Source organism: Panthera tigris, chromosome E1 (genome assembly GCF_018350195.1).
Source record: "Panthera tigris isolate Pti1 chromosome E1, P.tigris_Pti1_mat1.1, whole genome shotgun sequence".
Taxonomy (NCBI): Eukaryota; Metazoa; Chordata; class Mammalia; order Carnivora; family Felidae; genus Panthera; species Panthera tigris.
Genome location: NC_056673.1, coordinates 56,613,130 through 56,735,025, shown reverse-complemented (window position 1 = coordinate 56,735,025; position 121,896 = coordinate 56,613,130). Strand labels below are relative to the sequence as shown.

The 121,896-nt window shown below is 53.3% G+C and overlaps 1 protein-coding gene, 2 long non-coding RNA genes and 1 other non-coding gene across 8 annotated transcripts; 1 reads left to right on the top strand and 3 right to left on the bottom strand.

Annotated features, from left to right (window-relative positions):
* Positions 1–3,563: 3,563 nt before the first annotated feature.
* SEC14L1 (SEC14 like lipid binding 1) lies at positions 3,564–55,402 on the bottom strand. Of its 4 annotated transcripts, XM_042967885.1 has the most exons (18): positions 55,278–55,402; positions 54,073–54,177; positions 53,685–53,962; positions 53,153–53,245; positions 21,476–21,625; positions 21,220–21,351; positions 19,156–19,284; positions 18,135–18,369; positions 17,439–17,548; positions 14,884–15,073; positions 13,045–13,133; positions 11,867–11,937; positions 10,784–10,955; positions 10,307–10,441; positions 8,325–8,459; positions 5,981–6,232; positions 4,520–4,698; positions 3,564–4,320 (listed from the first exon to the last, which is right to left on the bottom strand). In XM_042967885.1, exons 4-18 carry the CDS (start codon positions 53,213–53,215, stop codon positions 4,215–4,217), a joined length of 2,148 nt encoding a protein of 715 aa, XP_042823819.1. In that variant the 5' UTR covers positions 53,216–53,245; positions 53,685–53,962; positions 54,073–54,177; positions 55,278–55,402; the 3' UTR covers positions 3,564–4,214. The 4 variants fall into 4 exon arrangements, with proteins under 4 accessions (XP_042823819.1, XP_042823817.1, XP_042823818.1 ...); XM_042967883.1 differs by lacking the exon at positions 53,685–53,962; XM_042967884.1 differs by lacking the exons at positions 53,685–53,962; positions 55,278–55,402 and adding an exon at positions 54,539–54,950.
* A 7,820-nt stretch (positions 55,403–63,222) lies between these two features.
* Positions 63,223–64,429, top strand: LOC122233705. The gene is made up of 3 exons (XR_006211373.1): positions 63,223–63,379; positions 63,460–63,637; positions 64,272–64,429. It is a non-coding gene; the product is annotated as an uncharacterized LOC122233705 (long non-coding RNA).
* A 24,463-nt stretch (positions 64,430–88,892) lies between these two features.
* Positions 88,893–91,529, bottom strand: LOC102956500. Of its 2 annotated transcripts, none has more exons than XR_001511246.2 (3): positions 91,497–91,529; positions 91,034–91,153; positions 88,893–89,112 (listed from the first exon to the last, which is right to left on the bottom strand). It is a non-coding gene; the product is annotated as an uncharacterized LOC102956500 (long non-coding RNA). The 2 variants fall into 2 exon arrangements; XR_006211404.1 differs by having other exon boundaries at positions 91,276–91,509.
* Positions 90,809–90,997, bottom strand: LOC122233859. Its single transcript, XR_006211583.1, has one exon.
* Positions 91,530–121,896: the final 30,367 nt, after the last annotated feature.

The following is a 121,896-nucleotide window of genomic DNA, read 5'->3' as shown; positions in this document are numbered from 1 at the left end:
GGACTCGAACTCACGAACCATGAGATCGTGACCCGGGCCAAAGTCGGATGCGTGACCGACTGAGCCACCCGGGAGCCCTGATACCTTTCTGATACTTATTTTTATGTCAGATGATGTCATGAACTTCCAGAACAAAGCGGACTTTAAGAGAGCACTTCTAATTCTACAGAGTCCCCCCTTCTGCTGTTCTTGGGAAACTTAAAAAATGTCTATTTGCTTCCAGGGGTTTCCTGGCTCCTGCCCTGCGGCGGCCCAGCCCTTCTCTTTCCTTCCTGTCCCTCTCCTGATTACTTTTCATTCCGCTCCTGGCAGGCTTCCCTCGGTGTGGGGCCCTTCCTGGCAGGGAGCCCCGTCAGGTTGGCGCTGGGCGTGGCAAGGGCGTGGCTGCCCCACCCCTCGGACTCCTCACCAGCGGCCCGGGCACCCACCGTCGGAAGGGGCGCGGCCCGGGTCCAGCCCAGCGTCCCTCCTGGGCACCTGCCGGGTGGCCTGGGCCCTGCTCCCGTGCATCAGACACTCCACCACTGAACACGGGGGCTCAGGGCTGTAGCTGGGTCGTGCAGATCCCCGACCCCCTAGTTTGGCTGTGAACCACGTCCACAGGGGCGTTTACGGTGGCAGAAGATAAACAACAGACTTTGCCACTTTAACCGTTTTTAAGCACACAACTCAGATGTCCTCGGGTTTGGGGCTTTGCAGTCTCGGTGCCGTTTTCGTACGGGGACGCCCTACCCCCTTCCCAGAAGCCCTGCTTCCCAAAGCCCCGACTTGCAGATTCATCGGCTAGTTAGGACGTTTTACTGAGAACACCTCTGCCCTGCCCGGAGCGCCGAGGGGCGCCCCACGGCTGTGCTCGGCAATCAAGGGGAGCGACGTGCGTGAGGTTTGGTGGCCCCGACGTGACACAGTGACCGTTGTCCGGGACGTCCCGCTCCGTCGCCACGCTCTCTGCGACAGCCGAGGGATGGCAGCAGGGGACAGATGCTCGCTGGATTCTCACCTCCGCCGTCAGAGTCCGATGCTAAACCAAAGGCTTGGTAAAAGCAGGCCTGACCCGAAGACAGGGAGAGACCTCAGAGCACGAAATAACGGTGTAAACCCTGCGCTTCCTGCAGCCACAGGCTAAGGCGTCGAGGCCCTCGCGTTGCCAAGAAGGGGACGGGACCGTCACCCGTCTCCTCTGCCGACAGACTCAGCACCCAGACCGAGCTCGCGACACGCAGACGCTCACACGCCTGCTGCCCACGCCACATCCCCGGCCGGTCCCCTCGGCCAGCTCCCACCCACCCTGACTAGAAAACCAAGTGACGGCTCCCGACCGAGGCGGCAGTCCGGCGCCCGCTCGGCCCTCCTGGGCCCTGCCACCCTGCACCAGCCGGCAACCAGCCGCGGGGGGGAAAGGGGGCCCAGGTTTCTGAAGGTCCACACCCGCCCATCTTCTTCCTTCTGAAGCCTCGGGATTAAAGGATCCGTTTTATTACTGAAGAAAGGACGCATCGGACACCCTGCCCCCGGGCCGGGTTTGCCTTCACGGCGTCCAAGAAACCTACAGCAGGTCCCCTGACGGGAGCGAGGCAGCCGCCAGCCCCGGGTCGCCTCTGTGCGCCAGCCGCTCACAGCCGCGATCCGGCTCCTGCACCAGCCGGGCACTGCTCGGGAACTTCTCGAATACCAGCACGCTGGCTCCAGCTCGGCCTTGGCCCCTGAAGTCTCCTAAGAATGTCAGCCTCTTCAAGGGAGACGGCCGCTCTGCATTTCACAGTAAGAAAGAGACATCCTTTTCTTTAAACGGTTCACGTTTATTATCGAGAACGGTAAAAAAATCTTTTAAAGACTATCAGTATTGTATTACCAAGAGTGAGGTAATATGTTTACAAAACATTTACAGAATTTGATATGCAAATAAGGAACTTAGGAAGAAAAAGGAGTTAAGACATTAGTAATAGAAGGGAAACCGAAAGAACCCTTAGTGCGGCGGAGAAGTGCGGGGCACTGACAGTCGGGGCTCGGTCCAGACCCGTGTGCCTGGTCCAGACCCGTGTGCCCGCGGCCCCTCCCGGGAGAAGCAGGTGCCGTGGCCGTGAGCCGGCCCTACGAACGTGCTCCGAACTCTCGGAGGCACTCCACTCCCTGGGGACAGGACAGGGACACTTCCGAGTCAACTGAAAAGGAACACATCTTCAGACTGGGGGAGGGGGTGGCTGCAACTCAAAGAGTTCTACAAACATCCCTGGGCTGAGGTGGGCTGTGGAGGGAAGTGTTTTCCTGGCAGCTGGCAGCAAAATCGCCATCTGAGACACAGAGAGAGAGAGAGAAAGAGAAGGAAGGGACCACCTTCAGGTCCTGGGAATCAGGAAGGAGGAAGCGCTGATCGGAAGCAGCGCGGGTGTAAGCAACCCTCCTGTGCTTTCTGGAAACAAGGCTCTAGGTGCCAATGACGAGCGTATCTTCTCAAAGGAAGCCGGTGGCTGCGCCCCGGGGAGGCCGGCAGTCCCGGAGGGGCCCAGGGCTCAGCGTGCAGGCCACCCCGGAGCGGCACTGACCGGGCGTCCCTCCCGTCTCGGTGCTCGCAAGGGAGCACAGCGCCCTCCACACGCTCCTCCGCTGCGTGGCCGCCCCACCTGGGCCCTCAGAGCAGGCCGCGAGCACCGCGGCCCGGGACGCACGTGCCCCTCACGCACACCCAGAGCGGCCGCGTGGGTTTTGGCACGGATCTTTAAAGACACAGCCTCTTCCGACACCACCCGACGCGTCACGTCCTTATCACAAACGCGAACCCGATGCAACCTGCGGTCAGATCTGCGAATGACCCGCGTTTCCCGTAAAAAGCTGAAAAAACCACGGGCCACCACGAGATGGACCGTGCTCTGTCGCCGGGGTCAGAAAGAAAACGTAAAAGGCAAAGCAAGCCCACGTTCTGATTTGCTTCTAGAAGAATCCCTTGTAACTTGGACTCACTTTCTACTTGCCTGTTTCTCCCCAGCATCGCACTGCTGCCCCCGCCCCCCGCACCCCTCCCCGCCCTGCTCAATGCCACCCACTCGTGCTCGGTCTCACACGCACGCGCCCCCCCCCCCCGGACACTGACTCACAGACACCCCTGCACGCGTTGACACGCGTCATGCACGTGCGCCCCACTGCTGCCACAGGCACCCCCACGGTCACACCCACTCGCACCACTGCCACCCCCCACCCGCCTGCCCGCACCCGCAAACACACCCCCAAAGTCCGCACTTTTCTTCTACAAAGCAGCGGGGCTCCCGCAGGCCGCGCGCTCTCCCGGAGCGGCCACACGGCGAGAACACGGTTGGCTGAAGTGGACACCGGACGATCTCAACGTGGCAAAAGCGACTGGGCCTTCAAAATACCCCTCCAGTGACGAGAAGGACCACAGGGGCCCCGATGCTATTAGGCTCTGAGGAGGCACCGGGATTAACGCTGGAGGGAGTTCTGAACCAGCGTCCGCAGGGAGAGAGGACGACACGCCACGGGAAGAGGGCAAGAATCCCTTCCCTGCGGGTTCGCTTCCAGAAAAATCCTGCTCTGAAAGTATCAAAAAGGTGTGAAAAGGAGGCAAGAGGAAGTGTTTAATGACGGCGGTGGTTTCCAGGCGTCGCGGGGAGTCCCCGAGGGTCCCCTGACCGTGGACGCACCTGCCCGAGGGAGCAGAGCTCGGCGCTCCCACCGGCCACCCCCAAGGCCTCCCGGGGTAGCAGGTCTGCCCCCGGGAACGAGGGGGGGCGGGGGGAAGGCGGCCACTCAACCTGCGGGCCGGGTCGGCTGTGCACGCGGGGTGGGGACCAGCTGGCAGCTTCCGCTCCGGGTAGGGGGGTGGCTCGTCTCTGAAGGACGGTGTGGGGACCCATCCGCTAAGGGACAGCGTGTGGAGGTTGTCGGAAACGTTTTTTGCATCAGCTTCGGAGGCAAAGTCAACGTCTTAACTGCACACGAGCTACTTGCCTTTCGAGGGAGCCCTTGTGCTCTGGTTTGCTTTTGTGCCCACTGTGTACAAAATCTATGGCTATCGAGTTAGAGTTAAAACTACCTGCCGAGGGGGCCTGGGGCGGAGGACTACGTCTGCCGCCTGCAGAGCTATCCGCGGCCTACAAGGTGACGAGTCGGCACAACGCGGCCGCCGGCAGGGGGCGGAGCGCGGCGGGCCGTCCGAGGAGGCGCGCTGTCCCCTCCGCGCACCGGGCACGGGCGTCGCGGCACTACCTGGAAACCATGGAGCCGCAGTGAGACTGGCTGGAGGACGTGGTGGCGGCGCTCAGCTGCGAGAACCCGCTGTGGCTAGACTCCAGGCTGGTCATGGAGCCCCTGAGAGCGGCACAGGGAGGGACGAGGCATCAGGACTCCGCGGCGGGCCGCCCCGCCCCCGCTCTCGGCCGCCCCGCCCCCACCGCCCCCGCACACGGAGGACGTCGCGCGCCGGCCGCCACGAACGGCCCCCCGAGGCCACGGCCACCCGTACGCGAGACCCGGCGGCCGGCGGCCCAGGTGGGAGGGGAGCCCGTACCGGAAGTCCTCGGACCCGATCACCTCGGTGTAGTACATCACTTTGCACTTGTGGGACGACACCTGCAGCGAGGCCAGCACGTCGTCCACCCGGGGCAGGTTGGTGGCGGCACACGCCGGCATGCTGTGGAACTTCCACTGCAGGATGTAGAAGCCCGGCCACCGCGTCACGTGCGAGCCCTGGAACAAGTCGGGCGGTGCCGGCTGAGAGCTCACTTCGGAGCCCCTCCCCCAAGCCCACCCCCCAGCAGACGCCACCCGGAGGCTGGCCCCGGTCATCGCGCCAGCAGTGACCGCCGGCCATCTCGGTGGGTGGCCTGCCTGCCGGCCCCGCGGCGAGGGCCCCGCTGGGCGCCGAGGAGGACCTGTGGCCTCATGGGGAGGACGGCCGCAACAGGGGCAGGCGCCTGGGGGGCTGGGTGAGCTCAGGCCACCCTTCGCTCAGCCCTAAGGGGCTCAGAAAAGGTCATCTGACCAGGCGATGCTCTCCCGGACCTGCTTGCAATCATCTACCTAGAGCATTCTGGTTAAAAGGATGTCAACCTAGGGACGCCTGGAGGGCTCAGTTAAGCGTCTGACTCAGCTCAGGTCATGATCAGCTTAAGATCAGCTCAGGTCATGATCTCACGGCTTGTGAGTTCGAGCCCCGCGTCGGGCTCTGTGCTGACGGCTTGGAGCCTGGAGCCCGCTTCCGAGTCTGTGTCTCCCTCTCTCTCTGCCCCTCCCCCGCTCGTGCTCGGTCTTTCTCTCTCTCTCAAGAATAAACACGAAGAAAAACCTTATAAACCATCTAAAGTAGGACTCAACGTCAACGTGGGAAAATGACCGGAGCCTCACCTTCAACTGTCCGTTACTTTTAAAACGGAGTAAAAGCCTCTCTTTTACTCTACTTCTCAGACCAAACACTGACAGGCTTATCCCTGAAAACTGTAAAGGCAGCAAAATTACACATCTATTATGCAGGCTAGAAGCGCCCAAGGACCACTGTTCTTAGTACAAGCACTGAAAATAGCCGGCCACGACTTAACAAATGAACCGACAGCATTTTTAAACGAATTAGAATGCTCAGTAACGACAGAGGACAGCTCCCGAAGCACGTGCCTCTCCCCCTGCTGATTTAGGGCACTTTTCCTCTCGGCGGAAGCCTGCCTCCAGCTGTACAAGTGCACAGAATGCCTCTCCCTTCCCTCCACGTCACTTTCATGAAAAGAACTTCTAAAAAAACCTCATGCACTTTAGATCCAAGTCATGGATTCAGTCCAGAACCGTCACTCAGGTCTGAGTTTTCTTCGGGGTCTCACTTGGCTTCCTGAGAGTCGTCCTGACCGGAACGGAAGCCGGACACAGCTACGGGCTCGCCCGCGGACACACCGCGCCAGCCACGCGGGGCATCGGTGAAGCCCGAGAGCCCTCCTTTGCGAGACGAAATACGCAAGCCGCAGGGAATGCCGGACGGGCCTACCTGCACGCTCTCCCCTTCTTTGCAGATCAGAGGGGACTCGACCATGCTGTAGTCACGGCCCGGCTGCCAGACTCGGTCTATCAGCTGCACGTTGTTCCCTCCCGGGGAAGTGATGCTGTGCGCCCCCAGGGAGTCCTTTTTGGGAGGCTGGGGCGACCTCTTGGAGTGGTAGATGTTGAAGACGATGTCCCCTTTGCACACGTCAAAATCCCAAGTGATCACCGAAGAGGCATCCACAATCTGAATGAGGATCTGGAAGAAGAGGTTGCATGAGGCGACCAAGGGAAGCACGAGGCCGCCCCCCTCCGCCCCCGCCCTGTGCTGCCACTGCCACTGTGGTGGCTTCGTCTCCGGAGGGGCTTTCTGGCCCAGCGGTGTGTGTGGGGGTCGTGGGAGGAAGGGAGACGTGTCACGTCGGCCGTCTCTTCACCCACATCCGCCTTCCGGCCACCCAGCCTTCCGGCTCTCCCTTCTTTCGACCAGTGGCCCCCGCTCCGGGTCAAGCTCTGTGCTCTTCCTTGGCTGCCCCCACGGCCCAAGACTTCCCACTGCACGAGCCTCAGCGCTCGAAACACCGGGCCCTGGCTGCCAAAATGCCTTAGCCACACAGAACAGAAGGAACTCAACACGGTACAGAAGCGGTTCCGCGGGTCGCTCTAGGCTGGCCAGCACAAGGAAGGTGCCGGAGAAGGCACAAGCGGAACAGAGGGCACGTGGAGGAACAGAAAAGGAAACGTTCCGGGCAAGCGGAGGGAACAGAGGCTCGCAAGGCACGGTGGCAGCCAGCGCAGGCAGGGGAGCAAAGAGCCACGTGGCATGGGGCAGGGGGGGCGCCCCGGGGACCGAGCGCCAACCTAAAACCCGAACTTCCTAACGGCGCGCCCGTATCAAATTTCCCAGTAGGGGATGATCAAAGTTACATAGTTCAGAACATGACTACGGGGGGGACGTGAGAATTGAAGCCAGCTGTCCGAGGCTCTGCGTTCGCTCGGAAACCTCAGCCGGGGCCGGGGCCCCCTCTTCCCGGGAAGAGCCTTCTGCTCGTCGTCAGGCAGACTCTTTCCTCCTCACCACAGAAATACCACTCCGGAATTTCCCGAAAGAGCAGATTCCGGGAGCACCAGAGCCCTTTGTGGGAACCGCGCTTCCCTTCCTGCAGCGAGGGGCTCCCCAGGGGCATGAGTTCCTTCCTGCGCTCATGAGGGGGACACTGAATTCAGCCTTCGTTTCAGGGGCGTCACCATCCTCGATTTGTGTTTTACTCCAGCCCCAAAGCAAGTTCTGGTGCTGTGACACAGAAGACGTTCCCACTTCCACAGATACCCCGTGACTCTCAAGACACGTCATGTGCCACCGAATTCTGTGCCACAGACAAGACGGGGTCACCGGAGAAACGAGAACTCCGCCTCCTCGAGCCTGGTCTCCGTGCAGGAGATCAATATAAACAATCCTGAAGGCAAAGCCCTGAGAATTCGAGATCTCCCTACAGAATCTAGGAATGAGGCACACCTAATGTGCCTCCGCTTGTGTGAGCACAGTGACGGTCCCTGCCCGCCCCGCAAGTGACAGGCCGGCCATTCCGGGACACACACCAGCAAGGACAGATGGTGGGTGGCGGTAAGGGGTCAGCTCCCGGCCACCGGCTGCGCCCTGAGCCCGCAGCCCCTCCTCGCTGACCCCTCGCTGGGAGCCCAGGGCCGCCGTCCTCGGCATCAACCCTCGAGGCGGAAAGCTGCCCAGAGCTCAGGAGGGGGGCTCGGCTGGGAGCCCTCACAGCTCAGGCCGCCCACAATGTCATCAGAGGACACACGGCGTATACAAAACACAGGCGCACTCTTGCTTCCGCACCAGAGGGGACAGCAAGAAGGGAAGAGAAATGTGCTTTTCTCCTCACTCTGCTTGACTTACAAAAACGGGCAAATTCCTTAAAATCTAAACCACCAAGGCCCGGTCAGGAAAAAAGAGAAATGAAACCGGCCCTATGTAATCGCTAAACTAACCAAACCGAGGAGTCAAACATCTTCCACAGGAAAGACTTTCCACGTGCCCCCCCCCCCCCATTCCCTGCGCTAAGAGGTTATCCAGTAAAACAGAGGTGAGGAGGCCTGATCTCCTTCCGAGCACAGATGCCTTGAGAGACGCCTGCCCTTCAGTGTAGACATGTGCCTCAACTACAGATTTAAAAAAACAAACAAGCAACAAAAATTGACAACAATCTAAAGACAACAACCAGAGAAAGCATCTGATTTTCCTGAACTAAATCCTATTCGGAAGGCCGCCTGAAGAATTTCTCCCTGGGGAGAAGGGGCCCCACCGCCCTGGGCCGTCACTGCGGAGGGTGCACCTCGTGCGGGGCTCCCTTGAAGACGCTGGCAGACTGGTAGATGGTCTCGGTGCACAGCTTGAGATCTTCGTTCTCCAGCTCCTCCGCGGTCCTGTACAGAGATTTGGGGACCAGTCCGCCCTCGGGCACTTCACACTGGAAACAGAAACGCGGCAATAAAAGTTGTGCCCGCACACGGGGACCCCCTGAACACCAAACACTCCGGCGAGGGCCACGTCCCAGCATGCTCGACTCCTCCGGGCCGCTCGGGGAAACGGAAAACGCTGGCGAGGTCGAAAAACGTTCTGTACGACTTGGCAAAAGGATTTTTAAGAACCTCTTAAATACACGTGTCATACTTTAAATGAGAACAAGTTGAAGCTGATTTAGCACAGAATTCACACGAGTATTTACGAGGTACTGGACTCAAATTACGAAAGCTGGTTTATGTAAGAATCGCAAGCATTCACACGGCACCGTGAAGAGGAAACGTCACGTTCAGAAAAGCTGGATTCTCGGCAACTACAGGCATTTCTTTATTACACGCAATTGCCGTCAATACATACGTAACCAGCGATGAGAGCTTTGTGTCTGACCCGGGTCAGAGGATCCGTCCACAATGCCAGACAAAAAAATAACAAAGGAGAGCTTCTTCTGAAGCCGCTGCAAACAGGCTAAGTTGAACTAGAATCTGTGTATTTCATAAACTTCCTAGTCGACCTTGACAGAGTGACCCAGCACTCAAGTTCACAGCATCTTAGCAGCTCTCGCACCATCGGCCCCGGGAGGCGAGGACACAGGGAACCCACACGACGGTGTCCGGCCGGCAGTGCGGCCAGCCTGGAGACCTATCCCGGCATGACGTCCTGTTAGGGGACATCGGAGCGCCGAGTGCGAGAAGCACAGTGTGCAGGGACACATGACAGCCGGGAGAGCCTCAGGCGCCGGATCCCGGACGCGTGGACAGAAGAGGACTCTCAGCCCGGTAATCGCATCACGGTGGTCGGTGCCTGACAAACGTGGTCCGATCCGCCGTGAGCCAGGCCTCCCTCCAGCTCACAACGGAAGGACCGGCCACTCGGGACCGTTCTCATGTAACGCGAGCCGTCTGTAGGATGCTACATGCCTGACCTCCCGATTCAACGTCACGGCGCCTGGAGAGGAGGGCCCTGTAGTTCATTTGCCCCTCGCACCGCGACGCCGCCTGCAATTCCTGAGCGCAGGACCCACGACCTGAAAGCTGGATCCGAATGCTGTTCAACCTCCTCCACCCATCCCGAAAGATTCTCCCGAAAGCCCAGTTCGTTAGCTCATAAACACATACGTCAGATACAGTGTGTACGTATCCGAAGCGGGTAACTTTATTTACCGTGAGGATGACAGAGATCCTTTCTCTAACGAGAGCCTGACCCCCCTCTGGCTTCGGCTGTCACTTCGGGAAGCCACCTGCGCCTCTGCAGGTCTCTTTCACCCTTGTGTCATGCCCTCGGGCTGTAAGGTCCTCAAGGACCCCTCATCACAGTTCAGGGCACACAAGTGGAGGTGTCTGCCCGAGAAGCTAGCAACTCAATGTATTAAAACCCCGATTACAGAAAAGAAGTGGTTGTCTTAACGTATCCCCTTTGAAATGTTATCCTGATTTATGGTCGGGGGGAAATCTTGGGAGAATCATCTGGAGTTAAGTGTTTTTAAAAAACGCACAGCTTCCCCCCGACAGGTAAAAGAAATCTGATCCACACGAAGCTGAGTGAATAAAGCAAGCCGTAATTATATTAGAGTCTAAAACAAATTCTCATTAGTATTTAACGACGAAGAAATGGGCATGTTATCGACCATCACTTACATGGTTCTATTTAGTTTAACTCTGGGTCAGAGAAATGTCAGCCAAAAGAAAGACAATACTCCCAACTAAAGGTTCTGAAAAATCATCTGTACCAACCAACGCCCACCCTCCCTATCCCTGTAAGGCGGCCAAACGTGTAACTACTTGCCTAAATACATACCATGCACTCCCCGCTCAGGAAATCTGGAATAATCTCTTTATCGATGTAATCCAGCAGGCCGCCAGGACCCTGGTAGTCATTTCCTGCGTAAATCAGGAATTTCCTTCTGGTGTTGTCATCGATGAATGGACTAACCTGTAGGTAATGAGAGAAGATCATGCGGTCATCTTTGCTTGGCCGTCCGATTTCCAAAGATTAAAATGACAACGAGACAGTATGAGTGTGTGTGGGGGGGGGGGGGGTGGAGAGGGGGCCGGGGAAGGGAGTCTGATACACGGAAAGTCTGTCCGCGTGACAGAAGGACGTTCGGGAATTCTTTCTTCCCTTCACTGGTTTGAGAAACTGCGTATCTTTCCACGTTTATTTTGTTATTTCCTAGCCAGCTAAGGCTAAGGGTCAGGGACACACGCACGCGGATGCACGCACGTCCGCCTTCCAAGTGGCTCGTCGTTCGTGCAAAGCGGCGTCCAGACCTACCAGCGTCCAGAGGACGGGAAACACCCTGGGGGCGCGAAGAATGAGGAGGCGGCCGAGCGTCTCGGGGTAGTTGGCCTCGACCACCTCTATGATGCGCAGCAAGGCCTTGACGCCGGGTCTCCACAGGTGGCGCATGTTCAGACCCTCCAGGTCCACCAGGCAGGTCCACGAACTGTAAGGGCGTGCAGACGTGTGTCACTCGCCAGACGGCACACTCGCCAACCGCGTCCCAAGCGACTGCTACTGTTTTCTCGTTTCGATACTGGGCAACGGCCCTTTACACACATCAACACAAGTCCACCAGCCTTGAAAAACCAAAGTGTCGCGCACCGTGTTTCTATCTACTCGAGGCAAGCACGCGGGATCGGTGGGGTGGGACCGATCCCCGAGACGGCAAAGCATCAGCGGCTCATCGACCATCGCAACCTCACCCGGGCACGCACGTGACCCAGCACAACGAGGTGACGTGCCGTGCTTGACCCGCTGCGCGGCCTCTGCCGACCCAACGGGGCACGGGCCTGGCTTTCTAATGCGCGCTGTGGCGAACCACGAGCAGCTCTTCTTCCGCAAGGATCGGAGTCCAGCGCGGCCTCAGGAGCCGAGACTACGGCAGGGAACGGAAAACCCTCGCGACTCCTTCCTGTCATGGCGGAACTTCCGTTCCAGTTAACCTGCCGTCCCCTTCTGGTGTGAGCCTCTGAACCGCTGCACATTCTCAGAATGGTTTACCAGAACTACAAGTATGGTTTAGAAATGCAGAATAAGTTTCTGCACCCCCGGGGGCTCCCCCCACAAGGACCATGCAGACTAACCAGACAGGCCGACCCACTCAGAGCGAGGTGACAGCAATGCCTCGGGGTTAAAAATGCCAAAACCCAGCACCTGTCCCTCCCAACTAACCGTATTACACGGTTATCCTTCTTCCGCCTTTGAGTACGCTGTAGAAAACAGGCTACTATTTGGATTGGGTTCTAAAACCCTAAAAGCGTGACAATCAAACCAGCCTTGGGTCCTAAAAGTCAACTAGAAATGTTTAACTCGTATTCTCAATAAGCTGGAAGGGAAAACAACATCAACGTCTACCTGATAGGTCGACCAAAGACTTTTGTATTTTCCTCACACCGTCTCAGCCCTTCTTCGTTTATGGAGAGAACCTAAGTGAAAAAGGGCCATAAAAAACCCACAATTAGTCTAAGCAACACCACCGTGTCAAGCTAGGAACCAAAGGGACAATAACAAAGCCCGTTTTAGGCAAGTAAGTCAACCGAAAGAGTCATCGGTTTAGATTTTACGACACGTTCATACACACACACAACCTGTGGCTGACAAAGAATCTCTCTCTCTCTCTCCACAGGGGGTGAGCACTGTCCTCTGGGCGAAGGTGACAGCTACGTCCCCGTGAGATCGTCCCCGTGAGATCGGAGCTAGGTGTCACCGGAGGGGCGGGGAGGGCGTGCCCCGCTGACCTGTCTCTGGAATCAGCGCCTCTGGGGTATTGGGGGGGGGGGGGGGAGGGTAGCTGCGAGCAGGGGAACGTTCAGCCACACGCAAATCCACGAGGAAGGGCAGTGCTAGAGCGGACTGGAAGCACGGCTGAGGGGACTCTCTGATCTGGATTCACTTCCCCTGGAGACACAGTCTATCCGCATCTTTATGTGCACGAGTGCGTATATGTGGCCACGCGCGTGTGCACGTGTAAACGCTCACACGGTGGCGGGGCCGACAGAATACACGACGAGATGCCAACGACAGATATTCGAAGACAATGGGATCACGGAGGTGTCTTTTAAAGTTTTCGTTTGTTTTTTGGTTTAAGGACAACACTCTTCTCCTAACTGCCCGCACTGTGGAGGCTGAAGGGGCAGCGGGGAGCCCGGGGTCCAGGGGCGGGAAGGAAGCATTTCTAGTCGCTCAGATGGGAGACGCTAACCGCCCTCCCACCCCCTGGTGCTGGGGAAAGAATACCATGAGGAGGTCTGACCTGAGTGAGACACATCTCAAGAGGAGGAGGGGGGAGGGAGCAACTCGATGGAAGAAGAGGGCTCCAAATCGGCCCCAAGAAGCCATCCTGAGTGGCCATGGTGATTTTTCGTTCACGCTTTCCTGTGAAAAGTATCTCTAGAGCCCCTGGGCCCTCTTCTGAAATTCTAAAAACGTACTGAGAGAGTTCCTCTCCTGATTGCAAACGCACTCCACGCTCGCTCTAAGGGGACAGTGGTGACGGTCGGAAGGGGGCGGTGGCCTCCCCGGGAAGCACTTACGTATCGCAGCAAAGCCTCCTCGCCGAGCGCTCGCACCAAACCCTTGGTGTCCATCTGCCCCAGCCTGAGCACGTAGAGCGGCCGGCCGTCTGCGGAGGGGAAGGAAACGCATGATCGGCACCGTTCCCGGCGAGCAGCTGACCGGAGCCCTAACAAGGAGCGCGCTTCCCCGCTCGGAGGCCGCGGCCGGCTGCGCGGGCACAGCGGAGCGCCCCCCAGCAGCCGCCCCTCTGCCCGGGACCCGGGGCACCCAGCGGAGCTCAGCCTCCGTCCGGCCCTCCTCTAACCGCCGGTGCCGACCGGGGCTCGGACTCCTCGAGAACAACCAGGGGGTTGAACAGAGCCCACTTTCAACGGCGGGGGTGGGGACCTCAGAGTACCCACGCTTCTTCCGTGAGCAGGGAGTATTTTAAATCTTTGATTTTTTTCAGGGAAGAAAACGTGTTCGTTTCACGGGTTACCAAAAAGTTAACGTCTAGATTTCCTAGAAGTGCGCTTACCCTTGATTCCCACCTAGAGGATCGAGATAATTGAGGACTTTCAGGAACTCTTTACTTTCATACCAACCAGCACAGGGCGGCTCTACGTGTTTACAGCCTGGAGGCCTAACATGGAGCCTGAGAGGAACCTCATTCGCTTTACAGATGCGCTGTCATCACACGACAGCTACGCGGACGGCGTAAAGACCTCAGTGGCCACAGTGGGTCCCGGAAGCAACAGATTCTCTAGATTCTAGACCCCTGACGCTTGTTGTCTCAGGGGAGCAGGGGAAAGGATAAGAAAGGAATCTGCTCCTGACAAGCACCTGAGACCCGTCTTGTGTCGTCCACGGGGGGCCAGCCCGCTCCTCTGACAGACGGGGCCCAACTTTTCCTTGTGTTTATCACCCGGTGAACTTCATTCACCTCCCACTGGCTCTAGACCTATTCTACGTTTTTGGGGTTTTTTTAATTTTTTTTTTTAAATGTTTTATTTATTTTTGAGGCAGGGAGAGACAAAGCATGAACAGGGGAGGGTCAGAGAGAGGGAGACACAGAATCCAAAACAGGCTCCAGGCTCTGAGCTGTCAGCACAGAGCCCGATGCGGGGTTCGAACTCACGGACCGAGAGATCATGACCTGAGCCGAAGCTGGACCCTTAACCGACTGAGCCACCCAGGCACCCCATAGACCTGTTCTACTTAAAACAAACTCTCTAGACTCTGGCTCTAGGTCTGTTCTACTTAAAACAAAAAGGTCTTTGCGCTCCCAAATCCTGTTGAAGGGAAGGTTTATAAAAAGTGTCTCCCAACGTTTATAAAACACATTCATGTTTTACTACGACGCTTCAGTCTTCGAAGGGTCGGGAAACAGAATAAAGAGATGTTTCCAGTAAAAACTAATAAAGCTACAATTAATATGGAAAAGCACAAAAGATGACGTCTGGAAAACAGACACATCAGACCTATTCCGCTTGGGAAGGGCCTGCTTTGAGGGGGAGGGCGCGCCAGGGCCGCCCCGTGCCCTGTCCACGTCTGCGATCCCGTCCTGTCCGCTGCCCAGCTCCGAACCAGGATGCAGCGGGCACGCCTCTGGCAATGCCGGCCTTCCCGCAACGCGAAGAAACTTGGCGGCCAAGGCGGGGGGGGGCGAGAGCGGAGGGAAGGAAGGGACAGCCCGTGCCTGCGCTCCATAGGGACGCAGGGCGGGGGGAGCTCCCAAGCAGGTGGGGGGGGTGTGGGGCTGGCCGCGATGAACGGGCGCCCCTTTGCCCAGGCGGAGAGAGGCGGGGCGACCACCCACAGGCCCTCTGGACTCCGCGCGAGGCGGCCTCTAAGCGCGCCCGGGATGCCCAGCACACCTTTGTCGTGATGGTGCCAGCCTCCGGCGTAGTAGTCCTGGAGGACCTGGGGGGGGCTCCAGGTATCGAGGATGTAGTCCACCTGGTGCTGCTTCCGCCAAGTCAAAGACTGACACATGATCTCCCTGGCTTTGTCGATGTTGAAGTCCCGGGCACGTAAGAACCGAAGAATGTGCTCGTCCTTTGGAATCTGTGAAGAGAATAAGAGGTTCCTAAGCAACGGTAAAAGCTGCTAAGGGAAGAAAACCAAGTGACTAAAGGGGAATGAAACTCTAAAACTCACTTCTCGTCCAGAGCGAGCTGCATTATTGCACTATTTAAAATCAGCCGCTACTTGTCGCTCAAAAAGAAACATTCAAAAAACAATTTTTTTTTTAAATCGGCTGTTACTAAAAAACCCCCCTCAAGGCTTTAGAAAATCACTACCGCTAATCTGAGTAATCTTTCCAGAATTCTATTTTGGTGTCAGCAAAGCAGAGCGAAGGCAGAAATAATCTGTTAAACGTCAAATGCTCCGGCCTGCCGGACCAATCCGTGATTGTGATCTGCGTGCACTTCTGCACATGCGTATCGCACCCGAGCCAAAGTCAGAACGCAAAAGTGTTGTTGGTTTTGGTGGCGGTGTCGCTAACACACAGGGACCTTTTCTGGAGAGTCTGCTATCGGACGAGTCGGCTCCTCTGAGGGAAGGACCAGGCCAAGACCGTGTCCGAGTCTTATCTGGCCCGGCCATCTTCCTCCACGGCCACACGCTCGCCGGTGCACACCGCCGGTCCACGGCGGGTGGGAGGGCAGGGAAGGGGGAGCCTTCCAACTCCCCCACTGCTGGGAGAGTAACTCCAGGCACGGAGATGGCATCGCTGTGACTCAGGAAGGACCAGCATCCCACGGACGTGGTAAAGAACGAGGGTTCTGGGACCGGAGGGCCTGGCTTCAAACCCTCACGCCAGCACTCCCTCGGGGGAAGACCTCGGGCAAGTTACTTCACTGCCCTGTGCCTCAGTTTCCTCGTATGTACAACAGGGGTGGAAGACACGTCACCGTCTCAGAGGGACGTTGGGAAGATCTCGTAAAGGTCGTGAGAGTGTCTAGCCCGTGGCAAGCTCACGACAAACGACAGCCATCATTACAGCGGCTGTGCTCCCGGTAAGTGCTACCAACAGTCGTCAGACACGGAGGTGCTGGTGACCAAGGCCGGCAGAAACCAGCGCGTGGGTGGGCCCCATGCAATGCCCAGCTTCCCTTTACTAAGCGATGCCAGTAACTAGCGGGACATAGCAACGTGCCTGTGTTCACTTCTAGTCCCCTGTTAGCATGAGGTGGGTTAGAAAAACCCGACTCCTTATAAGGCTAAAATTTTACCAAAAACCTCAAAATCGAAACTCAAACACTTCTAGTCTTAGAACAATCCGTGAATTCCTTCCAAAGCTTCTGAAAATTAAAATGTCAGAATACTTGGAATGTGATATCACTTTATAATTTGACAGGTAATTTTTGAAAACCTTTTCTTCTTTTTATTGCCGAATTTTTTTTAATGTTATTATTTATTTTTGAGAGACAGAGAGAGAGAGAGAGACAGAGCATGAGAGGGGGAGGGGCAGAGACAGAGAGAGACACAGAATCCGAAACGGGCTCCAGGCTCTGAGCTGTCAGCACAGAGCCCGATGCGGGGCTTGAACCATGAACCACAACATCACGACCTGAGCTGAAGTAGGACGCTTAACCGACTGAGCCACCCAGGCGCCCCTAAAGATTTTATTCTTTTTTTTTTTTTAATATTTATTTTTGAGACAGAGACAGACAGAGCATGAACAGGGGAGGGTCAGAGAGAGAAGGAGGCACAGAATCTGAAACAGGCTCCAGGCTCCGAGTTGTCAGCACAGAGCCCAACAAGGCGTTCAAACTCACAGACTGTGAGATCATGACCTGAGCCAAAGTCAGCTGCTTAACCGACTGAGCCACCCAGGCACCCCTTTAAATTTTTTTTTAACGTTTATTTATTTTTGAGACAGAGAGAGACAGACCATGAACGGGGGAGGGTCAGAGACAGGGAGACACAGAATCCGAAACAGGCTCCAGGCTCTGAGCTGTCAGCACAGAGCCCGACGCGGGGCTCGAACCCATGAACCACGACATCACGACCTGAGACGAAGTCGGACGCTTAACCGACTGAGCCACCCAGGCGTCCCTAAAGATTTTATTCTTAAGTGATCTCTACGCCTAACGTGGGGCTCAAACCCACAACCCTGAGATCATGAGCCACACACCCCACTGACGGAGCCAGCCAGGTGTCCCGACGTGTAGCTGTTTTTAAGTGAGACCCTTCTCTGGTAAACCTAGAAAAATAAACTAATTCTAAATAGAAGGGCATCACAATTTGCCGTCAAGGACTCGGATGCCACACAGAGAAACACAGATCCTGGGACTCTGGGACTGGGAGGGGCTTCCCCAGCTTCGGTAATCGGGAACATTTACTCCGAGGAACCATGAACAGGACCCGGGCCCACAGTTCCACGGACAGCACCACCACACACGGCGGGGGGGCCGGTTCTCACTTTGCCCTTGTGGGTTTCCTGGAGCCACTGGCGAAGCCGGATCAGGCAACTCTCCTGCAGCGGGGTCAAGTCCCCCAGGTATCTCTTGATGTAGTCTGCGTCTAGTTTGTCTGGAACAGAAATTACACGACAGCGTTTACAACAAAGAACGCTGGAACGTGAAGGCGTCCAAAGTCGTCCCGCTCAGTAAAGTGCGGTCCTCCGGCCACAGAACTGAAGGATGCCACAGAGACAGCAGGGTCAAGCCGGCCCCCCCTTAGAGACCCTCAGTGATCGTCTGTAAGACTAAATCCCTGGCCAGGCCGCAGCTCAACCTACTGACTCAATTACCTTTAGGGCCTAGCACACGGGAAGCATAGAGTATCTGGCGACGCTACGATTGCAGTAAAAGGCTTAGTTGCTCCCTTTCGTTTGCTAAGTACACCTTCAATTAAAATAACTGAAAAACATCTCCCGGTTTCAATAAAAGAACAACTTGATAGAACTCTTCCTGCCCATTAAAAAAAAAAAAAAAAAAATGAAACTTTTCTTCGTTCTAAGAGAAAAACTACAATGGGTTACCTAAGCCAGAGGAAAAGGGACAGCGACAAAATGATACCTAAAGGTCCTAAGGAGACAGGAACGGGCCGAGGAACCGGAGGGAAAGGACCCCATACGACCCCCGGTCCTGCTCGTGGGACACCGCATCTTTCCTACCTTCAGGGGTCGCCGCCGCCGGCTCGGGCGGCCCGCCGGGGCTGCTGAGGGCCTCGCCGCCCAGCCCCTCCGCCTGGGCAGCATCCGAGACGACAGCAGCCGAGGACGCCGCCTGTTTCTTGCAGGACGAGGACGTCTCTGAAGAGGAAGCTATGGGAGGCGGAGTCCAACGGGGCACGAACGTGATGCCTTCTTCTTCCAGCTGACGAAGATAGTATTCAATGATTTCTTTCCCCTTGAAAATAAAACCGATTTGACGGTTAGTAAATGATCCACATTCAAATTATTCGCCCCTCCCCCAGATTTTTAAGACACTAACAAAAACCGAATAGCCACAGAAGAAATCTATAAAAGCCAACGCCAAATGCCTCTGTGTCTGGGTTTTTCATAATTATTTTACTTCCTCTTCTCCAAAGGTCCAGGAAGTAATTTCTAAAGAGACAGGGTTTTTTAAATGACTGATTAAAAGCACCCATGTATCACCCTTGTACTCAATCTGTGCTTTGTGTCTCGACCCAAGTTCTCTCCAACACCCTGAAAATGAAGCCAGCCTTCACATAACATTCATGATCTCACACGGACACTCTCAAAACCAAAATCCCACAGCAGCGCTGAGCAACAGCACGAGAACGAGACGGGAAGTTTTCCACGCAAGGTGAACCTAAGAACCCGAGGCCTGGGGACCCCCGGGGATCCCCGACAAGCGCTCCCCCTGCCCACAGACAGGTCCGCTCCCGCCTCGCCCACCCACCCCAATCTGCCAACGATTCTGGGCAGAGGGCACAGCGGCCAGTGGCCGCACCTTCCTTCTACGTCACTGGCAAGAGCAATATCTGAACTCCCACCCAACCCTCCCCCTCCCTAGAACCCAAGACTCGGGGGAGAGTCAAATCATTTCCGCGTCGCGAAACGGCCGGGTCCCCCGACTGGCCCGTTTCCGGCCTTCTGAAAACACTGCCAGCCTCGAGCACCTCAGAGGCTCCTGCCTCCCCTTTTCCATAAAATCCCAAGCTGGACTCACTTTTTTTATGTTGCTGGTGTATTGTTTCATTGCAATTTTTTCCACTGTACTTTCGAAACCAAAGAAAGATTTAATATCTAAACTTGCAGACTGTTCAAAACAGGTCCAATCTTCATTTTCGGGGTGAACCTGCAGACAAATGAGAAATCATTCCCGTTAACTATGCTGATGAGTGACGGTATCATCTGTCGGCTTCTCCATCAACTAGTAACCAAAAGAAAACACTTACTCTACCAGTAACGTTACGGTCATGAAAGCAGCAGATGGAAAATTTACACAGGGAGGCTCAAAATCATAAAAAGACCTAAATATTTGTAAAATATTCTAGAAAAAAAAAGAAATCGAAAAACGCCTGTTAAAAGGAGAGCTCCGCTTTCATTGGTGGTTCATTCATTCACCGTATTTCCTGAGCAGGGTTCTCCAGTGTAGACAAAACGAAGATCCCTGCCTGATGCAGCTTACGGTCCGGAGGGGGAGACAGCCAATCAGCCGTGAACATAAAGAGGTAAGAAACTGAAGACAAGCGCTAAGGGAAAAAGGAAAAGCTGGAGCAGGTGAACGAACTGGGGGGCGGGCAGCAGAATTGAACAGGGCGTTCAGGCTGGCTTCATCCGGAAGGGCAGATGTGAGCACAGACCGAAGGTGAGGGCGGGAGTCCAGCAGAGATCCGGGGGCACAGCGCCCCCCCCCCCCCCCCCCCCGGCAGAGGGCGCACTTGGAAGCAGCCTGCGCCATCAGGGAACAGCAGGTGCGTAGGCTTGTGCACAAAGACGGCAGGACAGCAGATGTGTGCGGACGAGAAAATGAGGGGCCCTGTAAGCCCCTGGGAGGCCTCTGGGCTTTTCTGTGTGAAACGCAGGAAGGCTGCAGAAAGTATGATACGATCTGACATACTTTATTTATTTATTTAAAGTTTTTAATGTTTATTTATTTTTGAGAGAGAGAGAAAGAGCAGGGGAGGGGCAGAGAGAGAGGGAGACACAGAATCCCAAGCAGGCTCCAGGCTCCGAGCTGTCAGCACAGAGCCCGACGCGGGGCTCGAACCCACGGACCGTGAGATCCGTGACCTGAGCCGAAGTCGGACGCTTCACGGACGGAGCCCCCCAGGCGCCCCTGATCTGACACACTTTAAATGGATCACTTGGGATTCAGCGCTAAGGATACGGTGTAGAAGGGTGAGGAAGAAGCGAGAGACCCTATTAGATTATTCTAATAATCTGGTGGCGAGTCAGTGACGAAGAACAGCAGATCAGCCTGATCCAGAGGTACCCACCACAGGCAAGCCCTGCTTTCCCGAAGTCTGCATTCGGCCCCATCGCCTCTACGAAAGACTGACATTCGTGCCTGTTTTGGCTAACCAAAAGAAATCTAAAGAGGATTTCCTCATTTAGGGAAACGGGTGAACGTGAAAACAGCGTTCACCGTTTGTTTCGCAAAAGCCGTTACGGAGGCAGCTCGTGCCCCAAGCGGCGAGGATAGCACCAAGCCCCCCACCCCGCCTCCGGAAGCCTCGAGGCTCCAGAGCTTAGAACAGTGTCTGTGGGCCTCTGGGCTTTGTCTCCGTTTATTCTGTGCACCTGTTAGCAAGACGGGTCCTGGGGCACCAGAAGCCCCTAAAGAAGCTCTGTTTTGCATACGGGAAGGCTAGAAAATCTTCCCATATACACTCGTAATTGCTGCTTTGCTTTGCCCGTGTTCGGCAAACGAAAGGCTTCACGGGAACGCTCTACTTTCAGAGAGCGGAGAAAACTGTTCTCTTGGGTCCTTCCCGTGTACTTCTGAAGTGTTAGAGTGGCGCCGGAAAGGAAGGGACATGGGAAGGGAATATTTACAGATCAAGGCATCACAAGGCGACCTCGACTGCTACAACCATGTGACCCATTCTGCAGTAAACCACAGCTGCCACCCGCCGACCCCACGCGTCCGAAGCGAGGGGCGGTACCTGAAGAACACAAGGCGGTGTGCCGTTTAGCGCGACAGCCACGCGGGTCCCAGAAGCACAGGCCGGCCCAAGCCTGCGTCCCCTGCCCTCCCCGCCCCACCCCCGCGAGTGTGGTTACTCACAGTGTAGCAGCAATGTTCGTGGATGATGACCCGGTTGGAGAACGTTTCGTTATGGGCCTCGATGTGCAAAGTACGTTCCCGAGAATTCAGTGAGTTTTTTTGGACAAAATAAACATAATCGACTCCTGCAATCTTTAAAAAAAAAAAAAAAAAAAAAAAAAGGAGAAAACGGACTTATTAATGACACCGAGTGCAACAGAAGCCGTGAGCGTTAAGTTCGTCTGCAGGGGGACGGCCTAAATGTCCCCGTGGGTACCTTTTTCAGCAGCCTTGGTGCGTCTATGTCCAGCTTGCAGCGCCGTTCTATAATGTGAACGGCCCCGTCTTCGCTCTTGAACTCGTTCACGGTGTCACTGTCCACAAACATCGGGATCAAAGGACACGTAGGGAACCTCCTTTCGTAGGCCTGGGGATAAATTGTTTTAAAAAAAGGAATTGAACAGAGATGCGACCCGGCAGCCCGTCACTGAGATTCTCCCAGGAATAAAAGCATCTCCCGGGGCGCCTGGGTGGCTCGGTCGGTGAAGCGGCCAACTCTTGATCTCAGCTCAGGTCTCGATCACAGGGTAGGGAGTTCAAGCCCCGCATCGGGCTCCACTCTGGGCGCGAAGCTTACTTCAAAAAAAAAACAAACACGGCATCTCCTGATACACGTCCACGCGTCACCACAGAGCTGCCTTTGTCTTTACATCATAAGCTTTTGTTAAAAAAGAAAAAGACATTCTGTGTTCATGGACTGGGAGGACTCAGGGCAGTAAAGACGTCAATCCTTCTCACGTGGCTACAGAGGTTTAACACAACTCCTATCGAAATCCCAGCAGGGCTCGTCTTTGCCTAAGCTACAGACAAGATAATTTTAAAATTTATATGGAGGGGCACCCGGGCGGCTCAGCCGGTCGAGCATCCAACTCTTGATCGCGGCTCAGGTCACGATCTCACGGTTCACGAGTTTGAGCCCTGCGTCCGGCTCTGTGCTGACAGTGCGGAGCCTGCTCGAGAGTCTCTCTCTCCCTCTCACCCTGCCCCTCCCCGGCTTGCACTCTCGCTTTCTCTCAAAATAAACAAACTTAAAAAAAAAAAAAATAAAGTTTATACGGAAAGGCAAGAGAACTAAACCGGCTAAAACAATTCTCAACAAAAAAAGACTAAACTGGGAGGCGTCACTCCAAGAGGTGTGGGATGGGTGCCTACTGCGCAGCCACGGTGACCCAGGCTTGCGCGGCTGGCGGTGGAAGGGACACAGACGTCACAGGGCAGACAGCCGTACACGGACCCACACAAATACGCCCAAGTGATTTTCGACAGAGATGCAGGAGCAATTCAACGGAAGAAGGACGGCCTTTTTGCCCAACAAATCTGACTGGAGGCCTTGCACACCAACAGGAAGGAACAACAACAAAAAAAAAGGACCTCAGCCTGAACCCCACACCGGATGTACAAATTAGCTCAAAACGGACCATGGACTCAAACGTGTTTGTAACCTGCTTGAAATGACAACTGCAGAAACGCAGAACGGATCGGCGGTTGCCAGGGGCAGGGGTGGGGGGGAAGGGGGGGAGTGGGTGCAGCCGTCAAGGCACTCGGAGAATGTTCAGTATCTTCGCTGCATCCACGGCGGTATTCTGGTTGTGACGACGGACCACAGTCTCCCTAAATGTTACGGGGGGCGGGGAGGAACAGGTAAGGAACACAGGGGGACCCCCGGTGTCATTCCTGGTGAATAACAGGGTATTAACATACCGTGAATCTTCAATTATCGCAAACTACGAAACTTAAGGCATGAAAAAAAGCTTCACTTCCTGTATAATTCATCCAAACTTTTCGACAATGCACTCAGGCGCCCGATTTAGTTTACGGCGTAGCGAGTGTGGTGATCTGTGAAGACAGCGTTGCTGACGACCTGACTATTGAATTTACGCTAAAACCGAAGCCACCCGGCGGCTCGCGGGGCTGCAGGAACAGGAAACCGAGGCGGCCGGATGACAAGCGTCTGGGCTCTAAGAAGCAGCATGGAAAAGAAGCCCGGGGCTGGGCCCAGCACCTCGGTGACGCGATGTTCCTATTAAAGTGACAAATGCCACTCCTCCACCAGCTGTCCTAAAAATGGGGGGGGGGGGCTGACTTCCCGCCTTAAGTTAATCACAACCACACACAGATTTGAGGAGAAACGTATGCTGTTGGCAAGGTGAATGACAACCTCAAAGTGGCACCGACTGCTGCGATGTGACCTCCCACAAGGGGCGAGGCGTTCCGGCGCACGGCCAGACTAACACGCTGCCTTCCGAGGAGCAGTTTCCTGAAGCTGCCCGTGGACAGACCTGACGTCTGAACAGAAGTAATACTCAGGTCGCAGGAGCTGCACTGAACCCCCCATAAAGCACCAGAGCAACCTATTTCTTATTTTTTGTATTTACAATTTTTTTGTATTTGTTTTTTAGAGAGAGAGGGAGGGAGGAGCAGAGAGAGAGGGGGACAGAGGATCCGAAGCGGACCCTGTGCTGACATCAGCGAGCCCGACGCGGGGCCTGAACTCACGGACCCTGAGATCCATGACCTGAACCGAAGTCGGGACGCCGCTACCAGAGCGACCTATTAATCCCTCCACCCGGTTTTCACTAATCTCACTCTAAGTATCCTCGATAATCTGGTACGTATCTCCTCTCCTCTCCATAACATTACAGGGCTACTACACCAGTCTGCAAATTTCCGGCTGTGCTCCTGCTGTCTATGTAAGATACCACACGAGACAATATGGGAGGCGGTGGAAAATGAAGCAGACAGTTCAGGAAAGGGAGTCAGGGTCATACACAAGTGTGTCCTAAGAATAAGCAAGTGCCATAAAGGTGTAAGGAGAAAGAGAACACCCTGAGCTTTGGAGAGAGGGGTGGTGTAGGAAGGCTTCACGGAAGAGGGGGCATTTACACTGGGCCTCAAGGCACACGACTGTTTACAGTCATCGAGGAGGGGAGAGATTTCTAGGAAAGAGAACCCAGGAGCGCGGCCTCAAGGGAATGCCGCAGGGCGAGCAGGGACCGAAAGCCAGTGGAGGAGGGAACGGTGGCCTGCAGTGACACTTGTGACAAGGCCTGTCCCTGCTGAGCACAGCCCACGTGGCCACACCCTGAGGGCACAGTGGGGACCAAACCCAATGGAAGGTCTGGCTGTCTTGGAGTTGACCTACCTCACGGGGCGATGGAGAAGGAGGGAAGTCTACTATGTGACCAGAGTCGCCCTTTCAGAAAATCAAGGACAGCCATGCACAGGGCGGTCTGGAAGGGAGGCAAAACTTACGTGGTGGCCAATTATAACTGCTTTTTAAAAGTCTTTACTTTGGGGGTTGAAAACATATCCTTCCTATTTACCTACTCCCCCCTCCTCTCAAATATATTCTGCATCCCATTACTGCTATAATCTTGACAAATCACACAGCATTCGTCTCTTAATGCATTTGAAATCAACAACACGTAAGGAGTTTATCGAACTGCTCAGACCATACCACACAGAAGTCTCTGGGAGGCCCGTTGAGCATTGCACACGGGAACAACTCTAGAAAAAAAAATTTGCTATCATTTGTTCTACAGACACTGAAAACCATCTAAACTGAGTTTTAAATTTTAATAATTACAAAAAAAAACCCAAAAAAACCCTGGCTTTGTATACTCCAGCGCTATGACATATCAAAAAATTGAAATACAAGGATTCAAACAAAAAGATTCTTTTTAAGTTACATACGGGGCAGAGTAGGCACTCGCCAAGAAATACCCGAAGCCGGGATCTCTCCTATCAAAGGACCTATTAGATCATTTTCAAAATGCCCACAACGGCCTCTAAATTCTTGCAACAGAGTGGTCGGCACAGGGCATTACCCTCACAGCCCAGTCTTCAATTGAAGACACAGTACAAACTCTCCATTCCCTGTAAAATCACCCATCCGTGTAGACGCCTGTTTTCACAGAGACTGGCTTTTACTTTGGCCAGATGGCCTTAGACGTGACAGTGCTAATGCACGACCCACCCGGGGAATCGGTACACTCCTCTGCAAAGCTGTCTGTGCGGAAGGTTCCTAGCGAGCTTCTCCCTGCTTCCCTGTGCACCCTGGTCGGCACCTGCCCCCCGTCCCCAGGCGCACCACTCAGCCACGGGGCAGGGGCCAGTCCATGTGTCTTCGCATCGCCTAAAACAAAGTCACTGCTCAATAAACATTTTTTGAATTATGGAATAAAACCTTGCTTAGGCAGGGGCGCCTGGGTGGCTCAGTCGGTCACGTGTCCGACTTCGGCACAGGTCATGATCTCAGGTTTCGTGAGTTCAAGCCCCGCGTCGGGCTCTGCGCAGAGCTGATTTCAGATCCTCTGTCTTCCTCTCTCTCTCCCTGCCCCTCCCCTGTTCGTGTGTGCTCGGGCTCTCTCTCTCTCTCTCTCTCAAAAATAAACATTAAAAAAACAACAACAACAACAAAAAAACCTTACTAGATAAAGCAACAAATCAGCTCTTTGTCTCTGTGCTCACTTACCTGGGCCAATCTTTCGGAGATATATAAGGCTCAGGAATTCTGCATACTGTTGGCGCAGAAAAGCCTAACTTTCTAGAGGATTATAGAAAAGGAAGATCGCAAAATGGTGACAAAACTTTAGTCTCTGAAACTGCTTACGGATACCAGACCCCAGTTTTTCAGCACAAACTACAATCTACAAACTTGCTGCAGCCTCCGAAAAACAGAAGCATCCCAATCTTATTGGAAACATTTATGCACATTCTAGTTTTGCCCACAGGAAGGGCCTAGAAGCAATGACACCTCAGCAGCAACAAGAAACTTGGCATCTAGAGCTCCGTTTCTAAATACCACTCAGGACTAGAGAAGAAGGCGTGCACTGTCAAGAAATGACTGATTACAAGTCTGAAGGGAAAAGGTCAAGGTGAATCTGAAGTACTTACCAGAAATAAGGATGCGCTCAGTGACTGGGGGGGGGGGGGGGCATGTCAAAAGGACACAGGAACCAGACTGAAGGGGTTCCACTCCCCCCCGTTCCGAGATCATTTGAGCACCAGAAAGAGAAAAGATAGTGATACCCAAGAGAAATGGGCGGGGGAGGAAATCTTACAGACAAATGTCACCTAATAACCACAGGGGCAAACAACACAATCAGAAAACCACAATTCTGCAACCACCAATTCATAACTGGTTCGGGCAAGGATCGACACAGGGCACTACTGAAAGGCTGGAAGAGACAGCACGGTCTCCAAGATCAGCCTGCAGGTTGTCAGTTACAAAGGGACAGATGATGGAAATCTGTCCCTTTATACTGTTAAGATCTAGCAGATACCAGCTCCGGCCAAGGATTTAACTTAGGACCAAGCACGGGACAACCTGCCGCGCTGCTGTGACACAACGGAAGCACGCGCGACCTCTGCAGACCTCACAACAGAAAGGGAGGAAATAATCAAGACAAGTCCAAGTTACGGGGCACTGCACAAAAGCACCGGCCTGGACTCTTAAAAAATGAGAAAGGCCACTGTCTTGAAAGATGAACAGAAAAAGCCGAGAACTATCTAGCATGAAGGCAATTAAAGAGACAGGACTACCAAAGGCTATGCTGCATTGGCTCTTTGGAATAAAAATAGCTCTAAAGAATATTTAAGGACATGTGCCCATGCATCACACACTAAATACTATCATTCTGTCCGTGTGAAATTTCGCGGGTGTGATAACGATGACCGTTAAGCAGCGTTTCTGTTCTGAGGCAATAATGCTCTAGTACTTAGGGCAAGGGTAATGATACACACAGCTTCTTTCAAATGGTTCTGCAAGACTCAGGCTGTGAGTGTGTGCATGCATGCATGTGTGTGTGTGTGTAAGAGATAAAGAGAATGCATTAATTTATCTAAGTGGAAATGCAGACACGTATTTGCTACGCTTCATCAACTTCTTTAATAATAGAAATTTCTCAAAGTAAAAAGCTGGGGACACTAGCAACAGGGGAAGGTCACTTCGGGGGGAAGGGCAATATGGAGACCAACAGTGCTTTTGCACGGAACTAAGTACGACCTTGTCACATCTTACCCAGCGTGAGGTTTGGCCCAGCTCCAGCCCAAGGTGGAAGGCCAGGTGAGAGGTCCCCCGGGGCCCTGCGCCTCCGCACGGGGGCCTCCGGCCTGGCCCGGCCACCGTGGCTCTGAGGGGACGCGGGCCCAGAGAGCTCCAGCTGCCGGCTCTTCACGAGAAGGCAGCAGTCTGGATTTCTGTGTGCAGCTTCCCCATTCTGAAGGCTTAGTTCGTGCCCACGGGCCCACGTCCGCAGGCCCTCGAGTCTCCTCCCCGCACCTATCTCTCCAGAACTGGGCAGGAACCCAGGCTTCAGTTCTCTCCGGGTTCAAATCACCGCCTCGGGAGAGCCACAGGAATTTCCCTCCGTCTTAGTTTTCACGAACTATCTGCAATATTATTATGTCACTTCCTAATCACACTCGGCGTGTATCAACCACAAAAATCAAGAGAGGCCTGAACAGAATTAAATTTTCCAGAAGGCATTCTTCCAGCGCGAGAGAAATGTTCTTCGATGTCCTCTCTTAAAAGGAAAAGCTACTTTCGCAAGAGACCAAGAGACGTTGACTATTATCATCATTGGCTCACTCGTTTTGTTTCACAGAGCCATTGTTTCAATAATAAAAACAAAAGCAGGGCCTTACCCATTTGCCCCAGGGAGGAAAGCTGCCTGCTGGTAACTCCCACCTTCCTACACCCACTCTTCCTCCTTCAAAAGGGATTTCTGAGCCTGTAATTCGGGAGCTTGGCAACAGCACTTTCAGTTTTTAACCGAACTTTGAATGCAATTTTGAGATATTAAAAGCTTGTACTGTGCTAAATAAAACCATATTTTAGGGAAGACATTTCAACTTGAGAAGTAACGAGCTTAACAGCGCATTCTGCCAGGAAAACCCATTTAAAAGAAATTCCATTTAAAGAATCTACCTTCAGATTGAACTAGGTTCATACACAACTTAGCCAGCGAACTAAGCCAGCCGCTTCCCGTACGACTTGGATATCTTATGGCACTGGACGTGACCCTCAAGCGCACTTAGACGCAGAGCTGGTTTTACCCCGGAAAGACTCCCGAAGTGGAAAAACCCTAAATACGGCGGGAGTCTCTCAGAAGTTGCCAGTGCTCGAAGAGGCAAATATAAAACGCATCGGGGAGACGTGGGAAACTGACCGAAGCCCCTCAGAGTCGGTTTTCCGTAAATCGCCGACTTAGCAGAAGTGACAGCCACATACATACAGAGGGCCTGCCGCATAAGCCACCGTGTTGAGATCTAGACAACGTGACTGTGGAAGACACAGGGACGGGACTTCTTCAGAAACAAGACACAGACACACGTACCGTCCACAACGAAGAAAAGACAGGGAGGAGGTCACGGACAGCAATGCACCGTACTGACAATGAAACTGCTTCAGACAGTGGCGGGGGGGGACATGGCTCCAGGATGGGTGGCGAGAGCGCGTGTGCAGAAGGGAACGTTCCCGATGGGGGCCACGGGAGCGACACCACAAGGGAGGAAACACTCCGTGGACACGCTCCGGAGCAGCCGTTCAGACCCGCGGACACCGCGTCACCTGCCTCAGAAGCGGCTCAGGCACAGGAGTCGCGCCGCGAAGAGCTTCGGGCACCTGGTCTGTTGCTGGGACTCCAAAGCATACAAACAGCTCGGCTAAGTGAAGGCGTGAAGAGTGTCAACGGCCCGAGGAACCTGGGCCCCCCCCCCCCCACACTGCATGTGGTCACAACTCAAGTCCTTGATGGGCTCTTGAATTCCGCCTCCGCTATTACAAGACAGGCGGACTTCTATTTAGTCCACTAGCAAGGCGAGGTTCCGAATCACGTGCTACTTACTTGTGAATAAATGTGTTCATTCTGTTTTTACTTTTTTTAAGTTTATTGATTTTTGAGAGAGAGAGAGAGAGAGAGAGAGAGATAGACAGTGTGGGTGGGGGAGGGGCAGACAGAGAGGGAGAGAGAGAGAGAGAGAGACAGAGAGAGAGAGAGAATCCCAGGCAGGCTCCGCACCATCAGCATGGAACCCAACGCGGGGCTCGAACCCACGAAACTGAGTGAGCCGAAACCAAGAGTCAGACACTCAACCAACTGAGCCGCTCAGGCCCACTCAGGCGTCCCTATATATATATATATATTTTTATATATATATATATAAATATATATATTTATATAAACACAAAACAAAATGTTTATAAAAACTTAAATTTTTGGAAATTTGAGTCCTTTCCAAGAAAAGTTATAATCCAATCAGTTGTGATACACTTCCATTCATCCAAAGTCTTCATGACCAACCCAGTCAGATTAGCGATTTTCAAACGAGTTCAAGACCATGAGCGGACTAACTGGGGTAACAGGGTACAGACAACTGTCCGGGCCAAGTGCTGAGTTAGCACCAAAGTCCCCATCCTCAGTCACCGGCCTTCAGTGGGACCCACAAATCAAGTCACAACAGACTGGACTAGCCCCGGGAAGGTCACACAAGAACACACAAAGATTCTACGGCACCTAAAAAAAATACGCAAACATCTGACAGGTGCCAAGCCGTCTCCCTCTGGGATCAAACACATCTGAAGTGTAAATTAGGGATTTCGTCTTAGACAAGCTCAGTTCCAGGGTTCTGAGGACACACTCTCTCAGGGTGACATTTAGTGTGGAGAGGGCGTGAGTCGGGCCCGCAGGGGCCGGGAGCTCTAAGGACAGGGCATCATGACCGACGCCAACGGGATCCAGTACAAGAGGCTGGACCCTCTTCTAGGACCTTCTCCGTGGAGCAGGGCCACGATGAGCGAAGACAGGAGCGCAGCCGAGGCGCAGATGGCGGACGTGCGGCTCCCACACCTTGCGCCACAGTGTCCCGACCGCACGCACATTCTTCTGACCGTCCCTCGGTCCCGCGGCCGCCCTCACGGCCACCACACCGCGGGAGACACCGGCCGTGTTTCCCGGCGACCGAGGAGCCGGCTCGGTGCGCTCCCCCACACCCCCGGGGGAGACAGGCGGGTACTGGGAGGCACCGGGAGGAGCGCAGGTCAGGCCCCGTGTCCCTCGTTCACACGCCTGTGCCCCTGCTCTGGACGGTTCTCAACACGAAACGGCTGTGTTAAAGGACAGAAAAACTTCGCAATTTCTTCCCCAATCCACCTATTTTCGGTGGGACCACAGCACACGGGCGCGGGACATGGTGCCACTGGGGGCGGCGGGCCTCCCTCAAGCAGAGGGGGCCGTGCACGGCGGCCACCTGTGTCCCCTGCCCCGTCACCGGCCTGCAGACTACCAGCAGTGGCAACAGCGGCACAAGCAGAAAGGTTCTGCTGCAAATTACCCACAAGATCAAAGGACTTCACGTGTGAGGAGTTTCAGTTCCATCAAGGTCGCTACCCTTCCTTACCCATACTATGGTATTTGTAAAGAGGGCCCCAAATCACACAGCAGGAGGGTGTTTGCCGACCTCTTCGACAACTCGGGTGAGTGAGACCCAAACCGTGCCTGACTCCGCTCCAAAGGGCAGGGTCCCACACCCCTGAGCGCGAGGTGGGACGGGAGCCCCCTAAACCCAGATGCCTGGCAAAGGTCTCTCCGCGAGGGTAGCGGGAACTGGCCCTCCATGAACTTGTATCTAGTTGAGGATGTCCGACCACAAACGTTTCGACCGTGAGGGTCCCAGCCCAAGTGACCGCGAGTCCTTGACAACAACAGAACACTGAGCCAAGGAGCAGGTGCAGGTGCGGCGGGCGGACCGCAGCAGAATGTGATGGCGCCCGTGACCGCGCCCCTGCCAGTGCTGCCCCCTCCCCCCCCACCCCCGCACCCAGGACAGCAGGACGTCAACCTGCACCCACGGCAGCACGCGGCCCGAGCACACTGCTCCCGGCTCCCGGCAGAGAAATGCGAAGTCGCTCTCTGACAAGGGCCAGCAGAGTCCCGGGACTCCTCAATGCTGTAAGAACCAAACGAGCAAGAAAACAAAGAACTGTCCTTAGAAGAAAAATAATCAATCATCCGAATCTATTTCAAAATTAGCATATGTTCGGGGAGGGGCGGCAGCGCCTGGGAGGCTCAGTGGGTAGACCAAGCGACTCTCGACGTCAAGGACGTGAGTTCAAGTCCCACGCCGGGCACAGAGCTTATCTGGCTGCGGCAAAGCTACCAGGCACAATAGTTTCTAGCTGTTCCTGGTTAAAGACAAACGTGAAACCATTCCTTCCCTCCTTGCGTGTGCAAGCAGCTGTACGGCTACACTCCTGATTCAGTAAGGTCTTCTAGAATACTCTACCTTACGGTACTTGTAATGTATTCCTTCTCGAGAATTTCCGGGCAAGACTACGTGGGAAACTTCTGTGAACACAATTCAATAGACCGACACAGAGTTCTCGAGCTTTCAAATGAAACTCCAAGAACGATCTAGCATGCTCGATAAACCGGATCGTCCGCTTTTTAGCCTAGAGTAGAAAGCTAAGGCCCTCACGTGTTGCACGGTATTATGTTTCTGGAAGAGCTGGAGATCGACATCTCAGACACTAGCCTGGGGGTGACTTCAGTTTGTTTACAGCCTTGAAGATAATCGATGAGGACATTTCTGACTGGCTTCTCTGGGAACGTTTGTCCTCAGGCACCACCACATGGTGCCCTACGTCAGAGGATTCTAAATGTCCCTTCGCAGCACCCTTGACATCTCAGTAACTTTTCCACGGTGCCCCAATGCCAGAAGAAGTATCGGGTGTCATTAGGTCCAGACAAGCTTGAAAAGCACTTGTGTCCTAATAACTCAGTAGCCATCTGAAACAATAATACTCTCAAGTCGAGGGAAAATGTGTTTTTGTCCCATTCCTACATGGCCAGTGTTACTTGTGAGGGTGGACGCTTGGGTGCCACCAAGGCTCGGAATCACACGGGGCGCTTGTGCTCTCGTTTCCTGTTGCCCACGGATTCTCGTGCCGCACTAGCTAATTTTTAGCACAGCAGCCAGCGAAAACGCAGCTCCACAAAGATGCGACGCCATGAAAAGAAACCGTGTGATCCAATCTTGAAACGTGAGCTACCGTGCATGCGCCAGGAGTTTGCACGACGTCCAAGAAACGTTGACTATCGAGCGTGTTTTCTCAAAATGTAAAAAACACCCGACAGCACTGTGGTGCCCTGGGGTGCCTCGGCACAGTGCGGGAACTGCGGCTGCAGGTGCTTTATTTTATTTATTTTTTTTAAATGTTTATTTTTTGAGAGACACAGACAGAGCCCAAGGAGAGGGGCAGAGAGAGAGGGAGACACAGAATCAGAAGCAGGCTCCAGGCTCCAAGCTGTCAGCACAGAGCCCGACGCGAGGCTCGAACTCACGGACCGCGAGATCGTGACCTGAGCCGAAGTCGGAAGCTCAACCGACTGAGCCACCCAGGAGCCGCAAGCAAGTGCTTTAAATGTTATTCATTTGTTCCTAAGTTCTGCCTGCATACAGAGGCGGTATTCAAAATCTGAACAAATTGAGCTTCAATCCAATGGATCATTCTCTACCATCAAACTTTCTATCAAAAAAGTGTTCTGCTAAGTTTCCAACTTCTGCACAGAGATCCTGGAGAAGCAAAGAGATGGGTGAGCAAAGCTTCTGTAGTAAGTGAAGGGCCAAAAAACAAAGACTTTCAGCTTCACGGGCCAGGTAGTCTCTGTCGCAAATACTCAACTCTGCTTTTATAGGACAAAAACAGCCACAGATAATACGCGAACAGATGAGTGCAGCCGTGTTCCCTTAAAACTGTATTTACAGACACCAAAAACTGAATTTCATATACTTCTCACATGTCATGAAATATTATTCTTTGGAATTTTTCCTAACCATTAAAAAATATAAAAACTAAATATATATATACACACACACACACACACACATATATATATATATAATTTATACATATTTTTATGTATCATCTATATGATCTATATATAAAAACTAAGAGCTGTCTGCAAAGACAGGCAACAGGGCACAGCCTGCCCACCCCTGATCTAAGAGATGACCTCTAACATCCTTAATTGGAATTCCTTATGGAATTCCATTCCTTAATGGAATTAAAGTTCCATTTAATTATTTTCTCACAAAAATTCCAGAGTTCTTGAAAATGCCAATCAGAGGGTGGGTGATGGGTATTGAGGAGGGCACCTTTTGGGATGAGCACTGGGTATTGTATGGAAACCAGTTTCACAATAAACTTCATATATTGGAAAAAAAAAAAAAGAAAATGCCAATCAGTCAAAACTGTGGACAAAAAAAACCTTGACATAAAATAGAAAGAACTGTGAAGCCATGGATGGTCACTTCATACGTTTTATGTTTATTTACCTGAACCGTTCTCCACGAGAAGGCAGGATTCCAACAAATACACATCCAACTGACATCCGCAAATCTGACTATGTACATTTCACCCAAAAAAGGAGTGGGGAGGAGGGGAAAGGAGAGAATGCATTTGAACGATGAGGAAAACACCCACCATTCCACGCCATGAACAGACGACTCTGGAACTCTGTCACCTAAACCAGCAGCCACTAACCACATGTGGCTAGTTAAAAGGTAAGTAACTTTAACATTTAGTTCCTCAGCCTCACTGGCCACATTTCAAGTTCAAGAAGTTGCTCTGATGGGGCGCCTGGGTGGCGCAGTCGGTTAAGCGTCCGACTTCAGCCAGGTCACGATCTCGCTGTCCGTGAGTTCGAGCCCCGCGTCAGGCTCTGGGCTGATGGCTCGGAGCCTGGAGCCTGTTTCCGATTCTGTGTCTCCCTCTCTCTCTGCCCCTCCCCCGTTCATGCTCTGTCTCTCTCTGTCCCAAAAATAAATTAAAAACGTTGAAAAAAAAAAAATTTAAAAAAAAAAAAAAAAAAAAAAAAGAAGTTGCTCTGATATTCTTGGCTGATTTACAAGGAACATTTTGACCTGACAACTACACACCTTTGTCCTAGCTCATGTCCCTAGAACGTCTGTGGGGACTGCGGTGAGCCCTAAATAATAAGTCTAACGATAAATGTCTTCTCTCCTCGAGACCCAGAGAGTCATTCATACTTCTTGATAAGCTAATTATACTAGTCTGAGTTTCAAGTCTGTTTTATTAACTGGGTCTTGTTATTTAAAGCCTTTTGTCCAGACGCAGAATAGAAGGCTGTATCACCTATTTAAAAATTTCTGGGGGCGCCTGGGTGGCTCAGTCGGTTGAGCATCTGACTTCAGCTCAGGTCATGATCTCGCAGTCCGTGGGTTGGAGCCCCGCGTCGGGCTCTATGCTGACAGCTCAGAGCCTGGAGCCTGCTTCGGATTCTGTGTCTCCCCCTCTCTCTCTGTCCCTCCCTCGCTGGCACTCTCTCTCTCTCCCTCTCTCTCTCAAAAATAAATAAACATTAAAAAAATTTTTTTGTTTTTAAATTTCTGGCATCGGAGGCAATTTTTTAGAAAACAGGCAGCTTCTGACCACACACACCAATCACAAAGGTGACTTCGGGTGAACAACAAACAGTACATTCCTTCCAGGACTGAGGAGGCCCCCCTCCTCTCGGCGCCCCCACCTTCCTGCTCCACCCTCCCCACCCCTCTCGTGGTCTGAGTCCCAGATCCAGTTGCCTTTTCCGCCTAGAATAGAACTTTAGCAAACTACTTTTCATCTTCCTTTTTGCTGACAGCCTGAAAAGTATCCCTTTGTTTTCCAGCTTGCAAGTATTAATCCAGATTTGAAAATAAATTACAGGAGCAATAAAACATAATAACAATAAACCATAGGTTTCCATCTTGATTCTAACAGATCCAAAATCTTAGAAAGGTGCTACGAAATCAGAAAGCGTTCTCTTTTCGGGGTGCCTGGGTGGGTCAGTCGGTGAAGCATCCAACTCTTGATTTCAGCCCAGGTCACGATCTCACGATTCGCGGACTCTGCAAGATGCCTGCTTGGGATTCTCTCCCTCCCCCTCTCTCTGCCCCTTCCCCACTTGTATACCCACACGCTCTCTTTCTCTCTAAAAAATAAATTTTAAGGAAGTTAAAAAAAAATGTTTAAGTGTTATTTTTTTTAAACGCCAATGTCTTCTGCTGCAGTATATATAAATAAACCCACCCAAGGAGACCCTCTTCAGCAATACAGTGTGATGAACGATTCATCCGTGCATACATGAATGAATCAAAATAATTATGCTGAATCAAAGAAAACAGGCAAAAAAAAAAAAAAAAGTACGTGCGATTCTGTAAAATTCTAGGAAGTACAAACTAATTTACAGTAACCGAAAGCAAATCAGTGGCTCCCTGGCATTAGGAAAAAAGAAATTATAACGGGACATAAAGAACTTTTGGAGCGATGCCTACGTTAATTATCTTAATTACAGCGATGGTTTCAAAGGTAAGAACACATGACAAAACTTACCCGACTACGTAGCTTTAAAATGTACAGTTTATTCCTAAGAGACTCTTAAATATGGAGAACAAACAGAGGGTTACTGGAGGGGGTGGTGGGAGGGGGATGGGCTAAATGGGGGAGGGGCACTAAGGAATCTACTCCCGAAATCATTGTTGCGCTGTATGCTAGCTAATTTGGACGTAAATTTTAAATAAATAAATAAATAAATAAATAAATAAATAAATAAATAAATGTATGTATGTATGTACGGTTTATTATTCCTCATTTATACCTCAGTAAAGCCAAACAACAACAACAGCAACAAATTCATCGAGTTTTAACTGGCAGCCAAGTCAGGAATTCCTAACATCTGCAGCAGTGACCAGTCTGACCGACAAGGGAACTTGATCCACCAGAGCAGGGAAGTGGCAAGGGTGAAAAGGGACGCAGGGTGAAAGGCTTTGTCCCTAACTGTCCAAGACCGGAAGCAACCATGGTGTCCTCCGAAAGAGGGATGGATTGGTAGACTGGGGCGCGTCCATACGGTGGAGCGTTACCCAGCCACAAAGAGCAATCAGCCATCAACCCCCAAAAATACGTGGGAGAAACTTCAATGACTGCTGTTTAACGAAAGAAGCCTGTGTGAAAAGGCCACCTGTCATAGGATGCCCACCACATGGCATTCTGGGAACGGAAAACGACAGAACCAGCCGAAAGATGAGCGGCTCCCAGGTACTGGAGGAGAGGGGGGTGGGACGGACAGGCGGAGCACAGAGGGTTTCCCGGGCCATGAAACTGCTCTGTGTGATACCTTAACGTGGACACGTGATGTTCTGCATCTGTCCAAGCCCACAGGATGTCCAACACCAAGAGTGAATCCTAATGGGGGATGCTAATGAATAGTCACGTATTGGGGCGCCTGGGTGGCTCAGTCGGTTAAGCATTCGACTTCAGCTCAGGTCATGATCTCACGGTTTTCGTGAGTTCGAGCCCCGCGTGGGGCTCTGTGCTGACAGCTCGGAGCCTGGAGCCTGCTTCGGATTCTGTGTCTCCCTCTCCTTCTGCCCCTCCCCTGCTCACACCCTGTCTCTCTCGCTCCCAAAAATAAATAAAACATTAAAAAATAAAAAAATAAAAAAGATCATGTATTAATACTGGCTTATCAGCTGAAACAAACACAGCACACGGGCTTTAACGACAGGGGTATCTGGAGACCCTCTGTGTGGTCTCCTCAATCTTCTGCAAACCTAAACAAACTATTCTAAAAAGTAAGACCTATGAAATATGAGAAAAGAGCAAAAATCTATCAAGTGTGCTCTAAGAAAACAAAAGACAAACTTCTTTTCAGAAGAACCTGGAGAAATCACTCAACAAACATTCACTCCCTTCCCCACGGCGGGCGCTGAGGAGGCAGGGACACAGGACAAGGACCTTGCCAGCACGGGAAATGAGGCTGACAACACTCTACCCAAGCATCGCCTACTTACTGACCGCTGCGTATGCACCGTAATTGGCTTCACAAAGTCTAATGCACTTACTAGGCAGAATCTTTCTATGAAATGAGTTTCTCTCTACTTAGAAACGAGGAAATAGAGGCCGAGAGAAGCCAACGTCCCGGGGATTTGAACCCGGGTCCGCGCCCCCTCGTACAGACCTTGGGATAAAAGACCCGCCTTCAGGGGCGCCTGGGTGGCGCAGTCGGTTAAGCGTCCGACTTCAGCTCAGGTCACAATCTCGCGGTCCGTGAGTTCGAGCCCCGCGTCGGGCTCTGGGCTAATGGCTCAGAGCCTGGAGCCTGCTTCCGATTCTGTGTCTCCTTCTCTCTCTGCCCCTCCCCCCTTCATGCTCTGTCTCTCTCTGTCTCAAAAAATAAATAAACGTCAAAAAAAAAAAAAAAAAAAAAGACCCGCCTTCAAATCTCAGCTCCGAACAGCAGTCGGCAGAGAGCCCCGGGAGATTCCCGAATTTCGCAGAGTCCCAGCTTCTGCATTTTCTTTAGCGTACAGAATCGTGGAAGATTCAAAAAGGAACTGGTTAGCGGGCCCTGACACAGACTAAGTACAACAGTCAAAAAATGTGGCTACTGTCCTGTGCTGAACTTCCCCAAGAGGAAGAAAGTGAGTGCGCATTGAGTGCGGCAGCCCAATGGTTCCAAGGAACCAAATTGTCTAGGCTCAAAAAGGGGAAGGAAGCCTTTCTAACGCAATCGGCTTTAAAAACTAAAATATTTTTTGACGTTTATCTTTTCTACCATGCTTTGAAAACTCACCCGCCAAAAACCGCTCTGTTCACCAAAGTGGCAATCATATTCCCAACGGCCCTAAAAACACACGATGCAAATCTCATGAGGCTTTGGTGAAAACCCACTATGTTAAGCTTCTAAACAGCCAAGTTAAAACAAAAACAAAAACAAATACTCGGTGTAAATAATATCACGTAGGTCTCCTTCTTCCTATAGAGAAAAGGCAAACCGAAGATACAGACAGAAATCACCTTTACTTCGATGTAGGTCTTATGGATAAAATATTCCCTCTGAAAGATGAAATAAATACAAGGAATAGATTTAGCTAAAGAACTGATTATTAGCTAAATGTACTATACTCAGTTGCGGGAATCAGAAGATAGGGCCCTGAAGATAAACACGACCAGGGCTGGGAAGAGACCTTTCACAAAATACAGGGGGTGGAAGGAGGGTGCTGAACCAGACGACGTTCTCTGAAAAGGTTTCGGTTCCAGGGAGCCCTGAATCAGGCCTCAGGCTACTGGTGTTAACATTTTCCACAGAATGAGGAAACACAATACACTGGAAGGGAAAGAACTCGCGTCAGGAAACTAATCGCTCGGCTCCCATCGCGGCCTGAATAAATGTAAACATTAGACTGCTGTTCCCCACAGTCCTGGGAGAGTCCTCTCCTGCTCCAAGGACAAAGCCTTCTCCGGATCTCGCACCGGATCCTGACCGGAGATGTGATGCCGCACCCGCACTCACGGCCTCCAACGGACTCCTTGGAGCGCAGGGTGCTGGCAACGTCCTATCCACCACCCCCAGCCACCAGCTGTGTGACTCGGCTAGTCACCAGTGTCCTTTCCCTCTGCTCCTGCAGCACTGTCACCTTGGGCCTGAGACACAAACCAGGGAGCCGCACGACAGGGCCAATGGACAGCTTGGGCTCTGGTGTCGACGGGCCTTGATTTGAATGCCACGGGTACCAGCCGTAAGCAACAGCCTTCGATGAAGAAGACGACTGTGAGCCACCAAAGACAGGGCACGACGGGGAAAAGTGTTATTGTCCGGCAGGCAACCCAGTAGGGCACAGGCAGATCAGAGGGAGAACGAGGAGGAGAAAGGGAGAGGAATTTGAAAGCAAAGCCCACAGACCTACTCCAGACTACACACTCCCAGTTGGAAGATAGGTAAGTCCAGGGGCGCCCGGCGGACTCAGTCGACAGAACGTGCGACTCCTGATCTCAGGGTCATGAGTTCAAGCTCCACGTTGCGTGTGGAGCTTACTTAAAAAAAAAAAAAAGTCCTGGTGATGTAATGCACAGCACAGCGATTATAATTAATACTGCACTGCACGTTTGAAAGCTGCTAAAAAAGGACATTTTTAACATTTGTTTATTTTTGAGAGAGAGAGAGAGAGAGAGAGAAACCGAGTATGAGCGGGTGAGGAGTAGAGAGGGAGACACAGAATCCGAAGCAGGCTCCAGGCTCTGAGCTGTCAGCACAGAGCCCAACGTGGGGCTCAAACTCGCAAACCACAAGATCATGACCTGAGCTGAAGTCAGATGCTTAGCCAACAGAGCCACCCAGGCGCCCCTAAAAGAGGGTATCTTAAAAATCATCATCACAAGGAAAAAAATGTGTAACTGTGTGAGGCGACAGATGTTAAATAAACTTACTGTGATGGTCGTTTCACAAATTTGTACGTATCTCAAAACATCGGTAGATACCTTAAACTAATACAATGTTAAATGTCGGTTATATCCAAATAAAGCTGGTGGGGCCCTACCTACAAAGTAAGTGCAAGCCATCAAAAAGATACCGGTAGGGTCCTCAACTTCTTCCGGGTCTAATTTAGATCTGTGGAAATTAACGCAGCGTGTACATCTCTTTTAAAGATTTTATCTTGAAGTAATCCCTTACACCCACTGTGGGGCTTGAACTTACAACCCTGAGATCACGAGTCACGTGCTCCACTAACCGAGCCAGCCATGCGCCCCTAACGTTTCGTCACACAAACGAATGACAAAATACTTATGTACCCCATAAATGCTCATCATTATCCTTAGACCTTTTGTATGTTAAGTATTTCTCAAACACTTAAAGGGAGAAATGTTGGTTCAAATTCAGCAGGGGGGTCCCTGTTTGCCCCCAGGGCCCGGACAACTGGGTCTTCTCATTGGACTATAAGCTCGCTGAGAGCAGAGCCCAAGAAGACGGCTCGGTCGCTCTACAGGCTCAAGGCCTAGCTGATGCCCTATCAACCTCCTCCAGGAGACTGGCCTCTGAAGGCAGGACCTGTTAGAACCCCTTCCCATCTCCCTGTGGCATCCAGCCCTACTTTAACCTCCTGGGCACATGACTACCATTCTCAAACTAAACTGCTTTGAAGGTCTTAAACTTTCTTTTCTTAATTAGTTAGCTATGTGATCTCTGTACCCAAGACGGGGCTCCAACTCAAAACCCTGAGATCAAGAGTCACACGTTCCACTGGCCCAGCCAGGTGCCCCAAGAGTTTTACACTTTTTTTTTTTTTTTTGAACGTTAATTTATTTTTGAGACAGAGAAAGACAGAGCATGAAAGGGGGAGGGGCAGAGAGAGAGGGAGACACAGAATCGGAAGCAGGCTCCAGGCCGTCAGCCCAGAGGCCGACGCGGGGCTCGAACCCACGGACCGCGAGATCGTGACCTGAGCTGAAGTCGGACGCTTAACCGACCGAGCCACTCGGGCGCCCCGAGTTTTACACTTTTAAAGTTGAAAACATGATATAGTTGTATTTGAGGACCATGTACAAAACACTCTAAAATTCCTCTCGTGAAAAAGATACATGACTGTAAGAATCACAAACGTAAAGACTTCCCGCCTCGACCTTTCCATTGTCAGGTGACAAGAGTTGAAACGTATCCTTGTGATTTTTTCTTTACCTTATTTGGTTGGAGGAATACGGGACATAAGGCACGTGCCAGATATGTGTCGATCAACTGCCTGTGCGATCGGTAAGGCTTCGGTCAACAGTGGGCTATTAGCAAAGTTGTTGGAGAATCAAAGGTTATATGTGCAGATTTTTGACTGCATGCGGGGATGGGGGGGGTGTCTGTGACACTAATCTGTGTTCAAGGGCCAACTACAGTTGGAAAAAACGGAGGTATACACATCTTTTAGGTAGATCTTTATACGTAAGATATACGTCAATACATTTTGAAGGTCAAAGGTCTCACAGGTGACAATTATTCAGGCCCCAGGCAAACACGAACGCCTGCAGCGCCGTGACAGGTCTCTCTTCTCTGGGGTTTTCCGCGTGCAGTCACGTGACGGACCCATGCATGATCCAGTGGGATCCAAGACACCCCGTGATTTACCAAAACCACTCCCAGTCCGCACATTTTTTTGTCTAATAAAGAGCAGAGTGTGGGTGACAACGAAAATAGCGGTTCTGCATATTCCTGTTCAAATCAAGTTGGATTTGGCAGAGTACGGCTTTACTTTCCAGAGTGTAAAAAAATAAATCCAAGGACTTGAGAAAAAGCATTTGGTGTTCTGGGGAATTGCAGCTGTCAGCTTTGAAAGATGCCATGTGTTTGCCCACATAAAAGAACGTAATGAGCTATGGAAATATTATCCGGTTTCATGAACCAGAATAAAAACTCCATCATTAGCAGACTGAAACTAGGAGCCGTTTTAATCCACCAGGAAAATATCTATCACGTACTATTTATTAAAGGCCTATCAGACCCGTCGTACCTCACACCCGAAGCGTCTGATTCTCTATTGTCTCTTCGACTTCTCTTCCCTTATGGCAGGAGCCCAGCATTTTACATCGGTGGCCCCTACACCTGCTTCTTTCTTAAGAAACCAGGAACAACAGCAACCACAAAATGCACATTATAAAGATATACTCTGAGGGGCGCCTAGGTGGCTCGCTGGGTTGAGTGTCCCTCCCTTGATTTCGGCCCAGGTCATGATCTCACAGTTTGTGAGATCAAGCCCCAGCTTGGGCTCTGTGCTGACAGCACGGAGCCTGCTTGGGATTCTCTCTCTCCCTCTCTCTGTCCCTCCCCCACTTGCACAAGCAGGCTCGCTCGGGCTCTCTCTCTCAAAATAAATAAACTTAAAAAAAAAAAAAAACTTGCTTAAAAAATATATATATACTTTGAATATATGGAACAAAATACAGTAGTAGAATTCTTCAAGGAACTTGCCTTTTGGATCTAGAATCTATTAATATAAAAGACAAAAAAGAAATGAACTTAGATATGCAATTTTTTGGTTGATATAAGCATCAAAAACTAGATCTTAAAAATGTTCAGCCTTGGGGCGCCTGGGTGGCTCAGTTGGTTAAGCGTCCGACTTCAGCCTAGGTCATGATCTTGTTCCCGAGTTCGAGCCCCGTGTCGGGCTCTGTGCTGACAGCTCGGAGCGTAGAGCCTGTTTCAGATGCTATGTCTTTCTCTCTCTCTCTCTCTCTCTGCCCCTCCACCACACATGTTCTGTCTCTCTCTCAAAATTAAATAAAACATTAAATTTTTTTTTTTTTTTTAAATATTCAGCCTTTTAAGAAGAAAACAAGTTCTGGGGTGCCTGGGCGGCTCAGTTGGTTAAGTGTCCGACTCTTGATTTCGGCTCAGGTCATGATCTCATGGTTGGTGGGATTGAGCCCCGCATCAGGCTCCACATAGACAGCACAGAGCCTACTTGGGATTCTCTCTCCCTCTATCTGCGTCCCCCACCTCCCGCTCATGTGCACGCTCTCGCTCTAAATAAATAAATAAATAAGGAGGAAAGCAGCTCTGACACGTGCTACGACATGGATGGCCTGTGAAGACAGGTCGCGGAGTCAAACAAGCAAATCACTAAAGTTCAAACACTGTCTGATTCCACTTCTAGTAGGAACAGTCATAGCGCCACTCACAAACACAAGGCAGAAAAGGGGGCAGAGGGTTTGCCGGGGCCGGGGGATGGGGAGCTGGGGTTTAACGGGGACAACGGTCCTATGTGGGAAGGCGAAAAACAGAAGTGCTGGGGATGGAGGCAAAACAAGGTGAATACGCCCAACACACTGACTTGTCCGCTAAAAATGCTTCCAACGGCAGATTGTATAGCATTGTGTATTTACCACAATAAAACACAGCACAGATCTTCTCCACCTGAAAATTCGCAGAGTCATACAAATAACTAAGACAAGTTCAGAGAAGCACACGTTATAACTCTGTATCACTAAGTAAACACGGGAACAGTCCGGAGAAGCACATAAAGCCAGTAGTCTCCCCGTTGGCATGTCAAATCCTTCGAAAGAAAATATGATGTGAGAACAGGCCACAGCCTGTTAGAGAGTCTATTCCTTTCAAAAAGTTTAAATTGAAAAGTTAGAACTGAAACCAGCTTCCCTTCCTCCCCTTCCATGTGCTATAAATTCAATTTAAGGAGACCTCAACCAGTGTTTCTCAAACCCGAGCAGGTATCCGAACCGCCTGCGGGGCTGGGACACCGGGCTGCTGAACCCACGCTCAGAAATCCCGATTCGGGAGAGAATCGGAACTTATTATTGTCAGAATTCTCATTCTAAGCCAACTCTGTGTTAAAAGTAAAATGAAGATAAGAGGTGTTTGGAGAAAAGTTTTCTAAATATTAGTAGCATAAATCCTGCAATATAATCGATGACCTCTTAGATGAATTTCTTCTTAAAATCTGTACCTTGCAGCTTTTAGCTCTGGACTTGGTTTTTAAGACAGACACGGGGATTAGGCTAGAAAAAGTAAGAGAAACATATCCCTTAAAATTAGACCTACCTCATGTTACAGGATAACATTCATTAAGAAAAAAAGAGACATATAATAACCAACCTTTCAGGTTTAAACCTGAAGAAATCTTTTTAAAAAAAAATCAGACCACCATACTATCAGAATCAATAATTTTTAGGTGAATTTTATGTTCTGTAGGAGAACCCCAGAAACGACATTCTCTTACACTTGGTATTCGTCACTACGGGAGAAAAGCCACTCCAAACACCAAAGAATCCATAAAGCAGGACACGTTTTCTACTCAACTACACTGATTATAAGCTTCAGTTCACGGACTATAAACACTATTCTACCCACAAAACATGGTGTGAGTCAGATTCCTTCAAAACATGAGTTGAAGGGGTAAGGGGCATCAAGGAGGACACTTTTGGGATGAGCTCTGGGTGTTACATGTCAGTGATGAATCGCTAAATTCTACTCCTGAAGTTATCGTCACACCATACGTTAACTAACTTGGATTTAAATTTGTTTACAAATACCAAAAAAAGTTTTTAAAGAGCCACGGTTTAAGCGTAGGTAGCAAATACCTCCGACCGAAAGAAGACGCTCCAACGTGCCCTTTCGTCAAAATTCTCACTGGCTCTGGGTACCAGGCCGAAGAAGTTGAGCCTCACCTTGAAGGTGTGGGGCGGCCACTCAAAGAACTCTGAACGCGAAGCGTGTTCAGAGTTTCAGCCGGAGCCCCCGGCGGCAGGCCCGAGCGAGGGCAGGTGGGTGAGGGGCAGCGGGGAGGCGGCGTCCAGGGGCCCGAACGGGACATCAGGCGCTGTCATCGGAGAGGAGCCAACACGATCAGAGACGGGCAGATTCAGACACGGTCCGGGAGACATCAGGGAAGGTTCTGGTCATCACAGAGCCTGAGGGGTGGGGAGGGAAGGCGGCCAGGAACGCCGAGGCTTCCGGTCTGGGAACAGGGCACATGGTGATGGCACTCGTCAGGAGCAGGAGTTCACAGGAAAAGGCAGAGCTCCTGAGGGGCATTTTATTGGGGGTGTGTGTGTGTGTGTGTGTGTGTGCGCGCGCGCACGCGCGTGTGTGTTCTGGTGGGCTGTGTTCTTTGTGCGGGCAGGAGGAGGCAGTGGATTCTGTTTCAGAAACGCTAAATTTGTACAGCGTCAAATGGAGACGTCCTAGCAGGCAGCTGGCTAGGAATCTGGAAGTTCCTGAGTGGGAGTCCAGGCTGAAGATAAACTCTGGGATCTTCTGTTTCTAGAGTGACGGTTGAAGCCATGGGTTTCAGAGGCTGCCCAGGAAGAGGCGTCAGGTGAGAGAGAACCGGATTCTTCTAAAACAGCACGGACTACCAACTAAAACAGCACGGTGTTTACGATGGCCAGAAAACACGAAATATACAACCGGCGGTCCCAAAACGGCAAACCAAGTGTCATCAGAGGAGGGGTCCATCTGTCCCCGAGAAGGCACGGAGGTGGGAGAGAGAGGCAAGACCGGTCAGAGGGGCAGGCCAGAGAGTTCCACGTGCAGCCTCGATCAAATATGCAGGACACTCACACGCTGGCTGCTCATCAAGAACTCAAAGTGCACGCTGAATACTCTAATGCGAAAACGTGCAGGGGAGCCAGGGAACACACGGCAAATTTCTGAATGGAGAAGGGACCCGGTCCACATCAAGACACACAAAGCATAAAGCTTTTGTTCGTTCGACAAAAAGACTCGTTCTCCTAACGTCAAACCGTGCCTCGCCAGGGCATCAGAATGCAGTCTATGCTCTGTTTCAACACGGGAAGTCACTCCCCTAGAAATACACAAAACTGGTTCCCTCTCATGCACGTTAAAAAAGAAAGAAGAGGGGCGCCTGGGTGGCTTGGTCGGTTGAGTGTCTGACTTCGGCTCAGGTCATGATCTCACAGTCCGTGAGTTCGAGCCCCGCGTCAGGCTCTGTGCTGACAGCTCAGAGCCTGGAGCCTGCTTCCGATTCTGTGTCCCCCTCTCTCTGTGACCCTCCCCCGTTCATGCTCTGTCTCTCTCTGTCTCAAAAATAAATAAAAAAACGTTTAAAAAAAAAAAAGAAGAAGAAGAAGAAAGAAGAATCAGTAATGACAACGGCGACCAAAGTCCTCTCTTCAGTGAACCTGCCTGCGGGCACTTCTCCAAGCGGCACCGCCACCCCGGCCCCCCCTCCACCAGATTCCCCCAGGCACCCCACTGCTCACGCTACCCCGAAACCCTCTCAGTCGGCCCTGCCATCAGATGCACTCCTTCCCTGCTTTCTGTAGGAACCACAGGGACCCATCATAGAAAGACCCGGTTTAATTTGGGAAAGAATATTTTGCCTCTTATTAGCGCTTCAGCTTTCCGGAGGACGGCCACAGGGACGGATGGGGAGGCCGAACCGATTGAGGCCGCATGTGCTCCCATAGGCTCCCGGGAACAGTGATGGCGGCTGAGGGTTAGGGTGACAGGAGGGGATGGTGGCAGTTTCTCTCACAAAGCGAGGGCACGAAAGGACACGAAGGGAAGGGAGGAGGTGGGAGAAGCAGGGAGACTGAAGACAAGAACCATGAGCGACAGCTGATCCGGAGCGGGAACCAAAGACACTGTTTTAGGCGATCGAGAAAGTCTGAACGTGGACCCGGTATTTTTGTTAAGTATGACAATGACGTACATGGCGATTATGTTGAAAGAATAAAAGGTCCTTACTGGTTACAGTCCCTGCTGAAGTAGTTATGAGTGAGTTCACAAGATGCCTGAAACCTGCTTTAAATACACCAGGGGAGGGGCGCCTGGGCGGCTCAGACGGTGAAGCATCCGACTTCGGCTCAGGTCACGATCTCGCAGTTCGTGAGTTCCAGCCCCGCGGCAGGCTCTGTGCTGACAGCTCGGAGCCTGGAACCTGCTTCGGATTCTGTGTCTCCTCTCTCTGCCCCTCCCCGACTTGTGCTCTGTCTCTGTCTCTCAAAAATAAATAAACGTAAAAAAAAAAAAAAAAACAACTTTAAATACACCAGGGGGAAAAAATGGGGAAAACAGATTTAACAATAGTGCCAAAGCACTGCCCCCGCCGCCAGAGGAGGGTGACGGGCCCCTGGCCCTGCCTGGACCCTTCATTCTCCCAACTTGGAGAGGCTTGAAAATGTCCGTATCAGTGTTCGGGGGTTGTGTCTTGTTTTTTTTTTTTTTGCGTGTTTTTGCAAAAACAGGTAAACCAAGGAGGCAAGGAGCTGAGTCAGATCCTGCTTTATTTTTCCTTCAGAACCACAACTGTCTCCACCCTAGCACATTAAAAATAATTCAGGATGCATGATGTGTTGGAGAGTGGGTGTAAGAGAAGGGAAAATGCCTAGTTCTATACAGAGTAGTGCGTACTGAGAATGTACTATAACTGTCTGTTTCCAAAACTAAGTGAGTCTGACTAATTACACCCCAATGTGTATTAAATGCGGTAGGATTCACACCCTGGCACTCGAGAACCTTATAAATAAGAAGTCTACCCTCTCCCCGCACTGGAAAACTGACCAGGATCCTAATATACCATCAGAGGGACTGGGTCCTTTCCCTCCACTCCCAGAAGGAGTAAAACTGTTGAAAGGCAGCCCCCGAGATACACGAGCACGGCTTGTTCACCTCTGAGCAGAACAACCGCTCCTGCCCACCAGGCCGCTGGCAGACCTCACAACACTTGCGTTAACGAAAGGGATGCATCTCAGTGTCACCTCGAGAAACTGGGAAACCGGAGTGAGGGACGCGAAAAGGCCCAGGGCTGAAATCTAGGGTGAGAGGAAGAAGCCGTGCTTCGAGAAGAAGGACGACAGATGGCACGACAACACCTCAAACTAAAATCCTGCTCAAAACCCAACGTGCACGGCACTCGGGTCAGAGGAAAAAACCAGAGAAAACGGGACAGGTGGCTCAAAATGTCCTCGGGAGAGCGGACGGGGCTTCGGGAGGCAGCCGGCTGCCACACGGAGCGAGAAAGGACAAAACAGGAATGCGCTCCGGCAGGACCCGTGCCCCTCTATCGCAGCCAACCCGAGGAACAACCTGGAAGCGGCTGCCCGCGGGGTTGGCTTGTGCGCCAGGCCACCTCCTCAGGAAGCACTCCACCTGCCAGATTTCTGCACGCCTCGCACTCGCCCCCCCAGAAGACCAGACTCGGGGCTCTCCTCACACTGCGGGCACACATGCAAGGCGCCTGGGGCCCCCGCAGGTCTCCCTAGCTGTTTTGACAAAGGAAATCTGAATGGATGCAATAAAGCCTAAATAAAAATACAAATGCCCGCTTAATGCAAAAGACATAAAAGACAAAAAAGAAAAGAAAACACACACTCCTGATGCACTCCACTTCGTACGTGGAGGCAGGCACAGGGCTGGCTGCGAGCAAGGAAGAGGGGAGGACGTGTGGGTCTCGCCCTCCCCCACCCTCCTCTCTGCGGGCTAATTCCAGCACCTCCTCACCACAGCCTGACACTAGGAAACTGACCCGTCCCCGAGAGGGTTTGCGGCAGGGCCGGTGGGGACCGAGCCCACAGCCAATCTCTCCCTCCTGCCTTCGTCATCTGGTCTTAGCAGGAAGCCAGGGGGCACCTGAGGAAAGGAAAAAGGGACTAGAAACAAAAACAAACAAAAACCAAAAAAACGGGATGAAACAAACAAAAATGAAACACGAGAGAGAAGAACAAAAAGTCAGTCTTGTGGTCGTGGGCCATTTAATCAACAGCGGTACCCCGGCAAATAGCTTCTCTGTTTATTCAACCTACAGAAATACATCGTTCAAACTCCTAATAAGGGGTTTGTCAACAGGACTTCGTAGGATTTAGGAAGATGTAAAAACAAAAAAAGAATTCGCCACATTCCCCACCAAAAGGGCTCTGCTCCTAAGGGAGGTATTAGCTCACTGAAGGATCAAAGTGTTCCGTGGGGAACACGTAGATCTCGTGTCCGAAAACAGACCACAGGGCGACATTTCAGAGCTGAGTTTCTGTCAAACCCACCTCCCGAGTACTCAAAGCTCAAGTGCACGCATGTCGGCTGATCAACTGCAATCTGAGAGACTACTATGCATTTAGCGCTGACACTCGAGGGAACAAGGAAAATAATACACGAGGTCACTGCCCCCGAGGAACATTCGAAATAGCTGCATGGAACCCTGAGAATGAAAGAAACGCTAATTACAAGGGGGAGTAGCTAACACGGATGACCCTTATGACCCTGATAAGGGATCCAGGAAGGGGAGACAGACCCCAGCAGCGGTGCTCAGAGGCCTGGGAAAGTCAGCTGGGTCAGCGGGACAGAGATTCAGAGGACAGACGGGAGAAGCAAGCAGCGAAGGGAAGGAAGGAAGGGTCAAAGGGGTGTGAGGGCCAGAAAAACACCGTGTGGCAAGCCAGGACAGCACAGAGCAGACTTAAACGTCCATGTTCGCGAAGTAAGGTGAAACAGAGAGGGGAGGACAGGAAGGGCCTCGCGAGAGAGCAAAGGAGTTTAGAGCGGGTGGGACAGGTAAGAGGTCAAACAGGCGACTGCCAGGCAGACACAGCGTATGGCAGCCGAACGTAGGGCGACCTGTCCGCATAAAAGACGTAAGGACAGAACAAATAACTCAGGTTGGTGCAGGGAGAGAAGGGGACAGGAAGCGCGTGACCCGAAGGCATGACCAGAGGACAGGTGTGCCGGGACGCAGACGGTGGGCGCTCTGGAAGAAGGACGGGGCTTCTGAAAGGAGGGAAGCTGGCCAGAGCAGGGCAGGAGGGGAGGGCACCACGTGGCTGGCGCTGATGGCCGGACAAGGTGGCGGTCCGCGGGGTGGCAGGGCACGTGGCAGAGCCTCTCCCATCACGCGCTCCAACTGGTCAAAACGACGGCTGTCCTCAGGTGAAAAGGGATCATTGGCAAGGGGGCGCCTCGCCGGCGAATGCTGGCAGAGAGCCGTCTGGGCCGCGGGCTTTCCTCCCCCTCGGGGCCCTGGCGTCCCGCGTGTCCCTCCATTTGCTCTCCAGCAACTGTACCCTGCCTCTGGGTCACGTAGGAAGGGGCCCTTAACGGTCAGCGGGGGGGAAGCCGTCACTGAACACGTGTAAGTTTTAAAATTATGTTTTAGCTCAGAAATTTCCACGCACAGCCCTCTCGAGCCAGCACGCCAGAACCCTCCTGCCCATCCAGAGCCCCTTCAGTCCCCCTCCCCACGACCCAGGCAGGGGAGCCCCGGGAAACGTGCTTGGCTGAGACTGGACAAGTCCAAGGCGCCCTCGCGAACAAGAACCTTCGGAAAACACCGCGGGCACACGCGGGGCGCCGGAGGCCTGGCAGGATAAAGAGAACCGAACGCGGGCAGCAGACCTCTACCACGAGGTGTGTCTCCGGTTCCTCACCCTCCGAGGTGCCTCAGGTGGTCTCGGGCGATTTCTCAACTCACTGAGGCTCTCCCGTTCCGTTTCTGGGCAAATACAGCATGAGAGCGGGCCCTTAAAACGCCACAACCGTTTTGCTGGTTTCTGCAGAAACTCCACCTCCGTTTTGCTGGTTTGCCATTTAATTCAATGGGTTAGTGAGAACGCTCACGTGATTTCCTAATGCTACCGGTACACTGATCCCAAAATAAACGCTAGATCAAATGCAATTAACATACTTGATACCCCCCCCCCCCCCCCCGCGCAACTTACGAGCAACTTACACTAGTCGCTGTTCCCCTAAACCATTTTCAGGCCATACTAAATTACAGTAATGCTCTCGGTTAACAGACAAGGGCATCCGTTCACGGAGTGGCATCTTCCCCGACAGTCTCCTCCCCACGGGACCCCCATAAAGCAGGGCTTGGATCCACCCCCAGATCCCACAGGCTGACCACCTGCCCAGCGCCGCTGTCACCGCCACGTGCTGTGACTAGCGCCTCACCCCTTCTGAGGCTCGCTCTCAAAAACGTTTCCCTTGAAGCTATAATTCCGTTCTTGCTTTAACTGGCCATCTCTCTCCTCACTCTGAATGAGCCGCAAAGACTATTTCTACAGGAAGTCTGTTATACTCCTGCTTAAGCTCAAGGAAAAAACCAGTGATAGGACAAGGTAAATGAGGATTTTATGACGTACAACTTCAGCTTGAAAAAATGGCAAATGACACCACACCAAAAAATCACTAAAGACTTAAAACGTGCTAGCTTCTAATTCCCGAAGGAAAACACATTTTGTTTTCAGATTAAAAAATATTTTCGGGGGCACCTTGGGTGGCTCAGTCGGTTGAGCGTCCGACCTCAGCTCAGGTCACGATCGCCCAGTGGGATCGAGCCCTGAACCGGGCTCTGTGCTGACAGGAAGGAGGAGACTGCTTGGGATTCTCTCTCTCCCTCTCTGCCCCTTCCCTGCTCGTGCGCATGCATGCACACTCTCTCTTTCTCTCAAAATAAATAAACTTAAAAAATATATATTTTCTCACGACTCAAAAGAAAATGATTTCTTGCTTCCAAATAAAAGCAATTTAAAAATGCATTAATTTTAAAAGACTGGGAGGTGGTTCAGAATTTGAACTTCAAATTCTCCCGTAAATCCATGCATCAAAATGGGCAGGACAAACTTTACCATTTTGAAAATAGCAAAGTAAGGAAAATAAGGAAGTTGATCGCTAGACAGTCAAAACTCCTCTTTATTAAGCTAGCATCTGCAGAAGAGACCAAAATACCTTTGCCACACAGAATCAGGGTTGCACGGAGCTTTTATAAGATAGTACTTCATGTTTTAGAAAACAGAATGGCTCCTGTCCCCCTGCCCCACCAGGCCTGGCCCAGTCCTCGGGGCAGTCCTCTGCCCCACACAGTGCCACTGGGCTCTGTTGCTCCCTCACCCCTCTCCCCCAGTTCCACCAGCCTCTACCAACTGAAAAGGGTCAGGCCGCCAACCCTGGGCAGATAATCCACAGGCTGGCCAATAACCTACATCCTAGCTCCAGGGGAGAGATGACCGGATCAAGTCTCTCCAGAATCTGAACTAGGAAACAAGACCAGAATCGGTCACTTAGAAACTGAAAGAATATAACAAGCAATGCCACAAACTGGGGCCTGCGGGGTTTTGAATAGCTCAAAGAGCACGTGAGCTGAAGCCACAAGGGAGGGAAGACCAGGAGCGAGCAAAGCAGCCAGCTGGTAGGAGAGGGAGGCTCCCGCGTACGGAGCAAGGCAGAGTCCCAAGGGGTAAAGTTCCAGGGACAACTGCTGTGGACAGACGTTCCCCAGAGCTGCCAGGAACCACCCTCCAATGCCAGGTCCTTGGAGCTCAGCCCATCCAGCTTGCATTCCTGCATTTCTGTGCAATTCACATCACCCCCCATGTGCTCCCACGAACAATGCCCCTTCTCAAGCTCTCTGGAGTGGGTCTGTGCTGCACACAGCCAAAAGCCAAAACAGCACGTATAACATGCAAACAGGAAACAAGCCTTTCTTGATAAACCATTCACAAAACATACTCAACGGTCCTAGTATTTAAGGGAAATAGAGGGGTGCCTGGCTGGCTCCATCAGTAGAGCACAACACTCTTGATCTTGGGGTTGTGAGTTTGAGCCCCACGTTGGGGGTAAAAATGACTTAAAAATAAAATCTTGAAAAAGAAAAAAAAAAAAAAAAAAGGAAATACAGAACTAGAAACACCACCCCCACGCCAAAAGTAAAACCCCCAAAACCTCACACTGACTGAGGAGAGGCACAAGGCAACTTTCTGAGGTAATGGATGGAAAGGTTCTACAAGTGACGTGTTGGTCACTCTTCCTTCAAAACTGATCAAAACGGACACTGAGTATGTGACCATTTCACTGTATGTAAATTATACCTCGATTTACAAAAACAAACTCCCTAAATCTAAATTGCTTCCTTGAGAGGACTTGAGTTTTGGAGGTTATTTTTCAAAACTATATTGACCTGGATAAATCTCACAACCAAGGTTGAGCAGAAACAACCAGATGCAAGAACACCTGAGTTTCTAGTTAAATACAGAAACGAAACAGCCAACACTCATCAATGGTGTTCAAAGTGAGAGCGGCGGCCAACTTTGAGGTGGGAGGGAGGTGGGGAGTGGGACTCGGGGAAAAAAAAACCCTCTCCACATCCCTCTTCTCCTTTAACAAACAAGAAGAACAAAATCCAGAGGAAAAAGTATTTCATCAGAATCCTGCTTCTGAGGGGCAAAGGGGGAGGGAGAGAGAGAGAAATCTTAGGCAGGCTCCACGCTCAGTGCAGATCCCGGCGCGGGACTCGATCCCGCGACCCTGAGATCACGACCTGAGCTGAAATCAAGAAATGGACACTTAATCAACTGAGCCACCCAGGCGCCTCAACTCAGATCCGTATATCAACCTGAGGTGCAGTTTTAAAAAAACAAACAGGCAGGTTTTGATTTTCAGAGACTGACAGTTTGAAGACACTTCACAAACTCTAGCCGTGGCTCGTCAGCATAAAAACAGAACAAGTAAAAATGGGAGAATGGAGACAAATGATAAACATCCGGCTACAGATCAAATCTGAATACTTGAGACAGGCCAAAGAGTAAATCAAAATGTAAAGTACTTACAGCCATAATTAACTCAAAGGGGTGTTTATACACCCTCACTGGTGACTGGTATTTCTGCACCATGATTGTAACACAACAGCAAACCTCTCACACCTGCAAGACACAAATGTATTGCGATTACAAAAAAAACCCGTGATACAGGGAAAATTTAAATCCGTGTTTACTCATCAAACCACAGCCCGAGTGGAGAAAGGGACCTCAATAGGTCGCATCATTCTCTACACACAAAAATCGAAAGATGTTACTTTGATTACACGAGGAAGGAGAAGGTAATGAGACAGTTTAAGAGTCGGTGAAGGAAGTTCAAGTGTAATGAGGGAATCCCCTCTGGTCGGCCTCCCGGGGCCTCTCCAGGGGACGTACGGGGGTACAAGATCCCAGACCTTTCCGGGACTGAGATGTTACGATCCGAGTATTAGTTCCCGAATCATTTTCTCTTCCACGACTTTTACAACAAGCCAAACCAAAATGATGGCACTTCAGGATATGAAGTCTGGAGACACACAAGCATAGAAGTGGAAGAAAATACTACCGTATCTCAAATGATGGAAAACTCCTCAAAAGCGAGCTTCGAAGTCTAACTGTCCATCCCTGTCTTCTAACTGCGGTGACCACAATTTCAGAGACTTGTCTTCACGTGGCGGCAACACCAAGCACTCTGGCTGGAGGCTCCCCTGAAACTTCCAAGCCTCAAATAGCTGTGGTATCTGTCCACAATCAATTCGAGTCCTGGAGCCTACTTCCCCGAGGTACCCCTGGTACCTTCCCCGAGGTACGTATTCCTGCCCCGGTGGTGCCAGCCGCCGTGCACTGTCGTGAAAAATACACTCTTTTTGGTGGGGGGGGGGGGGGGGAGTCCTCCGCGAGACCCTACTTCCCTATTTAAAAACGAGGAAGAAAAAGAAATCCAAAGAGCCTACCTGTCCTGCTGAGGATAATCATTAAGAAGGTTACTTCATGCTGGATACGGTGAGGGGCTAGTCCAAAGTACAAAATGGAAAATACTCAAGGAGCCCAAAGTCTAGCTGTAAAAAAAAAAAAAGAAAAGAAAAGGATTACGGAAATATATTTTATTTCAGAAGATTCCTATCTACGTTATTACATTTAAACAGGGTCTGGAACTCTCTCCGGCATGTTTGTTTAGCTTATCTCTCTGAAGGAACAGGTTATGTTGGAAAACAGCGCTGACAGTCTGAAAACTGCCACACAATTACTCTCGGTGACCTCAAGCACGTCCCTTGACTTCCCGTGGACTCAGTTTCACCTCTGTACAATGAGGTTTGGAGGGCGATAACCTTGAAAGACTCCCAGCTCTAACATCATGACACGCAGAGCCCCAACTCCGGGACTCTCCACCTCCCCTGGAAGCCCCGCATTAATCCTCACTCTGGGACTGGCAGGTCCTGACGCGCTTGGGACCACGATCGATTCCGTTTTGCAACCCTGGCGATGCTGGAGCACAATTTGAAAACCGGGAAAACGGATTTCCGAGGATCTCCCAGAGAAGGGGAGGGCGATTACGGGGTATACAAAGGGATGCGGGGGGCTGGGAGACTCAAAAAGCAGTGCTCGGCTGAGATACTCTAACATCCATTCACGATTCCACTGCCCGGCAGAACCCACGCTGGGGAACCCGCTAATTCACGAACTTCTGAACTCCTGCCAGTTCCCAGCTTCGGATGCTCGGGTCCAGAGAAACCTCCTACGTGGGAATCCGGAGTTACGACGACCAAGTGGCACCCCGGACCCGGGCAGCCTCTATTGCATGACAATTGGTGCTTAAAAATCAGCCAATGGCCAGACCCAGGGAGTCCACCGCGCGCAGGCTGAGGGCAGCCGGGCCCTCGGGCCGGTACGGGGGCTCCAGCGCGGCGGCCCCCGCGGGCCCCCAGCCCCGACCGGCCCGGGGGAGGGGAGCCGGGGACGGGATCAGACCCCAAATTCTGTCTCCCGCAGGGAGGGCTCCCGGAGTGGGAAAGCGGGGGGGGGGGGGGAGTGCGGGAGCGGGAGGGGGGGGGGTTCCCGCCGGGGCGGAGGAAGCCGGGGGGCCGCGAAGGGCCCCGCGACGCCGGGAGGGGCCGGGCCGGGGGCGCGCTCGGAGCCCGCCGCGGCGACGCGCGCCTACCTCTTGTCAGAAAGGCCGGGCCCGGAACGCGGGGCGGCGGGGGGAGCTCATGCCGGCGGCTCCGGGGTGCCGTCGCCGTTCCACTGCCTGCGATCGCAGCTCCGCCGCCGGTTCCGGGGAGTGGACCGGGGGGGGGGGGGGAGGGGGGGCGGGCAAGGGAGGGGCGCGGCGAGGCTCCAGTGGTTGTTACGGGTGACGGGGAGGGCGGGGCCGGGCGGCCGGAAGGGGCGCGCGTGCGCGAGAGCGGCCGAAGGACGGAGGCGGGCGCTACGACCGTTGCTAGGGGAAGGGGAGGAGGGGGACGACCCGGGCCGAGCCGCGCTGCGCAGGCGCCATCTCGGCGGCCGGCGGGCGTGGGAGGAGCCCGGAGCTGGCGCCGGCCCTGACGCAAGGCTAGTCTCGCAAGAGGCCGCTGGCCCCGCCCTGTTTTCGTCACAGGGCGTGGCTAGGCTGAGGGGCGGGGCTCGCGGGCCGCGGTGGGGAGGGCGGGAGGCGGGGCGAGACACGGGAGGGCGGGCAAGCTGGGCCTGGAGTTGCGCCCGAGTTGGAGCAAGCCGGTTCCTGCCAGGTCAGAGTCAGCTCGGGGCCGGGGCCAGGCCGCTGCTGCGAGGCCCGGCCGGCGCCGGAGGTCCGGTGCCTCCTCATTTTTTATGGACTGCTCGGGGGCGGCAGGCCTCCCCCTGCAGCGCCCTGACCGCATTCTCGCCGAGTAATGCAGCGGAGGCGAGTGCCAGGGCTTGGGAGGGGCTGGGTGGAACCGAGCATCGTCTTGTCAACACGTCCAGGCCGCGCGATGGAACGAACGCGGGGCCAGGTCAGCCCCTGGGGACCAGGAGGGCTGCATTCCAGCGGGACAGCCGCACTTCCAGCTGTAGCTTCAGAGCGCGAGGGTGATGCACCTTGAGACCCGGCGCCTTACGGGGAGCGAGGGCTGGAGGGGGGCACGGCGCACGTCCCCCCACACACCGCAAGGCTGGCTTTACCGCCAACACACAGTTTCTCCGGCCGTGTCACTACTGCGCCCTTTGCATTAGTCACCCGGGGTGGCTGCACTTCGGATGCTGCCCCTGCACAGAACACTTCCGGAACTGCTTTGGAATTTCCTCCAGGGTCAGTTTAGCAGACACCCAAGAGCACCATTTACAACTTGATCACACCCTATTTTTCTCTGACCCTCATTTTCCAACTTGAGCAACCACACTGCTCACTAGACTCAGCTCCGACGGGCTTCGGCCAGTTTGTAAAAATTGCATCCACCTTCAAAAGATGCTTTCGGAAAGAAACATCCCCGGAATGATGAACCTCCCGGTAGGAGTAAACAGCGGCACCCATGAAATGGCCTTGTCAAAAATTGACCTGATCTGATAAGCTCTAGGTGTAACCACCAATTTACTGGAAATAGAGAACAGAGAAACGTGCCAAATGATTTCAGGGGAAAAGAATCGCCCAAGTTTCAACTGTGGGAAACACTGCATGACAAACATTATTTATCGAATCAATTCTAAAGGAAAAAGGGGGGGGGGGGAAGGACCTAAAAGAGATTGGGAGATCATTGAGCCATACACTTATGGTTTGTAGGCTTTGGTGTATATATAGTATACTTCAGTTAAAACTTTTCCAAAAGGGGCACCTGGGTGGCTCCGTCGGTCAGTTAAGGGACCAACGCTTGATTTCGGCTCAGGTCATGATCTCACGGTTTGTGGGATCGAGCCCCAAGTCAGACTCCTGCTGCCAGCACGGAATTGAAATTCAGTCTCTCCCTCTCTCTCTCTCTCTCTCTTTCTTTCTCTCTCTCTTTCTCTGCCCCTCCCTCCCTCACACGCGTGCCCACACGCTCTCTCTCAACCCTTTAAAAAAAAAAAAACTTTTCAGAGGAAAAAAAAAAAAAAAACAGAACTAAGACATTGACCATGAACCTTATTTCTGTCTTGATTCTCACCAGTGAAATACACTGTTATGAAACCGGGGAGTTTAAACACTTTGAACATGTTACGATACTAAAAAAATTAATTTTTTTAGGTGAGATAATGGTATTATAGCTAACATTTTTCAAAGAAGCCCTATCTTATAAGGATGTGCCCGGAAATATTTTGCAGTGAAATGATGTGGCGTTGGAAATTACTTTCAAAATAATCTAGGTGGGGAGAGGGAGGAGTAAGGGCTAAGACGAAATAAGATTGGTCCTAGGTTGATAATTGTTCATTGTATGATTCTGTCCGCTTTTGTACACTTGGAAATGACCAATGTTTGAGTTACCACATTTGAAATTACCAATGATAAGACGTTTTTCACACACACAAAAAAGATGGCTTGTCACCACTGAGGCTTACGTTGGATTGTTTTTAAATCAGTTTTATTGGGCAATTGTCGAAAATGCACAAGAAACTCTCCCGAGCGACATACCACAGAGTTACATGAAAAGATCCAGTGTCCAGTCTTTTTTTTTTTACATGTACATGGACCTCTTATTATGTGGCAGACACCGTGTGAAGTGTAAAGATAAGTACAGTGTGGGGGCGCCTGGGTGACTCAGCTGGTTGAGCGGCCGACTTCAGCTCAGGTCATGATCTCACAGTTCGTGGGTTCGAGCCCCACATCGGGCTCTGTGCTGACAGCTCAGAGCCTGGAGCCTGTTTCGGATCCTGTGTCTCCCTCTCTCTCTGCCCCTCCCCTGTTCACGCTCTGTCTCTGTCTCAAAAATAAATAAACATTAAAATATATATATATAATTTATAAAATAAAACATAAGGGGCGCCTGGGTGGCTCAGTCAGTTGAGCGTCCGACTTCGGCTCAGGTCATGATCTCACAGCTCGTGAGTTCGAGCCCCGCGTCGGGCTCTGGGCTGACAGCTCGGAGCCTGGATCCTGCTTCCGATTCTGTGTCTCCCTCTCTCTCTCTGCCCCTAACCTGCTCACAGTCTGTCTCTGTCTCTCTCAAAAATAAGTAAACATTAAAAAAATATATAAAAAAGATGAGTACCGTGTGGAAGGGGAAACGGAGAAGTGCGGGGGTCAGGTCTGGCTGCCGGTGCCCAGGACCCCCAAGCAAATGTGTCATGACAGAACAGAAGTTTATGTCCCTGTGAATGGCGTCCAAGGCTTGTATGGTGTCTCATCATCACTATCAATTGCCGATTCCCCCAAAGGACCACCCTGATGACCCAAGGCTACGGTGATTAAGTCAAGTCCAGCAGGGGAGAGCTCCACCTTAACCAGAGTCAGCCTGGAGACACTCTTGGTGGGTCAGCGGGGGGAGGTTGGGGGCACATTTCAGGGGATGTGAGTCTGGGCTTAAGCGTTCGAGGCAGCTGTCTCAAAACCGGGACCAAGGACTAGGTCCGTTCGGTGATGTAGTTGTTTAGACCTGATGGGTACAGCAAGCAGCGGGTCTTGAAGATTTGAGCCTCGACGAGTACACGGCCGTCTGCTAAACAAGCTGTTTGCCAAGATGAGCCATCTTTTGTTAGAAGACATTATTTTTTCATGAGTTTCCTGAAGCAAACGGTGAAGCCGTTCGTTGGTTTATGGTCTTATCTTCCCCGGCCAGGAATTTTCCAGACACACAGCGAGTCGTGTCGACACAGGAGTCCCGATAGTCAGGCTGTGTGGACGCGGGCGGTCTCGTCTCTCATCGGCGGGGCCATGGGGTCCTTCCGTCTTGCTGCCTTGTCTTATCTCAATGTTTCCTGCACCCCCAGCCAGCAAGGAGGAGGAGAGCGAAGGTGAGGACCTAACACCCCTCCTTGATGGCGCTTTGTGGATGTAACGCGTGTGCGCGCACGGTAGTGCGTGCGTGACAAGGCAAAGGGCAGGACGGCCGGTGGGACGGCGGAGCACCGGTGGAGGTGACGTGACGCGGCCCCGCTCATCTGCCGCAGCACCCCTGGCTCTCTTCCTCAGACTCGCAAGTTGTACTACGAGAGAATTCTGAGACACCTGGAGTGAGCCCCCAGCTCCATGAGCCTTCTTCCTAATAAGCTCCTCACCTGCTGTCACCTCTTGTTGGGTAGACGGAAGCCTTGATGGGGACCCTGGGACGGAAACCGAAGAGTCCCAAGTTCTGGCATCCATAAAGAGACCCTCTGGTTCCTTTGGGTTGCTCAGCTGAGTGTCCACTAGGAGCCCGAATCTAAAGCTCCTGTTTTCCGTGTGGCCACCTCCGGCTGATGTGGATGGATGTGGACCCCTGGGCCGCTCACACCTGGGCCTGGGCACAGACCCTGTGGCTGTTAACGTCTTCCCCAACAGAAGTAACCTGAGCTGGGGACACTGTCACTGTCCCTGCAGCCACATCTTCTCCATCGCTCTTGGTGCCCTTTCAAGAGTCATTCCGAGGGAAGCATGGGAAGGTGGTGACACCGAGAGGTTTGGGGATATGTTTTAAGGGGAGGGTCATTCAGGGGAGAGACGCTGGGAGCCAAGTGACAGTCTCAGCTCAAATTCCAGCCTGTGGAGCCCAACCGCTTCCCCACAGCAGCCAGAGAAACGGGAAATAAGGTCTGAATGATCCCTTTGAATGTGACTGAGAGTCAGGGTCAATTAAGTATCCAGGCTGTGTGACAGGCCCGATGGCACTTATAGTCCGGCGGCCCTCCCCCCCACCCCCGCGTTGGTCCTTTACACATTGGTCAGTCACAGGGACATGTCAGCCCTCTTCCACGTCTGGAAGAGATTACTTTCTCCTTTGGTGGCAAAAGACAGCCTTGCAAAACGTGACAGATTCTCCTGACACGGGCCATCTGGCGAAGTTTCCAGCCTGGGGAAGTCTGGGGGTTGGGGGAGGTAGATTCCCCCACAGGCACAACTTCCTAATTGCGCTCTGGCGGTCAGCCAGTGGCCTTGAGCGAATACCATTGCCTCATTTCCAACCTGGGAAAACTTGAGGCCGGGAAGCCAGATTTGCAAAAGTTATCATCCGACCTTACCCGTCTCTGAAACATTTCCTTTCAATCCGGAGAGGGCAGAGCTCCCGCTTTCTTAATTGGTTTGGCCGCCCAAGTCTTCCCTCTTCCAGGGCACCCTTGAGGCTGCCGGCAGAATATTCTCTCTCGAAACCACCAACGCAAACTCACCCCTTCACTCGACACCTGCACTGACGACAGAAATCAATGTAAGCATCGAAGCCTGCCATCCGAGGTCTTCTATAAATCTGGTCCCCAGCTTTCCTCTGTCCAGAATGATTTTATTTCCATCCCCCCGCTGCCTGTTCCCTGATTCGTGCCTTTGTTAACTGGGCAAACACTTATTCGGCTCCTTAATTTATTCAGACACCATATCGAGCGCGGGAGTGTGGGAAGATACACTATATAAAAGCAGATTTTCCCTCCAGGTGCTCAGCCTACGGCACAGGACAGACGTGGAAACGGCGAAGATATAGCTGCTGAGTTCCACAGCCCTCCCCGAAGCCTTTCTTGTCACCTGCTCTTTCTCTAGATGCTTATGTGCTTGGCACTTCCGTTGAAGGCAAGCCGTCTTCAACGAGATTATAAAAGAATCGGGTCGGGGCGCCTGGGTGGCTCGGTCGGTTAAGCGTCCGACTCTCGACCTCGACTCAGGTCCTGATCTTACCGGTTCGCGGTTTCGAGCCCCTTGTCGTCGGGCTCTGTGCTGACAGCGTGGAGCCTGCTTGGGATTCTCTCTCTCCTTCTCTCTCCGCCCCTCCCCTACCCACTCACGTGCTCGCTCTCTCTCTCTTAAAATAAACTTGAAAAGAAGAACCAGGTCTGTGTCCCATCAAATTGTAAGTTGCTTGGGTCCTAGGACCATATGCACTCATTTTCTCCCACCTATCCTGGCACCTGGCGTTTTTCCAGAGCCCTATTACATATTGGTTGGGTTGAAGTCATGAGCCTTACATTCGGCCTTTATTCTTTTCTTTTTTAAATGGTTTTAACGTTTATGTATTTTTGAGAGACAGAGAGAGTGCCAGCAGGGGAGGGGCAGAGAGAGAGGGAGACACAGAATCCCAAGCAGGTTCCAGGCTCTGGGTTGCAGCAACAGAGCCCGATGCAGGGTTCGAACCCATGAACCGTGAGATCATGACCTGAGCCAAGGTCGGCCGACCAACCGAATGAGCCACCCAGGCACACCCCCACCCCACCCCACCCCAGCCTTTATTCTGAGTGCATTAAACACATCTCTCCATCCCACGGACTGAGCTGAAGCATCCTTGAGGGCGGTGGTCTCCCCACCCCGGTCTGTCCTCTGTGTCACCAGGCTAGGACATCTAGAGCGTAGGGAAGCAGCCTGGCTTAGGAGGCAAATTGTTGCGTGTGCCCTGAGAAGCACAGCACTCCTCCAGTGAGATTTAGGACAACAAAGGATGGCCTGAGGCCTTTCAGCTTCCGGCTCAGAGAAATAAAAATAGCCAATCCAATCATACTTCTTTTTGGTTTGTTTGTTTGTTTCGCAAAATATAGTCCTGGCTTCTCCGCCCCATGCAGCTGTGTGGCACTTTTCTTGTAGGCTAGAGGGGGACTTAGGTTACCAAGCCAGCAGTGGGTCCCCAGACTGCTCTGCTGGTGACACAAGCTGGGGGTGGGGTTGGCCTGGCAGGACCCACCGAGTGCTAACAAGGGACCGACCAAAGGTCACACAACAAGGGGACCCTGAGCGAGGAATGAGAAGCCGATCCCTCGGGGCGTCTGGGTGGCTCGGTCAGTTGAGCGCCCGACTTCAGCTCAGGTCGTGATCTCGCGGTTCATGGGTTCGAGCCCCGCATCGGGCTCTGTGCCGACAGCTCGGAGCCTGGAGCCTGCTCCGGATTCTGTGTCTCCCTCTCTCTCTTCCCCTCCCCTGCTCACACTCTGTCTCTCTCTCTCTCAAAAATAAATAAACACTAAAAAAAAAGAAGCAGCAGCAGCTTGAGCCCTCTAAATCTGATCAATGAAGCATCTGTCCCAAGGCTAACTGTGGACAGCAGCACTTTCAGTCTGTGGCCCAGAGGTCCCCCGCTTTCTCCGTGACACAGATAAAAGAGAGGCCTGTCTCAGACCCCAAAATCTCCTGTCACCCCAAAGACTTTTGTACATGGTGAGGGGGGAGTATTTCCGCTCAATTCCTTATTTGGGGCGCCGCCCACAGCCAGCCGTCCGACAGCTCTGCCTCCAGAATGTTCTGTGGCCTCCCGCTGAGAACCATGCATCTGCTCATTTCACACCTCGCTGAAAATCCCATCTCTCAGCCCTTCCTACCATGGCAGCGCCTGATGGAACCATGGCTGTGGCCCAGAGCAGCTTCGGAGGCCTTGCTCTTGCAAAGGGGGGAAAAAGAAATTTTTTTTTTAATTGGATGTTGATGGGATTTGGTATCAGAAAACGTTTCTCACGGGGTTTTCAAGCTTACATAAGAAAATGTTTGCGAAAACCCTTTGTAAACGGTGAGGCTGTATGCAAAGGCTTCCCACAGCCAGACATCTTATAGCTCTGCCTCGGGAACGTTCTGTAACCAGAGATTATTATTACCCTGCCTACGCCTCTGGTTGGTTACTAGAACCATCCTCTGTTTATTTAGATAAGCCCTTCTCCATCTGAAATTTCCCCCCAAACCCAAAAATAACAAACACAGAGTGCTGATCAAAAGACCAGTCTTCGCCTGAATGGCTGGAGACACAGACCTGCCCGCTTTCTTGGTAAAGCGCCTTCGATAATTATAAGCTAGATAGGACTTGAAGGTGTCGGGGAAATGCAGGCAGAGACGGTCACCTTGCTTAGCTGGGCACGGCAGCCCCGGTCACCGGTCACCCTCCACGTTCGGAGAGCTCACTCCACTCTGAAGTGCTAAGGCGACCTTCCTCCACACCCCCCGGGGACGAGAGGTACACCTTTGAACTTCACACAGCAGGGAAAGGAGACTTTTTACCACCAGCAGGCTCAGGAAGCACCCAAAGCCAGAGGACAAAGACATCTCTGTCCTTGGTGACCAAGGCTGACCTCTGTGTCCGGGCTGGCCTCGTTGAAAGGTTCAGGACGTGCACCTGGGGAAGAGCTGGCATCACAGGCAGGGACGCGAAGGACTTCTCTGGGGACCGGCTTCTTAGCGGCTCAGAGAGTCTCTCTCCGGTGCTGACGACCTGAGTTTATCCCACACTCCAGGAAACCAAGGTACGGGGAGGCCTGGTTGTTTAAACCCCGCAGAGAATTCAGAACTCGGGAGCCGGCTGACCATGCCTGTCTTCCCATAGGACATCCGAAGACGGCGCCCTCTTTAATTTAGTTACATTAAGAGCTCCAGCTGAGACCAAAACAGCCCCCTCGGCCACCTACCAACCGCATTGGGCCGGTGCTAGGCATTTCACACCCATCCTCACTGATCCTCGGGAGAGCCCATGTTACAGATGGGGGCACCAAGGCACACACAGGGTAAGCAACTTCCAGGGCAAAGACTCTGAGCCCAACACCGACTCCAACGCTCACGGGGGGTTTTCACGTTGCATCAGCTTCTCTCCGTTTTGCGTTTTGTTCTTTCTTCCAGCTCACCAGCTTCCAGATTTGTGTGCCCAGGTGTCGTGGTGGAAAGCCTGTCACCCATAAGCACAGAAGGCATGTGAAATGCCAGGCGGTGTCCACCTGGCGGTGCGTGAGCGCCCGATGGACGGAGGCGCCCGTGCGTCCTCGGACATCCTGCTGAGCGCGGCTGAGCCAAGAACGTCTCTGCCCTTAAGCTATTTCCGTATGGGCCCTGAGTAGCAGTCTGAACCGTCCCGACTTATAAATCCTTTAGCTAACAAGTGGCAATAACCTGCACGACTTTTTAATGTTCCATTTATTCTTCCAAGCGTCTGTGGTTCGGAGATCTATAATCGCGGCGCTCCTGAGCGCCGAGCACGTGACATAACGGAGGGAAGGAACACTCCACAGCTTCGCCAGCCAGGGATGAAGTTCAGGTTTCAGCAGGCTCAGTGGAGTTAAAGGTACACTGCATTCGGCGAGAATAATAGGAAGAATTTTCTTTCCCTTTCTTTACTTTTTTTTTTTTTTTTTTTTTTTTTGGTAGCAATCTCTGCGCCCGGCGTGGGGCTCGAACTCACAACCCCGAGATCAAGAGCGGCGCGCAAGCGGACCCAGCAACACGCTTCCGCCAAAGCCCTCCACGGCGGGGCCGACCACACGACGGTAATTTTCAGCTTTTAAAAAATTAGCGCAATTATTTATTTATTTTATTGTGTTTCATTTTAGGGAGAGCGCGCGCGCGCGTGTGTGAGCGGGGGAGAGAGGCAGAGAGAGACAGAGGAAGGGAGAGAGGGTCTTAAGCAGGCTCCGTGCCCAGAGCAGAGCCCGACCCCGGGGGCCCTGACCCGAGCCGATGTCAAGAGTCGGACGCTCGACCGACCGAGCCACCCAGGTGCCCCTGTCATTGTTTAAGTTATAAAATAACATCTGCCATAGTAGACTGTCTACAAGGCACCCATCCCACGTCTTCAGTCCTCAACGCCCCGACTTTGTTCAGGCATTTGCCCCCATCCACGTTACGGGGCCCCAGGGCCACCTCCGGCAGGTAGACCAGGTGAGTCTAAGGCATCCCTTCTCCCACGGACAGATTTTTTTTTTAATTTTATGTTTACATTTGTTTATTTTTTTTTGAGAGACAGAGAGACAAAGTGAGAGTGGGGGAGGGGCAGAGAGAGGGGGAGACGCAGAATCTGAAGCAGGCTCCGGGCTCCGAGCCATCGGCACAGAGCCCGACGCGGGGCTCGAACTTGTGAACCGCGGGAGCGTGACCTGAGCCGAAGTCGGAGGCTCAACCGACTGAGCCCCCCGGACGCCCCTCCCACGGACAGATTTGGGAGTGAGCGTGTCACCCAGTTGTGACCAATGAGACCTACAGGGAAGTCTGCCAGGGGGTGCCGGAAGGGTTCCCACACTCTGAAAAGGGAGACGCGGAAACAGAAGTCCCCTATGTCTGTGTCTGGCCCTGTCGTGCCTGCTCGGGTCCCTGAGGCTGCTACCGTTGGGCCGTGTGCATAAGAGGAGCCAGCGTTTGGTGGGGAGGATGCTGGGGCCTCGCGGAGGAGGTGGAAGAAGCAGAGGGAGTCTCTGGTGACGTGTCCTTGCCACGCGTGGGGCCCTCCTTCTGCCAGACATCCAGTCCCGTGAACCCATAGGCGTCCTCACCGGGCGGCCCAGTTTCACGCCACGTGTTCTGTTCCTCGCAGCGAAAACCCACCGGAGCCCAGGCTCAACTTAGAAACGTGTTTAAAGGCGGACGCACATCCAGAAGAAAAGAAAAATCACCTGCAACGCCACCATGCCGTCATAACCACAACGTAGGTTTTGGTGACTTCCCGTCACCCTTTGGTGGTGCCCATTTCGAAGCGTCATTGCCTAAGGGCGACGCTCGCTGCCTGGAGAAAAAATTCCAACGGAGCGGTGGCCGAATGCAGAAAGCGCTGAGCTGCCGTAACCCCTCCCTCTCGGTGGGGGACCCTTTGCGGTGTTTTCCGAGGCCTGAGCTGCCTGCCCCTGACTCATGAAGACCCACATGGTCTGTTGAGCCCACGGGTAAACTGCACTTTTTTTTTTTAATTTTTTTTTAACGTTTATTTATTTTTGAGACAGAGAGAGACAGAGCATGAACAGGGGAGGAGCAGAAAGAGAGGGAGACACAGAATCTGAAACAGGCTCGGGGCTCTGAGCGGTCAGCACAGAGCCCGACGCGGGGCTCGAACTCACGGACCGTGAGATCATGACCTGAGCCGAAGTCGGCCGCTTAACCGACCGAGCCACCCAGGCGCCCCTAAACTGCACTTTCAAGATCGGGGTCAGAGAAGGGAGACGCAACGGGAGGGGGCGCTCCTACTCCCTTCCGTAAGCGGGGCTGGCCTGGGCGGAGTGATAAGGTGGAGAGATCCCGGGCTTAGCGCGAAAGGATCCGGGCTCCCATTCCCGGGTCACAGTGGCAGGCGGTGTGGCCTTGGGCAGGACCCTTCACCGGTCTGGGACGAGTTGCTCGTCTGTAACACGGGAAGAATCACGCCAACTAGAGCTGTTGTAAGGGTTGCAGCGAACGCACGCGGCGGGGCCATTGTTCGAAATCCTTGTCAGTTTCCCGTATCTTTTTCTAGACTCTTCTGCCGTATCCTGAACCCCCTTTTCCCTGCTCTCTGCTGTCCTCGCTCTGTGTCCACCGGGGGGTTCTTAGTCGCGGACAACGGAGTCCGCTGTGGCTGGTTCAAGCCAAAGAGGTTTCTGAAGGGGGGTGGGGGGGGCAGGGAGCTCACGGGGTTACTGAGATGCCACCACCGGGCAGGCTTCCAGGAACAACCGGAGAACCGGCTCACCGACGGGGCCGCACCAGGATCGGGAAGCTGCCAAGTCAGGATGTTGCTACCTTGGCTCCCGTCTCCAGAACCGGGCTCGCTCTGCCACAGTAGACGCCACCAACACCGTGCCCTGTCCCCTACCCCCTGCCTGCGGCGTGAGTGCTGAGTCAAGCCTCCCGCGGAGCACGCGATTAGTTGAATCTAAATCGCACATCTGAGCGCCAGCGGGTCTTACGTTTCCACGTTGGAAAGGGGACACCTGCAATCTGGAAATCTGAGCACAATCCACGTGTAGAGAGAGGTACAAAACCTCTGGGGCAGCCTCAGACTGTGGTGGGGAGAAGATCAAGGACACATGCTTGGGAGTCACGCACCTGCTTCCCCGTCCATCGGAGGTGACTCGGTGACGGGCTCCGGTGTGACCCCAGCTGAGCTCAGACGCGAGAGGGGAGGCCGGGAGATCGAACAGGCCATTCCTGGGGGTACATGGTTGATGGGTCCTGCACATTTTGTACTTTTAAGAACATGCTTGGGTGGGGTCCAGGACATGGTACCCCCAAATTTGGCATCTTGGCACGTTAAATATTGCAAGCTAAAGGAATTTGAGAAGACAACAGAAGCAGGAAGTTCAGGCCGACCTCCCTCCACTTTTCCCTGACATAGGTCATAAAATCTTGACATGAGAGGCACCTGGGGGGCTCAGCTGGTTGAGCATCTGACTCTTGATCTCAGCTCAGGTGTTGATCTCAAGGTCGTGAGTTCAGGCCCCACGTTGGGCTCCATGCTGGGCGTGAAGCCTAGAAAGGAAAGAAAAGAAAGAAAGAGAGAAATGAGAGAAAAAGAAGGAAGGAAGGAAGGAAGGAAGGAAGGAAGGAAGGAAGGAAGGAAGGAAGGAAGGAAGGAAGGAAGGAAGGAAAGAAAGAAAGAAAGAAAGAAAGAAAGAAAGAAAGAAAGGAAGGAAGAAAAAGAAAAGAAGGAAGGAAGAGAGCGAGAGGGGGAGAGAGGAAGGAAGGAAGGAAGAAGGCAGGGAGGGAGGGAGGGAGGGAGGAAAGAAAGAAAGAAAGAAAGAGGAAGGAAGAAGGGAAGGAGGGAGGGAGGAAGAAAGGAAGGGGAAGGGAAGGAAGAAAGGGAGGGAGGAAGGAAGAAAGGGAGAGAGAGAAAGAAAAGAAAGAGAGAGAAGAAAGGAAGGGAGGAAGGAAGGGAGGGAGAAAGAAAGAAAGAAAAAGAAAGAAAAAAGGAAGGAAGGAAGGAAGGGGACGGGAAAAGAAGGGAAGGAAGAAAGAGGGAGGGAGGGAGGAAGGAAGGAAGGGAGAGAGAGAAAAGAAAGAAAAGAAAGAGAGACAAAAGAGAGGAAGGAAGGAAGGAAGGAAGGAAGGAAGGAAGGAAGGAAGGAAGGAAGGAATCGATCCTGGGGCACCTGAGTAGCTCAGTTGGTTAAGTGTCCAACTTCAGCTCAGGTCATGATCTCACGGTTCATGGGTTCGAGCCTCACGACGGGCTCTGTGCTGACAGCTCGGAGCCTGGAGCCTGCTTCGGATTCTGTGTCTCCCTCTCTCTCTCTACGCCTCCCCTGTTCGTGCTCTGTCTCTCTCTCTCTCTTTCTCAGAAATAAACATTAAAAAAAAAAAAATCCTGATGTGAGAGGTGCCCTCCCTCCACCCAGGGCAAAGGGGGCGTCTCCGACGCCAGGGGGACGCCAGGAAGAATCCCAACAAACGGCCCTTCCGAGCGTGTCCCCGCTCACCACCCTTACCTCTAATTTTTGACCTGTCACATTCCTCCACGACCCTCCACTCGGCCTCAAACCCAGCACAAAAATACTCAGGTTTAACTGTTTCCTCACGTGTTCATTTCCTCGTGACAACTCCCGGTGCCACAAACAACTTCCACTCCGTAACCGTTGGGTGTTTTTCTCCGCGAACGTCGTTGTCGGTTTGATTTTCAGACCTCGCCGGGGACCTTACGAGAGTCCAGGAAACGTTCTTCCTCCCTGTGCTTGTCCACTCTTATCTCCAGTTGACGATCTCTCGGCCAGACTGGCCCTCTCCTCGGGGATGAAGATATTACTCATTACGTGCCCTCGGACGTGCTATTTTGCACTCACTCAGCCTAAGTGATGTTCATCACATACACCCCCCCGTTCTGCAGGCGGCTAAAAGAAACCCTGCTTCCTGTCCTGCCAGAGAGCTGGACGCCTTCACGACAACCCGGTCTCCTCTCCCACAGGGTACGGGCCGTTTGTGAGCCTTTCCTCCAGCGACTGCGGTGATTTGAGCCTCGGTGTCTCAACTCCTGAGAGACGCAGGTGCTTCTTGCGTGGCCGGGGGCCTGGAAATGACCCGCAACCCCTAAGGAGGGTGGGAGGCCAAGTGATCTGCTGAAGGCTCTTATTTTCCTTCCCCCATCGCTGCGCACGGAGGCTCATTTTCCTGGCTGTTAATCTAGCTCTTGGGACCCTGCTCGGGAAGACAGCCAAGCCAGCCGCTGCCTCCCTCCCGTCGAAGAGGGTGGGGAGGCTACTGGAAGGTGCTAGTTACTTCTTTCCTGTTCCGGACCCCCTGGGATCACCTTGCCAGCCAAAGCCTGCGCTCCCTGCGTAAAAAGACAGGAACGCGCTTACAGAGGTGATGCTGATGTTACTAGAGACGGCAGCGGGTCTGTGTCCTACCCGCACGCGTGTGAGAACAGTTACGTGACAGAGGCTCCCGTGCTGCGGAAATGTAACCTTGACTCAAGAAAGATGACCTTCTCTGGCCACGGCCAGGGCTCTCCCTGGGTTAAATGCCATTCCTGGACCGGCAGCTGGAAATACTCTGTCCTTTGTCACCTTTGGACTCAGTGGCGCCCGAGATTGCGCGTTACAGAAGAGAAAAGTGTCCGTTGCCACTGGGCAAGTGTAGGGCTCAAAGGACAGTCTGACATGGGTGGAGACAAAGGGGCCTCGTTCACATTCCTTCCCTTCTTTGTCCTTTCTAGTTAGGGTGACAGGTGTCCCGGTTGGCCCAAGGCAGTCTCCGGGTATGCCTGTGGACTCAGAGTAATTATTCACAATGCCCTCCTGTCACTCTCAGAAGTGACCTGGTTGGACGACACATTTTAAGATCATCGGTTTGTAGCGGTCGAGAAGAGGGAGACAAGGCCTCTCTGTGGAGACGGACCCCCTTGAGAGCCTGCCGGGATAAGAGGCGTCAGGTTGAAGAAAGCAGCACTTTTTCCAAACCCTTCCAAAGAGCCCTCGGCGATGCCCACCCTTCGTGGCTCTGAGCAGCCACACACCCCCAGCTCGTGAGCCACTGGGGTGACCAAGCTAAGCCAGGTGGACCTGTTGGCCTTCTGGGTGTGATTAGAAAATCACGTTATTCCTGCCATCCCGCTGACCCCGCAGCCGCCCAAGATGAAAGGCCAGTCTTGCTGCTGGGCCCTCAAGTCTCAGGCCTTCCGGTCGCAGGTTCAAGGGCACATGGGTGCCAGGCTGGCACAGGAGCTCTTGTTTTTAGGGTCTTCTGACCGTGCCGGGTCCCATCACGGCCCATTCTGCCTTCCTACGTACATCCGCAGCTAGAGAGATGGGAATACGAGGGAGGGCCGGGCAGGGGTCTTCAGGGAGCCTCAAAGATCTGACACCCCCCCCCCCCCCCCCACCAAACATAACCTTTTGCCTCCAGCTCCGCGGTAATGAAGGCACACCTAATCCCTCAGCCCTGAGAATGTTTCTTCCTGCAGGAGACGGCCAAGGCCAACAGGGGGATGGATTTTCCTGAGCCATCGCTGGGGACAGACCAACCCTGTGGAGCAAATTCTCCTCTAGGGCTTGATCCGTGAAGTTACTCTATAATTCATCAGCTCCGTCTAGAAGCTGTGGAACACATCGATCACCATTAGGCTGTCAAAACATCCATTCAGCCGGCAAGAATAGCTTATTAGAGATTTTAAAAATACCAGTCGTTTGCAAAGACGTTGGTCGGGTCTCTGCGTCTCTGCATGCACCCAGAAAGTGCCTCTGCCCGTAGGTTAGTTTGCTAGCGTTTCCTGCAGAGAAGAGAGAGGCTGGAGACTGCGGGGTAGGCGGTGCTCAAAGGGCCCAGAGAGCACCACCTATGGCATCAAAAGGATGCTGAACATTTAATTTTGTAAACATGGGGTGTTGGCCTGTAAGTCACGGTCCAAAATCTCCCCCAGCCCGAGGCCTGGCCCCCCACTCACATCCACAGTCCACGAAGGAGGGTCAATTCTACAGTCGGTGGTCGAGTATCTTGCCTGGTGGCTTCTTGGAGGAATGGGCAGAGGTTGCGGAAAAGTCTGTGGACCTCCACGGTTGTTCGAACACGCTGTCGCTGGTAAAAGTGCCTCTTTGAATTTCAAATCGAAAATCCTGACCTTGTGTGTTTGTGTTAGTTCTCAGACTTGTAAAGACAATACAAAAACAGCAATCAAAATACTGGGTTTCTTTTTTTTTTTTTTTATGTTCATTTATTTTGGAGGGGGAGGGGCAGAGAGAGAGGGAGAGAGAGCATCCCAAGCAGGCTCCACGCTGATGGTGTGGAGCCCGACGTGGGGCTGGATCCCACGAACTCTGAGATCATGACCTGAGCCGAAATCAAGAATCAGACACTCAACAGGCTGAGCCTCCCAGGCGTCCCCAGAATAGTTGACTTGAATTCAACTTTGCCCCAAGAGCCAAGTCCATCGTGCTGGGGCTCAAGGGCTTGCTGTTCCGGGAAGCACACGCCTCTCTCCCTTTCTGGAACTTTGAGCCTCTCCCTCCTAGAAGGGCTTTGGTCCCAGTATCTGCTCTGAGAAATCCCACTCCACCCATCTCGCAGTCCGTGAGTTCGAGCCCCGCGTCGGGCTCTGTGCTGACAGCTCAGAGCCTGGAGCCTGCTTGGGATTCTGTGTCTCCCTCTCTCTCTGCCCCTCCCCCGTTCGTGCTCTCCCATTCTAAAAAATAAATGAAAACATTAAGAAGAATAAAAGATTCTGCCTGATTTAGCCATTCCACAGATACACCAACTCCCTCCAGGAGCGAGAACACCCCAAAATGGGCTCGTTCGCATCTTTACAGCCTTGTGAATTTTTGTAGGGTTTACAAAGACATACGAGTCAAAGCTCTTTCGTTTCTTTTCTTTTAATTTTCTTTACGGCACCATGAACGGACTTCAAAACAGGGCTTGGCAGAGAGGCTTTTCAATGTAAGTGTTCCTGCTTTATTCTGCCAAGTACTCCCAGGTACTTGGAAAACATCTCCCACGACCAAACTTAGCTGCCAAAGGCCAAGGGCCTGGAGCATTAAGCAGCTGATACAACCACAGAAACGCTCTGCCTGACAGTCCCCAGGAGAAAAACCCACATTTGCATTCAGCGGTCTATCTGTAACCGGTGGACGCCAGACCCAGGAAAGAGCTGGAAGGGGGAAGTTTTCTGGAGTGAATGATTCAAGGCAAAACAAGAAAACAGATCTGAAAGTAGGACCTGAGGGGACCTTTGTTCCAGCATTTCATGGCTGTGGGCCTCCAGAAAATGCGAGCCCACGGGGACTCAATGGTTTGACGTTTGTGCCCGACTCCTGAATCAGGAGGTGGGGTGGAGGGAAAGGAGAGGCTCCTAGGACCTCTATGCTAATGGCATTTATCACAGATCTCCAGGGGGTCCACCCGGTATTGTTAGAAAGGTCTCACGTAGGGCACCTGGGTGGCTCAGTCGGTTAAGCATCTGACCTTGGCTCAGGTCACCATCTGATAGTTGGGGAGTCTGAGCCCCACTTTGCTTTGGGAGAGCCCCGCTTCTCTCTCTCTCTCTCTCTCTCTGACCTTTGTGGGATTTTCTCTGTCTCTCTGCCCCTCCCTCACCTGTACCCTCTCTCTCCAAAATAAAATTAGGGGCGCCTGGGTGGCTCAGTCGGTTGAACATCTGACTTCGGCTCAGGTCATTATGTCACTGTTCATGAGTTTGAGCCCTGCATCAGGCACTGTGCTGACGGCTCAGAGCCTGGAGCCTGCTTCAGATTCTGTCTCCCTCGCTCTCTGCCCCTCCCCTGTTCATGCACTGTCTCTGTCTCTCTCTCTCTAATATCAATAAACATTAAAAGTTTTTAAAAATAATAATCATAAATAAAATAAAAATTTAAATAAAATAAAATAAAATAAAATAAAATAAAATAAAATAAAATAAAATAAAATAAAATAAAATAATAAATAAAAAGGTCTCACTTAAGCAGGGATAGCACAGACAGTGGCCTCTCCTTCCCACCCCGGGGAGTATTTTAGGTCTTTGAGATAGGATACGAGGTTGTGTTTACAGCACACCAGGAGCAACCATGGCCTAATGTGGAAACAATAAGAAGGGATAGCTCGTGTTTAACTGTGTCGCACTCGCGGGAAGCACGGAGGCCTCGGAGATCTTCACTTCTGAACTGCTGTTTGTCCCAAAGACAGTGGTCCGCTCGGCCCGGCAGTGTTTCCGGGAAGGACGTGCCGACAGACAGATTCCCCCAGGCTGGTATCCGTTCTTAACTGGTTCTTCACCTGCTGTGTGGCCGCAGCTACATTTTCGGGTGCACTTGGCCCGTGATCCAGAAGGTGCCCAAGAGTGGGGGGTGGGGCTGGCCGGGAAGCAACCGTGCGGACGCTCCCGTGGTCAGAGGTAGCACTGCCCCGTCTGGGACACGGGGGGGGGGGGAGGTGAGCGGGCGACCTTGCGGGGACAAGGAACCCCGGAGTATCGTCATGTGTTTGTTTCACCTGTTTACAAAAAACCCCCGTGTGGAGCATCCTTTTGTTTCAAAAGTTAAACCTGAAAGCCTGATCGGAGTTTTAAGCAGAAGAGCGGTTCTTCTGGCTAAGAAGATGGCTCTCGCCTGTCCAGGAGCACGAGAGGCTCCAAGGGCAGTGACAACACGTGGCGGTCTGCTCGAGGCTTCGGCGCTTTGGGTTCATCTCTCTGAACGTCAGAGGCTCAGGCACGCGATCAGGTGCTCGGCACCACTCCGGGATGCTCTCGCCTCGGCGAGACAGTGGCGTGAGATTCAAATCGCCTCACTGCAAAAGCGGTACATGCGTTCCCAGGAAAACTGCTGAAAATACAGACGAGGGGAAAAAGGGGCGGGGCGTGGGCGGAAGACCAGCCTTCTCAACTTTTTCCGGTATGCCCGCGGTCGGCAGAAGGATGTCGCCCAGTGTCCACATCCGAAGCCTGGAACCTGTGATATGTTAGGTCACACAGGGGATAAGGGGCCACACGATGAAGCCGATGGAATTAAGGGTGCTAATCAGCTGACCTTAAAATATGGAGATCAGGGGCACCTGGCCGGCTCAGTGGGTAGTGCACGTGACTCTTGAACTCGGGGTTGTGAGTTCGGGCCCCATGTCGGGGGCAGAGATCCCTTGAAAGTAAAATCTTCAGTGGGGCGCCTGGGCGGCTCAGTCGGTCAAGCGTCTGACTTTGGTCTAGGTCGTGATCTCGCCATTCCCGAATTGGAGCCCCAAGTCGGGCTCTGTGCTGACAGCTCAGAGCCCGGGGCCCGTTTTGGATTCTGTGTCTCCCTCTCTCTCTGCCCCTCCCCTGCTCATGCTCTGTCTCTCTCTCTCTCTCTCTCTCTCTCTCTCTCTCTCTCAAAAATAACGCTGAACAAATTTTTTTAAATAAAAAGTAATAAACTCTTCAAAAAATAAATAAATACAAACAAAACAGAGAGATCAGCCGGGATTCTCCAGGGAGCCCAACGGAATCACAAGGGTCTTTCTGTAGGGTCCTTGATTTCAGCTCAGCGAGACCTGAGCCGCACTTCAGACTCCCAGAACTATAAAGAAAACACACTTGTGTTGTTTCAGGCCACTGAGTTTGTGGGAATTTGTTACAGCAGCTGCAGGAAAGAAACACGATGCCCCCCTCCCAAGGTCTTCTTTGCATCTATATTTTCCACCAAAAAAGGGACCATACTGTACATGCTATTTTTTAATGATCTTTTTTTTAAATGTTTATTTTTAAGAAAGAGAGAGACAGAGCGCGAGCCGGGGAGGGGCAGAAAGAGAGGAAGACACAGAATCTGAAGCAGGCGCCGGGCTCTGAGCCATCAGCACAGAGCCCGACGCGGGGCTCAGACCCACAAACCGCGAGATCATGACCCGAACCGAAGTTGGGACGCTCAACTGACTGAGCCCCCCAGGCGCCCCTTTTAATGACCTTTTATTGAGGGACAGCGTTCAAACAAAATCCCAGATCCTCGGCAAACAGGTGGAGATCAGGGAGAGGCACACCTGTGTGACCACAGCCCCAGGTCAAGAGCTCTTCCTTGACCAGCTCCCCTCCCCCAGAAACCCCTCACCCTACTCCCGGTCACCCACTCCCCAGAGGGAGTGAGCCCACTATAATTCTTCGACACCACGGCCTAGTGCTCCTGTCCGTGACCTTCCCAGACAAAGTCACATCGTCGGTACACGGCGGGCTGGCCTTTTCATGGAGCCGTAACTCACACACAGCAAAGAGCACAAAATCTAGGCGTGTCTTCACATTCGCAGACACGGATTAACTGCCCTGATAAGGTGAGTCTCAGGACCAGGTCCCCAAAGCTCCCTCCCCACTGCTGGCCGGTCCCCCATCCTCCCCAAATAACTAGTTTTCTGACCTCTGCCACCACAGAATGACTTGTGTCCGATTTGGGACTCTGTGTAAACGGCACCCTACAGGACGCGGAGACCTTCGTCCTCGCCCGTCGACATGCCATGAGCACTTCCCACCGCGCGGCCGTGCCCTGCCTCGTTCGCTCGACTGCCCCTTTTTGTCTCGGGCTGCTTCCGGTGTTGGGTTGATGTTGAGAATAAAACATCTGAGACACCCCTGGCTTCTCCGGCTCACAGAGGCCAGGGGTACAGATCCGCGGCCTGGTTCTCACGCTTGGTTCCAGCCACGTCCGGAACTGATGGAGAGGAGACTGTCCACCCCCCACCCTCAGAAACAGTTGTTTCCCGACAGTCCCAGGGTCCAGGCCGCTGCCTCTCCTCGCGACCTGGCAACCAAGAGGGTATTTCCTCTCTGAGCTCCGTCAACCGGCGTCTGATTACTCCGGCTGGCAAGTCACGGCCAAGAGCTTCGTGTTCCAAGACAGGAACTTTTCTCATGCATTCTTTGGAAGACAAAGAAAGTTCCTCAACGCAAACCAAGTAAACGCGCCCACGCCTCCCTTCTGGGGAACGTGACCGAGGTTGATACGAGTGCCGTTGGCCTGTGGTTGGTCCCAACTATTGTGTTTGCCCCAAAAGTACGGGATTCGGAAGCACAGGGGAGCCTGGCGTATTCCAAGGAAAATGTTTGCAAGCTGACAAATGATGATAAGATATGACCTTACTTTCAAAAAATGTGCATAGTAGGGTGTTAGCTTTTTTTTTTTTAAGTTTATTTATTTTTGAGAGAGAGAGAGAGAGAGAGAGAGAGAGAGAGACAAAGTGCGAGTGGGGGAGGTGCGAAGGGAGAGGGAGACACAGAATCTGAAACAGGCTCCAGGCTCCGAGCTGTCAGCACAGGGTCCAACGCGGGGCTCGAACTCACGGACTGCGAGGTCGTGACCTGAGCTGAAGTCGGACGCTCAACCGACCGAGCCACCCAGGCGCCCCAGACATATGATGTAAACACTGCCGAAAGCAGATAGAAAGCACAGCTTTGAACACCTAGTTTCAACAATTCCTCCTTCAGAGAGAAGCACTTAAAACGCCTGATGAAACACGCTTTGCTACTGTGTCACGGGACTTTTGTCTTGGGACGGCCACAGTTCTCACGGACCTGAGATGAAGGCACATTTGGGGTGGGAGACGCCACGCGTGCCCACGATAACTTGTAACACTGGGGTCCCCTCCCTCTGGCCCCGCCTCAGGTCCCGTGGGAAAGAGCGAGAGCCCCCCAGGGCCAGGCCACCCTCTGCGCCTGTCCCCGACACACACCAGGGCCGCAGGCTGCAGGCCTCGGGTTGGGATGACAGGTCAACTCGGCACCTGGGGACGCGGGATGAAGGTGCCGGAAGAGCCGGGCCGGGCCTGGTGGCACCACCATCAGATGGTACCAAACACGTGGTGTGTGCTTACCCGACAGGCTGGCGGGGCTGAAAACAAGGACATAAATCCCAGCCCCAAAGTGTCCCCTTCTCAGACTGTGGAATGGTACCCATCGGCAAAGGCCCTTCGTCACAGGGACTTTTGGGGGCTGCTGACGCCCTAGCACAAGAAAGCTCCAAAAGCACTCGACCGTCCGCTCGTGTGGGACCTTTAGAACTTCTAGAATCTGGGGCGCCTGGGTGGCTCAGTCGGTTGAGCATCCGACTTCGACTCAGGTCATGATCTCACAGTCCGTGAGTTCGAGCCCCGCGTCGGGCTCTGTGCTGCCAGCTCGGAGCCCGGAGCCTGCTTCGGATTCTGTGTCTCCCCCTCTCTCTGCCCCTCCCCTGCTCATGCTCTGTCTTTCTCTGTCTCAAAAATAAATAAAAAAACAAAAAATATTAAAAAAAAAAAAAAAAGAAAAAGAACTTCTAGAACCTCTGTCAAATGAGCCCGTGTGCCGTTGTGGGCTAGAAAGTCAAGAGAAGCGCCTCTCACCGCGCCCCCTTTCGACGTCTTCGTGAACTGCCTCTGACAGAGAACGGAAACCCGTCCGAGACATCTTGTACTTGCGATACTTTGACTCGTTTATGTTTTGTGAGCTTCAACGCAGACGAACGAGACTCTTGTCACTGCCTGTCGCTGGGTGGGTCAGGCACGGCCCGCGTCCAAACCCCGACACTCGCTGGCTGCGGGGCCCTGGCAGCGGCTGTCCCTCTGGCCCCCACGCCCTCATCTGCAGGGTGGGGGACAATGGGGCCTCAGAAATCTGCCCGAAGGAGCAGTGAACGAGATGAAGGCAGTGAGCCAGGCCCGGCACCCAGGGCGGTGAGGGGTCCTTGGGTGGAAAAGCAGTTCTCCGCCCGCGCTCTCCCCCTGTGGGTGGACAGCGCGGGCGGCCGAATGAATGAGACCCTTCATTGCTACCCCGGAATCTCAGGTCACGGGGGCTGCGCGGTGAGCCTCTGGTTTTCTGCAGGACAGAAGCGACTCCTTCCCAGCAAATCACAGCCCCGCGGGGGTAAACGAGGGCTTGTAGGTGGACACGCCAGGTCCTGCTCGTGGGGCCCGGTGGGCTGTGTGGGCAGGACTCAAGGGAAGTCAGCTGCGGGGTGAGGCCAGGTCACGGCGGGAGGTGGGGGGGTGGGGGGGGGAAGCCGGGGCCTGGAGGCCCCAGCCTGCTTCTTGCCTGACTCTGGAAAGGACCTGAGTGATTTCAACTTCCCCTTACTTGGGAGGAGGGAAGTACAGGATTTCCTGGACTCCCAGCAAAGTCAGATAAGAAGGAAGCCAGGGAACGGGTCCAGAGCGAGAGGGGTTTTTGGAGCTGTTTGATTTTCCGAGCTCTCTTTATCTGCCCGAACGCAGAGCCTCCCGGAGAGGATCCAAGGGTCGCAAGTGCCCTTCCCAGGCTGAGGGGCAGAGCGTAAGCTAGCACTCCACCCCCCGCCAAGTAGGATAAGGAATGGGGTTTAAGTCCTTGGCGTGGTGACGTGGGAAACTAAGGCAGAGGAGACACTAAATTCCCTTACTGCCTATGGCCCACTGATGAGTCCTGGAAACGAGCAGAGTGACCACCCTCTAGGAGCTCGGCTGCCTCGATGGTGACACTTTGCGGGGGGCAAAAGGGAATCTCGGCTTAACGTGATCGCAACCTCGGGGACCCTGTAAGTCAACTTCCTTTATCTCGACGGCCCCAAGATATATGCTGGCAATCCCACTCCAAGCTCATGGCCCCCGATACACATCTGAAGGGTCTCAGGACGGAGGTTTTATTAAATGGTAATAAATGGCACCTCCCTAGCAACAGCTAGTCCCTCAAGGTCCCGGAAACCTTGCTTCCAAGATTCCTTAGAGACTTACCCTGTCCCTGCCCCCCTCCTGACCTGAGGGGATACAACCCGTCACCCATCACAACCCCAGCGCAGCTCTTCCTGCCCACGGGTCCCGTCCCCCTGTCCCCGTGCTTTCACAAAATCACCTTTTGGCACCCAAGACGTCTCAAGAATTCTTTTTCCGCTGTCGGCTCCGGACCCCACGAACCCCACCATCACCCCAAAACTTCATCAGCGGCACTGTCGCGAAACCATCACGCCTGTCACCTTTTCAAAAGGCTCATTATGTTTCTAGAAGTCTTGCTTTCCTGCAAGTGTCCTCCCCTCCTCTCCCCAGGAGCCCTCACTTCTAGCCTCCAGAGGCCTTTTTCTGCAAATTCCCGCTACCAGCATGAATACACATCGGACTTTCTCTTGCTAAACTGTCTTTGTCTGTTTCACCTGCAGGCCTCCAAAGAACGTGAGAGGGTAGAAGGGTTCACATCTCGTTACTACTACCGGTAAGGAAAACGCGTGCAGTGACACTTGTTGAGGACGGTGAGGTCGACTCTCTTCAGGACCTTCGAGATGGAGACGGGACGGCGGGGACGTGCCGTGGGGGAGAGAGAAGGGGTTCGACTGTTGCTAACGCTGCATTTGACGAGGAAGTGCATGGAAGGGCCGACGAGAAGGTCCAGGCGCCTGACTGAAGTTTGGTCCAAGAGCCCTGGATGACAGACCTCTCCACCAAGGTAGAAGAGAACAGTGCTATGAGCGTTAAACCACAAAATATAGCTTTAAACCACGACGCGAGGACCACCCCCAGGCCACCCGCTGAAGGGACCGCAAACACAGAAAGAAAACGTGCTCTTTGCGTTCAGTCCTCACGTAGGTTTGCGATTAATCTGGGGCCGGTGGAGTCTGGCCATCCCCTCCCAGGACACAGAGGGCATTAGCCTCCTCACATCTCAAAGAGAACGCTCTCTGGGCCCAGGGAAGACATTCCTGAGTTGGGAGCCGCCTGAGACTGATTCAGCCACAAACAGATTAGCAGGGCAGAGAGAGAGAGGCTGGGAATATAGGGAGTAGGGCTGGGGGAGGCTCCTCCCTTGTTCTTTTCCTTTCCTTTTTTTTTTTTTTTAATTAATTAATTTTTTTGTTGTTCCTTTACTTTTCAACAGTGCCTTATTTTTACAGGGTTTCAGATCCTTCAAAAAAAAATTTTTTTTTAAATGTTTATTTAATTTTGAAGGAGACAGTAAGACAGCATGAGCGGGAGAAGAGCAGAGAGAGAAGGAGACACAGAATCTGAGCTGTCAGCACAGAGCCCGACGCGGGGCTCGAACTCCCGTACCGTAAGATCATGACCTGAGCTGAAGTCGGACGCTTAACCGACGGAGCCACCCAGGCGCCCTTCCCAACTGCTTTTAAATCCCCGTGTTCTCAGAGACCAGGGAACAAGGGCCACCAACACCGGCTGGGCGTGGGGCCGCCCCTCTTTTCCCGAGGTTCCCAGACCTCGACAGCAGTGTGCCTGACCTGCCAGAAATGCCGGAACTACTTGTTAGGCTTCCACGCCGGGCCCGTGCTTTCCCGTGGGAAGTAGAGTTCCTCAATGTGACAGTTCTGGCGTCAGCGCTGGATTAGACACATCCAATCATTTCCCGGTAGGAAGGAGGACAAGTCACTGATGCTATGCATGTAGTTCCTTAGCTGGGAAAGGACTTTCCAAGGCATCGCGGCACGGCCCGATCGCTGCCAGGAACAGGTTGTGGACCAGGCCCGTCTACATACGTTAAATTTCGAGCAGACTGTGACGGACTCCGCAAACTTATATACAAAGGTCAAATCTTGGGAGTTTGCTCCCAGAACCAGGTGGGAGGCCTTGAACAAGCTGCTGACCTGGAGAGTCTGCTGGGCTCTGCATCTACCTCCTGCCCTTACCGAGAGCCGACCGAGGGGCGTGGGGCGCTCGGGAAAGCATCAGGCTGCGTTTGCTGCCTGAGCCGCAACTTTAAGCATTTCCACCGGAAGGAAACTCCAGTCCGCAGGCACGGGTCCCGTGGGCCCAGCCTCTGCTCCGAGAATGTGTTGACTGAAGGGGAGAACAGATCCCCTAGATATGTCTCTTTGGCATATTATCTTAAATTGGTTATTTTTAAGGCACAAAAGCTCTGAAGGTAGGGGAGAGGTACCCTTTGGTAAGAGACATTTCATTCTAAGAGAAATCTCCACGGATGTGGGGGTCTCCAGAGATCTCTAGAAACTCATCAGTGGAGGCGGTGTGGACTTATATGCACACCACACCCTCGCCTTGTTGGTGGTGCTTTTCCTGGCCCCCTCCCACAACTGATCCCTCACCCCGACATCTCCTAGGTCTTTAGCCGGAGGTGGTATCTAAGGTGATGGCTTTGGCCATTTGGGGGAGTGACTCCGTTTTTTTCTGCCATGTTCACAGGAGGTATGCACTTGATTAAACTTTTGTTTTTCTTTTTTTTTTTTAATTTTTTTTAACGTTTATTTATTTTTGAGACAGAGAGACACAGAGCATGAACAGGGGAGGGGCAGAGAGAGAGGGAGACACAGAATCCGAAGCAGGCTCCGGGATCCGAGCCGTCAGCACAGAGCCCGACGCGGGGCTCGAACTCACGGACCGTGAGATCACGACCTGAGCCGAAGTCGGACGCTTAACCGACTGAGCCACCCAGGCGCCCCTAAACTTTTGTTTTTCTCCTGGTAATCTACCTCGTGTCAATTTAATTATCAGCCCAGCCACAGAACAGTAAAGGGCAGAAGGAAACTTCTTCCACCCCTGCAGCCTCACAGGGTGGCCTCATCCCTCCCCCACACCTGCTCCCCCTCCCCCACCCCACTCCTCCCACGAAGGAAGTGTCCTTTTTGCTGAACTCTTCCGTGGCAGATCCCTGGTCAGAGCATTCTCCCTGGCGGGAGAGAATCACCCTCACAATCATCCTTAACAAGACAGTCTCTGTTTCCTAAGTCGGGATTTGTTTTTTGACACGGGGCAGCACAACAGCAGAGGCCTTGGTGGGGAGACCATGCTCTTTGGGGTCGGGAAGCACAGGGTTCCGGTCCCAGGGCCACCCCGCTAGTGGTGACCTGTTGTGCGGCCTTTGCACATGCTGTTCCTGCCACCTGGAATGCCCTTCCCTCTTCATTCCTGGCCCATGGCTTCCTGTGGTTCAGCTTTCCGTGCAGACACCAGCAGGGAGGACTTCCCTCTCCTCCAAGCCAAGCGGGAGCCCCAGCCGCACCCAAGCGCAGAGCAGGGACCTTTCCCCAGCCGTGGTGACGCTCGTTCCCCCTGTATCCCCGGGGCCTAGCACAGTCTCTGCGTGTGTCACCCACATTTGTGAATGAGGAAGTGGACACTGGCCTCTGACCCCAGCAGTCACCTGTCCTTGCTGAGCCTCCTCCCCCCACATGAGACAAGAAGTTTGCGGAGGGAACGTTTGCAAATTACTTGGAACCTACCAGACCCGTAAGAAATTTTGCTTCCCATTCTCTCTCCATTATAGAATATTTCCTTTGTCTCTCCAATTCTGGAAAGCGTTCAAATCAACCTCAAAAGGATTAATGAGGGGAAGGTTGGGACAAAGATTCTTTGTCAGGCTCCTGAACCTTCTGGCAGCCCCATCCGCGAACTTCCTTGTCAAATCCAGTTTTAGCAAGAACCCTGCTGAGTCAGTTTCACAGAATCACCCTCCGCTTCCCAGACACCTGACTGGGTTCCCCATCCTCCACCGGCCCCTGGGTGACGCCTGACCCCCCCGGCCTGCCTCCGGCCAGAGTCCTGCTGGGTCGAATCAGCCAGAAGCTCCCTGCCCCGTGATGTATTGTCCTCGTAGCGATTTTCCACCCGCTGCCCTCCTCCTGCTCCCTCACCGTAAATCCCCACCTGTCCCCGCTACATTTGGAATTGAACCCCGGTCTATACTGATATCTCTTTTCCTTTATTGCAATAGTTCTGGAGAAAACCTGTTTTTACCACTTTAATCCAGGCGCTGATTTTTGACAGCTGGGAGGTTTTGTTTTTTTTTTTTTTTTTTATATTTCATGTGACCTTGGTTTTATGAGGCAAACGGTAAGGAGATGTTTATCATTGCTTCTTGCTGTAGCCAGCTGTAGAAGAGGCCTCACAGAACCCAGCGTATATAAGGAGGGAGTTCAGGGTCAGATTCTAGGCCCAGGTGCCCAGACTGTAAGAGATTACCACTCCGTGCTGCACAGGTAAGGCCTTCCCTAATATAGGAAACTGGCTCGTGTGTGTGTGTGTGTGTGTGTGTGTGCGTGTGTAGCTACTGCTGGTAACTACAACCGGGTGTGAGCCACACAAATGAAACCCACACCCAAGCCTATCATCAATGGGAGATGTACCTAGCAACCAAAAATGCCCTCCGTCACTCCTCAAAGGGTGGCCCCCCAGACCAGCATCCCTCGGGAGCTCATGAGAAATGCAGAGTTCCAAGCCCCACCTCAGCCCTGCTGTGCCAGAATCTGCATTTGACAGATCCCTGGTGGGGGACGGTGGTTGTGCACAGGTTGTCTGGGAAGTGCTGACCCGGGCAACACTTTTCGTTTATGTTCTTAGAACCGAAATGCAGCAAGACACATTCTTGAGCAAGTCAGAGGCGAGGTCTAGGTCAAAAAGAGGGTATAAAGATTGGTCTAGGGGCGCCTGGCAGGCTCAGTCGGGAGCACGCAACTCTTGATCTTGGGGTCGTGAGTTTGAGCCTCACTCGGGGGTAGAGATTACTTAAAAATAAAATCTTACCCCCCCCAAATTAGTCTAAACCTGGCTTGGGACGGAGCCTTTTTTTGAATAAAATCTGTTCTTACCACTTTAATCCAGCTCTGATTTTTGACAGATGATAAAATTCATAGCCTCCTTCTGGGAAGATTGGCCTCCCTGATATAATTCGCAAGGAATTTCCTAGGAAACCTACCCACCCAGATGACCTTTAGCTGGGACTCTTTTTGTATTTACTCTAACAATAATCCAACCTCCCCTGTAAAATATTCCAAACTTCCCTGCAAAATACAAAATCCCTAACTGAGATCATTTTGGGGATTGGCCTCCTGGGGCCTCTCCCCTTGCACCCGAGATTGTAACAAAACCGTAACAACGCTCCCACCACAGCTGAATTGTGTGCAAAGTCTTTCACACATCTAAGCGACAGACCAAACGGACAGATCACGAGACGTGGTTGACCTTGTGCAAAGTTAGGCAGAGAGGCTCCGGGCCCTGCAGGAATGAGAGTTGGCCACCAAAGAAAGTTCGGCCACGGAAACCGCGAGACAACAACTAGGCGGGGAACGGGAAGGAGACGCAGAGGGTCTGGCCAGACGAGTCCAGGAGGCGGGCGACTGTTGTGTCCGCACGACAACTGTGAACGCTGGCTGAACAGAAATCGCGCAGGAGGACTGTACTGGAGGACGGGGAAGGGGAAGCAGAGGGGGTCCGTGAGTGCTCAGCCTGAATCCGCCAGAAAGGGAGTCAGCGGGCAAGGCTCAAGACGACGGGTCAAAAGGCGCAGCGCACGGATGTTACTCAGACACAGGAGACCCGCACGCTTGGAAGACAGAGCCGCACGAAGCGGGCGCCGAGGCCAGGCCCCTGGGAAGCCGGGCGCCGGGAGCTGCTGTTCAGCGCCAGCCTTTTAATCCTCTGCGCTTTGCAACTTGTGCGTTGTTACCGTGGGCGGAAAAAACTACAGGCAAACACCCAGCAGGGCTCACACGTATCTACAATGACCGGAGAAGGAACACCTTTCTGTTACTTTGACTCCTTCCTCTCTCCTATCTCCTCCTTTGACTTTCAAAGGGGTGCAGCGATCTGGAACAAAGAAGGCACGTGGGTGAAGGGGACTCCGCCCATAGCTCACCCCGCTGGAGGACAACCGAGGAAAATTCCCAAAGGGGCACGTATGTCAGAAGTTGGGCTTTAAGAAGCGTATCCCACGGTCGGGCGGGGGGGCGGGGGGGCACCGCCGCAAAGACGGACACACACACGGCTCACAGAGCCTCTAGTGGAGGTCAGGGTAAAAACCCAAGTCTGGTTTTCACAAAGAATTTGTTGTCCGAAGAAAGGCCAAGTCTTATGTTAATTCCACACGGTAATCTGGGCGCTGTGCTGACGGCCGCTGCATTCTGGAGCGGTGCTGGGTGACCATCCCACAACCCCACGGCTGCCGGGCCCGGACACACGTGACCTTCCAATGACTCACTCGGCTCCGTATTTAACTAAGTCTGCAATAAAAGAACAAGTTTTCTGCTGTGGCTGCATTACTGATCTGCACAAATACCGGAACGAAGAGCTGTTTTAGCCACATTCGTTATGGACGGCCACGTGAAACCGGGACAAGCCTCGGCCTCGTAAAGCTTCGAGGAGAATGCGCTTTCTGTAGCCTTCTTGGCGGTAATTTAAATGAAAACACATCTACTGTTCGTTGAGAAAGCAAGGAGGGACACGGCTCCTGCGAGGGGGCAACAGGCAAGAAAAAAAAAAAAAAAACCAGCGGGTGAGTCCTAGGACCGAGTCCCGTGTGCCCGGGGCCCTGCTGCTCTGAGACCAGACGTGTGGCCCGACTCCGGCTTCATCCGCGAGGTGAAAGGCACCAGGTCGGCTGTCCCAGGAGCTTACACCCAAATGTCTCTTGCCGTGTCAGCCATCCTGGGGACGCCACAGCCACGGCTCAGCAGGGCCGAGAGGGAGCCTCCCACAGCTGCCAAGGGGAGGGGACACACTGTGCAGATCTTGGATCCAATCAGGGGGCAAATCTGCTGACACAGGAACAGGAAATGCTTCGAATGCAAACTACTCTGTTGGGGGGGGGGGGATGGTCTCTAAAAGATGAGAGAAGACATGTAAGCTAGTGACACCCACTCGGGGAGTAAAGGCCAGACTTTCCTACAAGGCCCCGCAAGCCCCCACGCCCCCGGCCCCTCCAACCCGGCTCAGAAAAGCCTTGTTCACTCACCATCGTGCCGGGCCGGACCGGCTGCCTTTGCACTGGCTGCTCCCTCTGCCCCGCCCCCGCGCTTCCAGACTGTCACGTGACTTCTTCTCTTCCCTTAGGATTTGGGCCCTTTCCTGACGACCCCTTCTGAAACTGAACCCCCCCCCCCATCCACCCACCCCTCCACACTGGCCCCGTTTTCCTTTCCTGCAGAGCACATACCCTGCTTCTCCACATTTTTAAGGACTGGGTTCTGGTCCCCCGCGCTCCGGGGGCGGGGAGTTTCCTGTGACTGGCTCCCGTCCCGGCCTCATGTGGCCAGCAGGAGGCGCCCAACCCACCGTTTGTTCAATTCATCAGAAAGCAGTCAACCAGGGTCACAAACCCGAGAACATTTAGTACTCTGCCTAAAATTAGGCTTCGGGATCGCAACTCTTTCCCCCGATTCAGCAGCACTTCCCAAGCGGACGACAACCAGCAATCCAGACCTCACCAGCTCGGCATAGATCTTGTTCAGCTTTGGTCTGTACCTTTCAACTTGCAACTATGAGCAGCGTTCTCTGGAGAGATGCCTCTAAACCCTTCACACACGTCTGGCACCTCAAATACCGGTTTGTGTATTGCACGGGGGTCCTTACCAAAGAAAATCTGCTCACACTGAGTAAAGCCACCTGCTGTCGGGTGGGGAATCCGGAGTGAATCCGGATGGAACGTCGCATCACCCTCTTCTCCCCAAGCGCCAGTGTCCCGTGCCCGGGTTTGGTTCAGCTCGTCCATGACACGATCAACACCTCCCAGACACCGTGTGCAACTGGGACACCCTGGCAGATTCCTAACAAAGAGCCCAGCCCTGCAGATTAACCTTCCGCATAACTTTCTGGTGAAATAAGGGCTCGGCTGCATTAAAAACCTAGAACTGGACCAAGTTGCCAAAGAGAGCAGGGTGGTGTGGGATTGCATCCCCTAGTGGCCAGAGAGGGAACTTCAAAACCATGACTCGCTGTAACTCTTCCGCGGTTGTTTTCATTCCGTTTCCTGCTACGGGCCTTTTGTGTTCCACGGCTGTTGTTGACATTAAAAATCACTTCTCGCGGACCACGCGTTTCGTGATCTAGTGCTCCGCTGAAGAGTCTTTGGCAGCCTGGGCTCCTGCCCCTACTTCAACCCTCTCTCACACAATCCAGAGGAACAAAAGCCAGAGATGCTGAAGCCCAAGGGCGTCCTACCGCAGCCTATTTCAAATTATGTGTTCTTTGGGGAAAACACCGTCGCCGCGCCCAGGCAGGCATGAAGGAGCTGCGACCGAAGGAGCGGGAGACCGCTGGCATCAGCCACACGAAACGGCCTCCCGAGTCTCCTCCCGTGGGTTCGGGGCTGCCCTCCCCTCGCCGACAGCGCCCGGCACACCGCGTTCGGGCACCGAGGTGCAGTCGCAGAGACGGGGCTGGGGGTGCAGGTTCAGAGTCAAGCAGCCCCATCAGGGGAGCGCTCCAGCAGACTGAGAAGACGAGCAGGCATCCTGAGGGCTGCGGGACTGCCAAGGAGGACCGCGTGGTCTCAGCCCACACCACCCCGCATCGGAGCATCCCTTCCCCTGTCCCGGGCGGGCTCTTCCGCCCCAGGTCTCAGACCAAGCCACGTGGACCCACCGGGGACGACACTCGAGCACCCAACCCCCGCCAACATCGATGTCAAACGGGAACGGAAGAGGGCACGTGCACATCACAGACGACCGCCCAGCCGAAGCACATCCGGTTTTGCCTTTCCCGCCCCGGAAACACCACGTTCCTGCTCAGGGGGGCCCAGAACGATCTGAGGCCTCCGGTGAACCTACCGAAGCAGAGGCTGCGGTAACTCACCGAGCCAGTCTGCAGACAGAGCCCACGGCTGCTCCGCTGGACGCCACCGAGGCCAGACCGGTCCCTGCCCACGGCCACGGTGGCCGTTTGCCCTCAAGAAAAACACCGCAGGAGAGCAAAGCAGGAAGCGGGCGTCGAAGCTGCTTATTATTCCAGAAATGCCAACAACACACGCTGTGTTCCCCAGTACACACGTCTTAACACAATGTCAGTCTGGGCAACTGCTACTTCCGCCGAAGACGAGCGTGTAGAGGGCGGGTGACCACACTGAGAGTCACGTGCTCGTGTGAGCGCCCCAAACGTGGACACTAACAGGCTCAGAAAGCCAGGAGCCTGTAGCAAACCCGCCTCAGCTCCCACGCTTGGCAGCAAGGAGGACCTTCCTGTCGCCCTCCCGGGGCCCGCCTGCGCAGCAACAACCTAGAGGCTCACAGCCGGAAGCACCGTGAAAGGCTCCGAAGGTCCGAGAATGTCCATCAGCCAGGGCGGATCTCAAGTGCTCCTGACTCGCTCACAGACTCCTCCCAGGCACCCGCCCGTGGGCGTCCCTGTCATCAGAGTCCCCCATTTTACTAAGAAACAGGGAAGGGGCCTGAGGTCGCAGTGCAGGCCAGGGCGCAGCTGGGATGGGAGACCCCGTGCTAACTGTCCGGGCTGTGCGGAACGTGGGAAGGCCTGCCCTTCGGTGCGGAGGCGCTTTCTGGGGCCTCTGAATGGACATTTCCCTTGGGGGCCACGCCCCCCACCCCCACATCTGTAGTCTCAGACTGTCGGTCCGTTATAAAGCCCGCTGACAGTTCACCTTGCAGGTTTGAAGTTACATTCTCGGCTTTGCAGGCACCCGTGGGCCCGACCCTCCCCGCACTTGAGCTGGACAAGATGAGGGGCGGGGGAGAGGATGCCAAGACACCCACCCAGTATGGGGGCGCCTGGGTAGCTCAGTTAAGCATCCGACTCTTCACTTCCCTTCAGGTCATGATCTCAGGGTTCGTGGGTTCAAGCCCCATGTCCGGCGTTGATGGTGACGGCACAGAGGGATTCTCTCTCTCCCTCTCTGCCCCTCCCCTTCTCACGTTCTCTCTCAAAATGAACAAACTTAAAAAAAAAAAAAAGGACGTTATACCCCAACTGTAACGAGAAGAGAGCACGAAAACAGTCCGAGGCTCACCCTACGTGTACAACCGTCACTAACGCGACAGCTACAAACACAGGCGGGCTGGGTTTTCCTTTTCTCACATCAGTAGGTGGTGAACGAACAGTCAGAAGACAGGAAGGCCTGGGAGAGACGGGGCCGGAGACATCGGGGAGGGAGCAGGGACGGGCAGTGCCTGGCAGCAATCAGTGCCAAGGTCACAGCCGTCTTTGGAAATTCTACCCCAAGTGACGTCTGAACAAGGTGACCACCACCTTGAGCTACACCAGCCTTCCCCCTGCCCCCCTCAGATCACGGAGACAACAGTCACTTCCCTCCACGCGTCCCCAGCGCTCACACTTCCTAGAGACCCGTGGCTGGCTCCCTACGTCACTCTCCAGCTGGGAACACTGCTGCCATCGACGTTTCTCAGAAGCAGAAGCGACACGTCACGCACAAGGTCGCTGGGAACGAAAACCACGAAGTGCGTGAAATGCTCCTTGGGGACTGACCCCTTTTATTCAGGTCCATACAAAACAGGGTCTGAAGCACAAACAGGGCCCGCGTTCCAAAGTGACATGGTTGAGGGAATGAAACCAAAGGAATCTGGAAAGTTCCAGGCCCCAACAATTCTATTTCAGGCACACGGAACCAGGCAGAAAAGAAACTGGCACACGTTCAGCCTGCACACAGGTCTTCCCGTAAACTCACCTGCAAAGAAAGTGCACGTCAGTTTTTATTCTACCTGGGCAAGTCTGTTAGCACCGTGAGACACCCTCCAGAATCGAGCAAGCGGCCCCGGGACACAAGGTGGGAGGTAGTGACCCTGCGTCTACCAGCCCCTCCTCCCTCCAAGCCTGCGGGCTCCCTCCGAGGGCTCATCACCTTCTACCTCAAGGCACCCACAGTGATTTCCCAACCCACCTCCCCCTGGGCTGTAATCCGCATACCACCTGGGGCCTTCCTCAGAAACCTGACTGCACAGGAGCCACGGCAAACCTGAACTCTGACCGAGCCTCTACACCCCACGCCCACCCACCCACGCCTTCCTCCCGTCCTGCCGGATTCCGGCCATTTAGTTCCCCAGTTTGGCCCCAACGTGTGAGCTGCTCACATCCCCCAAGCATTTTCAGGCTTCCTGCTTTTTGCCACACTTCAGCAGCTGGAAACAGCCGTTATGTCCTCACAGGGGTCCCATTCCACGAAGTCCTATTGGAAATGTCCCTTCCCGTGGCTCCATAGCATATGACGTTCACCTCTCCGGATGCTAAGCCCCTCAACACCCAGGACAACTTTTCCTCACACCCCCTCCGAGGCACAGACGTGACGCGGCGACCCCGGCAGGCACTGCTCCCTCTGCATGGAGACAGCCCACCAGGCCGAGGAAGCAGGAGGGGCAGGAGGACGTCTGGCCAAGAGCCCAAAGTCCCAAGTCCCACCAGCAGGCACTGCGGTGTGCGAGCTCCTCGGGAGACAGTGGGAGGGTTCTCAAAATGCAGGATCCCTCTCAGCCTTGACCCGGGACGGGATGCGGTGCAGGAGACACGAGAGGGTGCGTGTGGCATGATCCCAAAAAAGGTGCTCCCGTGCCCTTCAAAACGCGCTACACGCGTGCCCGACGTGGCGGCCACCAGCTACGTGTGACTGTTTATGCTGAAATTAACATGACAAATCTTGTTCCCCAGGAGCACCAGCCACGCTGCCAAGTGCTCACTGCCACCTGTGGCTCGTGGCTGCTCAACTGGACAAGGCGGGTGTAGACCACTTCGTCACCGCGGCATGTTCTATCGGACAGCACAGTTCTGTACACAGTGTTCTCTTGAAATTACAGATTTTAGCACCTCATCCTCTTACTTAAAACCCACGATGCCCCACATTTGATCTTAGGAAAGATCAAAATGCTCACATGAGCCACAGGCCCTGTGTGGTCTGGCCCTTCCCCGCCTTTTCAGCTTCATTCCACCCCATTCTCTTGCTTTTTGGGTTATAATGGCCTTCTTTCGGCTCCTCCACTAGCCACAATCTGCTAGGCCCCCGGGCCTTTGCACGTGCCCCCCCCCCCAGCCTTCCACGGAACCCCCACATATCCTCCAGACTCCAGCTCAAGGATCCCATCCTTAGGAAAGCCTCCATCACGCTGTAATTCGCCTGCTGACAAGGCTGGGCTTTGAATTACACCCTCTTTAGTGCAATCATTTAACCTCTTCTCCTCCCCGACGGGGGCTGTAGCTCCCTGAGAACCAGGGCCTGGGCTGTTTTGTTCATCTCTGTACCCTTAACGTTCAGCACGGTGCCTGGCCAAAATTATCAACATTTATTAAAAGTCTCCACACTCTGTTTACAGATGTTTGGGAACCACCGTTCTGGGATACTAACTGTAAGGGTTTTTTCCTTCTTTCAGCGTAGGTCCTGTTTGCAGTATCATACATGATCATCAAACTGCTGCTAGAATGTTCACACCTGTTACTGCAAATTCAAACCCCAGGAAAAACTTGCTCCCGGGAATTTACTTTAGGTCAGGGTCGGGCTGTCTGGTTACAAGGCTGCACCCGCAAGCGGGCAGGTTCAGCAACACAGGAGCCTCTCCCCAGACCATCGGCCTCAAGACTCTCCGTCCCCGTGACTGGCATACCTGGATCCCCATAGGGAGGGTGCTCTGGGTGCTGTGACCGACGAGGACAAAGCGGCCAATCGGTGCCTGCCTGCATCTAATCGCCGGGGGACGGGAAAGTTCTCGTTTTCCGAGGAGACCCTGGGGAAAGAGTAACAACGCGCTCTAGGAGGGTGTCTCATCCGCTATCTACACGCTCCCCAGAAGCCGCCTTGTCCCCCGCCCCGGCGGGGCCTCCAAGACTCATCGGCCAGCAGCCGCACCTACTACTGCCCGCCCCGCCCCGGCTTCGGAGCCCGCGTTCGGCCCGAGCCCCCTCTGCCTCCCCGTCCGGGGCCTGCGGGGAGCGAGGCCCGCGCCCCGCCGAGAGTCGTCATCACCGCCCCCGCGATCAGCCCGAAGCCAAGTGCGGGGGACAAAAGGGCAGGGGGTCCTTTCCTCCCAACACGAGGAAGCACGCTTCCGCGCTCGCTGCCCGCCCCACCTCGCGCCAAAGCCGCGGGACGCACCGACTTCCGGCCGGAAGTGACGACTCACCATAGAGGCGGCAGCCAGAGGGTCTCCCTGGGCTTTGAAACTGGGTCCTCCATGGCCGTCTTAAAGGGGCCGAAGCCGGGGATGCGGGTTCCAGGGGGATGTGCGCCGCGGCAGGTGGTGGGAGAGCCCTAGCGCCAGGCAAGCGGAAGGGACCCGTGTTTGTCGAGGCTCATCCAAGCTATAGCATGTATGAGTGCTTCATTCTTGTTTATGGCCAAATGACGTTCCACTCTAATAGGCAAGAATTTTTTTTTTTTTTTTTTAAATGTTTCTTTTTGAGCCGCAGGAGAGGGGCAGACAGGGGGACAGAGGATCTGAAGCAGGCTCGGCACCGACAGCAGTGAGCCCCATGCGGGGCTAGAACTTACAAACGGAGAGATCATGACCACTGAGCCACCCAGGCGCCCCAATAGGCAGGACTTTGAAGGTTATGCCCACATCAAGAGGAGCGTGGAGGTGCCAAATGCCCCCACCTCCAATGGTGACTTGCTCGAGCGGACACAAAGGCTCACACTGCCTGTCCTCTGCTTTCTTTCTGGCCTCTCCAGCGGAGATGGGCCGAGCAGCCAGCACAGGGACTGTATGTCCCCTGAATCTCCTGGGCAGAGCCGTGGCCTCACCCGCAACCCCCCACCCCAGGCTGCTCTGTCCTCAGGTCCTCAGTGCTTAGTGGTGGCCTTCTTAACGCAGAGCCACCTCTGATTGCCCAAGGGCTGTGGGCGGCTCCCCCCGAACTGTGCCACACACAGGGGGAAGCCCTAGGCTCCAGTATTCCCCCCCCCCCCGGGGCCTCTTCTCTCCCCTCTGGGTTCCCACTGATGAAGTTTTGGGGTGAAGGGGGTGTGTGTGTCCATGAGGTTCAGAGCCGACGGCCAAAAAGGAATTCTTGAAGACGTCTTTGGTGCAGAAAGCACGGGGACAGGACCGATGGGCAGGAAGAGCTGCACTGGGGTCCTGATGGGTCACTCACTGTATACCCTCAGGTTGGGACAGGGTCAGGGGTAGAGTAAGTCCGTAAGGAATTTTGGAAGCAAGGTTTCCAGCACCTTGAGGGGCTAGCTGTTGCTAGAAAAATAGCATTTATTGCCATTTAATAAAACGTCAGTCATGAGACTGAGTCACGTGACAGAAAGCCAACTCAACTTCTATTAGAAAGTGGACTTACTCATGGGTGGAACTGATGTGTCCGGGGGTGGGGGGGGGGGGAGGAGCTGCAGAAGTTCAAGAACCCCGTCACGGGATGCGGTCAGGCCTCTGGACCTCTGGCTGCCCTCCCTCCTCTCCTCTCCAGGTGGTGGAGGGAGGGTGAGGGTGAGGCGGGGCCCAGAGTGGACAGCTCCGGAACAGGTGAGGCCGGAGGGACAGCGGTATAGCGGGTCTGGGAGGCAAAGTTGCTGTTCGTGCCCCGGTCCCTGGACCCTGTGCACGTCATCTCACAGTGCAGAAGGGACTTTGCAGGTGTGATGAGGTTAGGAGGCCTGGGGTGGGAGATGGTCCAGGGCGCTCCAGGTGGGCCCAATGTCATCACAAGGGGCCTCCCCGAGTGGGAAGCAGGAGAGTCCGGAGATGTGACAACAGAAGCTGCTGCACTTGAGGGTGGGGGGAGGGGGCCATGAACTTGGAATGCAGCAGCCACTAGAAGCTGGAAAGAAGCAAGGAAAGGCTTCTCCCCTGGAGCCTCCAGAAAGAACCAGCCCTGCAGATGATGAGGTTGTGGGGGGCGATGGGGGGGGCGGAGGGGCTTCATGGAGTCTGGAGCCGACGGCCAAGAAATAATTCTTAAGACGTCTTTGGTGCATAAAGGTGATTTTATTAAAGCATAGGGACAGGACCCGTGGGCAGGAAGAGCTAGCTGCCCCAGGACCATGGGGAGAGACTGGTTATGTACTTGGGAGTTTGGCGGAGGTCAAGTCCAGGGGAAGTTTCCAATGAGATTTTCAGAGGCTAAATTAGACTCACAGGATCCTGGAGGCCTAGCTATTGTCAGGCTAAGGTTGTCTTTCCCTCTAGCAAAGCGCCAGCGGTAACAAGCGGGGGGTTCCTGGAGAAACGTTTTGCTCTGCCGGCCTCAAGGATTTGCCAGTGGGCTGCTGGTTCTAAGGAAATTTAATTTCATCTGCCATTTCCTTCTGCCTTTGTTTCCCACGTCGCAGTCAGCTTGATTTATCACATTTGGCCGCCAGGGAGTTCAGAAAAGTACAGCCTTTTAACTGGGTACTCCTGCTGCCAGAGGGACAGGGGCTATTGGGGGGTGACTCTGGTCTCTTCCAGGGCCCTGCAGGGTGTTTGAAGGCCCAGCAGTGAAAGGGCCAGGCGACAGCTGGTGCTCGGAAGCGGCTGATGTGCGGCTCTGTGTCTTTGTTTTCAAAAATGTCTCCTCTGAACGCCGAGCGCATTTATACCTGTAACAGGAACTCCCCGGATGGGCAGTGATCAAGCGATTTGCGGACCCGTTACTTTGGCGTAACAACCTCTTCATCATACAAGAGTCACGGTGGAGAGGAGGAACTAATGCCCAGGTTTGGAGTGATGCCCAGTGGTGAGCGGAGTGATGCCGGCTCAGCTTAATGAGGACTCTTTATCCCCTTCAGTCTAGTGGCTCGGAGAGGCCCAGGAGGACCCGGCTAAGCCCTGTCACCTCTCCGAGTGACTCTGGGTGTCCTCGCCCAGAAGCCAGGGGGCTGGGGCAAGCCACGATTCAGCAGACAGGGGCTGTGTTCTGGACCCACCTTAGGAGACTTCCTATTGGGGGCCAGCGAGTCCTGGGGTTCGAATGCCAGGATATTGTGCGCCTTTGAACCTGACACCCGGCACGCCCTCTTTCTGGGGCGGTGGGCGTCCTGCCCTGGCTTTGCAGAACTGGCCCCCTGTCCCCCCTGCCTTCCTTCCCCTCTTTCTCATCAGTGTCGGGGAGCCCTTCCAACATGCCAGGGGTTTTAAGTGCACTGCCTTATCCCCACGACAGTCACACGAAGCAGGTATTATGAGGAGGAGAAAAACTGAGACCCGGGGGTTAGGGACACAGAGCTGCCAGGTGACGGAGGCAGAATTTGAACCCAGAGTGGGTGCTCTCAACCCTACACTACGCCCCAAATCTGAAGTCCCCCCGCCAAAGTATTCCAAGCAGGGCTGCTGGATTTAGCAAAGCAAAACAAACAGGTTGCACAATTAAGTACGAATTTCAGATAAACAACACATAATTTTTTTTTAATGGGGAAAAAAATTTTTTTAGGTTTATTTTTGAGAGAGAAACAGAGACAGAGACAGAGCATGAGCGGAGGAGGGGCAGAGACAGAGAGGGAGACACAGAATCCGAAGCGGGCTCCAGGCTCCCAGCTGTCAGCACAGAGCCCGACGCGGGGCTCGAACTCACGGACTGTGAGATCATGACCTGAGCTGAAGTCGGACGCTCAACCGATTGAGCCACCCAGGGGCCTGTTTTTTTGTTTTTGTTTTTGTTTTTTTAACATTTATTCATCTTTGAGAGACAGAGCATGAGCGGGGAAGGGGTAGAGAAAGGGAGACACAGAATCCGAAGCAGGCTCCAGGCTCCGAGCTATCAGCACAGAGCCCGACGCGGGGCTTGAACCCACGAACCGTGAGATCGTGACCTGAGCCAAAGTCAGAGGCCTAATTCTGACTGAGCCACCCAGGCACCCCCAGAATTTATTAATGAGGGATTTTGCTTTTTATCTTTTTAACCTAGTCTTTGAAATCTGGTGTGTATTTTAAACTCACGGCTCATTGGGGTTTGCACAAGCCCTGTTTCAAGTGCCCAGGAGTCACGTGGGGCTTGTGGTGGCCTGGAAAGTGCTAGCACCTGGAGGCTGGCCAAGCCCGGTGCCCGGATTCTTCGGGATAGACGAGGAGGGAGGGAAGGTAACACCACCCCCATGGCTGCCTGGGTGCATGGCTTTGTGATAATTGCTTTTCTGTACATAGTGTGATTTCACCTTCAGAGAAAGCTTAGGAACTAGGGATTATTGTTATTATATTGGAGGCTCCGACTTGCCTGAGGTCACTCAAAATTCCCTGGTCGCCAACTCCCAACAGCTGACCGCCCCCATGATCTGCCAGAATCTGTGATGCCCCCAGAATCTGTGATGACCAGCCAGGCTGGTCAGCTGGCTCAGGGTTTTGGCTGCCCTGTCCTCCCAGACCACTTCCCCAGGCTGCCCTCCAGGGTAGCACGGGGGGGGGGGGGGCCTGGGAAGCCAAACACGACAGCTCTCCCTCAACTAAGAACGAGTTCTGGAGGCTGAGAGCAGACGTGCTCCGTTCTGCCTTCTGTGGAAGGAGCCGGGGGTGGGGGGGAGCTGGGGCCCCCACCATGCGTCTGGATTTATGCCCTTGCCCCGCAGCCCGCCCATCTTGTGGTCACACGCTTTCCTGTAGCAGCTGGTGCATTCGTTTTAAACCCATTTATTTAGCCGGGTGCTCAAAGGACTTCTGGTTACTGTCACTCTGCGGGACTGCCAGAACCGATTTCCTAGATCTCTTCTCGTTTGCTGCTCTCAAGCTGTGGGTTCCTTCTGAGTCCCGGAAAGAAAATATTTTCGAAAGATGCCATCTTCGGGAACGACCCTCTCCCCGCCAGGCTGGGAGTTGGAGGGGGCTTGTCCTGGGCTGCCCCAGCCTGGTGCCTTGTGCACAAAAGTAGGCACATTTCAGGACCGGAGAGGCACAATGGGAGGCAGGTGGGGCAGGGGAGAGGAAGAGGAGGGAGGGTGGGGGGAGGAGGGTGGGGAGGGGAGGGGAGGGGAGGGGAGGAGAGCTCCTGCTTGGATGTCTTCAGAGCAGTGCTTCTCTGGGGCGCCTGGGTGGCTCAGTCCGTTGAGCGTCCGACTTTGGCTCAGGTCATGACCTCACGGTTCTTGGGTTCGAGCCCCGCATCTGTGCTGACAGCTTGGAGCCTGCTTCAGATTCTGTGTCTCCCTCTCTCTCTCTCTCCACCCCTCCTCACCCCCCGTCTGTCTGTCTGTCTCTCTCTCTCAAAAATAAATAAAAACATTTAAAAAAAAACAAAACACAGAGCAGTGCTTCTCAACTTGGGTGGCACCTCAGAATGCTCTAGGAGCTTTAAAGACCCTGAGGCCAAGCATCGCCCCCACCCGCCCTGAAATACTGATTTTATGGGTCTGGGGTGAGGCCTGGGAATCAGGATGTTTCAAGGCTCCCGACCCATTCTACTGAGCTGGATTGAGGTGAGACAGTCCTGCAGGTGTGAGAGGACTGAGTTAGTCCCCTGTCCAGAGTCCCCTGTCCACCTGAAAATGGAGAAAAGGATATGAGCGCTTTCAACGGGGCGCGGCCGCAGCGCCCTCCCCAGAGCTCACCTGGTTTTGGAGGAGTGTGTACCTTCCCATCTATTGACTGGACAATTTTACACCTCTTGGCGGGGCGGGGAAGGGGGAAAGAGAAGTTAAGTCATTAAAACTGAAATAACTTTTGTCCATAACATCACAAATGGCTTTTGTCTCGCGGGGACACGAGAGGGTGGCATCGATCAGCAAATCCCATTCTGGCATTCCTGATTGCCCGGGTTCACGGCTGATTTGCACATTCTCTTTTCAACCGGTCATCTTGTCAGTTTCCTCGTTTATTAGCAGGTTGGAAAAATTATTTATACATATTCACTTTTTTAAATTAAAAAAAAATCTTTTAACGTTCATTCATTTTTTGAGAGGCAGAGAGAGACAGCGTGAGTGGGGCAGGGGCAGAAAGAGGGAGACGCAGAATCCGAAGCAGGCTCCAGGCCCCGAGCTGTCAGCACAGAGCCCGACGTGGGGCTCGAACTCACAGACCGCGAGATCATGACCTGAGCTGAAATCAAGAGCCGGATGCTTAACTGACCGAGCCACCCAGGCCCCCTAGTCTTTCTTATTTTTGATACGCACACTCAGGGGTTTCACTGACCTCTAAACAGCAGGTTAGCTGTATCTCACGTGTTTTCGTATCGCACAGGACCAGGACACGTGGGACAACTCTCCTGCCCTCCGGCGGAGTCTCGGGGCCATGCTCCTCCTCCCGCTGTGGCCACTGTGGTCACGACTGCTCGTCCTGGGCCCAGACCCAGCGTCCAAGTCGGGAACGCGGAGGCCGTAGACGTCTTCCGTCACAGCCTTGGAAATCACAGCATCGCTTCCAACAGCCCTGTGTCGACCCAAGCCAGATCCTGTCGTGTGGCCAACTCAGCCACCTCGCATCCACCACGGAAATACTGCACGTCTGTTCGACTTCCATCAAGTGCAGAAACAGACCCGACGCATCTGCAGAATAAGTGTCCGAATGGTGGCTGCGTCTGGGGGTGGGGATAGACTGAAAACAGCACAGGGGAATTGTCTGGGGTCCTGGCAAGATTCTACGTGTTGTGTGAGGCTGTTGGTCACATAGGTGTATGTGCGTTTGTCAAAACCCATCAAAGTGTGCACTTAACAGCTGTGCATCTTACTGTATAGAATTGTATCTCGGTAAGTAACCAACAACCACAAATACCACACGCCTATCTGGGTCTTAGTACCCCTCCCCGCAACACACACACACACACACAGACACACATACCCAAAGACCAGAGCCAGCGACTAAGGCTTGTTTATTTAGGAAATAATCCTGTTCAAGGAGTGAGGGGCTGGGGGACGAGACAGGGGAGGAGGGAACACCAATATCAACCAGAATGTGTCATTAATTTACTGACCCCGGTGACTGGTGCTTGACTTCACCGGGACCTTCTCGGGAGCCTTATGAAACGCATCTCGGAACCGTCTGCCTGAGAGGGCAGAGGGGAAGGACTTTTCCATTGACTCCTGTCCCTCATGGGTCCCAGTTGACTTCCCAAGCATTAACTCACTTGTGCTTCTGGGTTGTTCAGAGGTTCATAGGCAGCTCCCAGGTGGCCCCCAGGGACGCTTGCTCCTGGGATTCTCAGCCCTATGTAGTCCCATTGTGTTCTAGCACTTGGGGACAGAGCATCACCTGTTGGCCATCCATCTAGCACATCCACTCTATCCTAGAGGATGGTTCGGCTACATGGCAGGACGTTACCCCAGTCAGGTGCCTTTGACGAGCCTTTAGTGAGCCATTCCACTGTTCTCTTAGTCCAGATGTTTCCAGATGATGGGCTATTATTTATATGGTAAGGTCAATGGATCTCACGGTCAAGTGCACATTATCACATCTCCTCTGCCTCTGGGACTTAGGAGTGGGAACTGATTGGGACAGGAGGGAACTTTCTGGGATGATAGCAATGCCGGGTATAGTGATAGAGGTTTGTGACACACAGTATAGGAATCTGTCAAAACTCGGCAGATATACGCTGAAGATCTGGACATTTCTTTGTGCTTTACTTTGCCCCCCCCCCCAAAAAATGCAAATAAATGTATAGCTCTAGTGAACGAAAGCCATGCTCAATTATTTCGGGGTGTACCGTGACAGCAATTTCCTTTTATTTATTTATTTATTTTTTTAAAGTAATCTCTGGGGGCGCCTGGGTGGCTCAGTCGGTTAAGCGTCCGACTTCGGCTCAGGTCACGATCTCGCGGTCCGTGAGTTCGAGCCCCGTGTTGGGCTCTGGGCTGACGGCTCAGAGCCTGGAGCCTGCTTCCGATTCTGTGTCTCCCTCTCTCTCTGCCCCTCCCCCGTTCATGCTCTGTCTCTCTCTGTCTCAAAAAAAAATTAAACTTAAAAGAAATTAAAAAAATAAAAGTAATGTCTGCACCCAATGTGGGGCTCGAACCCACAACCCTGAGATCGAGAGTCACATGCGCCACCAAAAGAGGGAAAGGGGGTCCTTGACGCCTCGAGGGCGTGGGGGGACTTGAAATAATCCGGACGTAAGCATTCTTCCGGACAATAGTGATCCACGGAGCAGGACAAACTGGGGATTGATTTGGCCGCTTCTCATCTTGAGGGTGTGACGAGCAGGTGCGTCAGGGCTGCGGGGAGCTCATGACCGAGAGGACAGGCTTCGAATCTTGACAAACGATGTCGCAGCGACGCGAATCGTCTCAGTCGCGTCCACTTGGAGGTGAAGTGTCAGGCGAGTCGCCGAAACTTTGCTTCAGTGCGTTTCCTCGCGTGCAGTGTGGGCATCGTTACGCCTCCCCCCACAGGTAGGGTTAACCGGAACCCTGTCTGCAAAAACGTGTTGTGCCTGGCACACGTAAGTGCTCAATAAGGGGCAGTTTTTATTCCTCTACCTACGTAGGTAAAGCACTTGCCCCAGAGTCGTTGATTTCATCCGGGCCACGATTCAGGAGGACACTATCTGTCGGGATTGGAGCCCAGGAGACAGCCCGTCAAGTACAATATTTCTGACATGTGGTTACTCGTGGATCCTGTACGTCCACTGCTTCTCAGCCCCTTTGATTTTCCGCGGAGCTTGACAAGAAAATCTCCTACATCTCCCCGCGTCCCACAACGTGTCAGTGTCGCTCTATTATCTGCTACATTTCTTTTCTCCCCGCCGTCTTTCTTTCAAAGCGGCAGCTACAAGAGTGAGGAGCTTGTACGTGTTTTATAAATCCTTTCTCCCTCCTGTCGATTGCTTGGCAAGCGTCCGATCCCATTATGACACGGAGAATCAACTGCGGGCCGCGGGGGGGTGCTCGCCGAGCCGCTGGAAAGCCTGGGCGCCCACTCGTCACCCTCTCCCGCGCGGCTGCCGGCCCCGATGTTCAGCACATCAGACACTCGATGGCTCCCGACTTCCTCCACCGGGCTTCATATTTGACAACCAGCAGGCTCTACAGAGGGTCTGCTCCTTCCTGCTTCGGTGAAAAACTGGCAGGTGGGGGGCGGGGGGGGGGGTGGATCGTAAAGTCCCCTCCTCCTTTCTTTTCCCTCTCGTCTGTGAGGGCTTCCAGACACACATGACTTATTTATATTCTGACTCTGAAAGAGGCTTGTTGTGAGGATGCCTGCTGGGTAATTGAAGGATGGTCTTTGGAATTTTTCTGTTTCCCCTGTCAGCGTGCTATTCAGTTACCCACAATGGCATTCCTGCAGAATAGAGTGCTCTTGCCAGCTCTGGCCTGATTCTGTCTACACTCGCTGCTTCCTCGGCCACTCGAGAGGCGGGGGGTGCCGGATGGTGCCCAGCGGCGCCCAGGAATGGGTGGAGAACGATGGGAAAAACCTTTGTTCGTTCTTTTCCCCCAAGGTTTTCCCATTCTTTTTGCTTTATGGCATCTGTGACGGTTTGCCCGGGATGCAAACCCGTGAGGCAGGGGAATGCGCACAGACTCTTGGGTCAGACGGCCCCGCGTTCAAATCCTGGGGCCCCGCCTGTGGTCGATGAGACCTTTGCTCCCGACTCTCCACTCCCCACCTGTGTCAGAATGGGACACTGTTGCCCTTTGGCGTGTGCGTCTGGGTGTGAGTCTCGAGTCCCTCCTGCCAGATCGGGCAGGGCCTGTGGCTGTTGGGGGCGGAAGGGACCGTGTGGCCCAGGGCATTTCTGCCGTATGTCCTCTATCCACCATGAGAAGGACCGTGTCCCCGTGACTGCTGGCCCCCGACGAATACAGATGGAGCCCGCCTGATCCCACCCTGCAGCCCGGGAGCCGTCCTAGCCGGTCCAGACGACTGGGGTGGGGGAGAAAAAGAAATGTCGGCAGGATTTGGCTAACTTTTTCTTCACAAGACCGGCTACTAATTATTTTAGACTGTGAAGGCCAGATGGTCTCTGTCGCAACTCCTTAACTCCAGCCGTGTGGGGCTAGGCAGCCACAGACGGTTCATAAACAAATGAGTGCGGCCGGGTCCAATAACATTGTATTTATGGACATTGACATTTGAATCATACATAAATCTCTCCTGTCACAGAATAGTCCTCTCTCGGATTGTTTTTCTTTCTGACCATTTAAAAATGGAAAAACCAGGGGCGCCTGGGTGGCTCAGTGGGCCAAGCGGGTCCAACTCCGGCTCAGGGCGTGATCTCGTGGTTCGTGGGTTCGAGTCCCAGGCCGGGCTCTGTGCTGACTGCTCGGAGCTTGGAGCCTGCTTCAGATTCCGTGTCTCCTTCTCTCTCTCTTCCTCCCCCATGCATGCTCTGTGTCTCTCTGTCTCTCAAAAATAAATAAATGTTAAAAAAAAAAAAAAGGGTAAAACGACCCTTAGCCTGTGAGCCTTAGGTTAACAGGTGTTGGGCTAGACTTGGCTCCCTGGTTATCGTTGGCCCCCTCCCCCGGCCCTGGTAAGTCACTGACATTGGTAACATTTCTTTGTGATACAGTAAGACAGATGAATCCACTGTTCTTCTGATCATGCAATCTTGGACAAAACACCGTCTCTAAATCTCAACTTTTTGGAGGCAAAACTAGAATATTCCTCTCAGGGTAAATGAAATAGTGCATACAAATTGTGTGGATTATGAGTGTTTAATCTGTTGTGATTTTATTTTATGTTCCAGTGAGGGCGGGGGGGGGGGTGCCAAGCGAGGCAGTGTTTCCCTCCCCACAGTGGGGCTCCAGGGGATAACTCTTAGCCGTTGACAGGGTCTATGGGGAGAGGCCGTGAGGGGCCGGCCCCTAGCTGGGTGCCTCCGGGGCTCCAGTTTTCCCTGTCCTGCTCTCAGAAGTGGAGAAGGCGTCCCTGGGAGAGCCAGGCTTGGGCCTCTGGGTATGGTGCGCAGGCAGACATAGGAACTGACAAACCCTTGCCACCTGGAACATTCTGGGATGCAGGTACCAGGAAGAGAGGACAGGGGGTCTCCTACCCATTTCTTCCTAGTTCTTAGGAGTCATCGGAGAGCGCCTCACTGATTCCTAGGGTTCCGTGAGCATGACCATGACACTGAGGATAGGCAGCAGTCGTGCAATGCCCGGAGACAGCCCACAGAGGGCTAAGGGCCCAGACCATTGGCACGGCCTGGGCGGACATGGGCATCTTTTCAGAGGGCGTCCTCAGCCATGGAGATGCCCAGAGTCTGAACATCATCCCAAGAAACTCGGAGGGGGAGGGACCTGCCATCTCCATGGAGACCACCTGGAGGGCAGCAGCTCCCCTGGACCAGTGGAACGAGACCAAGTCAGAGACAGATGGGGCGGGAGCCCTGCCCACACCTGTCTCAGGCTGCGGCAGGGACAGAGACCCGAGGGCTCAGAACTGGACTGAGAGGAAACCAGAGGGAATTGATTCTTCTTTATTTTTTTTTTTTTTATTTTTGAGAGAGAGAGAGAGACAGTGTGAGCAGGGGAGGGGCAGAGAGAGAGAGGGAGACACAGAATCCAAAGCAGGCTCCAGGCTCTGAGCTGTCAGCACAGAGCCCGGCACGGGGCTCAAACTCACGAACCACGAGATCATGACCTGAGCCAAAGTCAGACGGTTGACCATTTAACCGGCTGAGCTACCCAGGTGCCCCAGGGAATGAATTCTAATAACAGAGAGTGACCAGAAGGCGGTGGGACCTGCCTGAGATGTCAGCAGGAGATGACAGAGTGTGGCTGATGGCGTTGATTAGACAACACGTAAAAGCATCTTATGTTTTTATGTTTATACCCTCGAGCCTGAGGCCGCTCCAGAAGCCAGGTAAACGTTCGATTACAATCCTCATGGTTTCCCTGCACCCCATCTCCCCACTCCCCGCCAGTGGGGAAATGTTTCAGCCTCTTGCCGGAGGAGGGAAGGAAAGGGAGAGGGAGAGAGACAGACACTGTCTGTTAGGCTATGACCTACATGGGTTATAAAAACCTGGAAACACAGCTAAAAGGACAGTTTATGCTACTGAGCTCAAATGAACCAAACGCATGCTTTCTTTCTGGGTCCCTTCCCTGCTCTTCCCCTCAAAACTTCCCATGCATGGGGCACCTGGGTGGCTCAGTGGGTTAAGCTTCCAACTTTGGCTCAGGTCATGATCTCCCGGTTTGTGAGTTCGAGCCCCGCATTGGGTTCTGTGCTGACAGCTCGGAGCCTGGAGCCTGTTTCCATTTCTGTGTCTCCCTCTCTTTCTCTGCCCCTCCCCTGCTTCCTCTCTCTCTCTCTCTCTCTCTCTCTCAATAAATAAATAAACTTAAAAAAAATTCCCATGCATATCCAAGACCCAGTTTTAACTACCTCTTCTCCCCGAGTGGTTTCAGACCGAGGCATGGAGGCACAACTCCTAGCTAAGAACATGAGGCCTCCCCAACCTGCTTGATGGGCAAATTCAGTCCCCAGATTAAAAAACATGTTCTCGTATTCCTAAATTCGTTGACTTGGTCTTACGCCCACCACACTTGGAAGGCTTTCCCAGCTTCCAGAACCTCAAAACATCCGTGCAGATTTTCTTCTAGTTACTTCGATGATTCCTTTTTTTTTCACATCGATATCTAGAATCCAGCTGGAATTAAGTTGGGTATAAGGATAGAGGCAAGAGGCAAGATGTCGCGACAAATCTGTGCTCCCCGGAGTCACGTAACGCGGCAGCTCTCGCGTCACACCTGACAGGTACCGTTCGCACGGCTAGCACGCCCCTGGGAGCCCGTGCAAGGGCCAAGCAGGTGCAGGCCAAGCACAGAGACGGCGGAGTCGGGCAGGACGGCGGCATTCTCCGAGGCGAGTAGCAGACAGAGAAAAGCAGGCGTTAAGCTCTGAACCTGGAGACACTGCCAAACCTAGGAAGCAGAAACAGGAAGGAGAGCCCTCAAGGGGACAGCCGGCAGAGTCTGCCCAAGTGCGGGCAGCCTGGCTGAAGCTGTTTCTGCTGCAGCTGGGATGGGCATTTCCGGGACAGCAAGGGGTGGGCTTTGGGGGTCTGACATCCTGCCTCGGGCTTAGTCTAGCCGAGAAACCTTGACCCGGCTAACTACCTTTCTGCAAAAGCCTTCACTTCCTGCTTTGTAAACCAGAAACAATGCTCGTCCCTGGGGTTGCTGAGGATTAGCTGAACATTCAGCAAGCTCCCTGGACGGTGCCCTGTGCGGGGAGAGCCTAATATGTTAGTTCATTTCTCTTCCCTCCCTTTTCCTTTGAATTCCACCAGAGGGAAGCTACTGCTGGGAAGCCAAGGACACATTGCTTCTTCAGGTAAAAAGGTTGCAAGGCATTCTGGGTGGGTTGCTCTTGGGGCCAGAGACGGCTTGGCAGGATTGTTGGGTGTGGGTGTTAGAAAGCAGGGTTTCTCTATCGCACCCACCCTGGAGGGGAACGGAGCCCCAGCAGCACCTGCACGGCCCTTCCGCGGGGTACCTGTAGCCTGTGGGTGTCTGTCTGCCTCGAGGGAAGGATCATGGGGTCCGAAGCTCTGCCCCCAGGACCGTGGGGACTTAGGAAGCCACTCTGGCACCAGCTGCTTGGAGCAAAACAATTCCCACGTGGACCCATCTCCTGGGTGTAAAATAGACGCACCGGCGAAGCCCATTTGTAAAGGTTTATGAGTGAGCCGGGTTGCGGGAGCACCTCTCCAGCTCTCCAGAGGGGGGCGCTCGCAGGAAAGGATGAATCACCGAGCGGAGATACAGATAGCCCATTGGTGTCTGGAATCATCTTGGAATGCGACACGGACATAAGGTGCCCTCTCCTTCCTTTCTCTTCCTTTTCTGGTTGCGTTAGAGAGAAACAGAGAGGGAGGGAGGAAGAGTGAGATGACCGATGAAGGGGGAGGGGGGGGAGGGCGCGCACGTGCCCTAAGGAAGGACGCTCAAGATGATAAAATAAAGCCCAATTTTTGTCCCTCTAGGGGTGCTCGTCGCTGAAGCCGCTACGGATGTCAGTGGATGTCAGCGCTCAGGCGCAAACACAGTGCTCCGTAATCCTGCAGCCACGGCCTGAGGACGGTCACATGTCACCCATGTGTAGGGACCGGGTTCCTGCCGCTCGCGGTCCTTCAGTCATGGTAGGAGGGGAGCAGAGTGTTTAGACCCACGCCCGGGCGCCTGCCATCTCTCTCCTACCTGCTGGAGATGCCCCTGCGGGACAGACGTGTGTTCATCAGACGGATGTCCCTCTGCGCACAGGGGCTCTCTCCGCATAAGTGCCCAGCGGGGGGGGGTGTTAAGGGGGTGTATGGGGGTCCTTTCCAGGGTAGGCTATGGCAAGCCCTCTGGGGGGCTGTCAGCCTTTGTTGCGCTGGTATTCTGGCTCCAACCGAAGGTCCCTAGAGCAGAGATGCTGGACAGTCGTGTGACACGGGTGGAGGGAGGTATGACCTAGCTGGAGTCAGAGGGAACCAGACATCGTCCCCAGAGATGGCTCGTGCTGCCATGACTCGGCAGCGACCGGGCGCGCTTCTAATCCACCGGCGATGCCTTGCTAATGGGTCACCAAGCGTCACCAGCGTAAATCTTCTTTGTCTGCTGTCTGTCCTCACCATAGAGCTTGGGTTCCGTGAATGCGGGGAAGGTTTTTGTTAAATTATTATGTCCTCAGTAATTAGAGCAGGGCACAGAGTGGTACTGAGGATATTTCGGGAATGGCCGAAGAAAGGAATGAGCAAGGAGGAGAGTGGACGCTCCCGAAGGCAAGGTGCCGGGATTTGAGAGCCACATCTCCACGGACCGCGGCCCTGTTTGGGTCCTTTGCCTCCCTCTGCCCAAATGGCTTGGGTGATCTCTGAGGTCCCCAGGGCTCAGACCGTCCTGAGGCTGCCTGCCTCCTCCATCACTGGTCCAGTTGTTCTGGAAATCTCCTTTATTTTGTTTTTCGGTGACAGAGATGACAAAGGACAGGGAAAATTTAGCCTCCAGGCCCTTGGTTTGCTTAACAGGTTTAAGGGAAAAGTCACTTCTCCAGCCCACTGTGAGGCTGGCTTGCAATTGCTTTGGTTATGGGTAAATGAACATGCAAAAGCCGCCCTTGGCCTTGAGAAAGCCCGTGGTGCCTGAGAGGGAGTGGGGTAAACGCAGGGGGGAGCATAGATAAAGGGCACTTGGGGCCTTCCAACATCCCCCCTACCCCCCACCCCCGCTTTCAGAGGTGGGAGGCGTGGGGACAGGGTGGCCGTCCCTTTGCCCGACCACGTCGGTCCCCAGCACCAGGTCTGCGCGGTGGCCGAGACTTCGTGTCCAGGAGCCACCTGCTGGGCCGGGAGGGGGTTTATTTATCAGTGTGAAACACTCCACCCTCCCGAGTGTTTTATGGGATTCCCAAACCATGGCAAGCAGACGAATGTTCTTCCCCCAAGCTTCCCTCGGGAGAGAGAGAGGAAAAACACGAGGATGGGAGAGATGAAAAGCTTTTTTTCTCCCCCTTCCCCCACCCCCCCTGCAAAACTGGGACTGCACTTCAGATGAAAATAATGCATCTTGAAGGTGGTGATAAGGTAGAGGCGAAAATTGCCCCCGCGCTGTTTAAGACGGTGCTTCCGGCTTATCTCTGCGGTGCCCGTCAGGTGGAGACGGCATTTGCTGCCGACTGAGAGAGCCCAGGGTGTGGAACAAAAGCTGTCTTTTGAAACGCGGTCTCTGAGAACATTGGCCTATTTTTTTAAAGTGTTTAATTTCAAGGCTTCAACGCATTCTTTTTTTTTTTTTTTCTTCTTTACAATTTTTTTTTTCTCTATAATAGGCGATTGTGGGGCGCAAACAAAATGTGGCCGCCGATTAGGGCTGTGTCTCGCTTGCTCGTCCAACTGTTCCGTCTTTTGTTGTGCCGTGAATGCGTTTTCCTAAGCCACTTGGCTTCTCGGATGCTGTGTATTTAATTTGCCTCGAACATTCCTGCAGATCAGGCCCTTTTAGACCAGCGTTTCGTTAGGGCCTCGTATGATTGCACAGGGAGTGGGGCCACGGGTCCAGGAGACTGGGTAGGGGTGAGGGCGGTCTGCTGGCCCGCTCAGCTGGCTCCACGCCTGCCCCTCCAGGCCGTCTGACGGTGGCTGGGCGTCTCAAACATCTTTCCCCGGTCGCCCTGGCTTTTATCTCCCCCCACCCAGGCTCTTGGGCAAACTATTTCTTTAACATACTAAAAAGCTGACCACTTGACCCACAAAAGCCTGACTTTCTAGAACATTCCTTTACACTCAGAACAATTGTTTGGACCCCTGTCCTTCAGAGGCCTGCCGGGATGAATCGGGCAGTGAGGGCATCTTCTGAGCTCTGCCGACTTTGAGGGGTTTCTGCTCCGCTGAGGGGCGTCAGCTTGGTGGTGTTGACCCTAAGACATGCTTCATACAGCCGCCCCCATAATTGCAGCAGGTACCTGACACCCGTGAGGGCCTTGGGGGACGGTGACACAGGGTGGGGCCTGGGGACTGATCTGGGGCCACTTCCGGGGGTAGGGACATCTCTGTAGCCTTTTAAAGATGGGGAGTAATGGAGCTGAGTGTGGGAGGTGAGCGAGCCCGATGTGACTGACATTTTGAGGTCAGAGCGGGCAAACCCGGCGGGGAGGGCCCACGGGACATCAGACACAAGTGGACTTTGCTCTTGACCCCGAGGGAAGATGGGAGCCCGATGATGCACGATCCGTCTGAGGGTTGCCGTGGACAAGAGTGTCCCCTCCTCAAAAGACATACTCAAGCCCTAACCTCCTGTGAACGTGACCTTATTTGGAAATAGGGTCATTGCAGATGTAATCGAGACAAGTTGAAGGTATACTTGGTTAGTGTGGGTTGGGGCTCTAATCCAGTATGACTGGTGTCCTTACAAGAAGAGAAGACACACACACACACACACACACACACACACACGTGCCCACAGGGACGATGCCGTGCGGATTGCCCACAGCTCCCAGAAGCCAGGAGCGAGAAGGCATGGACCAGTCTGTGTTAGGGCCGCCAGAAGGAACCAAGCCCGCGGACTCCTCGGTTTTGGATGTGTGGCCTCCAGAACTAGGAGAGAGTACTTCCTGATGCTTTAAGTGACCCCCTTGTGGCCATTTGTGACGGGAGAGCGACAGGAAACTCACACGAGGGCCTGCTGGGGCCGAGGCTTCATATCCGTCTCCGTCGGATTCTGACAACAGCCCAGAGGTGGACGGTGACTCCTTTTCCAAGATGTTCTGAGTGAGCGGCAGGGTCAGGATGGGAACCCTGGCCACCCGATTCCTCAGAGGGCCAGCCCGGGGCAGAGATAGCTCTGCGCCTCTCGTCTCCTGCCCGGACACAAACCCACTCCTGCGTCTCTGCCTCTGGAAGGCTTCTGCCCTCGCCCCCCACCCGCCCCTGCGCACGGGGCCAACTTCTTCTTTCTGCATCCCTCTCGGACTTTGGCCACCCTGCCCTCCACACCCCCTGGCCTCTGGTGGGCAGAGCCGTGGAGCCTGGATGCCAGGGGGAAGCTGAGCTCTCCATCTGAAGTTGGAAACCCTCCCGCAGACAGGGGGCAAGCGCCCCCGGGTGGGGTCCTCTGCAGGATGAACAGCTGCATCCGTTTCCCCTCAAGCAGGTCCCCCAGGGCCACACCAAGCCTGTTGCTGTCAGAGGGCTGGGCCTGGGTTTGCCCCGTGGAGATGAAACAAGCTAAACTACAGCATTTCAAAGGCGCCTGGAATTCTGGTCTCCGTTTTGGAACACTCCTCCTTGCGGTAAGTCCGGGAGCCACTAGATGGCAGTAAAGACCGAGGCTGGACCAGTGTCACCGCCAGGGGCTGGACAAGGCAGGGGGTGGGAGGGGGGGAGACCCAGAAAACCCATTGCGGGAGAAGAGAGGGCACTCGAGCCGCCGCTGTCCGTGAGGGACCCAGGAAAGGGGACGGAAGGATCAACGTGCAGTGAGGCTGGGCTGGGAGCCCGACGATTGGACGCACGGGAGCCTCTTGGAAGGAAGTCGGTCGGAGAGTCCCCCTGGTTCCTTCATTTTGAAACAGGTGACTTTCCAGAGCCCCAGGCATTTTTCTCAGGGATCACAGGGCCCAAGGCTGTTTGCCGGACGGGGCACATCTGTGTGTCAGGCCAAGGAGACCCAGGGAGATGGCGGCAGTGGGGGGGGGGGGGTGGCCACAGCAAGGCAGAGCTAGGGGTACTGAGGCACGTGGGCCTGGAGGACAAGCCTACCAGCTAGTGACCCCAAACAGGTGACTTACCCCTTCCTCGCCTGTAAATTGGGGTAATGACAGGTAATGGGGTAACCATGGCGGGGTTACATGAGACAGTACAAGGAAAAGACGCATAGGACCTGGTACCCAATTCAGCCCCGAGCCCGTGCTGTTAGCAGAATCACCAACTCCATCATGCTTGTTCTTCTGTTTTTTTTTTTTTAAGTTGTTGTTTATTTATTTTTAGTAATCTCTTTACCCAACGTGGGGCTCGAACCCACGACCCCAGAGATGAACCCCTGACTGAGCCACCCCGGCGCCCCCATGTTATTCTTTTTTTTTTTAATTTGTTTTTTCAACGTTTTTTATTTATTTTTGGGACAGAGAGAGACAGAGCATGAACGGGGAGGGGCAGAGAGAGAGGGAGACACAGAATCGGAAACAGGCTCCAGGCTCCGAGCCATCAGCCCAGAGCCCGACGCGGGGCTCGAACTCACGGACCGCGAGATCGTGACCTGAGCTGAAGTCGGACGCTTAACCGACTGCGCCACCCAGGCGCCCCAAGATTCTCCTTCTTGGGGAAAATGGGTGATGCGTTGAAGAGGAGGGAGCTTGTTGGGATGAGCCCTGGGTGTTGTATGTAAGTGATGAATCATGGGAATCTGCTCCCGAAGCCAACGGCACACTGTATACACTGTACGTTAGCTAACTGGACAATGAATTATAGTAAACAAACAAATAAATAATAATAAAAAGAGAAGAAAAATGGTTCTACAAATATCTCCAGCTTCATTTCCTTGAGCACGACCTACCTATTCTGACCCTCTAACATTCCCCGATCAGGGCTCAATATGCTGAATCCTGAAGACACAAGATGCCAGGACCCAGGGCTAATGGGACACAGAAGGCAAGGGCTGCCCGAATAAATACCATCACCATTCGAAAAAGAAAAAAAAAGATTCTCTCTGTCTTCTTTGCCCCCCCCCCACTCTCTCTTGAAATGAAAGTAATAAAATAATAAAAATAAATAAAGAAGATGAGTCAGATGCAAAAAAAAAAAAGAAAAAAGCAAAGCAAAGCAAATCTGACTCTGTTTCGCTGCACACTCTGCACGCAGGATGCCCGGCTTTGGATTGTAGTGCGGTCCACCCAGCCTCTTCCAAGATGCTTTCCAAGTTGTCCCTTCCCATGGAGGGCTCAGCTTTGCCCGTAGATGTACGCAGGCTCCCTCCCTGAAAGTCAGGGAGGGCCCTACGTGCGGGGGCATCAGGCGGGGGGCTCCACCTGCCTTTATCTGTGATGATGGAAAGTGACACAGGAGTTGTGTCCTGAAGGGGCCCCAAGGTCAAAGCCAAGAGAACAATCCCCAAGCCGGACATCGGCCTCAGGGCTGGGCTGAGAGTGGGAGCCACCATGTGGGAAAAGATGAGGCCGGGCAGAAGGTCTAGGAGGACTGGGAACCCGGAGGGCCACCCAGCTTTGGGGACAGACCCCAAAGAGAAAACACGGGCCGTGTGGCGGCCTTGACGGTCATTCCGCAGCTCGTTTGGATGGCTGATTAACAAGGCCGAGCAGCGGCGTGCGGGCTCAAGGGAGAGTCTTGTTTGGTTCTGGACGTGGGGGAGGCCCGGGGGTTAGGTCAGAGGCCCGTGTGTCCCTTCCAGGAGCCGCTCCACGCAGAGCGATCGCTTTCAATAAATACTGACAAAGTGCCGGCAAGTAAGAGCGCGAGGCCTCCTGGTCACTTTGAACGGGGTGCCCTTCATTCACCACACATTCGTTAGATAGGATCCTTCTGGGTTAGTTAGCTCGTCAGATCCTTGGGATCCTCGAGAGAAGTACCACTTACGTTTGCCAGAATGCCTGGCCACGTTCGGTTCCCCTGGGCCAAAATCAGGACCATCCTACAAGATGCTTCACGAGGTCTTTGGACCTGGTGTTGACAGTGATGACAAGGCAGCAGGGGAGGTTAGTTCTTTTCTTTTCTTTTTGTTTAATGTTTATTTCTTTTGAGAAAGAGAGAGAGAGAGCAGGGGAGGGGCAGAGAGAAAGAGAGAGGGAGACACAGAATCTGAAGCAGATTCCAGGCTCTGAGCTGTCAGCACAGAGCCCAACACGGGGCTTGAACTCATGAGCTGTGAGATCATGACCTGAGCCGAAGTTGGACACTTAACCCACGGAGCCACCGAGACGCCCCAAGACATTTTATTCTTAGAAAATAGATATTATAGGGGCCCCTGGGTGGCTCCGTCGGTTAGGTGTCTGACTCTTGATTTTGGGTCAGGTCATTGATCTGACAATTTGTAAGATCGAGCCCCGCATCAGGCTTTGTGCTGACAGCGTGGAGCCTGCTTGGGATTCTCTCTCCCTCTCTCCCTGCCCCTCCCCAACTTGCGCTGTCTCCCTCAAAGCAAATAAGTAAACATTTAAAATAAATAAATACTGGGGTGCGTGGATGGCTCAGTTGGTTAAGCGCCCGACTCTTGGTTCCGACTCAGGTCACGATCTCATGGTTTGGGAGTTCGAGCCCCACATCGGGCTCTGGGCTGACACTGCGGGACCTGCTTGGGATTCTCTCTCTCCCTCTTTTTCTGCCCCCCCCCCCACTCTCGGTCTCTGTCTCTCTCTCAAAAATAAATAAATAACATTTAAAAGTAAATAAATAAATACCATAAAAGCTAGCATCTGTCAGGAGTATATGATGAGCTAAGCACTTTGTGTATGTTACCTAATTTAATTCACAATGACCCTCTCAGAGAGGGAGCAAAACAATAACTCTGATGAAGAAACTGAGGTTCAGAGAGGCTCAGAGACCTACGAGGCAGTGTCACGAGTCAGAAAGCCCTGGAACCGGAGTTTAAAGCAAGCCTTGGCTCTGTTGAACCCGCTCTATACAAGAAAGACGCTCACCCTGTGTGCAAAAATGTGTCAGGATGAGAGGGGAGGCGTTCAAACTGTCTTGAGGAAGGGGTTGGTGGCAAGGCTCCAGGTTGCAAACATGGTTTCCGGCACAGTCCCACCTTCTGCAGGTATCTCTGGTAGAACCCTACAAGAGATCGCCTGAGGGAGCAAGATGGCTCCCCAGATAAGACAGTTTGGGCAATGTGGATTAAGTGCACTGCAGTAGGGGTCTTTATGGCAGGATTTCCCTGGGCTTCCGTTGAAGCCCAAGTGGGTCTCTGACAAAGGAGGGTACGGGGCGGGGGGGGATGACGGTCCCAAAAGCTGTTTGACCATAGCCCCTTCCTGGGAACGGCTGGAGGGGTTTGGGTTCCAAAGGACACACTTTGGGAAATGCTGCTCCCTTGGAATCCGGGAGACTGAAGCTGTGATTAGCAGAACAATGACTCCCCAAGGACGTGCTCTCCATCCTGGAGCCGGTGGAAATGTTAGTGTCATGGTGTTCAGAGACTGACCTTGCCCAAAGAGGGGTTCGGTCTTTGTCCTCAGCTCCTGGGAAGTTACCTCTGAGCCCTTGGAAGGTCCTGTCTGGTAAGAGTGTCTTCGTGTCTCTGGGGACCTTGGGCCGGCCAGCCAGTCTATGATAACAATGAGTTCTAGGGTTGGAGCCTTGGGCCCCAGGGTCCCAGCTCGACCTCTGGGGGGGGGGGGGCTGCGGACTGAGGTCAGCATGGCCAACAATCAGCTGTAGTTACAGGACTTAGACCCGCTGAAAACTCTGGATACCAGGGCTCGGGTGAGTGGCCCTGGCTGGCAGTGCCCCATGTGTGCTGTCACCCATCTTTGCTGGGAGAATGAAGGGCCATCCGCACGGCCCTGCCTGGAAGCTTGCGCCTGGCTTCTCCCAGACCCTGTCCCGCGAGCCTTTTCCCACTGCTGATTTTCATCGGTGCCCTCTCATTGTGATCAACCCTAACCATGAGCATTTCTTGTTTCTGAGTCCTATGAGCCTTCCTAGTGAGTTATCAAACCAGAAGGTGGTCTTATTGACTCCAAAACTTTGTATGTGGCCGCCGGGACTCTGCGGGTATAGTGAAAGTTAGACATCTTAAAACAGGGAGGTTAGTTTGCGTCACTGGTGAGGGGTGGGGCATCTCATAGCACGAGCCCCTCAAAGCAGAGAAACTTTTTTTCCAGCTGAGGTCAGAAGAGGAAGCAGAGAGATTTCACGGATGACAGGAAGCCAGCCTGCCGTTGTTGGAGGGACACAAGAGAAGGAATGTCAGCATCCTCCAGGAGCAAAGATCGGCCCCCGCTGACAGCCAGCAAGGAAGGGGGAACCTCAGTCCTCCAACCTCACAGAACTGAACTTACCCGAGCAACCTTGGAAATGATTCTTCCCAGAACTTCCTGATCAGAGCCCAGGCTGGCTGATACCTTGATTTTGCCCTTGTAGAACCTGGAGCGGAGAAACCAGTTGGAGCCTGGATATCTCACCTGTGACCTGACAGATCTCTGTTGTTTTAAGCTACTGTGTGGCAACTTCTCACGGTAGAGTAGGAAATTAATACACTCATCGGACACGGATCTTTCCCTTTCCTGTTTTCTGAACCAGACCGCATGATCTCTGGCCCTCCTGCAGCAATGTCCCATCCGGAGAGAGGCTGTCACGCTCTGCCCTGGCTCCAGGGGTGAAGTCTGAGAGCCAGAGCTCAGAGGTCCTTTTGAAGTTCTCTGTATGAAATAGGGTCTTCAGAGGCTGGGGGAGAGGCGGGGAGGCAGGAAAGATGTGCTTGGCCCAACAAAAGCTATTTTGGACCCCAACACAAAGATTCCAAATCTAGAAGCCTTCTCCAGCACACAGACTGCATAGAGAATTAGAGTTGCTTAAATATAATTATCTGGCTTTATGCAGAGTTAAAGAAGCCAGACACAAAAGAGCTCATTCTGTGTGATTCCATTTCTGTGAGGTTCTGGAATAGGCACAACTAATCTTTGGTGACACAAATCAGAACAGTGGTTGCCTTGGGGTGGGGGTGTTGGGGGTGTGGGTGTTGGGGATGTTGGAGGTGGAGTATCTGGGGTGGGGGTGTCGGGAGTGGGGTATTGAGGGTGGGGGTGTGGGGATATTGGGGGTGGGGGTGTTGGGAGGGGGTATTGGGGGTAGGGGTGGTAGGGTGGGGGTTTGGGGAGTGGGAGTACTGGGGGTGAGGGTGTTGGGGATGTTGGGGGTGGGGTATTGGGGGTGGGGGTGTTCAGGACAGAGGTGTTGGGGTGGGGGTGTTGGGCATGTTGGGGGTGGGGTGTTGGGAGGGGATATCGGGGGTGGGGTTGTTGGGGATGGGGTATTGGGTGTGGGAGTGTTGGGAACAGGGGTGTTGGGGTGGGGGTGTTGGGGATGTTGGGGCTGGGGTGTTGGGAGGGGGTATGGGGGTGAGGTTATTGGGGGTGGGGGTGTTGGGTGGGGATATTGGGGGTGGGGTTGTTGCGGATGGGGTATTGGGCTGGGAGTGTTGGGAACAGGGGTGTTGGGGTGGGGGTGTTGGGGATGTTGGGCCTGGGGTTTTGGGAGGGGGTATGGGGGGTGAGGTTATTGGGGTGGGGGTGTTGGGAGGGGATATTGGGGGTGGGGTTGTTGGGGGTGGGGTATTTGGTGTGGGGCTGTTGGGAACAGGGGTGTTGGGGTGGGGGTGTTGGGGATGTTGGGGCTGGGGTGTTGGGAGGGGGTATCGGGGGTGAGGTTATTGGGGGTGGGGGTGTTGGGAGGAGGGGTGGAGATTGATTGGCAAAGAGCATGAGGGAACTTTCTAGATGAGAGAAATGTTCTGTATTTTGGTAATAGTGTGGGATACACTGGGATATGTATTTGTCAAAAGTTATCCAATTGTATACTTAAGATACATACATTTCAATGCATGGAAATTCTACTTGGATTAGAAATTAGAAAAAATTAGAATAAGGGCTTAGAAAAAAATAGCTGAGTCCTGTGAACAAGCCTCTGTCATTCAGAGAGATGCCTCAGCTTTACACATAAAGAAAACACATTTCTCTCCAACGTCCAAATAACACACACTTCAATGGGCAGGACTGGCTCTGGGGTCCAAGGGCGAGTGACAGATGGTCTGTTTCTGCTGCTCTGTCCCCCGTGGGTCCTGACTGGATGGGAAGTTCATCGGTGTGTCATGGGCTGAGAAAGGATGGGAAATTCTGGTACATGGTTTAGGGCTGCCCAAAGCAGGGCTGGAGCCCAGGACCCCCCCTGAGGAGCCTGTCAGGTGGGTTAGGGGCACCCCTCCACCCCCCAGCTGCTATTTGTGTGTAGGAGAGGCTATGAGGAGGGTGTTAAGTGCTCAGAAGATTCCCCTGGTGTTGAGAAAACACTTCTTTTCAAGCACTGGTGTTATAGTCTTGGGTGACCCCTGCGGAGACCGAAAGTTGGGTTAGACCTGGTTATGCCCGCCGGCCTGGGGGGGGGCCGTGTCCTTGGGAGGGGGCGTGGGGGGGCACAGAGTTCTGGTGGCCCCGCCTGCAGCTCCTTTGAGCACTGATCCTAACCGTGTGAAGGCGGCAGGGACCTGGGCTCTGGCCAGGGCTGAGGAGCGTCTTGACAAGCTTGGTGTGTGGATGCTGGGAAGGTCTCGGTCAAGGCTGCAGGGTGTATGCCTAGGGGAGCGCTGGACCCCAGGGGCAGACCTGGGGAGGACCCTTCCCACCATCAGCCCTAAAGGATGGGTGGGCAGAAGAGGGCAGAGACAGACGGAGACAGAGAATCCCAAGCGGGCTCCAGGCTCCGAGCTGTCAGCACAGAGCCCGACGCGGGGCTCGAACTCCCGGACCGTGAGATCATGACCAGAGCCGAAGTCGGACGCTTAACCCACTGAGCCTCCCAGGCGTCCCATTCCACTTTCTTTTTTTAACTTTTAGATCTAGGGGTGCATTGGTAAATTTTAATGACTGACTCTTTGGACCAAAAGTAAAAAAAAAAAAAAAAGCCATGATTTACAGTATTTACCACTTTCTGTGGTGTCAACACTCCCGCTGTGGTTGATTTCGATCTATCAGCATGAACACAGAGCTACTCGATACCGTTCATCTGGTATTTCGACCGTGTGAACACTAACGTGGACGTAAGCGGCCTCAGGAGCACAGAGAACAGGAAGACGTCGTAATCAGGAAGCGATGCGTTTGGGTTTTCGTTATCTTTTTATAGAATCCCTGTCGCTGTACGTTTGCATCATTTATTCTTTTTAGTAACGGCCGTGTTTGACAACCGCTGTGCCGAAGTCCTGAAAACCTCACGATCTCGCGAGCAAGTAGGAGTTGGCCCCAGGACCGCGCCGGTGCTTAGACCAAATCCGAGACAAAGGAAAGCCAGAGCGGCTCCAAGCTGGGAGTGGGGACAGTAGCCAAGCCCTTGAGCAGTCTTCTGAAGATTGGGGGGGGGTTTAGCCATGCTCTCCGCTGAGATAACAGAGCCCCTGGGAGGGACAGGAACAGAATAAGCCCTCGACGGGCCTCTGGGCATCCGGCCAGGAAACGGACACTTACCTTTCCCTCCAGTCCCTCCCACGAATTCTTGGTGCACCATTTAATACCTTGTATCTTTGTGCCCTGACTTAACAGTGCCTGGGTTTCCGTGCCCTCTACTGTGGATCTCAGTGTCAGAATGTTGCAGGTTTTAAGCTCCTGGATGTCCCGTTCTATTGGGCGGGGATTCTCAGCCTCAGCTGAACAGTGGGACCACCTGGGAGGCTTTTAAAACTTCTGAGGTCTGGATTAGGCGCCCCCCGCCCCCAGATTCAGAATTATTGGCTCTTGGGTGCATCCAGCAATGGGTGGTCTAAAAACTCCTTGGGTGATTCTAATGTGCAGCGGAGGACCCAGGCGATGGGGAAATAGGCGAAGACACCCTTGTCCCAGCCTTTGGGAGCTTAGAGTGAAAGTCCAGTGGGGCAAGTCCAGGGGGTCCAGGCCACCAAGGGAACGGTACTCGTCCTGGTGTCTGTTCCCCAGCACTACTGCATCTGCAGTCGATTTGCAAAAAATTGTCCACCAGTTCCTTCCGTCCCCGCACGGGTGTCCCTTTGCAAGGTGACTTTGCCAACCCTTCCATTCTGAGGTGAGTCTACTGGCCATCCCCTTGAGTTGGTCTAACCTTGCGAGGGGCTTTGACCCACAGAATGTTCCGGAAGCGGCGTGTGATGGCGTTGAAGCAAACCGCATGGTTTGTCGTCCACAAGACTGCCCTCAAGTTCAGACACCAGCCACGAGTTCAGGGGTTGGCGATGAATTTGGGGGTCCCCACCAGCCCCCTCAAGTTGGACATCTCACTCAGAATGACTCAGAGCTCAAGAAGGGGTTATATTTAGCATTACGGTTTTATTAGAGCAAAAGGATACAAATCAGGACCAGCCAGAGGACAGGTGAACGGCAGGTAGGGGTCCAAACGTGAAGCTTCTGGTCATTCGTCCTGTGGGGTCCTGGACCATGTAACCTCCTCCTGGCTACGCTGTGTGTCGGCACACAAGAGCATTGCCAACGAGGGAGGCTCACTGAGGCTCGCCGTCCAGAGTCTCCCTGGGGCTTGACTTCACGCCTCCACATGCTGACCTTCAGTTACCAGCTCCTCTGGGGGTTGCAAGAGATGTGACACGTCCCGAAGTCCATCATGAGTCACACTGGCAGACTTCCCAGTAGCCGAGGGCGGAGGCCAGACCTATCGCCGGATGACGTTATTCTGAGTCTAGACCTCAAGAGGCTTTGCGGTCTCCACTTGTGCCCTCTTGGAAGGTTCCTGTCACCTTGTGAGAAAGCCCAGGCTGGCCTCCTTAAGGGCGAGAGAGCACTTGGAGGGAGAGGCCACCTGGCAGCCAGACTGGATGAGCGAGGCCATCAGACTGTCCAGGCTCTGTCGGGCTGTCAGATGACCGCAGCCACGAAAGTGGCCCTGGGCTAGGTTGCCAAAGAAGATACGGAACTTTCGGTTAAATTTGAATTGTATGTAAACAATGAATAGTTTTTTAGCATAAATTATTGCCCGAGACAGACTAAAAAAATTATTTGTTGTTTCTTTGAAATGAAAATTTAATGGGGCATCATGCATTTAAAAAAGAATTTTTTTCTAACATTTATTTATTTTTGAGACACAGAGAGACAGAGCATGAACGGGGGAGGGGCAGAGAGAGAGAGAGAGACACAGAATCCGAAACAGGCTCCAGGCTCCGAGCTGTCAGCACAGAGCCCGACGCGGGCTCGAACCCACGGACCGCGAGATCACGATCTGAGCCGAAGTCGGATACCCAACTGACTGAGCCACCCAGGAGCCCCGCATCATGCATTTTTAATTGCTAAATCTGACAATCCCATCAGAGGAGAGGCTGAAGACCCCGCCAGGGGAACCAAGCCCGAACTGTTGACCCGTAGTCACAAGCAAACAAAATAGTTGTCGTTTAAGATGCTAAGTTTTGGGGTGGTTCGTTCCACAATAGGTAACGACACTCCATCCCAAATGGGGAGTCTCAAGCAGGGATTCTCAAACTTCACCACGCATTAGAATGTTCCAGAAAACCCATTAAAATGCCATCTGGAAACAAAAAATTAGTAGCATTTCAGTTTAACCTAGGTAAAATGTTTTGTTTTGTTTTTCGTTTTTGTTTTTTTTTAATAAAATCATATGCCTCTCATTTTACACAACCTTGGGAACTGGTATTTAGGAAATCCCGTAGGCAATGTAGAAGTTCATCTTGGGTCGAACAGCGGTTAAACCATGGTTTATAAAATCTATAATATGAACTATATTACCGCTAATAAAATATAGTCTAAAAAAAAGGCAGTCTGCGGAGGCCCACCCCCAGAGATTCTGATTCAGTGGTTCTGGGAGGGGGCCCAATAATCTGCATTTCTAACAAGTTCTCCAGCGGTACGGATCGTGCGGGTCTGGGTACCACGCTTGGACAACCACTGGTCGGTTTGAGTCAGAGCCTCCGATTTCCGTGGCCAGTGATTGGCTCATGAGTGAACATGTGACTCCATCCTGATCAAGGGGCGCTGAGGGAGTCTGCTGAGGCACTTCTGGGAAAGGTTTTCAGGAGTCTTTTCTTCCTTCGGATGCTGTCCTCTGGACTTGATGTCTGGAGCTACCTCGGCCATCTAGTAGCCCTGGGGAGACCAGCCTGGTGCCACAGCCAGTGCCCTGGGGGAGGCAGAGCTGGGAGAGAAAGAGGCTGAATCCTTGTGACGTTGTTGTTGTTTTTTAATGTTTATTTATTTTTGAGACAGAAAGAGACAGAGTGCGAGTGGGGGAGGGGCAGAGAGAGGGGGAGACGCAGAATCCGAAGCAGGCTCCGGGCTCCGAGCCGTCAGCACAGAGCCCGACGCGGGGCTCGAACCCACGAACCGGGAGATCAGACCTGAGCTTAAGTCGGACGTTTCACCAACTGAGCCACCCAGGCGCCTGCCTCTTGTGACATCGTTGATCCGCTGACCCTAGCCTGCTCCCTGCCCTTCCCCCACCGCTCTTGCTGTGGCGATAGCAAGGCCCCTCATTAATAAGGCCCTTCATTACTGCAGCCAAAATCACCTAAGCTGACCTACGTATAAGCAATTGCCAAACGGCGTGACAGGTGCTAGAACGGAGATACGCCCGGTACCTGGCGCAGCTCGCTTAGGTGCTTCCGGAAGATTTTCACGGACAGAGCTGGTGATGATGTGGGGAGGTGGCTGCTGGCCTGTGAGGTGGGAAAGAACACCAACCATCCTCCTTGTGCCCCGGTTTCAAGGTTACAACGACAGGGACCACTTGACAGCCAGTGTTAGGAGTGCTGTGTGCACCTGCGGCGGGAAGCAATCAGATCAACCAAAGGTTTAAGTCTGTCTTATAATAGCTGCCCTGGGCTAGCAAGAGATTTGAGGGGACGGGGGATGGCCAAGGGGGCTCTCCAAGCCCTTCTAGGAGGTGGGGCTGCTTCCTAACTAATTTCATGTGGGGAGACTGCTTTGCAGTCTTCGAGGAGAATTAAAGGGGATTTGGGCTCCTGGGTTTGGCTTAAGGAGACAAATAAACCCTCGGTTATTGGATTAGCATCTCGCCGGGGCAGCGGCCGATCCAACTTTCCTTTGGGTGCTCGTGAGCAGGACGGTAGAATCTCAAGAGCGCTTGGCCGCTGTCCAAACCCTGCCTCGAGGCTGCTAGGCTTTTTGTTTCTTTTGGACATGGTCTAAAAGTAAGAAGTAAGGTTCAAAGTCCTCAGCAAAGGGCATTCAGATGCCCCATCTCGACGGAAGCCCTTCCTCTGACAAATACAGGTCCTGGAACAAAGCAAGGGAAGGAAGGGGCGGAGGATGATGGAGCTGGGCGCCTGGATGGCACAAGGTCGGAGCCTCTGCTGCGGGGCTCTGGGAATTGGGTGGTGAAACAGGAAGTAATTTGACCCGAAAGGGGTAATTTGCGTGAGAGCCAGGCGTGAAGTCATTAGTCATCATTTGGAGTTAGTGTGACTTTGCTTTGTTTTCGCTTAAACATTGAGACAAACCTCACATAACTTCAAATAACCAATTTAAAAGCGAACGATTCCGTGGCACTTAGTACGTTCACAATGTTGCGCAACCACCACCTCTAACAAGTTCCGGAACATTGTAGTCCCCCCAAAAGGACGCTCCAGACGCATGAAGCCGTCGCTCTCCCTTCCTCCCTCACCCTAGAAACCTCCGATCTTCTGTCCTTGTGGATTTACCTATCCTGGATATTTCGTACAAATGGGATCATATGATACGTGACCTTCAGTGTCTTTCGCTTAGAATGAGGTTTTCAAGGTGCATCTGTAGGTTATGTACCAGTACCTCCTTCCTTTTTTACAGCTGAATAGTATTCCATTGTATGGATATACCACATTTTGGAGGTTTTTGTTTGTCTGTTGGGATACAGTACATTTTGATTATCCACTCACCTGTTGATGGACATTTGCGTTGTTTCCACCTTTTGGATATGACGAATAATACTGCTTGAACATTCGTTTCTACGTATTTGTTTCGATACGTGTTTTCAGCTCTTGGGACGTGTTTTATATTATTTATTTTAGGACATATTTCCAGGAACTTCTTATAGGGTAGGTCTAAGCATACGGGCACACACACGTGCTCACACACGTGCCTGAGCGTGCATGTCAACGCACACACACACGCACACACACACACTGAGATATCCGAATGTTCCAGCTCTTACACCCCCAAGTTGTTATACGAGCATTTTAGGGACTGGAATAAATGAACCCTGTGCACTGGCGTCCCACAGGCTCCCACACTGAGCAAAAACCAATTTCCTCCCTGAGAATGTCAGATAAATGATAGCACATTCAGAATACGGAATACAGTGTAGCCATTAAGACGATTTTCCAAGACCGATGTCTCTAGGTCACGAGATTATGCTCAGCAGAACAGGCAGAAAGCCGGCGTCTAATATGCGATGCGATCATTATGTGATGAAAAACCCCTGCGCGCAGATGACGAACTACAGGCAAATGGATGGCAACACCACGGGCTTTACTTCCCTTCGTTGTTAT

Bases quoted from the DNA above. Each gene is read 5' to 3' on its own strand.
- SEC14L1 (XM_042967885.1), bottom strand. From the start codon at position 53,215: ATGGTGCAGAAATACCAGTCACCAGTGAGGGTGTATAAACACCCCTTT. The intron at 6,233-8,324 runs GTGCACCCTCCG...CTCTTCTTCCAG, and splicing joins TCAAGGGAGCCCCGCACGAG to ATCCTCATTCAGATTGTGGA. The intron at 4,699-5,980 runs GTAGGCCCGTCC...GACTTGTTCCAG, and splicing joins AAGAAGGGGAGAGCGTGCAG to GGCTCGCACGTGACGCGGTG.